This window comes from Chanodichthys erythropterus, chromosome 13, assembly GCF_024489055.1.
Source record: "Chanodichthys erythropterus isolate Z2021 chromosome 13, ASM2448905v1, whole genome shotgun sequence".
Lineage (NCBI taxonomy): Eukaryota > Metazoa > Chordata > Actinopteri > Cypriniformes > Xenocyprididae > Chanodichthys > Chanodichthys erythropterus.
Window position 1 is genome coordinate 51,017,387 of NC_090233.1, and position 144,179 is coordinate 51,161,565.

Genomic DNA, 144,179 nt, shown 5'->3' on the forward strand with positions numbered 1-144,179 from the left:
CAATAGTTGGGTTAAATAAAACTACCAGCAGGTTAGGCAAACATTTAACCCAACTGCTGGGTTTGTCCATTTTTAAAACAACTTGGGTTGTTTTTATCCCAGCATTTTTTAGAGTGTAGGTACTAACCCTGAACCTACCTCTAAACCTAACTTTAATCCATTTACAGTAGTCAACGTTTGAAGTGGATCAAAAAAGTTAATCAAAGTTGTCCTAAGAAGGTTTTAGGACAAATTTGATAAAATTTCTGATCCACAAATTTCTGATCCACTTCAAATGTTGGTTACATCATATTACCCAGTACTTTCTTAGGTAAGAACACTGTAATAAAATAAAGTGCAACCGGATAATAGTTTTGTTGTGCATGATATCCAGTCAAATTAAATAACTGCATCTACACAAGCAGTGTGCATCTTATAGGTTGCATTCAGAGTCTAGATAACTGCCGTTCAATGTAAGTTTGTAAAAGTGGGGATTTAAAACTTACTGGCATGAAGAAGACACAAACTGTTCATAGAGATCGATTTAAGACTCAAACTCTCTTCGATACAGAAACATACTCTGTGTGAGCTCCTGTTTTTAATACGAGCAAGTATGCAATTTTTCCAAACATCCACACGATTGCAAATGTGACATTTTCTACAACCGTTCAACAAATACAAAGGCAATATTAAGAGACGTACATTTTAAACACAGTATTATAAGCTTGTGCTATTTTGCAACAAAATAATAATGTCAATGAAGGCCACTGCAGAACAATTGTGTGTATCCAAGCAAGACAGTGAACGAATCTGAGAGAGTCAATGATTCAATGACCCTGAATAAATGAATGACTCAATGACTTGTCTATTAAGACAGTGACTTTTAGTTTATTATTTAAAAGTATCACTTCATTTTTACCATCATTTCATATTTCTTTTTTGAACTTTTTTTTATTTAAATCTCCAAACATTTTTGCCACTGTAACTGCATTCATGCCTCTTCTGAGCAGCATTAAATACATCATGATGCAGCTGCAGTTCAGAGATGGCTTTTGTTGATACTGAATTCATATTGATTTAGTTTAATTTATTGCTTTATTTATTATAGAATTTTAAGAATTTGGCATAAAACATGACATACATTTAATAGGGTTAGAAAAACTTTGCCTTTATACAGGTAAAAAATGCACCTGAAAATCTGTTTAAGGGGGCAAATATTGTCCCTTATTGCAAAAGATGTGACTACAGTCTATAATGATTTGATTTTAGGCAGGATTACAGAAGTTATGAGTTGAAGTTGAGTATGATTGACTTAAGAATGATCAAAATCTCGACAATGCCATTATATTCATCCTAGTCCATTTGCTTGTCATGAAAAAGAGTCCGTGTCTGTGTTAAATGTCAAACATCTTGTGCTTCGTAGGAATTTTTGGAAACAAACCAAGAGCAGAGAGCTTTCTGATTGGCTGTGAATGTCTTGATTGACAGCATTATTTGACTGACTCAACTGTATTTAGCAAAATCGCAATTGAATCACAATCCAATGCTGATCGTCATAGATCAGAAGTGTTTGGCAGATGGGTTTCTCTTTTGTAAATGATGCGCATGAGATTGAAACAGTCTGTTTGCACCCCCTAGAGGTCACGTGATCTCATTAATATTCATAGGTTTTCATGTTTGGAACTCAAATATCACCATATTGACAGCTTCTGAAATGCAAACACTTTAATACATACATAGAATATATCTTGTTTATGAATTGCATGGATTGCAACAAAGGATTAATACACATTATAGCCTTTAAAGCTTATTAAAAAATATGTTTACATTTAGAAGCTGATATTGTACACTAGCACTGATCATGCTAGAAGATAATCATTCTGCAAGCAAAAAAACATCCTTTTCCATCGATGGTCTTTTATTCATATTAATTGCTAATATTTCATTATATTATATTATCATATAGGTTTCACCATTTCTCTTAAAAATGGGCTCTTAAAAGCATTTTGCATTAAGATTAATTAAATAAAGTGCACACTTTATGTATGAAGGCCGGCAAAAAAGAAGTGAGGTAGTGTGTTACATTTAAATCCAGGTGTCAGGAAGTCGAGTTCTCCCTGCCTCCATTTTCTCAAATCTGTCTCCTCTTGCCATCCTGATTCTCTCATCCGTCATTCCACTGAAGGGCACACACATCCTCAGGGGGCTAGTTAACATACGTGTGTGTGTGTGTTTTCCAGCATATGTCTGTCCTCTAACCGCACACTGGAGTGTGTTTAATACTAAGTGGGAATGTTGACTCTCAGCAGGCTTCTGTCTCTTTTTCTGTCTATTCCTGTCAATTTATTTTTAGAATTTCTCAGCAGCGTTGGCCCGAAAAAACATCATTACAGAGAACGGCAGTAGAATTAGCAGAAATGCATGTAGACCTTTTATAATTTCTGTCTGGTAGAAAGTGAGAAATTCATTCACGGACATAACTCAAAAACGGCTAAACATATAGGTTTGCTTGTGGACATCTTGTTAAAAGGTGATCTCTAATGCCCCTTTCACAAGATGTAATATTATTCTCTGGTGTCTCCAGAATGTGTGTGTGAAGTTTCAGCTCAAAATCCCCCACAGATCATTTATTATAGCTTGTCAAATTTGCCCCTATTTGGGTGTGAGCAAAAACACGCCGTTTTTGTGTGTCCCTTTAAATGCAAATGAGCTGCCGCTTTCCAGAAGAGGGCGGAGCTTTAACAGCTCAACAACAACAAAGCTGGAGAATCTCACGCAGCCAAAATGAGGATTGTCAGTAACGGTGTTCAGCCTTACATTGTTCAAACCGGAGTCGACACTGATGGAGAGACTCAGGAAGAAGTTACAACTTTTAGACGTTTCTGAATGGTTAGTGGATAAATTGATGATGTTGCTGTGGAGTTGATTCAACTCATCCACTAGCATGTGCCGTCATGTTCATCTTTTGTGCAAATCCAGTGTTGAATTGATTTTGAAGCCCAGAAAAGCACCTCCATCCATCATAACAGTAATCCATATGGCTTCAGGGGATAAATAAAGGCCTTCTGAAGCAAAGTGATGCATTTTTGTAAGAAAAATATCCATATTTATAACTTTATAAACTACAATCACTGTCTTTCATATGTGAGTTGATTTCTACTATTCACTCCCATTATAAAGAGCCAGAATATTATTTAATATAACCCTGATTGTGTTTGAATGAGTAAATTATTTTTGCGTGATCTAACCCTTTAACCCTTCTTAAGAGACTTTGTAAACACAACTTATTTCCAGACAGTCTGATTAAAAACCTGAGAATATTTATGCTTTTTAAAATGCACACAAACTACTCAAACGACACACAACTGTCACGATTAAAATTCTGTCTGCTTGAGCACACACACACACACACACACACACGCACACACACACACGTGCACTGCATGCATCACGGTAATAATGTGGTGCTGAGGGGTGAAGGATTTGGATTAGTTGTTTGTCTTTGACCCGCAGCTGTACAGTCTGAAAGCTTACATTGCAGTTGCAAAGTTACTTATTCATGGGTTTCATGTGACGTCACACAGTGGTGCGGTCGCCATTTGTAGGACGCAATTGCAACATGCCGTATATCTGCTGTGCTGTGGTCTGATCACGAAGAAATGGATTAGCATTTTACAATATCCCCACAAACCCTGAGCATCCTCAGTAATTGATTACCACATTGCCACCAGTCCCGTATCAAATCAATGCAGGACGCGATTTGTCCTGTATTTTACGTAGGCGCACACATGAATAAACAAACAAGCATTTTGCAGTGAGGATAATACTAATAGCAATAATACTGAAATAAATTTGACAAGAAGCTCGCAGTTGCACTGGACTGCAATTTAGCATCTTTGTTTCCATAGCAACAGAGTCTCGAGAACATGCACTGTAAATCTGCACGTTTTTTAGGGTTGAATGGGGAAAAAGTTATCACTTGGGTCTTTCAGTAACTTATGATGAACGCAAATGCACCATTAAAGCAGCATGTGGTGTCAGACACAACCATGCTTATAAAATTTGTATAATCAATTAATATTATATTCCATACATTATCCAAACTGGTTAGACAGATAATCATCATATTTTTAGATAGATTAATTACTACTATTGATTTATCAGTCACATTATTCATATACACACATAATAAATAATTCTGTCATATACAATTTACGAAAGTTTTTAAAAGTTCTAAATTATTTACATAAAAATGGGACAGAAAATTACATAATAATGTAGTCCTAACTTAAGTAACTTAATTAAAAATTCATCCCATCCAGGTAACAGCTGCAGAAATGTAAAAAAAGTGATTTCTGGTTCAGAATGACTGCTTAAGATGCCCCAACATACATTGAGGAGTTCTTCGGAAATAAATAAAATAATCAAATGTAAATAATAATATAAAATGCATTCTATTTCAAGTTTTCATGGTTTATTGTTGAGATGTCGATATTGTTGAGAGTCGTGAATGGATGTCCCTTATTTTAGTGTGTGACATCTTTCCGATCACCAAGGAGAAGCAATGTGTAGGTCCTAAAGACTTAAAGATGGTGCTGTAGCAAAAAAGTCACGTGCCTGAAACCCATGGATAGATAAAGTGGACCATCAAAATAAAGTGTAACAAGCCTTAATCTTAGTTAATGCTAATTTCAGCATTTCTTAACCTGTTAGCCGGTGGGCCCACAGCCATTACATATTTAAAACAGTAATATTCTATACTAAACCTAAACTAATCTTGACAAACTATATATCATTTGAAAGCTTAGCATCTCTAGTTTTCATATTTGGTGACTGATTTACAAAATACAGAGGAGCAGTAATTTATCAATTTGCAACAAGCATATTTTCATACTCATAAGGCATGTTCAGACCTTTATTTTGAAACAGCGATGAACATGTAAAATCATTAAAGATTGGTTGAAACATGTTTGTTTTCATGCCAAGAGTTCAAAAGATAACATCCATTCAATTTTTTGAGAAAAAATGGTCTGAAAATGTTTTTAATAGAAAAAAAAAACAACATTTATGATTGTGGAGGCGATCTATAACCCACATACATGTTGTTTTTATGTTTATTAGAGGCTGAATTCATATCAAATTCTGCCAAACTTCCTGTACTACTTCTATATAGGATGTCTACTTCATAAATTGTATGAAAATGATGGAAATCTATGGTTCAGATCACTCAAACCACATATGGAAATGGAGGCGCCCTTATATGGTCAGTAATGGAGCTTGGGTGTCATCTAGTGAAAAAGTGTGGTACTGCGCCCAAACAAAATCTTACTGAAAGCTCATTTTTTGAGATATCAACCTGAAATTTGGAAACTTGTTCAGATTTTTGGCTTTGATTTCCTTGCAGTTTTAGAGTAAAACTTCTTTTGTAAAATATATATTTTATATAAAATATTATATTTTTACATTTTACATTCTCATAAACATAAACTTCTATAACTTTCACTTACATAAGTTATTTCACATCTACAATAATCTGCCAAATTTTCTTTAAAACAAGACCAGCCTTATGTCGATACTCCAAAGTATTCTTGAATTACAACCATTTAAGTTTGGATAATGCATTTTCTTGTCTAAAACAAAAAAGTGGGGGTGAAAGTTAACAGGTTAATACAATATTAAAAAAACAAAAGTTGCATATGTTAATATTATCTAATGGACCTGAGCTGACATGAACAGTTGGATTTTTATTAACTAATGTTAACAAAGACTAATAAATACTATAACAAATATAATGCCTTAACTAACATTAATTAATGGGACCTTATTGTAAAGTGTTACCAAAACTAGATTGACTTAATGTCTCTGATCCGTAGATTTAACCAACTGAATGTTACATGATGCTTATTTCTCAGCGTAAATGCAATCATACGTTGAAGAAAACGAGTGAGTGTGTGTTCAAAGTGTTGAATCTCACAGTGGAGACGTTAATTATGCATTAAATTCACACTGAAGTATAAAAGCTTTTAATATTTGCAGAAGACTCTGAGTTAAAGGAATAGTTCACCCAAAAATGGAATTCAAAATGAAACTCATCAATTACTCTCCCTCATGTGCTTCCAAACCATATGACTTTAGCAGAATTTGTCCTGTTTTTCATAATGGTCGCTTTAAAAAGATTAATAGCATAATGAATGCACCATAAAAGCATCATAAAATTAGCTCATATGACTCATGCATTTTATTCTAAATCTTCTGAAGTCAATGCAATACTTTCATTATTCATTCTAGTCATTATTCACTGAGGTGCTTGATATCGCTGACGTGTATTATAGTGGATGGAGAAGGAAATAATCATTTCAATTTCTCTTATATGACTTCATAAATCTTGGAATATAGTGTATAAATGGAAATGAGCGTTCTTCTCTTGTGCTCCACAGAAGAAATAAAGTCACACGGGTTTGGAAGGACATGAAGGTGAGGAAATGATGACAGATTTTCCTTTAAGCGGGAGTCTGTTCATCTCAGTCGTGCTGTCGGCAGCTCAGAGAATTCTAGGTATTCTCATATCTTCACTCATCTGAGTTCAAAGAACCTATCAGACAGAATGTGCAAAATCCAGTTTAAATCAGAATCTAAATGGAATCATTTGAGGCACATCAAAGACAAAGTTCATTTTTAAAACAGCATCATGTGTTCTGATCTGAGAGCTTTGGGTTTGACATCATGAAATGTTTATTCACTTTCATTTATTTCTTCTGATGTGGAACTCAAAAGAAGACAATTTGAGTGTGTTTTTTCCCCTATTTGGAAGTGAGCAAAAACACTCCATTTGTGTGTGTCCCTTTAAATGCAAATGAGCTGCTGCTCCCTGCCCCCTTTCCAGAAGAGGGCGGAGCTTTAACAGCTCAACAACAACAAAGCTGGAGAATCTCACGCAGACAAAATGAGGATTGTCAGTAACGGTGTTCAGCCTTACATTGTTCAAACCGGAGTCGACACTGATGGAGAGACTCAGGAAGAAGTTACAACTTTTAGACGTTTCTGAATGGTTAGTGGATAAATTGATGTAGTTGCTGTGGAGTTGATCAACTCATCCTCTAGCATGTGCCGTCATGTTCATCTTTTGTGTTGAATTGACCCTCGTTTGTGAAGCAGTCCGGTGTAAAATGACGGCATGACAACAACACTCTACTACAACAACTCTTCCTCTTCTCTAAAGCAGCCCAACATGGCCCCGCCCCCTTTGGTGTGTTTTCTGGTGCGGGGTTTATGTAAATTTTGGGGTTTGTGATGTCACCAACCCGGGAAGAAGCTCGTTGTAGTTCCTATGAGACGTTTGTTGTAGTCCTTAAAAAGTAATTTCTGTCAAAGAAAATATCTCTCATTGCATTGAACTTTGAGCGTCGTAACTTTGCAGATGTTGTTTATGATCAAACAGCAACATTACACACTAACTAAAGTTAAAAAAGTGAAATCATAATCAAGGACCCCTTTAAAGGGGATTTTAATTTCGTTTGACCCTTCTCTGAGCCTTAGTATTAAACAGGCCTTTTCTTGCTACTGTCTGTCAATAACTTCAGGCGATTGATTTGTCGCTGTTAGTCTGTGTTTTCGTTGATTGCTCTGCGTTTCTCAAAAGCGTGGTATTCCTAAGTAGATCATGGATCCATTGCCACCAACAGTTTGTACGATCAGCTTCGCTCACGATGCTTTTGAGAAGCGCAGTCCTGGTCTGTCCTGATGTAGAGAGCAGATGAAAGAGCATTATTGAAGGCATGAGGGAAGATGAAATAAAAAACCCAAGTGAAGATGGAGGCCGTCTGTTTGAAGCTTTGCTGCTCATGCGTTTGTCCACAGAGACAGCAGAGGACGTTTGGAGCACATCTCATCCCAAGTTGGGTTGAAAATGGACAAACCCAGTGATTGGGTTGTTTTAACTCTGCAGTTGGGTTAAATGTTTGACCAACCTGCTGGGTAGTTTTATTAAACTCAACTATTGTTTAAAAATGACTATATGTCTGGCTTAAAATGAACCCAAAATATGCTGGAAATTAAAAATCAGACGCATAATTACTAGAGGCAACAATAATAATCAAAACGTGAACATTTATTAATAAGCAATTTAATAAATGTATAATTTTTAATCATTTATTAAACTTATTACCTATTTTGGGTTAATTTTAAGCGAGCAGAACAGTAATTTTGAGTTTAATAAAACTCACAGCAGGTTGGGTCAGACATTTAACCCAACCGCTGAGTTTGTCCATTTTTAACCCAGTTTTTTTAGAGTGTAGTGGGAAAAGGTTCTTTAGAATGTTCTTCACATTAAGAAAAAAAAAAAGGTTCTTTTTGAGGACCCAAAAATTCTATTGTGAAACCCTCATTTTGGAAGCTTTATTTTAAGAGTAACGGATGTAATGCGGCCTTTATCAAATCTTTCAAATAGTGGCTTTTGATAGCAGACTTTATCTTGGCATATCTGAGCTCAGTGAGATTACTGGCGTCCTTTTGCCAGTAAAATTGCTTTCTATTACTATGTAGGAGAAACAGTTGAGATATTAAAGCGATTGCATTTGTGATTTTTAGATTCTGTGTGTGTGTGCAGAGATCTGTACATCTGCACTCTCTTCCTCTGAATAATAGAGAAGTGTGTCTGTCTCAGGAGACACATGCACATGTGCACACACACACACAAACACACACAGACACAGATCAGGTGGTCTGAAGTGAATCAGGTTTCAAGGTACAATAAGAGCCATCGCACCCCTCAAACATCACACCAGCTAACATGTCTCTGTGTGTCGTCTGCTTTCAATACATGTTAAATTTGTGTTGTACTGTTGATTATCATAATTAATTTGACTTTTCTGGGATACAGTGAGACATTTACAAAATCTTTAAACATTAAAATACTCTGTTTCACAAGTACAGCCACGAGACATAAACAGATATGCCGGTTAACAAGATTTTATGGTGACCAAAAAAAAAAAAAAAATCCCTTTCCAATTCCAATCCAATTTTATAACTTTGTCACCAGGACAACACAAAACCTTAAAATTACTGTAAAAAATCATGATTTAACAAGCTTTACAGCTCAAATAATACACAAGTTTCAAAGCAGAATGTACGGAAAGTGCTTTTATAAAATGATAAGCTTTAACTCCTCAGAAAATTTGAGACACTTTCATTGTCAGTGCCTCACCATAACCTTATTTATTTTATTTTTTTTAAATGAGCAAGTAAAAAAAAAAAAAAAAAAAATTGTGGTAATCCACATTATGCCACCAATAATTGCTGTCAATTGAGAATTTTGACTGACAGCTCAAGCACAGCGTCACTGAACCTTACTCCCTTCTCCCTCTGGAAATATTTCTGCTTTTTTCATAAGACAGACAGACACACACACACACACACACACACAGAATTCAACAGAAACCATCTGCAATGTAACGAGCATCACTGTATACATCTGTCCTGCTTCTAATAAGATGCTCTGATCACATGACCTGCTCATTATCTCTGACTATAAAAGAACGGTGGCATTTATAATTTATTCTGATGCTGAATAGCTATAGAAGACAATAAAATTCACAAACATGCCTTGAGCAGCACAGACAGACAGACAGACAAAGAAATAGAAAGTCATACAGCACTTTCTCCAACACATTTTGTGGCAATATCTGTTTGCATTGAGGTGAAATAGTCAATCTTGTCTGTTTTCAGTAACTCTGCCCACCTGGATTTTTATCTTTGGTACAACTAGCCTCTTATTTCTATTTAAACTTTGCATTAATAGCATCCATCACTTTTTGTGTTTATTGTAAACAAAATGCTATTTGTTGCTATTTATACTCAGCATATACCTTATATCAAACAGTGCGTTACTCCTGCTTGCACTGCATATCTATCACTAATTTCTCGAATTGTAAACAAAATGCTATTTGTTGCTATTTATACTCAGTGCAAGCAGTTTTGGCCTTTTTATAGGGTCTAATTTATAGCATTTACAGCCTCAGTGATACAGCACAGTCCCATCTCACGTGCAGAAACAGGAAATGACATATTTTAAAGGTCATCATGTGTGCGCTGTCAGGCGGCATTACTCACATTCCATGATTGAAGTCAATGACGCCGTTCAGAGAAATCCAAGTGCCCTTCATAGAGTGGATCTTAGAAAAATGTTCGGTGCTCATGAAAGGACAAAAGAACCAGAATCCTGATGTGTAGAGCAAATGACCAACAGAAATGATGCTTTCTGAGTATGACGCGCTGCAGATGAAGGCACTTACTCAAACCCAAACTTTTGATGGAAGATTTCAGGTTAAAGTCTGGCATATATGTCACTGCATGTCATAAACTCCACCTGACAGCATGCAAAGCGCATGCACTGAATTTTTTAATAGCCATCCTAGGGGATTCATGCGATCGCCACCTAATGATGCCAAGATATTGAGGATGCTGCCTTGACTTTTTTCAAGGGTGGCGAGGTAATGAATAAAGGGAAAAAAGCTAATGTGTGTTATAACCTCTGCATACATTGACTGATTTTGATCAGCTGTATTTCTGTTAGAGGAGGCCAATCACAGCAGAAAGTAGGACAGCAGCTGACGGCAGAAAGTATCATTTTCAAAATGCTTTGACATCGCCTTCTTATATTTACCCAAACATCATAGTTTTATCAAATACATTGAGTAATCATTCACAGACCAGGGAGAAAGTAAATAACCCCTTGGATTTAGTAACTTGTACACTACCGAACAAAAGTGTGGAATAATTAAGTTTTTGTTTTTTTACTGTTTAAAAGAAGTCTATTCTGCTCACCAAGGCTGCATTTATTTGAACAAAAATACAGAAAATATATAGTATCAAAGTTTCCACAAAAAATATGAAGCAGAAAAAAACAGAAATGTTTCTTGGTGTTTTCAAAATGCACATAAAAATGTATAACATCACTATTTACCTACAGTACATACACTACCGGTCAGAAATGAGTAGTTTTATTATGCAAAGATGCGTAATATTGCGGAAATTGCAAAAAGATTTATCATGGTTTCCACAAGAACTGTTTTCAACATTGATAATAATCAGAAATGCTTCTGGAGCATCAAATCATCATATTAGAATGATTTCTGAAGGATCATGTGACACTGAAGACTGCTGAAAATACAGCTTTGATCAAAGAAATAAATTAAATTTTAACATATATTAAAATAGAAAACGGTTCTCTTAAATACTAATAATATTTCACATTTTTTCAGTTTTTACTGTATTTTTGATCAAATAAATGCAGCCTTGGAGAGCAGAGAGACTTCTTAAAAAAAACATTTAAACATTATCTTAATTATTCCACAATTTTGAAGCTTCTTTATATGCGAAACTTCCACCAAACACTTTCTTTGGTAGCTTATAAGACTTTTGACCTAGTTTGGACCATCCAAATCTTTCTGTTCATCAAAATTTCTGTTTTGTAATGATACCACAGACCTCTTTGTGTTATACCACAGCATCTCCGTTGGCCAGTAATACATAATTGCATAATTGCTTACTTTTTCCAGCTTTCTTTAGAAACACTTTGAAAAGTACAGCTGTTTATGTGTTAGTTTATAAAGATTAAGTTTGTCTATAATTATAAATCAGACAACATTATTAACATCATGATGGGAGACTATTCACATGAATCCATTTGGACTATAGTGAGTTTATGCAGAGTTTAATTAGCAGAAATGTTTCAAACATGCACAGTCTATGTGAGTGTTTTATCGTTTCGACAGCGTTGAGGGTTGTTTAAAACGGTGAGAATGGAGCTGGATTCAGAGATGTGTTTGTCTAATGTCTCGAGGTGTGTTTAAAGTTGAACTTGGCTGCTTTAAAGTACTTCACATACTATTTGATTTCATTACAGTATCATCATCTTACATCTCCTCTTTCTCAGTTCTTTTATTTCCTGAAAGTGCCGAGAAGAAACGACTCTGAAGGTCAAACGCCGCCGCCGCGGGACTGTAATATCAGGTGTTCTTCTCCCTCCTGTATTGTTGGGCAGAAGCAGCAGGAAGTCGGTGCGGTGTGCGATTGTGTGTAAGGTAGCAGTCATCACTCATATTACTTATATGCTGTTTGCAGACACAGAAGGCCACTTGAGAACAGCCATTATACCACAGCGCTGTTGTTTTCCACCGCTGCTGGAGCGCTGAGTGAGTTTAGGGACCGGCTGAAAGGTTTTCAGTGCACTTTATCTTTACAGATCCTGTGAAATGGCTTAAAATGCACAATTACCTTTGATGTGTTGATGTATTTCCTATTCAAACAGGAAGTTTGAGCATGTCCTTGAAAAAATGATAATCGTTTTTCGTCTAAGACTTATCACCATCAATATTTTTGATCCTTGTAAATATTAAAACTAAGCAGGTATACACTGCTATTCTAAAGTGTGGTATCACGGTTTTTAGTATTTATGAAAGAAGTCTCTTCTGCTGCATTTATTTGATCAAAAATACAGTAAAAATGTGAAATATTATTGCAATTTAAAATAACTCTTTTCTATGTGAATATATGTTAAAATATAATTTATTTCTGTGATCAAAGCTGAATTTTCAGCATAATTACTCCAGTCTTCAGTGTCACATGATCCTTCAGAAACCATTCTAATATGATGATTTGCTGCTCAAGAAACATTTATTATCATCATTAATGTTGAAAACAGTTGTGCCGCTTCATTTTTGTTTTGTGGAAACATGTATACATGTATTTTTTTAAATCCCTTTGATGAATAGAAGTTCAAAAAAAAAAAAAATTTAGTAACATAAGTGTTTTTACTGTCACTTTTATGGAAGAGGATTAGGGCCAAGCAATAATAAAAAAATAAAACCATCTCGAGATTAAAGTTGTTCAATTTCGAGAAAAAAGTTGAAATAAAATGTTGAGAAAAATGTTGTTAAATTTCGAGAAAAAAGTCGAGATAAAATGTTGAGAATAAAGTCATTAAATTATGAGAAAAAAGTTGTTAAATTACGAGAACAAATTCGTTAAATTATGAGAAAAATGTCGTTAAATTTCGAGAAAAAAGTTGAGATAAAATGTTGAGAATAAACTCGTTAAATTTCGAGAAAAAACTCATAAAATTTCAAAAAAAAAGTCCAGATAAAATGTTGAGAATAAACTCATTAAATTTCGAGAAAAAACTCGTTAAATTTCGAGCAAAAAGTTGAGATAAAATGTTGAGAATAAAGTCATTAAATTACGAGAAAAAAGTCGTTAAATTTCGAGAACAAATTTGTTAAATGATGAGAAAAATTTCGTTCAATTTCGAGAAAAAAGTCGAGATAAAATGTTAAGAATAAACTCGTTAAATTACGAGAAAAAACTTGTTAAATTTCGAGAAAAAAGTCGAGATAAAATGTTGAGAATAAACTCATTAAATTATGAGAAAAAAAGTTGTTAAATTATGAGAACAAATTCGTTAAATTACTTTTTTCTCGAGTTTATTCTCAACATTTTATCTCGACTTTTTTTTTTTTTTCTCGAGATGCTTTTATTTTTTTATTATTGCTTGGCCCTAATCCTCTTCCGTACACTTTTGATTATTTTAATGTGTCCTAGCTGAAAAAAAAAATTACAATACAAAAAAAAAAGAATGGCATTGTACACATTTTAGACAATTAATTTGATCAACTTTTAAGAATAAACCGGGATATATCTGTTTCCTCAAAGCTAACAGACATGAATCTACAGTCAAACCAAACTTTATTCAGACATTTTATATATTTTTGATATATTTGTACTAGTGGGTTCAGGACACTATAGTTAATTTATGTAAGTGAGGATAGCAAAATAAAGTAAACTGTGACATATTATACCCAAAAATTCTTCATACAGTGGACTAACAGTAAAATTAATAACTTTGAGGTTCATTTGAAGGAGCCTTCAAATTGGGACAACTTTAGTTTCTCCTCGCTGACGCATCCGGCCTTCGAATGCACCCTTCAAACGCATGCAGCCTCTGAATTGGGACGCAGCTATTGTGTATGTTAAAAGGGTTGCGTGCAGCTTTAAGCTTCTTCCCAATAAATCTTTTGTGTTGTAGAAGGTAGAGGCAGTCAAGCAGGAGATGTGTAGGTAATGATGACATAATTATCCCAGAGGAACCTGCTAGAATACTGACTGTGTGATGATCATCCATCCATGTAGAGAGACAGAAAGAGAGGTCAACAGCTGGCGGAAATGGACGCAGAGAGTGAATTTTGTGTCCATATGCCCGAGGCGGAGAGAAGGGCTGTCTGACCTTTTCCAGCAAATGGAGATGACTTCACGTGAGCTGCAGGCGGTAGAGGAACATGCCCTAGGCTGCTGTATATCATAACCTCGCTCTCTCACAGCCTCTGATATCTGTCATAATCACAGCTGACGCGCAGAACGCACGCATGCCTGATTATTCATACACGCTCCGTCATGTCTAACCACACGTGTGCTGTGGGAGTGTTAAATCAACTGTACATGACAGATGTTGTGTGTGTTGTTGTCTCTTAAAGAACAAACCATCAAACCAGAGAAGCAGGTGATCAGTGTTGAAGATTTCAATACTTTTTCCAGGGTTTGAATGATAATCTTTATTTATTTGTTTGCTGTAAAATACCTGAAATGGTGTTTTCAAAATGCAAGAAGAAAAATATGTATAAAATGTATAACAGCAATATTTACCTACAGTACATTTTTTATAATGTTAGATAAAATTTCTATTTCAAATAAATGCTGTTCATTTGAACTTTCTGTTCATCACAGAATACTAAAAAAAGGGTAACACTTCGCAATAAGGTTCATTAGTTAAACATTAGTTAATGCATTAACTAACATGAACTAACCATGAGTAATACATTTGTTACTGTATTTACTAATCTCTGTTAACGGTAATGAAAATATAGTTCATTCTTTGTTCATGCTACTTCACAGTGCATTAACTAATAATTCACATTTCTGTAGTTTTTTTTTTTTTTATTTTATTACAAGGAGAAAATAACATAATACATAGGCCTATTAAGAATTTTTGTAATGAAATATGGGGTGTAAGAGTAAACACAATATTGGCATTTACTTTTCTTTTTGAATTCGTTCTAAACTGCAAATGCATACATTGACTTTTGATTACTACATTTGGTTATGAGAATGTGATTTTTAAAAATCTTATTGATAGTATTTTTTTTGTAATCTCCACATGGCACAGTTGACTGCTATTTGCCAAAACAAGCTGTGATCGACAACTCCATAACATATGAAAATCTATGGTTATAACAGTCAAAAGCAGTGGAAAAAAAACGAGAAAAAGTCGAAATAAAATGTTGAGAATAAACTTGTTAAATTACAAGAAAAAACTCATTAAATTTCGAGAAAAGGTCGAGATAAAATGTTGAGAATAAACTTGTTAAATTATGAGAAAAAACTTGTTAAATTACGAGAAAAAAGTCGAGATAAAATGTTGAGAATAAACTTGTTAAATTATGAGAAAAAACTTGTTAAATTACGAGAAAAAAGTCGAGATAAAATGTTGAGAATAAACTTTTTAAATTATGAGAAAAAACTTGTTAAATTTCGAGAAAAAAGTCGAGATAAAATGTTGAGAATAAAGTCATTAAATTATGAGAAAAAACTCGTTAAATTTCGAGAAAAAAGTCGAGATAAAATGTTGAGAATAAACTCATTAAATTATGAGAAAAAGTCGTTAAATTTCGAGAAAAGGTCGAGATAAAATGTTGAGAATAAACTCATTAAATTATGAGAAAAAACTCGTTAAATTTCGAGAAAAAAGTCGAGATAAAATGTTGAGAATAAACTCATTAAATTATGAGAAAAAACTCATTACATTTCGAGAAAAGGTCGAGATAAAATGTTGAGAATAAACTCATTAAATTATGAGAAAAAACTCGTTAAATTACGGGAACAAATACTTTAAATTATGAGAAAATAAAATACAAATACTTTAAATTATGAGAAATAAAATGTTGAGAATAAACTCATTAAATTATGACTTTATTCTCAACATTTTATCTCAACTTTTTTCTCATAATTTAACAAATTTATTCTCAACTTTTTCTCATAATTTAACAAATTTATTCTCAACATTTTATCTCGACTTTTTTCTCATAATTTAACAAATTTATTCTCAACATTTTATCTCGACTTTTTTCTCATAATTTAACAAATTTATTCTCAACATTTTATCTCAACTTTTTTCTCATAATTTAACAAATTTATTCTCAACTTTTTCTCATAATTTAACAAATTTATTCTCAACATTTTATCTCGACTTTTCTCAAAATTTAAATTTGTTATTATTGCTTGGCCCTAATCCTCTTCCGTAGGTTTGAATTGGCAAGAAATTTCAGACTTACATAATTAGTCCTTATATGCTTCTGTTCATTAAAAAAAGAAAAAGAAAAGGAGGTCTGGCTATGGCAGTAGATATGGTACTATTTTCAAATATATGTCTTGTGGACTTTATTTATTAATATAGGTGACTCTTGTTGTAGCTACAGTAGCTGCATCACTTATATGGAAATCACAAGCAATTACCTCACAAGCAACTTTCTGCTACAGGTGTCGATAGAAACCCAGAATTCTGTAGTTTAAATGTAAATAATGTACTTTTTTTTTTTTTTTTTTTTTAATCTAGATACTTGGACTTACAGTAATACAACATTGGATTCTGCTGAATTTCATTGTATTGAAAACAAATACTGGGATTTTTTTTTTTTTCTAAATATAATCTTTTGTGTTCCACAAGAAAATCATAAATTTTTCAAATAAAATGAGAATGAGTAAATGATTTTTTGGTGAACTATCCCTTTAATTTTTGACATATGGACATTTAAGGACTGCATTTTGAGTATTATATTTCTGATAAATTGTAATAAAACATAAGCATTTGTATTTCACCGGCAATGAGAAAACAAGCTATTTTAATGCAATATGTGTTTCACAATTATGAACAGGGTTTCATGTTTGACTGGACCTTGTCATTTGAGAGCCTGCATCCCTCATATTTACAGTAGGTTAGATTGCTATCTAATTCAGTAATTACAGTTCTGTTTAATTTATGAGGTGTTGTTTGTGGGATACTAATGCAAATATTATTGACATCAATGATTTTCAAGACAGAATGTGTAGTGGTGTAGAGAAAATATTTTATTAATATAAACCCTAGTACCAGGAATCCATGATACGCCTCATGCTCATGAATCTCATGCCACCCATATTGCTGAAGCTCCTGTACTCTCCAGGCCTGAAGTACCACATCCTGCCTCTGTAGTGGGGCTGCTCATACATGAGCCAGTGGCCGTCCATCACATGACAAGATTGGCAGTGAGACATGCGGTAACGGTCCATGATGTTGTCACAGTCATCCATCATCTCGTACATCTGACCCATGAAGTTATCCCTCTCGTAGATCCTCATTCTGTAGGATCCCCTGTACTGTAGTGGAGGAGGAGTCCATTATTTTCAAGTTTAGCAGGTAGAAAAAAACATCTGATGTAAACAACTAACAAGAACTGTGTAGTTCTGCCTTATAAATCACTATTCTGAAAGGATTGTTTTTTGCTTTGATGGATTTTAGCATCTTCCTCTATGTCCTACAAATTCAGATCAGGTTTCTGCTTTATGATTCTAGATAAATGTAAATTAAATATTTAATTAAGAAATGTTCTAAATGAAAGGATGTGGCTTTGGGTGTATATATTACAAAACAATACATTCATGGAGCTCACCATGGGGATCATACGGCAGGACCTGATGCAGTTGTTCATTCCAAACATAGACATGTAATCTGCGTATTCACCCCTCCTGAAGAAATACCCATTTCCCATGTAGTTGGGATGATCATACATCATCCAGCATCCGCTCTCCACTCTGCAAGAGTGACAGCGGCTCATGTAGGAGGAAAAGTCACCAGAGTCACCCATACACTCATAAGAGCGACCCTGGAAGTTCCTGTCCTCGTAGAAGGTGACCTGAAAATTCAAAAGTTTAAGTTTAACTTTTCCCCCTACTTTAATTTTCAGTTGAATTCAACTTTGAAAATGTTAGCAGGAATGAAGTTTACCTTGCCCATCATGGTTGCGCTGGCTGATCCTCAGTAGTTCAACAAAGGAGAAGCTGAAGCTGATTCTTTTTGTTGACTGACTGCTGTCACCTGTGCTTTTATACAAGACCAAGGCTAAAGACTGCACGGCCTCTATTGTTAGTCAATTCCTGACTGTGCAAGTTGGCATAGAGGCTGCTGTGTAAGCGTAGTATCTATTCTAGATCTTAGTACTTAGTACTTTGTTATGATTTTCTTCTGAAGTTAATATTTGTTCAAATTAAAGACTAGAGGCTCACAATTGTGGATAAATTGAGAATTATTATTTTAATTAATTAATAGAATAGAGATAGTAAAAATAGAGATAGTAACAATTTTTGACATGCCCTGACATTTGTGCTTTTTTCAGTTGTTCATAAAACACATTAATGACAAAAGTGTCATTACACTGTATTCAGCACAAACGAGGCTACAATAATATGTGAGGAACACGTATGTACATGTTTGTGTTTTTGAAAGAATAACATTTATGCGTGGTTATGTAAAAAACAAAAAAATTAAAAGTCGATGAAATAAGTCCAAAAATATATATTAAATCTGTGTTTTTGAGGTTGTAGACTAGAGTTTTTGCTTCAAAATGATGTAAAATTATCCTGCCTACTTGTTCATATAAAACAATAGAGCGATTTACTGTGTTTCTGGGAACAAAACATTTTCTAGGACAATGTCCTAGAAAATGTTTTGTTCCCAGAAACACAGTATGTGTGGAGGCGTGAATCATCATGAATAATCCTGTGATTCACACCTGAAAAGACAAAAGATATGCATAATGACCTCTAATGACTTGCATATTAATGAACTCTTTCAGTCAGGTGGGCTGTGAAAAAACCCCTCTGTGATCATGCTGATAACAGGATTAATGTCCACTCTTGACAAAAAAAAAAACATGATTTTTTGTGATCTCATGCATGCACGTATTATTGCACATCATGTGAAGAAAATGTTGTATAGGCCTATGTTAAATTACAGTACCAGTCAAAAGATTGGACGCATTACAAATGTTTTTGGTAACACTTTATGATAATGTTCAGTTCAGTCACTGATGAACGAATCATTTACAAAACATGATTATATGTTAATAAATGATTAATAAGTGATATGTTAACATTTTATGAATGTTTTATTAATTCAGTTATAGGTGATTTATAAATTATAAGATAATGTTGAACAAATCATTTACAAAACATGAATATACATTCATAAATGATTAATAAGTGATATACTAACATTTTATGAATGTTTTATTAATTCGGTTATAAGTCATTTATAATTTATTAGTTAATGATCAGTGATTAGTAAATTTGTATTTGTAAATAAGTAAATGATCAGTATATGATTTATTGATGAAGTTGTAAGCTGGTCAGCGTTCAAAAACACAAACATGCAGGTATGCTAAAGCACTATTTTTAGGAAGAGTAATTTATTTGTTTTGAAGTGGATAAAGTCTATAAATACAGTCACACACTACAAAGTGTTCAACCCCTGTTACAGATGATGTGTAAACGCATGAATAAATAATTTACAAAGCTTTCTGCATCCCCTATTCTAAAGTGTAAACTATTCATCACTTGTAAATGTGTTTATATATCTTTTGTAGACCTTTCTAACCTGTTACAAATTATTTGTATATGTATGTAAGTCATTTATAACACTTTCTGCATCCCCTATTCTAAAGTGTAAACTATTCATCACTTATAAATGTGTTACATATCATTTGCAGATCTTGATCCTGTTACATGATCCATCTCATTCCATCACTTTACCCAAGCCTAAACTTCACATTATTTAAAAAGAAAAATAAATCAACACTCTGCCACCTTTTAACCAGCACTTAATCATTTAATTTTTATTTAGTTTTTCATGGAACAGCTCCTCACCGTGACATGAAAACGCACCATAAACTCATAATAAACGTAGTCCATTATTTCGTGCATTTTATTTCAAGTGTTCAGAAGTCGTACGATACCACCTTGTGAGGAAAAGATTCTTATAATGTATATTGATTATATTACGTTAATAATCGTACCAATCCGCCGTTTCATAACTTTCAATTTAAAATTGCCGCTTCTAACATTACGACACAGGTTTGCGGCAGTGACGTCAAACCTCGCTCCATATTGGCTGTCACATTTGATTTGCGAGTACCATAGAGTGTTTGAGTTGCTGTGTTAGATTCAGCGCGACGCTTTGGAGGATGGAAATGCAGATCAGGGGAATGTTTGCAGTGATTAAACACTTTAATTTCATTCTGTAACTCACACAAAATTACGTTTTGCTGTCATTTCGCTGGTAATGTGGTAACAGTCGTCATTTTGTCTGTTCTGTATACTGCTTTTTGTAATGTTTTAAATTAATTATTGTGACTAGCGTACATTTATCTGCCTGTTACACTAGGTATATTGTCAAAGTGGTTATGCTTAAGGTTATAGGGTGGAGTAGGGAGCTTAAAATTATTCTTTTTATACAATGGTTTACAAATGATATATAACACATTTAAAAGTGATGAATAGTATACACTTTAGAATAGGGGATGCAGAAAGCTTTGTAAATGATTTGTTCATGCATTTACACATCTATAACAGGCGTTGAACACTTTGTAGTGTGTACTGCAGTGTGAGTGCTGACTGGTGAGGGTATAGACAGCTGTCTTCTCTGACACACATGGAGTATTTAACTCTGTGCACCTGATGTGAGCTTCAGTGGAAGGTAAATCCGGATCAGAGGTTGACTTCTTCACTAGACCCCACACACAGAACACAAGTCTGTGCTGATGTGTGAAAGGATTTACCATAACCCACTGGAATCACCTGACTAAGGCGTTTAGAAATGTTTATCCACTTCAAAAAAATAAATTAATTAATCTTCTTAAAAATAGTGCTTTAGCATACCTGCATGTTTGTGCTTTTGAACACTGACCAGCTTACAACTTCATCAATAAATCATATACTGATCATTTACTAATGGTTTGTTCAACATTTGTTCATGATTAACAATTGTTTACTGAGATAATGATACTAAAACTATTTTGTCATAAATACTTCAATTATTATAAGTGATAAATAATGTATCAACTAATAACTTATAAACCATCTACTAATGATCTGTTTATTTGATTAAGATAACTTATAAATTATAAATAACTTATAAATACTTATAAATAACTTATACATATTTATAAATTGTTAGCATAAAACTTAATAATCATTTATGAACGTATATTGTCATGTTTTGTAAATGATTCCTTCATCATTAACTAATAACGTATAAGTGTCTCATAACTGGATTAAAACATTCATAAAATGTCAACATATCACTTATTAATCATTTATGAACATATAGCCATGCTTTGTAAATGATTTGTTCATAATTAACAAATAATTTATAAATGACTTATAACTGAATTAATAAAACATTCATAAAATATTAGTATATCACTTATCAATCATGTATAAACGTATATTCATGTTTTGTAAATGATTTGTTAATCATTAACTAATAATTCATAAATTACTTATAACTGAACATTATTATAAAGTGTTACCTGTGACACTGAAGACTGGAGTAATGATGCTAAAAAATTCAGCTTTGATCACAGGAATACATTACATTTTACAATATGTTCACATAGAAAACAGCCATTTTAGACACTAATATTTCACATTTTTACTGCAGCCTTGGTGAGCAGAAGAGACTTCTTCCCCCAAACCTTTGAAAGGCAGTGTATATTTTAGCTACACCATTTTAAAATGTCTATCAGGGACTTCCATGAACATTTTAAGTAGTAATTTTTAATATTTTGAGCAATTCTAATGGATTTTTCTGCTGAATGTTAATATAGAGACACTATTTAAAACATTTACGCTCTCATACTCGTGGGTTACAAGAAAAAATGATGTCCCAAAAACCCACATTAAATCATATGTAATATTGCAATATTCTCAGTGTTGCTTAATTGTATAGAAATAGTCCCAGTGCTGTGTATTAAGAGAGTGCATTTGATTATTCAGCTCACAATATAATGTGCAATATAATGTGACAAAAAAGTGATTTAGTGTTTCATAACGCTACGCTGCTACACGGTGGAAAATGAGCTTGTGAAAGAAAAAGACACCTGTCACACTACTGAAAGATGTATTTCAATTAGTAGTGCCACTGCTGTTTGTTAGTTAGTTACTCCCTAGTGTCACGTAGCCAGACGTTCAGACTGACGGCAGAAGGTCTAGACTCTGTTGCAGCTTTCATTGGCCGTCGATGTGTAAAACTCTTGGACAAATTTTAAAGAGTCTATGTCGTGACCTTCACATGAAAATCCAGATTTTAGTTGATCCTGATAAGCGTTTATTGACACAGTTGTCACAAGACAGCTTTCTTGTTCTGTGAGAGGGTTTGGCGTAACGAAGGCTTTGTTTCCAGGCAGACCGTTAAAGAACGTGACACGCATGTCTCTCGGAAGATGGCGACTTCAAAACTCCTGAAGTTTTTCCAATTATGTGTGCCATATGCATCAGGCGTTTAGCCAACGGTCCATCTGAGACTAGTTACTCCCCAACACTGCAGGCGATAAAGCCTTCGCCCATCGTTCATTTGTATTCCACAAGCCTGACATCACCTGCATCAATTAAACGGTGCAAAATGTGTGTGTGTGTGTGTGTGTGTGTGTGTGTGTGTGTGTGTGTGTGTGTGTGTGTGTGTAAGAAAGAACGGCTGAGATCCAGTCGTGGAATATCGAGGGAAATTTCATGCCTGCTGCTCTTTCCGTCAGGGTAAAACCACCGTGTATTGCCGTGTGTTCCTCCCAGAAGACCTTACACAGCCAACCTGGAAACCAGCCTGAAGGAGGAAGACTGAGAATTATGTGAAGAGTGAAAAATACAGGAAACAGATGAAGATGGAGGTGCTTCAGGTGACACAAAATCATTGACAATTATCTAGAATAGAGTAGTCAGTATTTGTACACTGACTGTGGCCAAAAAGTTGCCCCTGTTATGCTTTTTCAGATATTTTCCTTCATGCAGTGTGTAATAAAGCTGTTTGTGAATGAAAAAGGTCTGCAAAGTTTTAAAGATCAAAGTGCAGATAAATAAAGTTAGTGTCTCCTAAAAGAAAGAACCGATTCTGAACTGCCTAAATGAGTTGATAGTAATTCCAGTCTCTCTTCCTGTTACATACTTATGTAACAATGTAATCAATTTACATAATGCCATCCTGTGGTTTTCAATGGCTGCCTGTTAAAAAACTACTACTTTGCCCTGCCCTCAAACACTGTAGTTGGTTTGTGTTGAGTCCTGCGCAAGTCATCCCTGAAGTGGAGGTTCGGGTTGAATAACTAGTTCTTCCCTAGTTTAGTCATCATACACGCTCGAATTGATATGGTAAAATTGACGCCACTGTCTTTATAGTGTGTACAATCACTGAGCTTTAGGAAGCCTCTGGAGCTGAAATTCGGTTATTAGGGGTGTGATGAGATCAAAATGTGACAAGATTTTTCCACTGCCGTTTTGCTTTTTTAATAAATAAAAACCATTTAATTCAGTTGGACAACTTTTGCTTTAATCCTATCCAACACAAGCTGAAGAGTTGTACATAGTGCAGCAGGAATCGTTGCACAACGAAGCCTAAAAGCATCTGACAAATGTCTCACATGATTGCGAAATAGAAAGCGAAAGTAAAACGCGAACGCACATTCAAACGCAATTTCAAAACCCCACATTTTGAAAGCAGCTCCCTAATGCATGCAAATATCTCCTAATATGAAAGCTATCTTAGGCTGGACTGTGTAGTTGTAACCATCTCTCAGCTCTGTATGCTTGAAGAAAAATTGAGTCTCTATTTGTACTTTGAATATTGAGAGAGTACTCTGATTATGATTGCACTTATTGTTTGCACTGAATAAGACTACGAGAAAACTGTTATTTATACCGTTTTTATTTCTATGATCAATTTGTGAAAAGGAGTTCAGTTAGGAGGTCAGAAGTTGTAGAAGCTCATAAATCATGTACAGTTTTCTGAAGAGACTCATATGAAATCATACAGGACAAAAGCCAGTCAGTTGAGTTTGTGGCAAAACCTTTTACAGTGTATTGTTGTCTTTTAATGCATATAATAATTGATACGCAAAGTAGAACTGAAATTACATTCATTACAAGTGCAGCTGCAGACAATTTTTTAGTCATGTATTTCATCATTGAGGATTTCTTAAAAATACTGTGTTAAAATCTCGTTTCGCCTCGTTCTCGTGAGCAAACTATCAGTTATGACATGGACGTTTTGTTTCTGACACGTGCTGTAAGCAGTCAACCAATCACAACAGACTGGGCCATCTGACCAATCAGAGCACAGCAGGCTCACAGAAAGGTGGGGCTTTTAGAAATGAGGTGATGTGCAATGTGTATTATGAGAAAATGAAAGTGTTTTTTGACCTTGGATGCATGTAAACCTGTTGTAGGAGACGTTGATCCTAAATTAGGAACTTCTAAAATTAGCATAATTGGGGCACTTTAAAGGGGTCATGAACTGTGTTGGTTTATTGTTTTATAATGTTTCCTGGGGGGCACTTATAATGTTAGTATGCTTTTTACATCCAAAATTGTCATAATTTATCAATAAAAGACATTTTTCCTACCCTAATTTTAGCCCTCTGATTTGAACGCTCTGTTTTAAGGGGCGTGTCTGCTGTGAGACTTGCTGCTGTGATTGGATAACATATTTCATTTGAAATAGAATTGAAGTATTACTCTCTCTTTTAGCGCATTTTACTATTACAGCTCTCAAGGTTAACTAATCATGAAAAGTGCCGCATTACATTTAGATCTATGTCATTATATTTAGATCGTGGCATGAAAGGTTGCAGTGATGAACATTGTAGCCGATCATGAATGCAGTGATCTCGTCATTGCAACTCAATTTCTGCACACTAACAAATGCTTTCATCTTCACTAACTGTGCAAACGCTATATAATTAAGAGATTTGTTGAATAAAATGTGAGTTTTGCTTGTGTCAGCCACGATTGCTTGATTGCTTTCTTTAAATAATTGAATCACTGTTAAATGACAAGGTGAAGTTGAGCGTTTAGTCACTGGTTTGATTTACTGACACACAGACAAAGATCATCTGACTGTACATGAATCATTAATATCACATCAGGCATTAGAATGAACACAGTTACTGACATGTTGCATTACTGTCGAGTCCAGGCATTGCACAATATTTTGTAATCCTGAACGGCATGTTTATTGCTTGGTAGCTCGATCCAGTTTAGCACCAAGTAGGCCTATAGGCTACTTATTCTATTGCATGTCATGCGCGAATCGGTGGGCGGGGCTAAACAGGCAGTGATGAAGAAGGCGTTGATCTTCTTCTGCGGAGGCGGTGCTTGCTGCCCTTTGACGTCACAAATCCCCACTTTGAAAGGTGTCTGGTGTCAATAAAAGCTTTTATTGAACTAACAAGGAAGTTTTCAGCTCTAAAACTTACAGGATATTCTTATAGTATGATGACCTCTTATATGTCAAAAGCTGAAGGAAAATTTGATTTCTCAGTTCATCACCCCTTTAAACATAAAATTTTGTGAGCAGCACAGACCATTATCAGGAGAATCCATTAGACGCGTGGAGGCATGTGGCTGTTGTTTATTCCGTCAGTTTTGTGGTGCCACCTACAATATGTAGGTCAGGTGGTTATTAATGGAGGAAAGACCTCGCTGGTCCACGGCTCAATTGAAAGGCGAGCAGCTGTGTCCCAGTAGCACAGTTTGAGCGGCTGGCTGGTTGGCTTTCCTTTTCCCTGTGATCCAGATAAGTCGAGTGCAGAATTCTCAAAGGATGCTGGGCAGGAAGTGAGTCTGAAACAGATGGCTCTAAGATCGTCTCCCAAGAAACAAAATTGCGACTCTCAGAGCAATATTTGACTACATACTGTAAACTAAAACTATTAGAAATCATTTTTGCTCGTTTAAATAAAGCTGAAATAAAACTAAATATAAATATTAGATGGAAAACTTAAAACACTTCGGGGCTGGACAATAAGGATTGCCCGATGTCCTGGGGTCAGCTTGAAAGACTCTCCGGCCAGTTGACAGAACTGTCACGGTCAATCAGGCCAGTGCTGCATCATCACAGAATTTGATAATTTGGGCATTTATAAGCTTTGCCAATTTAAATATTCATGTACGCAAAAGTACCCGCGTCTCTTACACCGTGTCCTAACTAGACGCGATGCCGCGACACGCGATAAAAGGTATCTTTTCCATATTAATCTGAGGTTTTGTCCTAACCAGTTGCGAATATTCTATTTTAGAAACGGTTTCTATTTCTCCGCGACGTCCCAGCTGGAACAGCAACACAAAGTATGGCACTGATAATCTCAGGTACTTTTTATGTGCTTTATTTAATGTTAAAAGCGTCTGATGTGAGTTTGAAATTCATTCTGTTTTCCAGCTTTTTAGCTGTAATGAAAACAGCACTGGCTAATTCACCTCAGATCTTGAAAATAAATAAATGGGCACAAGAACATTTAAACTGTTAACTCAATGCAAACAAACAAGTATATTCTATGTCACTCCGTATGTACTTTAATCTTCAAATGGTGTAATATTTATGAATTTTACTATCTACTTACTTCATTGTGTCCGCTGCGCTCTTGCTGAGAGAGCCCGCCCACACTCTCTTCTGATTGGCTGTGGTTTTTGATTACTTCTCATTGTCGCGTCTAGTCAAATTGTTTGCCGCTGGAATCTTATCGCATCGCGTCTGGTTAAGACACAGTGTTAGTTTGGTACTCGCACGTGCCCAGAGCTTGCACAGACATATTCACACAAAATTATGTCAAATTACCTGTATTGTTGAGTATCAGTGTAAACATAGTCTGTTATGTCTGTACTGTATAGATTAAAGATATTCAGTCATGAGCAGTGAGCGATTTTTTTCTGTCTTTTGTTTGATTAACACAATCAGACAGCAGCAGGAATATTAGGCTGCTGTCACTTTAAGAGCTGCACGGATCCAATATACTGTTACACATGCATCTTATCTCACATTTACGTTCACTTAAAACTATGCAGTGATATTTTACATTTGATTACTATTTCTGTACCTGAAAATCTAGTTTAGACCTACATGAAAAACCTGAAAGAACCATTTATATAATTTGTATATATTTGTTCAATTGCATTTATCTGCGCTATTGCTCGTAATTGATTATTTGTGCTTATCACTGACTGTCTGTAAAAATATTTCAAATTTATATAAGTTATATGAGTGATTTTGACCATCGCCTGTTCAGAATCAGTCCTGCTGTGCAAACGTGAACACACACTCCTGATGGTGTCCTATTTCATCTTGATCAATAATTCATAACACTCAAACATCATAGACGTTTTCTGGGCAGTTGCTAATGAGTTATGAAATTGTTATGCTCTTACACAATTGCATCTCAAGTAAACGTATCTTGTTTTAATGAGGATGTTCAGATGTGTTTACTGAAAAACAAGTAAAAAAATACTGATTTAATAATGTTAGTTCTTCTGTGCCCTTCATTGTATTTTCATCAGTTTCTGCAGTGAAATAGATTTGAATGCACAGTTCATCTGTAGCAGCTCTGTGATTGTATTGATTCATCTTCTCTCTGGCTTCGTTGCGTCTCCTCGTATTTTGCCCGTCACCCCTGGAGGTGCTGCGGTTCTGTGGCTTCTCTCATTAGGAAGAGTGGAGGTGTTTCTGGATCAATCTAAAGGTTAGAGATTGCCATCTGTGTTTGTAATACAGTCTGAAATGAGCTCTAGTTATTCATGACATGTGTCAGCGGTTAAAGAGCGTACGATCCTCCAGGGTGAAGAAATGAGTGTACGACTGCCTTTTATACTTCAGCAGCCCAGTAATAACCAGTAAAAAGGCTTTACATAGATTTGACATAGATTTGCTTCTTACACTGGAGATTATTTCTGACATGTCCTCCCAAAGCTTCTTAATCAAGGATCCGACTTCCCTGCCTAAAAGACCAGCTTAGAATTGAATTTCCTTTTTTGTTCAGTCAGGTTTGTGCTGGTTTGGATCAGTGTACCCATTCAAAAAGTGCTGGTGTGTGAAGACTAAGGGACAGTTCTAACAAATTAAACTTCCTTCGTCATTTTTGAACAAAAACAGGTTGAAATAGTCAAACAGCTTTGAAGTGACTTGAGGGTGAGTGAATGAATTTTTGGGTGAACTATCCCTTTAAAAAGTACACGTCTCATCTAAACTGATCCTTGAAATGCAAGATCCTTCTTTATGTGTGGATCCTAATTATATAACATTTGAAGTTTTAATCATGCGAGCACATGTTCATACACACTGCACTGTTTCTTCTGACTCTAATACTATAGTGTACAGATATAATCTCATCAGCATCAAAACATGACAGCGCTGGGATTATGAATCAGAGCCGAGAATCACTCATTCACACGTGGAGATGGGGAAAGGGATATAAAAGAGAGTTTATTTGCTTTCCTCTCTTGGGTTTAAGAAATTAATCCTTTTATCCAGCAAGGATGCATTCAATTAATCATTAAAGGGATTTATAATGGTGCGAAATGCTGTTCTTTTAAACTTCCTACTCATCAAACAATCTTGAAAAATAAGATGTATCACGTTTTTCCTCAAAAAATAAAGCAGCACAACTGTTTTCCAACATTAATGATGATAATAAATGTTTCTTGAGCAGCAGATCATCATATTAGAATGATTTCTGAAGGATCATGTGACACCGAAGACTGGAGTAATGATGCGGAAAATTCAGCTTTGATCACAGAAATAAATTACATTTTACTATATATTCACATAGAAAACCGTTATTTTAAATTGTAATAATATTTCATAATATTACTGTTTTTACTGTATTTTAAATCCTATGCAAATTTTAAGCCTTGGGGAGCAGAAGAGACTTATTTTAAACATTAAAAAAATCTTTCTGTACTTTCCTAAAAACCCATCCTAAACTGTACAGCTGCACGATTATGGATACATTTGAGAACATGATTCTCCCATGATTCTGTATAGACAAATAAAAAAAACAAACAAAAAATAATTAATTAATTTGAATTCTTTACTTTTAATGGATGAATGATTTATATTGAATGAATGATTCAATGACTCACTCATAAAAACTTCACTTGTTTCATTATTGGATGAATCAGTACTTTTGAACAAATCTTGTGAATGAATGATTCAATGCATTTTTTTAAAAGTCACTTGTTGCCACCTACTGGTGTAACAATGTAATTGATACAATCTTTATTTGAAGCGTCAAGTTACTTTCAGAAGTTGATTTTACTCTGTTTTGATCTCTACCATAGACATCAGTGTTTATATCTGAGCTATAAACTTTTATCCCAGTACTTTTGTGACAATATGAATTATTGTAAGACAGAAATAACGATACTGTGTGGTTGAAAAAGTTGCTGTTTTATACCTAAACATGATGACGACTCTCTCTGGCTCAGCGGCAGCACAAAGCAGATCTGATTGTTCACTGTGTTCGTACTTGTCAAATGTTTAATAGACAGATGAATCACTGTCATTTAGGAATAAGATTGCGTAGGTGTTTGAATCGAGATCCAATCTTTTAACGATTAATCCTGCAGCTCTACTAGACTTGTTCAGTGTCCTGTTTTAATCAAAATACACCACACAGAATAGGTTGCAAATGCCATATTTTGGTGCGCTGGAAAAGACCTTCGCCCATCACATTTCTGTTCTCTTTCACTTGTATATTTCTCCTTCTTCAAGGATTACCTCCACTAGGACAGAGAGAGAGATGCTGTATTGTTGTTTTCCGCATCACAGATGCTGAGGGTCAGAGTGGATCGAGCCGGAAATAAGCTGTCAACAGCTTTCACCTGTCCACTGATTGATCTCTCTATCAGTTTCTCTCTCTGCTCATTTCACATTACAATGCTCTCTCGTTCTCCCTTTGGCTCGCCTCCATCTGTCTCTCTTCATCATCTTTTATTATCACCGTCTCTTTTCTCCTCATATGAGAAATGAGAAATACACTTCATGCCTACTAATGTCACGCAGCTGGGATTGAGAAAACAGCAGTAGGAATGGAATATGTGCTTTTATAATATTGGATTATGTCATATAGTATCCAACAATATCTGAATGTACCGAAAACTGAAAATTTCCCTCTAAATCAGCAGTTCCCAAACTGGGGTACGCGTACCCCTGGGGGTACGTGAGGTGACAAAAGGGGGTATGTGAACAAAATGCTGAGTAGTTAATTTAATTCTACCTTAAAATAAAATTAAAATTGAGCATGTATTTCTAACTGCCAAAATGCCGTAATTCCAGTACATTTAATCAAATGACCTCATCTTTTGCAGTCAAAAATGACTCTATCCACACAAGCAGCATGCAAATGATAGATTGCATGCAGAATCTGCTGCCTTAAATCACGCCAAATTACTGTCGTTCTCGACAATGCACATTTGTAAAATTGGGGATTCAGCACTTATTCGCATGAATAACAAATATAGATTTAAGATTTAAGACTCAAACTTTCTCTGATACAAAAACATACCGTTGTGTGAGTTCTTTATGAAAAAAAATAAAACGTACATTTTAAACACAGTACTGTCAGTATTTACTGTATTTTGCAATGAAATAATAGTTCTTATGAAAACCACAGCAGAACTACACCACACGTCTGTGTTTCGCGAACAATTCTGCGGCTTTGAACGAATTGTGAGAGTCAATGATTCAATGATTCATTCGCAGCCATTCGTTACTGAATGAATGACTCGATGATTCACTCATAAAAACATTGACTTGCTGCTACCTAATGGCGGTTTTAGTTTAATATTTAAAAGTTTTACTTAGTTTTACCATCATTGCATATTTCTCTAACATTTTTTTATTTAAAACAGTATTTATTTTATAAAGTTATTCAGAAAGGTAAAAAAATGCACTGGAAAATCAATTTAGGGGGCAAATATTGTTCCTTAATGGTAAAGGTGTGACTGCAGTCGAAGTGAAGGAGAGGGGGTATGCGGAAGGATGGTAATCCCTTCAGGGGGTACTCCAAGCTAAAAAGTTTGGGAACCACTGCTCTAAATGATTTTTCAAAGTTGAAAATAAACTTCAAAACTTCACATTTGATTCAATGTTACTTGCTATTTCTTTGAAAAAATTACTAGGGAAAATTCTGAGTGAAAATCGCTTCTACACCAAATTTAAGTGTAGATAAGAGAAGATCTGTAGCAGAGTGTGTTCTTTTTACACAGTATTTAGGGTTCCTCAGATCCCCACATTGTGTACTTTTATTTATGCATTTTAATGGTACATCTGCTACATCATCCATTGAAGCTCATCTTTGCTTTATTCAGTCCATCACCAGTCCAAATTTCCATTAGGAAAAGGAAGTAACATCTAATGGATAATCCATTCCATCATCACTCTGTCCTGCTAGAATTTAATGCACATATTTAATGTGTCTTTGGATAAGTTCAATAATCCTGTTTGGATTCTTGTGAACTTCTGTTGCATGCATTTTTTTGACCTTCAGAAATTGTACCGTTCAAAAGTTTGGGGTTGGTACAATTTCAGACACATAAAAGATGTATTGCTCAAAATATTTCAAAATTCCCTGATTGGCATTTTATGTGCTTTAAAATGGTTTTGTTAGATTCCATTGAGTTTTTGTTCATACTTCTTGTGTTTCCATTTGAAAAACTTTTGAATGCCTTCCATTCATTTACATGACAACAGGATTTTTGGGGCCTGAAAATGGAAAAATGGATTTCAAAGCGCAAGTTTTTTGATAACGATAACTCGGTTATAAACTACAAAAGTGAATTTGTGAAAACGGTGACATTATGACGTTATGTGAATGGGGATCGTTTTGACAACGTTGTCATTTGTACATGAAAAACACAAAGTAGAAACTTTAGTACATTGTTAAACGTACCTTCAGTTTAGTCTTGTTAATTTCCTTGGTTTCTGATTGATTACATCTGTGTCTCAGTTGCTTCTGTGCATATAAACCCTCAGTTTTGTTCAGTTCTTTGTCGGTCTTTATCTGTATTGGTTGTGTTTGTAGTTCTAGTTGCTGACTAATAGGCCTACATGTTACAGGTTTAACACATACACTATTTAACATTTGAGTGAAGGTTTTTTTAATGTTTTTGAAAGTCTCCTCTGCTCACCAAGATTGCATTTATTTGATTAAAATACAGTAAAAATGTGAAATATTTTTACAATGTAAAATAGCTGTTTTCTATGTGAATATATTGTAAAATGTAATTTATTCCTGTGATCAAAGCTGAATTTTCAGCATCATTACTCCAGTCTTCAGTGTCACATGATCCTTCAGAAATCATTCTAATATGATGATTTGCTGCTCAAGAAACATTTATGATTATTAATAATGTTGAAAACAGTTGTGCAGCTTCATATGTTTGTGGAAAATATGATACATTTTTATTCAAGATTCTTTGATGAACAGAAAGTTCCAAAGAACAGCGTTTATCTGAAATAGATCTATGTCACTTTTGCTCAATTTAATGCATCCTTGCCAATTTAGAGTATTCATTTATTTTATAAAAATAAATTAAAATTCTCACTTACCCCAAACTTTAAAAAAAAAAAAAAAAAAAATTCTCTCTTTTTTTATGGGAAGTTGCATTCAAAATCCATTTGTCTCAATATTCTGAATGTAAAGCATGACCTCAAGCAATGCATTGTTTTTTTGAAAATTAGACTGAGAGCGGGAGAAAGACTAGACAGCTCACAGATTATACAGTCACAACACCATCATCATGTTCGGCTCCTGTCAGATACTCCGGTCGGGTGCTGCGCTGCTGTCCTTGAACTTCCTGTCATACACTCTCTCCGCTCACGCTAAAAAAGAAACCTGCTGTTGCCGTGGATACACAAAGACGGCCGTCTGCACCAGCAGTTCACTACAAGACATCGACACCCTCAATGTAATCCAATCCTGAACTAAAAACACTCGATTGCATATGATTCAACTCATGTCTGTAGACCGCACAGTGATATTTTTCTCTAAAAGGATTTCAGTATGGAGTTGTAGGTCTGTCTTCAAAGGTTTTGCAGCAAATCAATTTTCTTTATAAAGACAAACAATGTGATTTTTACTTTGCTTTCCAAGTTTGTTAAGACCGAACGGGCAGGTGAACTCATGAACCCTACATATGAGCAATAGTAGTGATGGTTGACTTAGCAAACAGCACTAATTATCCTCCCACCTGATGTGTAAGCAGTGTATGAAGTGCTGAGGAAGATAATGACAGGGTTTCTGTTCTAAATCGAGATCTAAACTGTGGCGGGAGCGGAGACTCTACGTATAATCCGACCAATCGCAGCGGAGCGTCATGCATGAGCTCTCCCACTGCCAAACCTGATTACCATGTTCCTTCTCGCTTATTCCAATGATGTGAACATGTGAATTCATGAATGTTTTATTAGAGGAGACTCTAAATGAGCTGCTGTAATGAGCACATTGTTGATGTTCTACTTTGGTCTTCATCATTTTTGTCTTTGTAAAGTCCCAGTGAGTCTGGCTGCTCTTTATTTGTCTCGCCCTTGCCCCGTTTCTGTTGTCCTCGCTCTCGCACGCATGCCGTGGGCTATTTCTGAGATGATGGGCATCAGTTTTATAGTAGTATCATTGACATACTATCAAAGTTTTTGTTAAAGGGGTCATGAACTGCATTTCTTAAGAATTTTTTAATGTTCTTTGAGGTCCACTTATAATTTTACCCAGATTTTTACATCAAAAACTGCCTAATTTAGAATTAAAAGGCTATTTTCTATCCTGTTATTGACCCTCTCTGTAGCCGTGTTTCCACCGCAGGAGCTTTCCAAAGGAACTAGGGACTTTTGGGTGGTACTTGGTGTGTTTTGACCGCAGGAACCATGACCTAAATGAAGTTTCGGACAAAAATTTCCCCCTCAGAAAGTCCCTGCTCACGAGGTAGTTCAGGAACTTTTGGGAGTGGGACTTTGGCGCTGAACATGCTGATTGGTTGAGTTCATGCAGCATTTTATTTCAACCACCATTTTTAAAAGTCTGTTGTGGTGACTGCAGTAAGAGTTGTTTGCTATTTGAATCAACAATGGACTTTAAAAATACAGCCGATGGACCAATGACGAGGTTCAGGCTTTATTAATCATACACTCTAAAAAATGCTGGGTTAAAAACAACCCAAGTTGGGTTGAAAATGGACAAACCCAGCAATTGGGTTGTTTTAACCCAGCGGTTGGGTTAAATGTTTGCCCAACCTGCTGGGTAGTTTTATTTAAACCAACTATTGTTTAAAAATTGCTATATGGCTAGCTTAAAATGAACCCAAAATAGTTGGGAAATTAAAAACCAGATGCAATTAGAGGCAACAATAATAGACAAAAGGTGAATGTTTATTAATAAGCTAATTAATATAAATTTAATAGTTTAATAGTTTATTAATATAAATTTATTAATAAGCAATTTAATAAATGTTTATTGTTTAATAATTATTCATAGAACATTAATAAATGTTCATTTCCAGCATACTTTGGGTTCATGTTAATTTCAGTGGAAATGAGGCATTTAAAACACTCTGTTTTTATAGGCGTGCCGCATCCAAGCCCTCTGCTATGATTGGGTAACAGTTTTGCATATTAAAATAATTTTCAACGTCCCTGCCATTACACTTGTGGAATTGTTTTGCTTTTTTTTTTTTACCAAAAATAAATAGCAAAGCATCCACATTCTATGTGCAATTGATGCGCACAGAGAATGATGGGAAATGTAGTTTTGTGATGCCCAATTTTTAGCATCTCTTTGACTCAATTGAGAATTTAAACATGTAATCTAATAAGGTCTTTTAAAGTCCCCCTGCAGTCAATCATTTTATCCCTTAAAACACATCTTTGTTAATCAAAATGACATATTTAAATGTTTTTTTTTCCTGTGAATATAATTTATTCATGTCTTAAAATAGCTTGACTGTAATTCTACACCCTTGCTTTAATTACAATATGCTGATTCATGAATATGCAAATTAGTCTCCGCCTCCACTCACTCACACCAGCTCGGATTACCTGATCCACACGGTCAACTTTAGTAAACGCTACACAAATGGTAAGTGGAAATATTGCTTTAATTCAGCCATATATGTTTGAAGCAGAAACTGATTCAGGAGAAGAGGAAGAGTGAATTATACAGGATCGTCTACAAGTCCATGTATCAGAATGGTAATGCGTTTTATGTAAACAACATCAGACACTTAATGATAATTGATATGATTAGACTTTGGCTTGACTACGTTATCAAACAGCTAATAATGTGTTGCTAATGTTACACAAACCACGTTCCCGTTCTTCATCTCAGAGTCTTCTTAATCAGCATACTTAGAAACACATTGAACATCATAGAAAGACAGTGGAGAAAAGCCCCGCCCACACGCTTACGGGATTGGTCACATGTTTTCACAGGTGTTTTTGAGACTGTCTTTGATTCATTGCAATTTTAAGGAGAAAAACTCCGCAATGGTGTTGTTGACTGATGCATTTGCACATGCTTTTGTCTTTTAAGCATATTAAATCAGTGTGCTGATTCGCAGCTCATTCTCTCTCACCCACATACTTCGTAAAATAGTTCAATATTCCATTAAAAATACAGAATATACAGCTGTGGGAGTAGAAGCAGAAAAAAACAACTCATTTCCTCTGCCATCTCCTCTATTCTCTTTCAGATTGCTTCTGCTCCTGCCGCCACTGCTTTCTTCTCGCTCATTGATTTCCGCCTTCATCTTCTCTCTCTGTTCAACCCATCTGAGATTTGTGTGTTTAGCTGTTTTGTATCACTTGACTTTACACGTTTGAGTTTTAAGGTTGAAAACGGATACATAAACGCTTGCATTTTATGACCCTGAACATGGAATCAATCAAGCGTAAATTTCAATTATCAGCAGTGACACGACCGCGGGCTCCGTTCCAACGGCGAAGCTGACTATCTAGATGGCATTTTAGGACTTGATATGAAGGCTGTTTCAAACAGTAGATGGCAAATTTATTCAGTCTTTTGAGGTCAAATTCTAATGCAGCACTGCATACTGTCCTCACAGACATGATAATCTTAGCTTGCTCTCTGTCTCCATCAGCGATACGATTTCATACCCAACAAACGCCATGTTCTCACTAGGGTTTGAAATGGAGCTGTGAAGTGTACTCATTTGCAGACACTTCCAATGCAATAGTCTGTTGTGCTTGATTCTGATGTCCCGCTAATGAAGAAGCTTGTCAAAAAAGTCTGGGGGGAATGAAAAGACTGCATTTTGCATCTATTCATCTCTCTGACTCTCTTTCACTCCCTCCTTTCACTGCTCTTGTTTACAAACTTTGTTCTTCAAAGTATGCTAATGGACGATGTGACCCAGATCTGTGTGTGTGTGTGTGTGTGTGTGTGTGTGTGTGTGTGTGTGATCGGAGAGACATCTGGCCTGTGAAGATGAGTGTGTTTGGACTCATTATGTTGAAGTGGAGCCCAAATCCACAACCCTCATATTCCTTAGAAATCAGTCACTGTATGCATTTGCTCTGAGAAATACTCAGTATATGTGTCTCTATAGATCAGTTGTAGTTACAGTATTTGAGTAGCTTAGTCATTTAGACACTTCAGGAAATAATATAATATAATATAATATAATATAATATAACATAACATAACATAACATAACATAACATAACATAACATAACATAACATAACATAACATAACATAACATAACATAACATAACATAACATAACATAACATAACATAACATAACATAACATAACATAACATAACATAACATAACATAACATAACATAACATAATATAATATAATATAATATAATAAATTAATATAATATAATATAATAAATTAATATAATATAATATAATATAATATAATATAATATAATATAATATAATATAATATAATATAGTCACAGTTTACTTTATTTTGCTATCCTCACTTACATAAATGAACTATAGAGTCCTGCACCCATTAGTAAAAATATATCAAAAATAGTGTGCAGCTTTTCATGATAGAGGTGGGTGGAGTTATGAGGTTTGACTGACAGATTGAGGAGCCAATGGAATTATAAGGTTTATTCACAAGCTTTTTTAAATACTTTTCATTGGTTAGATATTTGGAAAACACACAGACGGACATAAAGGGTGACCAATACACACAAATACAAAACAACATGCTAACACACATGCCACTAAAATAATGCAATAAACATTTATTAAACACCATGAAATGTGCATAACTGATGAGAACAAACTAAGACCAAACAATTATTTAAATGAAAAAACATCAAATGTGAAATGTCACAGCGAATTCTTACATTTTTTCCTTGTAAATTATTAAATGATTTGTTTTCATTTAATAATTATATCACTGCTTTTACTGTATTTTTGATCAAATAAATACAGTCTTTGTGTGCAGAAGAGACTTATTTCAAAAACATTAGAAAATCTCACCGACCCCAAACTTAAAATTTTATGCATTTTGGTCATTCATTTACACAACAACGGCATTTTGGGGACCTGAAAATGTGAACTTTTGAAAACGATACCGTTATCATCTCCGTGTAAACTATAAAAACGTGAATTTGTGAAAATGGTGACATTATGCACATGCATATTACATGTTCAGCCTATAGGCACATAGTGTTTCTTTACAAAGTGACATCGCCATCTACTGGCCTGGCAGCAGAATACAGCGTTTTCAGTCGTTTCCGTGTGAACGGGGATCGTTTTGTATGCGGAAAAACTTTCTGTTTTTAGTACATCATTGTTGTGTAAACATACCCTATGTATATGTATGATCACCAAAAAGCACTTCATTACTTTTCTTTTTCCCAAAGTAAATGTGATTTTCTTAGAAAGTGACGGGTATCTCAGGATCTTTACCCTTCTCACACACATTAAGGCAAGTGTTAAAATAACAAGTACACACTTCGCCTCAATCCTACAGAGCTAAATTGAGTTTCTTTAGCACTCTATTTCTTTAACACCGGGGATTTTGTTGGCTCTCTTTACAACAGCAAGGCAGAGTTTTCGTATTGATTATCCTCTTTTATAACCCTGTGAGACTGAAACTAACAGCGATCTAGAAACCCTCATATTACCTTCAGTATCATAGTAAGATTCACAGTGCAATTAAGTCACATTTTAAAGGTCACACGCTTTGCGCAGTGGTGTTATGCTCACATATTGCTGTGTAATGCTAGGAGAGATGCATTCATTACAGTGTGTGTTTGTGGCCATGCATTTATTATAGTCTGTCAGTCATTGTTTTAATTTACTGCCGTGAACACAGTGTTAGTGAGTTTGTTTCTGTCCATTCTTGCATCTAGTCCAGCAGACTCTAAAGAATGTTTTCTACCAAATTCCCCCCTGATATATTCACACATTTTACCCTGGAAAGGTGGAATTGATGTGTTGGGTCACTGTGTTGTGCCGGTGCAGGCGATATGATGGATGTTTGTTTGCAGAGCTCAGACTCTCTGGACCTGAAGCTGAAACAATTACCCTGCTATCTCAGAAAAATACACACAGGGCACATTTACACACTATGAAGTCATATCAGCAGGATGCCCTTTAACTTGCCCTGCCTTCTGAATGTGTGTGACTTTTAGCAGAATAATCTATTTTAGCAGGGACCGTTTGGGCTCAGAGGCGGTATATGATGCTTCCCCGTCCTCTTTTTAGGAAGGACACACACAGCTTGAGCTTGAGAAATTGTGCACATCCAATTCCTTTAACTGTTGGCATGACTGAAGAGACTCATGGGTAAACAGCAGCACAACTTCAGCACAAAATTCATATGTTCATATAGATTTCTGTATTGAAGTGAATTTAAGTTTAACATTTGTAATCAGAAATTTAACTGCATTCATAAATATTAGTATTTTAATTTTACTTTTGTTTTGTGAAATAATAATAATTATTATATATATATATATATATATATATATATATATATATATATATATATATATATATATATATATATATATATATATATAAAAACATGTTTTTATTTGGCAGTACTATTGTATTATTGCAATTATATTATGTCTATTTTTTATTTTTTATATAATTTGAATAATAAAATAACTAATAATAATAATAATTATTATTATTATTATTAATAATATGACAATGCAATAATAATAAGTATTATTATTATTAATTATAATAATACTTATTATTATTGCATTGTCATATTGAATTATTATTATTAAATCCTTTTTTTATTTGACAATAAAATTGTTATTGCAATAGCAATGTGTTTTGTTTGTGTTTAATTTTTTATGATTCAAATAATAAAATAATATTAATAATAATACTATAATATTAATATAATAATATTAATTATAACAATTATTGTAGATTAATTATGTATGAATACATATATAAATATTATTAATAATTATTGTAATAGTAATTAATAATATTATTAATGTTGTTGTTATTACTTCTTTTTTATTATTGTTGTTGTTGTTATTAAATATTGTTTTTTATTTAGCAGCACAATCATATTATTGCAGTAATAATGTCATTATTTGTTATTTTTAATCATTTAAATAATAATATAACAATAATAATAATAATGATGATAATAATAATAATTGTTAATAATAATAATATTGTAGTAATAGTGAATTCTTCTTCTTATTATTATTATTACTTGTTTTCTATTTGACAGTAAAATAGTATTATTGCAATAGTAATGTCATTTGTTTTTATTTTTTATTATTTAAATAATAATAATAATAATAATAATAATAATAATAATAACAATAGTCATATTGAATTTTGTCCTTTGTTGATAATAGTGAAATGCTCTGATTTCATTATGTCTTTTATTCCTCTGGATAAACACTGACCTGATTAAGTTCACTCTGTTCACAAGGTGCGATTTTTTTTTTTTTTTTTTTTTTTTTTTTTTTGACTTCACAGATATAAGATCATCTTTTTGCTTTGCAGTTTTTATAGAAGCACATTTCTTCTGAACTTTATGATTCATTTGCAGTGTTAGACGTACTTTTTGGTCTTTTAAATGCATGAGGCGACGCTGACACCCAATTTTTGTCTCCTCTGAGCCGTAGGAAAAAACAGCCCTGGAGGGAAAAAGAGAACAATTCCTTCCTCCATAACTCCATCAGCTGTGGAGAATGGGATGGGGGATTATTCTGCTTAAAGAACAACTTTCTTCTGTCCTCAAATAATGACGCAGAAGGTTATTTCAGGTTCTGTGAATGAAAAACTTCTAGAACCGGTTTTGTGTCCTTGTTCATTTTGTTTTCATCAAAGCTAAAGAGAGCCCTTAAAAGAAAATGACAAAATGGCGCCCCGTTCACTATGTCGGCTCTCTTTCAGAGAGGCAATAAAGCTTAAATCATTTGAAGGAGGACAGCTGCCCTCTGGGAACCGCGCTCAATCTCTGGGTCTTTTATCCGGTTCATTCTGTCAGATCGACCCGCCTTTAAAGGCCACGGCACTGAAATCAACCCGATTCGGTTTCGCCCGAGTAAACTCTTCACACTCTTCAGAGTAAATGGCAGAAGTCTTGAGTCTGAGATCAAACCATTGACAGTATGATACAGTTTGTAAAGAGAGATGTTGCAGTCAACTGGAAGTATTAAGGCTCTTAGAGACTCCGTTGCATTCAGTAGAACGTCCTGAGGGCCAGAGTATAGATGAGTATAGATATAGAGAGTATACATCAGTATAGATGTTTTGAATGGAGGTTTGATGCTCTCCTGGACATTTTTTATCTTCTTTATTTATTTACAGTATGTTTTCATCAGCCTAAACAATAGCTGTGTTTCAAAACTGCCTACACTCTAAAAAATGCTGGGTTAAAAACAACTCCAGTTGGGTTAAATATGGACAAACCCATTGTTGTTTTAACTCAACGGTTGGGTTAAATGTTTGCCCACTGTGCTGGGCAGTTTTATTTAACTCAACTATTGTTTAAAAATTACTATGTCTGGCTAAAAATGAACCCAAAACACATTGGAAATTAAAAATCAGACACATTTATTAATAGAGGCAACAATAATAATCAAAAGGTAAACATTTATTAGCAATTAGCAATAAGAAGCAATTTAATAAACTTATTAATAAATGTTCATTTATTTAACATATTAATAAATATTGATTTTTATTAATAATATTGTATTGTATTGTTGGAATAGGTTTGAAATTAACATTTATAATTTTGTTCATTTTAAGTAAGTTAAGTTAAACAAAAGTTAAATAAACAATAAATAATAGTTAAATAAAACTACCCATCAGGTTGGGTCGAACATTTAACCCAACTGCTGGGTTTGTCCATTTTTAACCCAACATTTTTTAGAGTATACTTGTTCAGACAGAACACGTTTTTCTATTCCAATGCGCTATTTTCCCATTGTTTTTCTGTGTAAATGCGCTTGACGGACGCACATGACTGTTACGCTCACGTCTTTTGCAGCGCCTCGCACATGAGCGGCCGTGTCAAGTTAAAAGAATTTCAACTTTTACACGCAGCGCCGCTCATCAATGTCAGTTCAAAACAGTGGAGTTATTTTTTTTAAAACCATTCCTGAGTGCTGCGTCTCACATTTTTAGATGGAAAGACGTATTCAATACACCGCATTTTGAAAGTGGCTCCTTGATGCATGCAAATATCTCCCAGTATGAAAGTTATCTTAGGCTGGGCTGTGTAGTTGTGAGCATCTCTCAGCTCTGTATCATGCTTGAGGAAAAATTTGGTCTCTGTTTTTATTTCTATGATCAATTTGTGGTAAGGATTTCTGTTTGGAGGTCAGAAGTTCATAAATCATGTATAGTTCTAAGGTCTGAAGAGACTCATGTGAAATCATACAAGTGAAGCCAGTCAGTTTTTTGCAAAACCTTTTACAGTGCTTGAGTATTGTTGTCTTTTACTGCATATGATATTTCAGACTCAGAAAGTAGAACAGAAATGACATTCATTACCAGATTAGTTAAACATTTCAAATGCAGCTGCAGATTTCTTTTCTAGAATATTGTCATTCATTCAAAAATTTTGACTCGTTCTCATGAACTCAATCTCGTGTCTTGTCTTGTCACACCCTTACTATATTTTGTATATATTAGGGCTGTCAAACAAATACAATTTGTAATCTATTTAATTACACGATGCACCGATTAATTAATATAATTAATCGCAAAGTAATCACACATCAAGTTTGGCTGAGAAATTAACCCCAAAAGAAAATTTAACGTCATTATTGTGTTAAATGAGAAAAGTGTCAAATAGACATTACAAAACATAGCTTTAGAAAACAGAATTTATTACTCACAATCTTTCAGGCAACAATAGCCATGATTTTTATTTCAGAAGCTGCATCTAAATTGGTATTTAAATATATTTATAGACCAAAACAGTTTACCAATATTTTTCAAAAGATTTTCTTTTATGTTCTGCAAAAGAAAGAAAGTCATACAGGTATGAAATGACAAGTAAGATTTTTTAAAGACAGTAATACTTTTATACAGCATGTATTAATGATTACAAAGGACAAAGCTGATTACAAAAATAAATGCTTTAAACTTCATATTCATTAAAGAATCCTGACAAAAATGTATCACAGTTTCCACAAAAATATGAAGCAACACAACTGTTTTCAACATTGACAATAATAATAAAATGTTTCTTGAGCATCAAATCATCATATTAGAATGATTTCTGAAGAATCATGTGACAATGAAGACACAAAGTTCAGCTTTGATCACAGGAATAAATTACATTTTATTCACATACATTGTAATAATATTTCACATTTTTAGATCAAATAAATGCAGCTGTGGTGAGCAGAAAAGACTTCTTTCAAAAACTTAAGGAATACTGACCCTACACTTTTCAATGGTTTTATGTGTAAATATATATGACAGTCAGTCACATGAGGTTTCATTTTAATTAGGATTCTGCTTTAATATGCGGCTGCAGGATATTAGAGCAGAGCTTCTTTTTTTTTCAGTGTGAAATTATGCAATGATGCTTAATGAAATCATCTCTAAAATGGATAGTGCTTGTACCTGTCATTTGCCCGGGGAAAACAGGAGTTAATATCGGATAATTAAAATAATGCCGGAAGAGTGTATGTTTTCTCAGTGAGAGGAAATCCGCTGAACGTAGAGAGAACTAAATGAACAAAGCCTCAGAGAAAAGCAAAGGCGGTTTAAGTTCTCTTGAGGTCCTCAGGGGAAATGGCCTGTCGCGGGTGTTGTTAGCTCTCAGGTCTACAGGTGATCTCTTCTGAGGTGAAACCAGTTAAAGAGCTTGAGGTCTGAGTGTGGGATAACTAATCCCAGCAGCTCACACTGTCAGTTACTGAGAGCTCAGTAGATCCCAACTGTCTGTCTGAAGCAACTAATGCAGCAGAATTGATTGTCTTCTCTGTGCTGCTCCTGCACATCCTTTTAGTCTATTTGTTCTTCCTTTCTCTTATTTGCGTGTGTAATTCAGTGCTCCAGGGCTTCTGTATCCATCATCCACACCCTTTTCTGATGCATTTTCAGCATATTAGTCAGTGGTATTAAGTATAGAAAACTTAAATGGATAGTTCACCCTAAAATTGTATCATTTACTCACCTTCATGCCATTCCAATCCACAAAATCTGATATTTTGAAAAAGATTGAGGTCCAGACAACATTGGACCCCCTATGACTTTCATTATATGGACATAGAACAAAACAAAACAAAACACTGAGATGTTTTACAAAATATCTTCAAAAAAACATATTATTTTTGGATCACATTTAAAGGGGTTCAGATATATATTCAGATATATCTCACAATTCATACTTTTTTCTCAGAATTGTGAGATATAAACACAATTGCCAGTTTCCCATGATATAATCTCACAATTGCATCTTATAAAGTCAAGTTTATATCTCGCAATTCTAACTTTATAACTTGCAATTGTTTATATCTTGCAATTCTGAGTTTTTTTTCTTAGAATTGACCCTTCGCAAAGACCCGTCCCCTTTAGTTACTGTTGCTTTGTCCGACAAGCCGTGGTGCTGTCACGCCACACACAGTGAAAAATGCATCGCAGAGCAAAGAGGATACTGACAACACATCGACAGACAAGAGCAGGTTACTAATGATATTAAATAAAGTGCCAGCTTTCAAGTTGTGTAATTTTTTAAGAAATTCAAACAATAAGAACTGTTTTGTGGCTCTTTAATGTGTCGTGACAGATTGCTGTAGCGCCTCAGCTCAAGCGGCTCGTGAACAGATCATCTCTTCCTACTAGTTCATTTATAGCATCAAATAAACATGAATGAGCATCAGAAGGTATGTTGTTTCAAACGCGTAAAGACATAAATACACACCCTTTTTCAAGTTCAAATCCACCAAGGTTAATCTTCTAACTCCTGACTGCTTTGTCGGACAAAATGGTGGATTCTGCATTATGCTTGGTTAGATCGCCTGTCAATCAAATTCCCGGCGAAGGGTCAATTGTGAGTTTATAACATGCAGTTGCATCTTATAACATCAGAATTGTGAGATATAAACAATTCTGAGAAAAAAAGTCAGAATTGTTTATATCACGCAATTCTGACTTTATAACACTCAATTGGGAGTTTTAAAGTTAGAATTGCGTGATAAAAAGTCAGAATTGTGAGTTATAAAGTCAGAATTGTGTGATATAAAGTCGAGTGCGAGTTTATATCTCACAATTCTGACTTTATATCATGCAATTCTGACTTTATATCTCACAATTCTGACTTTATATCATGCAATTCTGACTTTATAACTCACAATTCTGACTTAATATCATGCAATTCTGACTTTATAACTCACAATTCTGACTTAATATCATGCAATTCTGACTCACAGTTGTTAGATATAAACTCACAATTGCAAGAAAAAAGTCAGAATTGTGAGATAAAAAGTCACAATTACCTTTTTTATTTTTTATTTTATGGCGGAAACAAGCTTCTATACTTTAATGTTGGTTTAAACCTGTATGCTATCATTTTTTATGAGGAACGCAAGGGTTAGTTAGAGGTAAACATCTTTTCAATAGGAGCGACTGTCTGCACAGACGGTGTCTTGAAAAGCATCTGCACACAATACCACCCTTCTATCTCTTCCCTGTTTCTGCATTTTGGTACATTTATTGCAGGCAAGACTAGTCTGACAGACGGTGAGTGCTCTGACGCTCTCTGGAGTAACGCAAACAGCGCTTGAGCTATTCTAACTCGCTCTCATTGGGTTTGCCAAAATAAATGCACCACTTTTAGCCCTTTTATCCACACTGGGCTGGACTGCTTGCACTCATTGTAGCTAGTTAGTATCCTAGCCGTGGGTTGCAAAGGCAGAAGTAGTGCAGTGAGTGAAAAATAGGCTGTTCAGATCGAGGTTACACAGACTTTCAAAAGTGTGTAAGAAGATTGAAGATTGCATTGATGAGAGAGCTATAGCGAGGGATTTCATGCAGGAGAACAGAGAAGCAGATGAATGGAGAATCCAAACCTGGTTGAGTTGTAGAAGATCTATACACTGCAAAAAATACTGTTCTTACTTAGAATTTTTGTCTTGTTTCCAGTCCAAATATCTAAAAATTCTTGCATTTTCTTGACAAGTAAAAATTATTTTCTTGTTTTTAGGAAAAATAAGTCAAAATTAAGTGAGTTTTTCCTTAAAACAAGCAAAATAACCTGCCAATGGGGTAAGCAAAATAATCTTAATCCAAACTGAAAACAACATTATATAGTTTATTTTTGGTTTGATATAAGATTACCCCACTGGCAGATTATTTTGCTTGTTTTAAGGAAAAACTCACTTACTTTTGACTTATTTTTTACTTAAAACAAGAAAATAATTTTTACTTTTCAAGAAAATGCTTCTTGATTTAAGAACTTTAAGATATTTTGACTAAAAACAAGACAAAAACTCTAAGGACAGCATTTTTTGCAGTGTAGAAGATCTTTTGCCTTCAGAACTGCCTTAATTCTTAGTTGCTGCCATGTGATTGGCTGATTAATGAGCAGCTGAACTGGTGCACCTAATAAATTGACCGGTGAGTGTATGTTAAAAGCAATGAATAAATGTAAATGCAAAGCTTTTTTAAAGGAAATTGGGATCAGTTTTACTAATGTAAGTTATATAAAGCAGAGTATTTTTAGATTATCTTGTCATTTAGCCTGGAAACAAACTCTAGGCATAAACAAAACAGAATAATACTGATCATTACAGGTAACTAGCACTCTCCTTGAGTTTATCAACACCCACTTGGTTTCAAAATTGACTTCTGTTGTAGTCTTGACCTTTTTTGACCAGCCACCCACCATCCGATGCATTTTGTACACTAGAGGGACGTTTACACTGACATCGATCCAATCTCTGGAGGTGAAGAACTGGCTGTTAGTAGGCGGTTCAACCGCAGTATCCAATTCATTTATCTGTATTAAAAGTGCATTTTGTCATTTTTGTCATGTTCTAACATGAATAACTTAGTAAGTAATATTTCAGGCATTTCTTCTACTTATATATTATTAATCTACTGTGGTTAGTAATTTAGTTTTGAAAATGCTAGTGCAGAGTGAGTTCATACTCAGCTTATTCTTGACTGACATTCGTCTCTTGTTGGCCAAGCGTTCTCGAACCGTAGAAGGTACAGTAAATTGCGCTGCAATTCTCCAGGTATCACAGGAAAATGCTGATACTTGTAAAGTCGCTTGTGCTTTACTGGCAGTAATTTGACAGTCGCTACATTATGAACTTAATTGCCCATTTTTGACTCAAAAGTAAGCATTATTTTTTTGTTTTGTTGAGCTGAGCAAAAGATGTCAGCACAAATTACAATGAAGTAGAGACTATGGGAGGAAAACAAAACCATATCCAGCAGTTTTTAATTATACACGGGAGAGAGAGTTAGAAGTACAATGCTTATGCAGTAAGACATCTGTGCTACATTTTCCCTTAAAACAATCCTGCAGTGATGCAATGACTTTACCAATCAGTGATTGGCTCTTTTATTTTACCACTTTTTGTTTACCAGTGTGTGGCATCCCCTCTTCTTTTTATAACAGTCTGCAAACGTCTGGGGACTGAGGAGACAATTTGATCAAGTTAGGAATAGAAATTTTGTCCCATTCTTGTCTAATACAGGCTTCTAGTTGCTCAACTGTCTTAGGTCTTATTTGTCGCATCTTCCTCTTTATGATGTGTCAAATGTTTTCTATGGGTGAAAGATCTGGACTGCAGGCTGGCCGTTTCAGTACCCGGATCCTCCTTCTACGCAGCCATGATGTTGTAATTGATGCAGTATGTGGTCTGGCATTGTCATGTTGGAAAATGCAAGGTCTTCCCTGAAAGAGACGACGTCTGGATGGGAGCATATGTTGTTCTAGAACTTGGATATACCTTTCAGCATTGATGGTGCCTTTCCAGATGTGTAAGCTGCCCATGCCACACGCACTCATGCAACCCCATACCATCAGAGATGCAGGCTTTTGAACTGAGCGCTGATAACAACTTGGGTTGTCCTTGTCCTCTTTAGTCCAGATGACATGGCATCCCAGTTTTCCAAAAAGAACTTCAAATTTTGATTCGTCTGACCACAGAACAGTTTTCCACTTTGCCACAGTCCATTTTAAATGAGCCTTGGCCCAGAGAAAACGCCTGCTCTTCTGGATCATGTTTAGATATGGCTTCTTTTTTGACCTATAGAGTTTTAGCCGGCAACGAATAAAATATAATTTTATGAGATTTGTAAATTATTGCATTCCTTTTTTATTCACAATTTGTATAGTGTCCCAACTTTTTTGGAATCGGGTTTGTAGAAGGCAGGGCTTATTCCGCCATATTGAGTGCTTTCTCCCATTCATACACTAAAAAATGCTGGGTTAAAAACAAGTTGTTTTAACCCAGTGGTTGGGTTAAATGTTTGACCAATGTGCTGTGCAGTTTTACTTAACTCAACTATTGTTTAAAAGTTACTGTATGGCTGGCTTAAATGAACCCAAAATAAGTTTTGATTGAATAAAAATCAGACACATAATTACTAGAGGCAACAATAATGATCAAAAGGTGAACATTTATTAATGAGCAATTTAATAAATGTTTATTGTTTAATTATTATTCATTAAACTTATTAATAAATGTTAATTTCCAACATACTTTGGGTTCACTTTAAGCGAGCAATACAGTCATTTTTAAACAATAGTTGAGTTAGACAAAACTACCCAGCAGTTTAGGCAAACATTTAACCCAACCACTGGGTCAAAACAACCCAATTGCTGTGTTTGTACATTTTTAACCAAACTTGGGTTGCTTTTAACCCAGCATTCTTTACATTTGATGAGAAATCTGATTGTGTGAACATTTTATTTGTGGCTATTTCAAAAAAATGACTAATATTAGTGATGCTGAAGTCAAATGTTCAGCTGTCTAGCTGATGTGTAGCATTCCCAATCGACTGTATCTCAATCTATGTAATCACTTTAACAGAAGAGGGCACTTAAATATCATTTTTGAAGAGAGAACTGAATAAATCAAAAGTGTGCTGCTTCATGTAATTGCTTTTATAGCCATCAAAGGTCACATGTCACAAGACACAATGAATATAAAGGGACAAATTGAGAGACCCATGAGGAGGATAAGTATTCAAGTTGCAGATATCTGAGGCAGAGATTTAGCGTGTAATGAATTCAGTGATGATGCCTCCTGCTGTTCCGCCACCTGTTCAGCTCTACGGCGCTTCGTGACTTTACCCACAATCCACGGCATGCTAAACGACATGAAGAACGCCACCCTCCGTCATCAATCCATGCTGGAAACAAGCATCTGTAATCTAAAGCTTTTAGACCCGGACTGTGTGATTAAGGGAAAAACAAGAGGGAAATAATATTTTATTGTATGTCTGTGTAAAAATGATATGATCCATGAGTCATAACAACATTTATGTTAGTTTGACTCATCGAAATAAGTTACGAAATTTTCAATTTTTTTGAGTTATGCAAGATTCAATAATTTTTCAATAAGCCAGTTTAATATGATTATTTAAATATTTTATTAAAAATATATATATATAATTTCAGCTCTAAGAGGCCAAATCTCTCAAAAGTTTGTCCAGGTAATTCACATTTATATTTTACATATTTTTTTGCACATAATTTATAGCATAACCCACAATAATGTATTTATATTTATTAGTATAGCTTTGAATTTGTTCATTTGTTAAATTAAAAAAAAGTTAATTTATCAAAAATAAATGTTTGTCCTCATTTGTTAACATGTTGTTTGCTACATAAAACAAACATCTGTTATATATGACATACATATAAACTGAAAGACCTTTATCGCGATGTGCGCCTGCAGCAAAGAACCCCATGCGGTGAAAATCATGTGAAAGTATGCGGTGACAGTGATGAAGTGAAGTTGTTGAATCGAGTCTCCATTTTGAAATACGAGACCATTAGTCGCTCAGGTTCTGGGATCTCATCCAGACGAGAGGAGACAGCGTTCCTCTCCCTTCCTCATTTTTGTGGTATATTGCCAACAGCCAGTATGATTCAATCAAATCACGTACAATCAGCAAAAGCTACTGTCATTTATTATACCGATTCATTTAGGTGAGAATTCTTTCATTGCGAATAGAAATTACTGTCCGGATGTTCATCTGACAATGGACTATTATTCAATCACTTGAGCAGTTGAAATATGGCGTTCTTTTGTGTGTGTTCAGTCGTGAGTCCATGGCTCCTGCATTTTTCCTGTTTTCTCTTAATTTATGCATGCAGTTGCAGTTGCATAAGAAATGTGTGAAAATGAAAGCTTGCATATCTCTGCTGCCAGATTGATGCTGTGTTGTCATGAACAGTGCAGAAAAACAGTCATGTCCTGTTTGTTTATAGCTTCTGTCATCCTCTCCATGACTGTGAGGTCTGAATGTGGTGCTTGTAATGTTTGTTGACATTTTTCAAGGAAACGTTTGTGACTGAAGTCACGTGATCTTCAGTGCAATCCCTAGTGTGAGCAAATGCTTATGATTAGTAGTATCATTTGTCTTTGATTCACTGGCTCTTTGATTATACACTATTAAATGTTTGGGGTTGGTTAAATTTTGTTTATGTTTTTTGAAAGTCTCTTTTGCTCACCAAAGCTGCATTTATTTAATCAAAAATACAGTAAAAACAGTAATATTGTTAAATATTTTTGCAATTTAAAAGAATCATCGGCATAAAGATGATACTACATAATGTGTCTTTTAAGGATTAGACCTAAGGGCAGCAAAAATAAAGAAAACAAAATAGGTCCCAAAATAGAGCCCTGAGGAACTCCACAGTCAAAATGAACTACAGAGGAAGAGAATCCCCCAATCCTCACTGAAAAGGATCTTTACTTCATGCAATGCGATGAATCCAAGGAAGGATAATTAAAATGAACTGAAATTCAAAACAAATCATAAAACAAAACAAAGTTTGTCAAAAGGCAGTATTTAGTTTACACAACCGTTCAAAAGTTTGGGTTTGTGAGATTTTTTTAATGATTTCGATCCTACAGCTCACCATGGCTACATTTATTTGATCAAAAATACAATAAAAACAGTAATATTGCGAAATATTTTTACAATTTAAAAGAATCATTGGCATAAAGATGATACTGTGTCTTTTAAAGGCAAGATCTAAGGGCAGCAAAAATAAAGAAAACAAAATAGGTCCCAAAATAGAGCCCTGAGGAACTCCACAGTCAATATGAACTACAGAGGAAGAGAATCCCCCAATCCTCACTGAAAAGGATCTTTCCTTCATGCAATGCAAAGAATGCAAGGAAGGATCATTTAACATTTGAAACAAATCTAAAAACAGTCAAAGCAAAGTTTGTCAAAAGGCAGTATTTATTTTACACAACCGTTCAAAAGTTTGGGTTTGTAAGATGTTTTAATGTTTTTGAAAGAACTCTCTTCTGCTCACCAAGATTGCATTTATTTGATCAAAAATACAGTAAAAATGTGAAATATTTTTACGATTTAAAATAACTGTTTTCAATTTGAATATATTTTAAAATATAATTTATTCCTGTGATGGCAAAGCTGAATTTTCAGTATCATTACTCCAGTCTTCAGTGTCACATGATCCTTCAGAAATCATTCTAATATGATGATCTGCTGCTCAATAAACATTTATGATTATTATCCATGTTGAAAACAGTTGAGCTGCTTCATATTATTCTGGAAACCATGGAACATTTTATTTTTCAAGATTCTTTTTTGAATAGAAAGTTCAAAAGAACAGCATTTATTTGAAATATAAATATTTTGTAATATTATAAATGTATTTTTTGATCAATTTAATGCATCCTTGTTGAATAAACGTATTCATTTATTTAAAAAAAAACAAAAAAAACATAAGCTCTCTTTCCAGTGCAGTGTTTACAGTCGTGGAATCTGTGAGAATCATGAGCTCGTGTCTTACTATCGCTGTGTTTGTGTTTCTGTCAGAGTGCCGTGGCCATGTACGATGGGGCGAGGGTTCCCTCCCCTGAGGACGCCACTAACGGGGTCCCGCTCCAGCCTGAGACCCCCGCGGCCACACGTCCCAAAGCGAACGAAGAGCCGGAGGAAGGAGAGGGTGTGCTGCCTGAGCCCGTCCTGGTGAAGAAGGCTCACCGTGAGATTCTGGACCATGAGAGGAAGAGGAGGGTGGAGCTGAAATGCATGGAGCTACAAGAAATGATGGAGGAACAGGGGTGAGTGAAGGGACAGATGCGTGTGTTTATGTCTTTGGTACTTTTAGAATAAGGATTTGAATATTATAAATAATGTTTTGGATAGACATTAGCTCTGTTCCAAACTCTAATAAGCTTTCTTGTTGTCTACTACATACAAGGAAGAATCCTAACTGGAAAGAAACCTCATTAATGACTCACCATGTGTGTTGTTTTTATCTACTAAAACTAAAACTATTAAAGTGCCCCTATTATGCTATTTTACACACTGCATGAAAGTTAATATTGGAAAAAGCGTAAAAGGGGCAACTTTAAAAACTGTTAAATGAAATAAAGCTGAAATAAGTTAAAATATAGATATCAGTTTAAAAAAAAGTTTAATTTGCGAATTACCTAAAACATTCAGTCGCTCTACATTCTAAACATATGCATTTGTATTTATTTAAATATTTGGAAAATTTTGCAATATACTTAAATATTGCAAATATACTAAAATTTTGTGCTTATAATCAACAAAGTTATTTTTTTATATTTTTGATTTGATTTGATTTTTATAGTTTTGATTTGATTACATCATTCACAGTGAATATTTATAATTTATATTTACATAAACTTCATCTTCACTGAGCTTGTGGCAGTGAATGCAAGAAATATTGCTTATGTGAGCAGCTTTCTTTGGAACAGAGCTCATGTTTGCCATTAAAACAGAAACACAGACCCTGAAGTGTCTGATAAAAGCACATCCACTCATTTCAGCTGTTGTCGCTTCAAGTTTCCAAATATGACTACGATATTTGTGCTTTGCCCAGGAAACTTGAGATGTTTTCATGCATGAGACATCACATGAACAACAAAGACATAAAGGAGAATATTGAATCACAGTGCACTGCTGTTTTATTTAGTCTTTGCATTATTTTCATTTATGTTATGTGAATGAGAAATGCAGCACTGTTGTTTCTTTATGCAATGAGGCCTGAAACATCTAAGCAAGTTCAAGAACATAAACATAAACACTTGATTTGATGCATTATTACATTTTAAAATGTACAGTATTGCCAGTCTTTTTCTATGGTCAGTTTTCTGTGATTGTCTTGGCAGGGTGACGGTTCGAAGAGAATCCTGCTGAGTGAGTTAGGTAAAGTCAGTTAGATTGCTGACTTGTTAAACTAGCTTGCTATTAGAATAACAAATGTGCTTTAATGGCACGCTGTTGAGGGAAACTCTGAGAACTGATTCAGGGTTGTGCAAAATTCAGTATTCAGTGTGAATTTGAATTGAATTGGAATTCACTTCTTTTTTTTTATTCAGCAAGGATGCATTAAATTGATCAAAGGTGACAGTTAAGATCATTTATAATGTTACAAAAGATTTCTAATTAGAAAAATATGAAGCAGCTCAACTGTTTTCAACATTGATAATAATCAGAAATGTTTCTTGAGCAGCAAATCATCATATTAGAATGATTTCTGAAGGATCATGTGACACTGAAGACTGGAGTAATGATGCTGAAAATTCAGCTTTGATCACAGAAATAAATTACATTTTACAATATATTCACATAGAAAAGAGCTATTTTACATTGTAATAATATTTCACATTTTTACTATGTTTTTGATCAAATAAATGCAGTCTTGGTGAGCAGAAGAGACTCTTTTCAAAAACATTAAAACATCTCACAAACCCAAACTTTTGAATGGTTGTGTAAACTAAATACTGCCTTTTGACAAACTTTGCTTTGACTGTTTTTAGATTTGTTTCAAATGTTAAATTATCCTTCCTTGCATTCTTTGCATTGCATGAAGGAAAGATCCTTTTCAGTGAGGATTGGGGGATTCTCTTCCTCTGTAGTTCATTTTAACTGTGGAGTTCCTCAGGGCTCTATTTTGGGGCCTATTTTGTTTTCTTTATTTTTGCTGCCCTTAGATCTTGTCTTTAATGTCGCATCATCTTTATGCCGGTGACATTCAGATATACTTGCCTATTAAATCTGGAGGATCATCTTCTCATTCATCTTTGTTATAACGTCTTGAGGAGATGAAGTGCTGGTTAGAGCAAAATCATCTCCTGCTAAATGTGACTAAATCTGAAGTTAATATTTTTGGGTCAAATCAGGTTGACAGTGACATAAAAGTCTACTTTGTGGTGGAAAAGGCTTTATAAATAAACTAGAATTGAGACTTGAGAGAATTGCATTTCTGAATCCTGTTTACTTTTTCACTTCAAATTCAACTCAAATTCAGTATCTGAACTGTAATTTAACAGTCATTCTCAGTTGCAGTTGTGAACGATCCCCAGCCCTGCAGGAAGCAGCAAAGCAAACAGCCTCTAATACTGCTGTATTTGTGATGTGATGGAGGATTTGCGGCATGACTGACATCTGCCCTAATCCGCACGTCCTGCAGACGTTTGCGCTCGGGCTCAGGCTTCACGCGGGGGCTTTTGAAGCAGGTCTGAGTGTCTCTAATTAAACAGCAGCTGTGTGACCTTGAGGCAGAATGAATGATGGTGATAAAGCTTCTGTGAGCGCACAAACACTGCCGCAGGGGAACTGGTTCAGCGCACAAAAGCTGATGAAAGATTTGCTTCAGTTCGGGATTAGAAATCTGCTAACATGCTTAAATGCTTAGTGAATGAGCTGCTGAGTAGGCCTGAATTCGTGCCTCCATTCATCAGAGAAATAGAGGAAAGCGTGTTTGGTATTTCAGCAGTTTCGGTTTGCATTCTGTGTATAAAACGGATAGTTTCATTCCTGTCATCTGATTGTTCAGTCCAGTGTTCTAGTGGTGATCAAGTGTTTATCACAGCACAGAACCCATAGAGACCAACTATTCACCTTGGTTTACATGACACCAGTGGAAGGAAAACACCAATCTGTCAGTCTGATACAGAATTTAAAGTGTGAATTAAAATGTGTTATGTTTTATAGGGATAGTTCATTCTGTCATCATTTTCATCAACATTAAATATTTCAGTGTTTTATTTTCCTATATCTTCTTTTGTGTTCTGCAGAAAAAAAGGAAGAAATGCCAGTTTGGTGTTATTTTAGTATTATTTATATACTATTATAGTACACTCTAAAAAATGCTGGGTTAAAAACAACCCAAGTTGGCTTGAAAATGGACAAACCCAGCGATTGGGTTGTTTTAACCCAGCGGTTGGGTTAAATGTTTGCCCAACCTGCTGGGTAGTTTTATTTAAACCAACTATTGTTTAAAAATTGCTATATGGCTAGCTTAAAATGAACCCAAAATAGTTGGGAAATTAAAAAACCAGATGCAATTAGAGACAACAATAATAGACAAAAGGTGAATGTTTATTAATAAGCTTTAATATTTTATTAATATAAATGTATTAATAAGCAATTTAATAAATGTTTATTGTTTAATAAATATTTATTGAACATTAATAATGTTAATTTCCAACATACTTTGGGTTAATTTTAATTAAGCAATACAGTGATTTTTAAACAATAGTTGAGTTAAATAAAACTACCCAGCAGGTTGGGCAAACATTTAACACTACCGCTGGGTTAAAACAACCCAATTGCTGGGTTTGTCCATTTTCAACCCAACTTGGGTTGTTTTTAACCCAGCATTTAGAGTGTATGTACTAATATGTTGAATTTGCTTTTATTTTTATATTTAATTTATTATTTTAAAATTTTCCTTTTTTGTGATTTTGATTTTTTTTATTATTTTTTAAATATTTCTATTGAGTTTTAAAAAAATTTAACTCAAGTTTAACCTTTTCATAAAATAATTATATTTCATTTTATTTCAGCTTTATTTCTATAAAAATGCAATTTTTAATAGTTTTGGTTGACAATAACAACATTGGATTGACATGAGGGTTAGTAAATGAATAGAATAGAATAGAATAGAATAGAATAGAATAGAATAGAATAGAATAGAATAGAATAGAATAGAATAGAATAGAACCAATAGATGACACATTTCCACCGTTATCAACATTGCAAATCTTGTAAAGTTTTTCATATTTTTATTTTTTAAACATTTTATAAACATTTACAACTCTATATATTGTGTATAGAATTAATGCTGTGTATAAAACAAATGAATGCTGCTGTTGAGAGTGTTTCCAATACAACGGCTGAGGGAGTGATGGCAAATTTTTCAAATCTTTCTCTCTATATTTTTACCCTCTTTTGGAAAGTCGTGGAAACTCAATCACAGATTTTTTTTCTTTTGCTATTGAAACAAAATGTAAATACAAAAATGATATTTTCTGTCGTTTCCTGTTCACCGCTATAGAAGTTTACCCAACTATGACGATTTCTGAGAACCCTGGAAATGTGAAAAGGATCCATTATTATGCAAAACTAAATTACGAACTGTACAATATTGCGTGTAAATTCCACACCACTAGCGCCAACCAGTGGAATTTCAACAATAATTACTGTTTTCAGACAGGTTTCCTCTCACCGTCTGTTCGTATTTGGTTACATGTGTTCTTTGCGTCCTCTTATTAGTGGAAATAGACTTCCTCGTTAAGAGCTTTGAGTAATAGTTACTAGATTGACGATGTTGTGGAACAGGATGTTGGAGATGGAGGAGGGTGGTGGATCAGCCATCTGGCAGCACCTCCACACACACACACACACACACACACACACACACACACACACACACACACACACACACACACACACACACACACACACACACACACACGATGAGTAATTGTGCTCTGCTTTAGGAGATGTTGGCTCTCCATATGTTCCTCCTGGTGTGAGTAGCAGCAGACGGCGTGCAGCTCTGTGAAAGTCAGACGAGATCTGCGTAGCACTTGCTGAAGATCTGGTTTTCTTGTGTTAAACATGCTTCAGCGGGTGTGCGTCCTCTGCTTCTCTGTGTTTGTACAAGAGGCCTACAAATGTCAAACCCAAGGCTTTTTCTAAATGGACAGTTCAGCCAAATATAAACGTTCTGTCATCATTTACTCAGTTTACATTCATGTCATTTAAAGTCCAGAGACTTTCTTCTGTGCAACACAAATTAGATTTTGAAGAATCCTCCAAGCTGCTGTTTTGCATGCAATGACTAAATAAGCATCATAACCATAGATAATATGACCTGTGCACTATATTCCAAGTCTATTGAGAAACATTATTTGCTGAAAAACTTTCTCTTCTTTTCATTTTTATATTAAATCATGACTCATGAAGATGCATCACATCAGGTTTGACTTGATGTGTGTCGTGTGATCAAGTTTAATAATACTGTAAATTTCAGGCATATATAGAAAGAATTTTTTTTCAAATACATTTTAATGTCAGTGTTCCAACAAACTAGACCATAAAATGAGAAACACATTTAGCTTCTACAAAATGAAGAAGAATCTAAACTTCTAGCTCTGCTTTTGTTATATTTAAAAAAGCATCTAACATTTACATCCACAGAAGAAAGAAAGTTATACAGGTTTGGAATGACATGAGGGAGAATAAATTGACAAAATATAAAAATTTTTTAAGTGAACTGTTCCTTTAAGGGCTTGTCTTTATGAATCAGACATCAGGGAGAGATTGTGGAGGATAATTGCAGGGGTTTTTCACAGAGAGCGGCAGGGGAATTAAACTGGGCGGCTGCAGTTATAATGGCGACTAGAGGCTTTTCTCTGATGCTGTGGATATAAACCAATGCGACACTCCCCTGTAAAGTCTTTAACCCCATAACCTCTCCTATACAGCCTCCCCCAACACACACACACACACACACACACACACACACACACACACACACACACACACACACACACACACACACACACACACACACACACACACACACACACACACACACACACACACACACACACACACACACACACACACACTGTCTTAAAGGGATAGTTCACCCTAAAATGAAAATTTAGTCATAATTTACTCATCTTGGTATTGTTCTAATGCCGTATGCCCTTCTTTCTTTTATGGACCACAAAAGGAGAAAAAGTATCAGAATGATCCACTGTGACACGTGTTCTTAGGGGTTACAATATGGTTTTTGCATTAATTAATACATTAAACCGAACTGCTTCTTGTTGAACAGAGATGTGTGCTGTTACTATTCTAAGCAACTGGACGTGCAATTTTTGCACCTGTCGGATGATAAAACATCCTGCAGTAGTCGGTCGTGTGGCATTTTCACCCCAGCAGGAACCAATTAGTGGTGTGTTACTGTCGGAGCGGCTCGCTGGTTAATCGCTCTACCGCCACTGGCTACGCCCGGCGACTCCATCTGCCCCCACCTCCAGGATCAGACGATCCCTGTCCAGAGAGACGGGGACGGACAGATGGAGACGAGGATGAGGCTTCATGTATAATTCACATGTTCCCCAGAGACTCAGGTCAATGGATGGACGGATACATGGATCGACTCCAGTAAGGAAAGATGCAGTTCATTGTGTAACTGGATTCCCAAACTAGTCTGAGCCTCATAAATATGCATGAGATCTCCACATGGACATGTTCATTGGATCTTGGCACTTCACCTTATTGTAAACCACCAGCCAATCAGATCAACCCATGTCAAGTCCATCATTTGCTTTTTCAGAAGCATTTTTAGAAAGCTACATAAAAAATGCTGGGTTAAAAACAACCCAAGTTGGGTTGAAAATGGACAAACCCAGCATTTGGGTTGTTTTAACCCAGCGATTGGGTTAAATGTTTGCACAACCTGCTGGGTGGTTTTATTTGACTCACATATTGTTTAAAAATTACTGTATTGCTTAAAATGAACCTTTAATTACTCGAGGCAACAGTAATAATCAAAAGGTGAACATTTATTAATAAGCAATTTAATAAATGTTTATTGTTTAATTATTATTCATTAAACATATTAATAAATGGTCATTTATTAAACATATCAATAATTGTTAATTTATAACATACTTTGTGTTCATCTTAAGCAATACAGTCATTTTAAACACCAGTTGACAAGTAGTGACAACCCATTCGCTGGGTTAAAACAACCCATTTGCTGGGTCAAAACAACCCAATCGCTAGCTGGATTAAAACAACCCAATCGCTGGGTTGAAACAACCCATTCACTGGGTTAAAAAACCCAATCACTAGCTGGGTTAAAACAACCCAATCGCTGGGTTAAAACAACCCAATTGCTGGGTCAAAACAACCCAATCACTAGCTGGGTCAAAACAACCCAATCGCTGGGTCAAAACAACCCATTCGCTGGGTTAAAACAACCCATTTGCTGGGTCAAAACAACCCATTCGCTGGGTCAAAACAACCCATTCGCTGGGTCAAAACAACCCAATATCTGGGTCAAAACAACCCAATCGCTAGCTGAGTTAAAACAACCCAATAGCTGGGTCAAAACAACCCAATCTCTAGCTGGGTTAAAAACAACCCAATAGCTGGGTCAAAACAACCCATTCGCTGGGTTAAAACAACCTAATAGCTGAGTTAAAACAACCCAATAGCTGGGTCAAAACAACCCAATCGCCAGCTGGGTTAAAACAACCTAATAGCTGGGTTAAAAACAAGCAATCGCTGGGTTAAAACAACCCAATCGCTGGGTCAAAACAACCCAATTTCTGGATTAAAACAACCCAATTGCTGGGTCAAAACAACCCAATTTCTGGGTTAAAAACAACCCAATTGCTGGGTCAAAACAACCCAATAGCTGGGTCAAAACAACCCAATAGCTGGGTCAAAACAACCCAAATGCTGGGTCAAAACAACCCAATTTCTAGGTTAAAACAACCCAATTGCTGGGTCAAAACAACCCAATAGCTGGGTCAAAACAACAACCCAATCGCTAGCGGGATCAAACCAACCCAATAGCTGGGTCAAACCAACCCAATAGCTGGATCAAAACAACCCAATCGCTAGGTTAAAAAAAAACAATCGCTAGGTTAAAATAACCTATTCACTGGGTTTGTCTATTTTCAACCCAACTTGGGTTGTTTTAACCCAGCCTTTTCAAAGTGTAGAACGTTGTTTCAGAGGTGGAGCATGTTATTTTGATGGTCTTTAGGTAGAGGAATGAATCATGAATTAAATGATTCATGAAACGTTCATTTTCTTCACTGCATTCCAAAGCATAATATCTGACTTTTACATGCTTTTCCTCTTTATTTTAAAGTAAAGAAATCTTCTCTGAGACCAGATAGCGATGCCTGATTCGTGAACAAGTCTTTGAGCCAACTCTTTGCATTGAACTGGTTTACAAATCACAACTGATGATTCATTTGAGATCTGATTCAGCAGATAAAACTTGCAGCAGTGATTCAGGACGGTGAGTCAAGTTAACAATAAACACCTCAATCGTTCTTGTTCACAATCAAATTTTGCACAATAAAACCAGTTTCTTCTCTTGCATGAATCGACATTTTGTCTGTCAAATTAACATGACAATAGTAAAGATCAATAAGGTGCATCTCTGTTTTGGTTTCTTTTCCGAATCGAGCCGTCTCAGATCTATCCGTCTCTGTGTGCTCAGCTGGCTTCATTAGGTTCATGGGGGAGTGTGTGCTATTAAACGAGGTTAATCAGTGCTATCGATTCACTGTTAAACAAAACAGACAGAAGGTGCATTAATGTCCCAAGAGTCTTTTGCTAACGATGGCGACTTTGCTCTTGTCATTATTACCTAATTGGCTTAATAAGGCCTTATCCATTGTGGCCATATCCATTGTGATGTAGGAGTGTATGTATGTGTGTGTGTGTGTGTGTGTGTGTGTTGCAGTTGCTCTCTCCAAACATGGCTAGAGCCCCCTGCAGGTCATGTGTGGCATATGTCTATCAGGTGTGTATTGCATACTGCACAGTATCTAGTATAGTATGCAGTGTGCAAAAATAATCATTTCAGTATTCTCAACAGTTGTGTTACATGTTTTATGTTTAATTCAGCGGGTGGCATCCAGCTGTCATCTCAAATATACACTACGGTTTTGGGTCAGTAAGATTTTTTTAAAGCTTTTATTCATCAAGGACGCATTAAAGTGTCTGTAAATACATTTATAATGTTAAAAAAGATTTCTGTTTCAAATAAATGCTGTTCTTTTGAACTTTCTATTCAACAAAGAAGGCTGAAAAAAGTCGTTCCACAAAAATATGAACTGCTTTCAACATTGATAATAATAAAAAAATGTTTCTTGAGGAGCAAATCATCATATTAGAATGATTTCTGAAGGATCATGTGACACTGAAGACTGGAGTAATGATGCTGAAAATTCAGCTTTGATCACAGGATATAAATTATATTTTAATATATATTCACATAGAAAACAGCTGTTTTACTTTGTAATAATATTTCACATTTTTTTCTGTATTTTTCATCATATAAATGCAGCCTTAGTGAGCAGAAGAGACTTCTTTTAAAACAATAAAAAAATTGAATGATTCAAACTTTTGACCGGTAGTGACTAATTGTCTCCAAAAGGTCAGTGAAACTGTTAGTATTGGTGGATTTGTGAATCTCATGAGCTCAGTATAAAAACAACAGAAGTCAAAGGAAGGTCTCCACAATGACAGGAAAACAAATGTGAGCATGTCTGTGTTCTTCCATATTCCACCACCAAAAAAGCATAGACATTCATTTTTATTGTGTGTGTGTGTGTGTGTGTGTGTGTGTGTGTGTGTGTGTGTGTGTGTGCTTTTGTTTATATTACATTGTGGGGACCAAATGTCCCCATGATGTAATATAAACCTGAGTTCACCTACATCGTGGGGACCAGCCAGCGGTCCCCACAATGTAAATGGGTTTATAAATCATATAGAATGAGTTTTTGTGAAAAAGTAAAAGTTTGCACAGTTTCCTGTGAGGGTTAGGTTTAGGGGTAGGGGCAGGGTAGGGGGATAGAATGTATAGTTTGTTCAGTGTAAAATGCATTGAAGTCTATGGAAAGTCCCCACAATTCACAAAAACAAACATGTGTGTGTGTGTGTGTGTGTGTGTGTGTGTGTGTGTGTGCATATGTCGGAATGGATTTGATAAAGCAGCATTATCTCCAGCCCCTCCAGCACAAGCTTTTATAGCATGAAAGTTTGGCTTCTTCACAAACACACACATCCTCTTCCTCGTCCACTGCTGTGTTCAGCTGCTCTGGGCAGAAGCTGATAAAACCTGCTATTGTGATGCCATACATTACCAGCTGAACTAGATGCACAATGGTTGCCCCTGGTTACACCAGTCTGCTTTAACCCGACAGCAGGTGCAGGTTTCATGTGTTAAGACCCAATCACATGACACACCTCAACACAAGCGTCATGTGCAACTGTAACCTCTATGTGAAAAGCTGCTGTGTCCCAAAATCTAGTGAGCTGCCTAGTGTTCATGCTGCCTGAACATCACTGTGAAATACACAAGAACTGCAAATGATTTTTTGTTATTTAAAAGTATATTTAGGTGTGTTAAGAACCATAGTCATGAAAGTGAGTCTCTTTAAGCAGGTCAATGACGTGATGGGTCGTTTTTTTGTCCAAAGGCCTTAATAATAATAATAAAACACCAAGATATGACATCCAAAGTATGTAAGGTTGTACAACTCGATCTCTTTTATTGGATCCAAAAAGTTTTAATTATATGTGTTGCTACACATAACGGTATTCTAAAGATTTTGAAGTGAAAGAAGTGAACACATAGGTACTAGGCAGCTCCATAGATTTCAATTTTTTAGCACAGCAAGTGTTCAAATATTATCAAGCGTACACTGTCATTTTTAGCGTGCTGACTGTCAGGTCACCTTTGACACCCACAGATTTCTGCATCGTGACATTGAGTGAATATAAAGAGAGTTTCTCCGGTCCTTCAGGAAACTGTGTGCCGTTTGTTTCACTATAGACGTAAGGACATTGCATAGACTTCCATTGATTTTATATCGGGTTAATGATATTTTCTGTGGCCTAAACCATCCTTTACCCCTAAACCTACCCACACACACACAAACACACTCATGCACACGCATGCACACACTACGTAATCTTGTTTCCTGATGCATTCACTCTGGAGAAAATGAGAACGGCCCGTTTAATATCCAAACGGTTGGCTGAATGTTTCCATGCTGCATTTATTTACACATTTCCAGCACATCTCTGACAGAGACGAGATTAAAACTAGACTTTAGATCTGAGTGGGGACCCATGCAAAAGTTTTCCTGGGTGGATACTGTTGTATATATATAATACAGTACAGTCCAAAAGTTTGGAACCACTAAGATTTTTAATGTTTTTAAAAGAAGTTTCGTCTGCTCACCAAGGCTACATTTATTTAATTAAAAATACAGTAAAAAACTGTAATATTGTGAAATATTATTACAATTTAAAATAACTGTGTACTATTTAAATATATTTGACAAAGTAATTTATTCCTGTGATCAAAGCTGAATTTTCAGCATCATTACTCCAGTCTTCAGTGTCACATGATCCTTCAGAAATCATTCTAATATGATGATCTGCTGCTCAAGAAACATTTATGATTATTTTCAATGTTGAAAACAGTTGTGTACTTTTTTTTTCAGGATTCCTTGATGAATAGAAAGTTCAAAAGAACAGCATTTATCTGAAATACAAAGCTTCTGTAGCATTATACACTACCGTTCAAAAGTTTGGGGTCAGTAAGAATTTTTATTTTTATTTTTTTGAAAAGAAATTAAAGAAATGAATACTTTTATTCAGCAAGGATGCATTAAATCAATCAAAAGTGGCAGTAAAGACATTTATAATGTTACAAAAGATTAGATTTCAGATAAACACTGTTCTTTTGAACTTTCTATTCATCAAATAATCCTGAAAAAAATATTGTACACATTAAATGTTTCTTGAGCAGCAAATCATCATATTAGAATGATTTCTGAAGGATCATGTGACACTGAAGACTGGAGTAATGATGCTGAAAATTCAGCTTTGATCACAGGAATAAATTACATTTTACAATATATTCACATAGAAAACAGCTATTTTACATTGTAAAAATATTTCACATTTTTACTGTATTTTAATCAAATAAATGCAATCTTGGTGAGCAGACGAAACTTCTTTTAAAAACATTAAAAATCTTAGTGCTTCCAAATTTTTGGATTGTACTGTATATATATATATATATATATACTGTATATACGTGTATGTATATGTATATATATATATATATATATATATATATATATATATATATATATATATATATATATATATACGCTTCAGTGCGTGCCTGTGATATTTTTCACCTGTTTTATTGTCCATCAGGTAAAAGTCACTCCAGATATGAATGATTTCTCAAATCATGTGTTTTATTGAGGAAATTGTTGCATTTGAACTGACCGTCCTCATCTTCATCTGTAGATATTCCGAAGAAGAAATCCGGCAGAAGGTTGAAACGTTTCGGCAGATGCTGATGGAGAAAGAGGGTGTGATAACTCGAGAAGGCTTGCACCCGCGTCCACCGTGAGTCAATCACACACACGCTGATATTTGTCAGTAAATGAGCAAACGATTGATCCGCTCTGATCTTATTTTCCAGATGTAATTGAATCAAGCGTGTTTCCTGTAGAGACAGTATCGTATAACGTTTCTGTGTGACACTGTATTACTGTGATTAATGATAATACAGACCAGCACTGATAGGAACCATCCATAACAGTGAACGGATATTGCATGCTTAATATAAAAATGTGCATTAAATGCAATTACTAAAACTGGAAGCACCCTAATTTATATAACCATTTAGCTAAATATTTCAATAGAATAAGTAAAAAGCTCATCATCCATTCTTTCTGATTCATTTGCACTGCATGAACTGTCTGAACGAACTGATTCACCTGAGTGAGGTCAGTTTGTGCATGCATTCAATCTCTGGGAAGTTCCTACTAGTTTAGAAGTCAAAATAACAATATGATCAAGTGTTCAAGTGATAAAGTACGTTTGGACGGAATAAAATGAATGCATACAGAAATTTCATATTTCTTTCACTGAATACTGAAAGCATTTTTAGCTCTGGTGAATCAAAATGTTGCACATTAGATGCATATTTTATAATCTTATGCTGCCATAGAGAATAAACTAACATAATAACAAGTATTTTCAGGCATAACCTTGGCTTACATGTGAAGTCATATAATTTATGTTTAAAAATAAAACATGCTGCATGCGTGTTTGTTTCATAAACATAGCCAGCCGTACACATATAAATTTCTCAGCTTGTGGGTGCAGATCCTTTATCAGGTGCAGGAGAGGATCATGATTTAACACTCTCTACAGATCACAGATGACCCTGTGTTAATGCCTTAGCACGGCCTAGAGGAAGCCTCTGTGACCGTACATCACCTCCTTCACCCAGAGACTCCAATCTAATAAAAATGCCTTTTCATCCTCCTGCTCTTGCTGTTCCACAAGAACTCAGAGCCTGAGCCATTATAGATCCATCAACAGAACATTTCCGCCCTTTCGTAGAAACCTTCTGTTCCATCATAGGACCCTTATATTGTCATTTAACCATTCAGTTCCATTATAGGACTCCTATGGTGTCATTTAACCCTTCCGTTTCATCACAGAACCCTTACGTTGACATTTAAAGGAAATGAAAATTCTGTCATTAATTACTCACCCTCATGATGTTCCACACCCGTAAGACCTTCATTCATCTTCAGAACACAAATTAAGATATTTTTGATAAACTACAGTGGTTCAACCTTAATGTTATGAAGCGACGAGAATACTTTTTGCACCAAATAATGACTTTTTTCAGCATTATCTAGTGATGGGCGATTTCAAAACACTGCTTCATGAAGCTTTGAAGCTTTATGAATCTTTTGTTTCGAATCAGTGGTTCAGAGTGCATATCAAACTGCTTAAATCACGTGAACCATTGAAATTTCAAAATGATTTTGTTATGATGTAACAAAGCCTCGTTTACTGAAATCACGTGACTTTGGCAGTTTGATACTCGCTCCGAACCACTGATTCGAAACAAAAGATTTGTAAAGCTTCGAAGCTTCATGAAGCAGTGTTTTGAAATCGTCCATCACTAGATATTGTTGAGTCGTTATTATCATTTTTTTTTGGCACACAAAAAGTATTCTCGTCGCTTCATAACATTAACTTTGAACCACTGTAGTCACATAAACATAACATTTCTGGGCATTGAAAGTGTTAATTATTTTGCTGTCAATGCAGGCCTCACTGAGGGTGCGTTCACAATTGTCATGTTTGGTTCGATTAAAACGAACCCTGGTGCGGTTGCTCGGTTAGTGCGGTTCATTTGAACATATGTGAACGCTGCCATCCGAACCCTGGTGCGCACCAAACAAGCGGACCGAGACCGCTGAAAAGATGGGTGTTCGGTCCGCTTCCAAACGAACTCTGGTGCGGTTCGAATGATATATGAACGCAACACGGACCAAAGAACCAAAAACAGGAAGACAAGACCCTAAAATGGAAAGAATCCTCACGCATGTTGGTTTTTCTTGTCATAGACGCGAGTTTGCCCATGACAGGCATCAGACGCGCGTCTCCACGCAGCAGATCATTTGTGTGTGTGACGGATGGATTCCCACCACTGTTTTGACTACTTTGCACATTTTATAAGCTCTTCACAAGTTTCCAGCTGGCCAAAATAACATCACATGCAGGCTACGCACCGCTACACACACACAACGAGCGCATTTACCTCAGTTCACAGCATTGTTTTGGATGTTCGGTAAGTTCCGTCTCAAAATAGGCGATACGTCATAAAATCCGACCAATCACATTGTGAATGTATCCCTGTGCCTTACGGTTCGGTATCTTTTGGTTCGGTGATAAAATTGCCAATCTGAATGCTAATCGGACCAGGACTAAATGTTTTTTTTTCTTCTTTGGGCCAGACCAAATTAACCAAACGAACCGAACTACAAGTGTGAACGCACCCTGAGATATTCCGATTTTATCAAAAATATCTTAATTTGTGTTCTGAAGATGAATGAAGGTCTTACGGGTGTGGAACGACATGAGGGTGAGCAATTAATGACAGAATTTTCATTTTGGGTGAACTAACCCTTTGACCCTTCTGTTCTGTCATAGGACCCTTACAGTATGTGGTCATTTAACCCATCTGTTCCATCATAGCCTACTATTTTGACATTTAACCCTTCCCTTATATTCTGTAATAAAATCTTCTTTTCTCATAAAGTTCAGTTCTGAAAGAGTTCTCAAAGTGGATGTGCGACATTCTTTCATGTTCAGTATAATGTGCACTAATGGGATTAGAGTGGTCATTTATTTATCATTATTCACTGTATTGATGATGTTCTTGTATTTAGATGTGTGACAGATAAAGTAATGTCTCTGAAGAAAGCTATGATCATATGTTCACACAAAGTCAAGAAAATTCATTTAAATATGCACTGAATTATTAGAGACTTACAGAGGTAACATTACAGCATAGTATCTCTGTGGACATATCACACACACACACACACACACACACACACGCTATTCTGTCTGTTTACACTTTTACAGAAGCAGGATGGTGACATTTACCACTGATCATTACAGCTTTAGATCAGATCACTTTTAGGAGAAATGCTAATTCACACATGTCTTACGAAGGATAATGAGGATGGGTAAAGACTTTATAAGGAAGGAAAGAGAATATAAAAAGTCAGTGTGACAGAAAAAAAAGTTCTCCGTTACTATTTTGCCAGGAATTTTGACACACTCATTATCACATTGTACTATCACCTTTATTCTGGCTCTGCGAAATAATCGTTTTATATTTGTTTTGAAACTATTGGTAGGGGTAAATAAATAGATGTTAATGTCATCCAGAGGAAAAGTCATGCTCAGAGGTTGCTCTGTCATTGCTTAACTCTGTCTCAGATGTTTAGTAAATCTTTTTAAGAGTTGAAGTGCATTAGAGTGTAGAGTTATAAATTTAATGCTTTCAAATCTGAGCACAGTTTGAGACTCGGTTTGAGACTACAGGAGACAAATGAGATCATGGAGTATTTGCACAGGAGAAACATCTGAGAAACATGCAGGAGACAGCAAGAATGGTCCAGAATAGCTTATTTCTGCATTTTTGACCAATGCAGGTCATGACCTTTGAACTTTATGCATGCACAGGGTCAGGCTGCTTCCTCACGAGGATGAAGATCATGTGGAAAACGCTCCGTACATTGACGGCTATGAGGAACACTACAACTGGGATGGAGAATATTACGAGCAAGAGACAACTGCCTACGATGACTCCAGGTAAAAAGCAGAGAGAGAATCACATACGCACACACACAGAAATTCTTGTGGAGGTTATTATTGTATTAAGCATTATTGATCCTTTACTAAACTCATCTCTTCTTGGTTACAGTTGCTAGCTTTTTACAGAACAACTCTTAGATGCATGTGAACATGTTCATATTTAGTACAAGATGCTCCTAAAGTGAAACTGATGGATTAAATATGATTATTACTATTAAAAATATGAACAAATAATAATAAAAAAATCCTTAATTTTCCTCAATAAAAACCTTTATGCACTATAATGCAAAATAACTAGATTACAGATAGACTAGATGTACAGTGCCCATAGAAGATTTCACTGTTAATAGTGCATGGTACTGCAAATAATTCACCATGATTGGGAAAGTGCTCTCAAAAGGCCTCTGGGATAAAGATTTAGAAAGGCAGTGAGGAGAAGGCCACAAAAACATTTCAAAGGCTTTAGTCCCTCTGAGTACTGTCCAGAGCATCATTAAGAAGTGGAAAGCGTATCACACCACAAACACATTAACTAGATCAGGTCATCTGTCAAAACTGGATGACCGAGCCAGGAGGACATCAGAGAAACTACCAAGAGGCCAAAGGCAACTTTGAAGGACTTAGAAGGCTTTATGGCTGTGACTGGTCAGTCTGTACATGTGACAACTATCTCACAAGCTTTACACAAAGCTGGCCTGTATGGCAGGGTAGCAAGAAAGAAGCATTTCCTGAAGAAGTGCCACACTCAGTCTTGTTTGCGCTATGCAAAGACACTCCTGGAAGACTCTGATGACATCTGGCAAAAGTTGCTACGGTCTGATGAGACCAAAATTGACCTTTTTGGGCTGAACTCCAAGCACTATGTTTGGTGAAAAGAAAACACAGCGCACCCCTTAAAACACACCAATACTTCCTCATGGTGGTGGCAGCATTATGTTGTGGCGATGTTTCTCTTCAGTGATTGGTCAGGATTGAAGGGAAAAGGGATGCTGCCATGTACATCCAAATTCTTGAGGGAAACCTGCGTCTCTCTGCTAGACAGCTGAAGATGGGCAGGTCATTCATTTTCCAACACAACAATGATCCTATACATACCTCCAAAAGAACAATGCAATGGCTTAAGGATAGGAATGTGAATGTCCTTGAGTGGCCAAGTCTGACTTAAATTCCATAGAAAATCTGTGGATGGACTTGACAAATATTCCCCAATCTAGGTGTGCAAAGCTAGTACAGACACATCCAAAGAGATTATTGCCTGTAATTGAAGCAAAAGGCGGCTCTATGAACTGTTAAATCAGGGGACTGATGACTTTTCCAACCCTGTTATTTTCGTTTTTCAGTTTTTGAAAACTGTTGCCTTTTTCTTTTCTTTTTTGTTGTAAGGCAAAATTTGTAAATAAAGCTGGAAAAGTTTTTTTTTAATCAAATAGGTTTTGATTTCAAGCTGTATGACAAATAAAGTAACCATTTTAAAAGGGGTATGGTGATTTTCTATAGGCACTGTACCTACTTTTCCAAAAAGATGTAAAAATGTAACAGAATTAATTACTTATATAAAGAGTAACCTAATGGAAAACATTAATCACATTTCCCAGCACTGTATAGCCTGCACTGCATTTCCCCCCCTCTACTCCATTTCTTGTCTTCAAGATCCAAAAGGAAATCCAGTAGTTCGCCTTCCCCTCGGCCAAAGAAGAGGAAAAAGAAGAAGGCAAGAAGACACAGTCGGTCAGTTTGCTTTCTGTGGCTTACTGAAATATTGTACAGCAAAGTCAGTTCACCTGGCAGCCAATATACTGTGCATATGTAACGGAGCTCAGCTAGTAAGATCTGTGCGAGTAAATACTGCGCAAATGTTCTGTATGCATATGTAACCTCTACTTTCCCCGCTCTGTGCGGGACTCGAACCCGGGTCCACCGGCATGGGAGTCAGGCGCTCTAACAAGGAGGCTAAAGACAGTCTCTTGCGCACCCCTTGAGATCAGGGGAGTGAGGTTTACACGCACAGCTCATACCAGCCTATGTCCGTTACACTCACTCCCATCCGGGTCATGGCACCAATATAACTCTTTCTGTTCAAACCACCCGCTCTAAGCAGGACTCGAACCCGGGAATACTGTACCTAACGATGCAACTTTAAAATCAGCTTCTACTGTGATCTGTTACATGACGCATTTTGAGCTAAAAGTTGCAATGTAATACTTGGGAGTTAAGCCGCGTTTCCACCGAAATGACCTTTTCCACCCCCAGACCTGTTGCTGTCTGCGCTTCCATCACAGTCTAAAGTACCATGAAGATTAGGCAAATTAGTCCAGTGACGTAGGACTGTGTGTGACTTTCCAGTTCCCGCTGGATTTCGTCCTCCACATATTTGATTAATAAAGCCTGAACCCCGTCGTCAGCCCATCGGCTGTATTTTCTGCAACTCTTACTGCAGTCACCACAACAGACTTTTAAAAATGGTGGTTGAAATAAAATTCTGCGTGGAGTCAACCAATCAAAATGCTGTGTGAACTCAACCAATCAGCATGTTCAGCGCCCAAGTCCCACCCCCGAAAGTTCCTGAACTTTGAAAAAGTACTACCTCGTGAACAGGGACTTTCTGAGGTGGAATTTTTTTGCCCGAAACTTCATTTAGACCCTGGTCCCTGCAGTCGAAACACACCGAGTACCACCCCAAAGTCCCTAGTTCCTGGGGAAAGTTCCTGAAGTGAAAATGAGGCTTTAGTGATTTGAATAAACCTTTAACTCTAAGCAGTAGTTCTGATAGTGCTTGACGTACTGTAGCAAGAAACGCTAAAATGCAAGAGTAAAAAGGGTCAAGAAGATATAAAATAAATGTAATTATTTTTTGCGAATGAGCCATTTTCTATTTTATTTCTATTCATTTCTATTCTAAAATGGAAGAACATGATGGTATGTGGTTGAGTGATATTTCATTCATCAGTATTCTTGTTGTCTTTGTGTCACCCACAGAGCTGACAGTCCTTCTCCCACCCGCAGAGACAAGAGGAAGAAAAGCGGAAAGAAACACAAAAGAGACAGGTGTGTGTGTGCGTGTGTGTGTGTGTGTGTGCGCGTGTGTTGATTATTCATTCACACCATTCACACCATCAGGTGTACATCATTCAACGATCAATTAACACTGATCTTCCTGCCAATATTCTGAGTCATTGCCTTTAGGGAACGTTCAGAATAGCACACTCCTACAAGAAATGTAGTATGTATACTATGTGCAGTATGCAAATTTTCCATATTCATACCATACAAATACCAATACTACATTAGGCAAAATATTTGTTTATACAGTATATACAGTACTGTGTACTTTATATGGTACTTTTATTATATTCAGAACACAGCCTCAAGTTTTTTTTTTTTTTGACAAAATAAAAAGGCTCTTTGAAGAGCATCTTGGGCAGACTTAAACTGTTCTTGTTAATATTTTATTATCAGCATTTGTATTTTGACCAGAAACATCAAGGACTAGAGAAACTAAACTCAAACTCCAAAAATAGGCACGTACAATAAAAGCGTGCTTTACACAAATACCTTTCCACATTCATAAAATGTTCATGATATTATCTCAGAAACATCTATAGTATTTTGTGCCTTTGAAGCCTTAAAATGTCCTAATTATTATTATTTTTTAATTAAATATGTCAGCATTTTAGATGCTCTGGTTTCTGTCTATCTTTTTATTATTATGCTTCGTCCCTGATTTCACCTGCACAGCATCTCGAGGAAAACAGAAATCATTTCCCAAAATGATTCCCTTGTGCTTCCTGTCTGTCCGTCTGTATCTGTGTATCACTATGCAGGTTTCTTCTGAGTTTCCTTTTGTCATGACCTCTACACTATTAAAATTCATAAGGTGGATTTTCACATAGCAGTTTATTTTGATCATGCTATATGATTCTCTGTGTAGTGGTCTTGAGAGAGAGATCCTGTAGCTTGACTGGTAGAGCACAGCAACAGCAATGCCAAGGTCATGTGTTCAATTCCCAGGGAGCACACTGATAAAATGTAAAGCTGCTATGTCATGTCAGTCACTGTGGATAAAAGTATCTGGTGAATGAATAATTTATATTCTGAATTTCCGGTCAACAATTTTTGTTGGATTGTGGATCATGCCTGTAAATATAAACAACAAATATAAAAAACAACAAAATTATATATATATATATGTATGTATGTATGTATGTATACACACAACAATCAGGCATAATATTAAGAGCACTGACAGGCGAAGTGAATAACACTGGTCATCTCTTCGTCACGGCACCAGTTAGTGGGTGGATATATTAGGCAGCAAGTGAACATTTTGTCCTCAAAGTTGATGTGTTAAAAGCAGGAAAAATGGGCAAGCGTAAGGATTTGAGCGAGTTTGACAAGGGCCAAATTGTGATGGCTAGACGACTGGATCAGAGCATTTCCAAAACTGCAGCTCTTGTGGGGTGTTCCCGGTCTGCAGTGGTCAGTATCTATCAAAAATGGTCCAAGAAAGGAACAGTAGTGAACCGGCGACAGGGTCATGGGCGGCTGAGGCTCATTGATGCACGTGGTGAGCGGAGGATGGTCCTTGTGGTCCGATCCAACAGACGCGCTACTGTAGCTCAAACTGCTCAAGAAGTTAATGCTGGTTCTGATAGAAAGGTGTCAGAATACACAGTGCATCAATTTGTTGCGTATGGAGCTGGTAGCTGCAGACCAGTCAGGGTGCCCATGCTGACCCCTGTCCACTGCCGAAAGAGTCAACACTGGACAGGAGAGCATCAGAATTGGACCACGGAGCAATGGAAGAAGGTGGCCTGGTCTAATGAATCATGTGGATGACCATACTTACTATGGGAAGAAGGCAAGCCGGCGGAGGCAGTGTGATGCTTTGGGCAATGTTCTGCTGGGGAACCTTGGGTACTGCCATCCATGTGGATGTTACTTTGACATGTACCACCTACCTCATGTAAATGGTATTCCCTGATGGTTGTGGCCTCTTTCAGCAGGATAATGCACCCTGCCACAAAGCAAAAATGATTCTGGAATGGTTTGAGGAGCACAACAACGAGTTTGAGGTGTTGACTTGGCCTTCTGCAGGGGTCTAGTGGAGTCCATGCCTCGAAGGGTCAGGGCTGTTTAGGCAGCAAAAGGGGACTAACACAATATTAGGAAGGTGGTCATAATGTTATGCCTGATTGGTGTGTGTATATTTATAGTTCCACAGCTGTTCTAAACTAACTATTATTTTTTTTCCTGTAATGGTTAATCCACCAGTATGTGTGTAAGCTCTTTAGTCACAGTAGTGTTTCAAATTATTGTTGGGATTTAATGGCTTCAAATATGGGATTGTTGGGATATTGTTGGGATTTAATGAGGAACAACTAGAAACTATTTGGAAGTCAATAACAACAGAGACTGTGGAAAAGTACAAATAAACAATGCCAGCAAGATAATCCAGAAAATCAACAGAGTCAAAAACACAGGCAAACAGGCAGAAGTTCAAAACCATGAAACCAAAAACCAGAAGAGCGCTCAGAATTGCTACAGCAACACATACAAGACTTCGCAGAGAATGACAGATAACCAGGCTTGCTAAACAGGCTAATGAGACACAGCTGTCGACAATCATGGATGATTAGACCAGGCAGAGAGTTATGTGTAATGAAGTCCTTAATAGAGTGGTAATAGTCTGGAGTGCCCTCTGGTGGCAATCAAGGGCACTCCAACTGGAGATCGTAACAGTTATTTGCCTAATAAATGACAATAAATTTTTTTGTTTTAAAGGTGCCCTATAATTTAAAATTTAATTTATCTCGGCATACTTAAATAATTAGAGTTCCGTTCATGGAAATGACATACAGTGAGTCTCAAACACCATTGTTTCCTCCTTCTTATGTAAATTTGATTTGTGCAAAAGACCTCTGAAGAACAGGCGAATCTCAACATAACACCGACTGTTACATAACAGTCGGGATCATTAATATGTACGCCCCCAATATTTGCATATGCCAGCCCATGTTCAAGGCATTAGACAAGGGCAGCCAGTGTTAACGGCTGGATCTGTGCACAGCTGAATCATCAGACTAGGTAAGCAAGCAAGAACAATAGCGAAAAATGGCAGATGGTGCGATAATAACTGACATGATCCATGATATCATGATATTTTTAGTGATATTTGTAAACTGTCTTTCTAAATGTTTCGTTAGCATGTTGCTAATGTACTGTTAAATGTGGTTAAAGTTACCATTGTTTATTATGTATATATACTTATTATGTATATATATAATATAATCTATACTGTGTTCACAGAGACAAGAGCCTTCGCTATTTTCATTTTTAAACACTTGCAGTCTGTATAATTCATAAACACAACTTCATTCTTTATAAATCTCTCCAACAGTGTGTAATTTTATCTTTAGCCACGGAGCATAGCCTCAAACTCATTCAGAATCAAATGTAAACATCAAAATAAATACTATACTCACATGATCTGATATGCTGCATGACGAACACTTTGTAAAGGTCCATTTTAAGGGTTATATTAGCTGTGTGAACTTTGTTTATGCAATGTATTATAGAGTCTGGGGCTTGGGGGTGGGGAGCACGAGCATTTAAAGGGGAAGCGCATATTTAATTATGCCCCAAAATAGGCAGTTAAAAAACTGAATAAAAAAAAAATCTATGGGGTTGTGGTAAAGTTCGTAGTTGTGGGAGGAAAGAGGACAGGGATCGGCTTTTAGCTGCTGACAGTCGCTTTATTCTTTCTCAAAGAGAAAATGTCACACAAAGAACACAACAAAACAAAAGCTCGGTGCAACGCACACTTCAATTCTCCACATCCGAAGACGGGCTTCACTCCAATGGACCGGACGGCACACACGACTGTCAGCAGGCTCTCTCTCTCCTCCACTCCTGCTTCTCCTGGCGTTTTATCCTGTCTCCACGCCAATTACTGGAACGAGAAACAGGTGTCCGTAATTTGCATCTAACCCGTTCAATCACCGCGCCTCCCCTGACGCTCCCTCCTGTTGCAGAACCCGCTAAACCGCCCCCCCTCGCCACATACCCCCACCGCCCGACTCAGGCCGGGGAGCCGTCCGGCCTGTAGCCCCCCCCATTTCTGGAGAGGAAGTCGGCCACAGCCATCTGAACACCCGGCCTGTGGATCACTTTGAATTTAAAGGGCTGTAAAGCAAGATACCAACGAGTGATCCGCGCGTTGGTGTCCTTCATGCGGTGGAGCCACTGCAGAGGGGCATGGTCCGAACAGAGGGTGAACCCCCCCCCCTGGAGATAATCGCGGAGTGTTTGGACGGCCCACCTGATGGCTAAACAATCTTTCTCCACGGTGCTTTACTTAGCCTCTCTGTTGGAGAGCTTGCGGATATTGTACAGCACCGGCCGCTCCTCACCCTCTATCTCCTGGGACAGGACTGCACCCAGCCCCTGTCCGACGCATCGGTCTGCAACAAAAAAGGGAGAGAGAAATTAGGGGAATGAAGTAACGGCCCGCCACATAAAGCAGCCTTCACCTGGGTAAAGGCCTGCTGGCACAGCTCCGTCCACTGGACCGTATCTGGTGCATCCTTTTTAGTCAGATCAGTCAACGGGCTGGTGAGGTCCGAATAATTAGGAACAAACCTTCTGTAATATCCCGCCAGCCCGAGGAACTGTCTTACCTCCTTTTTGGTCTTGGGACGCGGACAGGTTGCAACCGCTGCTGTCTTATCAATTTGGGGACGCACCTGTCCATATCCCAAGTGGAAGCCCAGATACCTTACTTCCACGCGCCCAATTGCACACTTCTTCGGGTTGGCCGTGAGCCCAGCTCCTCTCAGCGATCTCAGTACAGCCCTCAAATGCTGCATATGCCGCTGCCAATCATTACTAAAAATAATAATGTCATCCAGATAGGCAGCCGCATACGCAGCATGGGGCCGTAACACTTTATCCATGAGTCGCTGAAAGGTAGCCGGTGCCCCGAACAGCCCGAACGGAAGGGTCACGAATTGGTGTAAACCAAACGGCGTCGTGAAAGCGGTCTTTTCTTTGGATAACGGAGACAAGGGGATCTGCCAATACCCTTTAGTTAAGTCCAGTGTCGAATAAAAGCGAGCTGTACCAAGCCGGTCAAGCAATTCGTCCACACGCGGCATTGGATACGCGTCGAACTTCGACACTGCATTCACCTTGCGATAATCCACGCAGAACCGCACTGAGCCGTCCGTTTTGGGAACCAAGACTATCGGGCTCGCCCAATTACTGCTGGATTCCTCTATTACCCCCATGTCAAGCATTGCCTCTAATTCTGCCTGAACCACTTTTTTCTTGTGTTCAGGTAACCTATACGGCCGGCTGCGAATCACCACGCCCGGCTCGGTCTCGATGTGGTGCTGAATGAGGTCCGTACGGCCCGGTACGGGAGAGAACACGTCGGCAAACTCAGCCTGTAATTTAGAAACATCAGTGAGCTGTGAGGGCGAAAGGTGATCTCCCCCTGGGGCCAGAGCGAGGGATTGTTTTTTTACATTCGCCTCTGGCCCAAGATCATCCTCTCCGCTAATCACCGTCGCCAGCATCACTGATTCCGCCTCACTCCACTTTTTCAGGAGGTTGAGGTGATAAATCTGACGTGCCCCTCTCCTATCGGACCGTATTACCTCATAATCGAGATCCCCAATTCGTCGTGTGACCTCAAATGGTCCTTGCCACTTCGCCAGTAATTTTGAGCTTGACGTTGGAAGTAATACAAGCACTTTCTCTCCCGGTGCAAATTTACGTAGATTCGTTCCCCTGTCATACAACCGGCACTGTCTGTCCTGGGCTTGTAACAAATTCTCCATAGATAGCCGCCCCAAAGTGTGGAGTTTTGTTCTCAAGTCCAGCACATACTGAATTTCATTTTTTGATTGAGACGGTCCGTCCTCCCAAGATTCTCTTAGGACATCCAGGACCCCGCGGGGGTGGCGCCCAAAGAGAAGCTCAAGGGGAAAACCCCGTGGAGGCTTGCGGGACCTCTCGCACAGCGAACAACAGGGGTTCCAACCATTTATCCCAATTTTTGGCGTCTTCTTGCACGAACTTACGAATCATGGATTTAAGCGTGCGATTAAAACGTTCGACCAACCCGTCCGTTTGTGGGTGAAAGACGCTGGTTCGAATCGATTTAATGCCCAACAATTCGTACAGTTCGCGTAACGTACGTGACATAAACGCCGTGCCTTGGTCAGTGAGGATTTCTTTCGGAATCCCCACCCGGGAGATTAAACTGAAGAGGGCGTCCGCAACACTCTTAGCAGAAATGTTGCGGAGAGCCACTGCTTCTGGATATCGGGTTGCATAGTCCACAATGACTAGAGCAAACCGATGTCCTCTCGCTGATCGCTCTAATGGCCCGATGAGGTCCATACCAATTCGTTCGAAGGGGACCTGCATTAATGGAAGGGGCGCAAAGGCGCTTTTGGGGTGGCCGGCGGATTTACCAGCTGACATTCACGACAAGACGCACACCACCTGCGCACGTTCTCGTGAATGCCCGGCCAAAAGAATCGGGTCATGAGGCGATTTAGTGTCGCTGTTTGTCCTAAGTGTCCAGCCATTGGGTTAGAGTGAGCCGCATGGAAAAGCATTTCCCTGCGGCTCTTTGGTACTAACAACTGGGTTGTATCTTGTTTTGATTGAGCGTCTTGGGTCACTCGATACAACCTATCTTTAATAATCGCAAAATAGGGGTAAGTCAGTGGTCGTCCAGGCTGGAGAGACTGACCGTCGATCATGCTGACCCTCTCAAACGCATTTTTCAGCGTCTCATCGTGAGACTGCTCCAGGGGAAAATCATCACGGTCCGAGAGAATCAGTCTCCCGATTCCGCTCGGTTCCCCTGAAGCAGACACCACTGGTCCCTGATCAGTCTCCCCCGCCTGCACTCGCACTTCCTTCCCCCGCGAACATCTCTTCCAAGAGGCACCCGAACATAAATGTCCCAATAATTTATTAAACGCGGGCCAATTTGTCCCCAAAATTATCGGGTGCCGGAGGTGGGGATTAACTGCCACCTCTACACTATGCTTTTGACCCCTAAATAGAATCCTGACCGACACCAACGGATAACTCGCGATATCCCCGTGCACACACCGTACCCTAACCATGCGGCCTGTATCCAATGCCCCGGATGAAATCAGGCTTTGATGCACCGAGGTTTGGTTACAACCCGAGTCCACCAAAGCCTGATATGTACCCCCCTTGATACTCACTGGTATCTGGTACTGACCAGCTTGACCGGGGGCAACCTGCAGGTCGTCCGGGACCCGGATCAATGTCCCCACCTCCATCATTGGACACCGGTCTAAAAAGTGATCCGGGTCCCCGCAACGCCAGCAGGCCGGCCCAGACCTGCCCGCCGCTCCAGTGGCGGAGAACGAGCCGGATGATTGGCGTGGAGAGAGGGAGAAGCAGGCGCGGGGTCCGGTCCGGCGGTGGCCAGACCCGCCCCCCTGGGCGGGGCTCTCGGAGCCACGAACGGCCGGAAATCCGTTCCACCCCGCCCCCGGGGTGGAACACGGGCGAGCCGGGCGGACGGGACCTAGGAACAGGGACAGGTCGAGAGAGAGAGAGAGAAGGGGGAGAGGGGGAGAGAGAGACAGATGGTAGGGGCTCGCCGACCCCTGGGCACGCCACCAAGTGGTCCTCCGCCAGTTGGATGGCCGAATCCAGCGACGTGGGCCGGTGGCACTGGACCCACTCGGCGGTCTTCCTCGGGAGCCGAGTGGTGAACTGCTCCAGCACCACACGATCGATGATCTGCTCCACGCCACCTCCGTCGGCCATCAGCCATTTGCGGCACGAGTCCCGGAGCTGTTGGGCCAACACGAAGGGCCGGCCCGCTTCCCCCAGCTCCAAAGACCGAAATCGCTGACGATGCTGTTCGGGGGAGCGGCCGACCCGCTGCAGGATGGCCCTCTTCAGGTCGTCGAAGACCAGGAGGTTCTGGATGGGCAGCTGCTGGGCTGCCACCTGCGACTCGCCCGACAGCAGGGGACGAGCCGCATGGGCCACTGGTCCCGGGGCCAACCGGACACTTCAGCGGACTTCTCAAACAAGTCGAGGAAGGCCTCCGGGTCATCGTGCGGGCCCATCTTCTGGAGTGGCAGCTGGAAGGAGGCAGCAGCTGCCTCGGTGGTTCCCACAGGAACCTCCCGGTCTATCCAGCTCCGGAACCTCTCGCGGTCCTCCTGCTGGCCCTGGATGATGGCCTCGAAGCGGCGCTCCTGGTCGTTGCGAAGATCCACCAGGGCCCGATGTTGTTCTTGGTGAAGGACCGCGAGGGATGCGATGATGTCCGCAAACGGCTTTCCAGCGGCGGGGGCTGCCTGCATGGCGGCGGCTTCCGTCTTTTCCTCCCGGGTTTCGGCACCAGTGTGGTAAAGTTCGTAGTTGTGGGAGGAAAGAGGACAGGGATCGGCTTTTAGCTGCTGACAGTCGCTTTATTCTTTCTCAAAGAGAAAATGTCACACAAAGAACACAACAAAACAAAAGCTCGGTGCAACGCACACTTCAATTCTCCACATCCGAAGACGGGCTTCACTCCAATGGACCGGACGGCACACACGACTGTCAGCAGGCTCTCTCTCTCCTCCACTCCTGCTTCTCCTGGCGTTTTATCCTGTCTCCACGCCAATTACTGGAACGAGAAACAGGTGTCCGTAATTTGCATCTAACCCGTTCAATCACCGCGCCTCCCCTGACGCTCCCTCCTGTTGCAGAACCCGCTAAACCACGCCCCCCTCGCCACAGGGGTATTTTAAGCTGAAACTTCACAGACACATTCAGGGGACACCTTAGACTTATATTACATCTTTTGAAAAAGCATTCTAGGGCACCTTTAAACAAGTTTTTGACAGATTCCTATATATATAATTAGATCATGTGATCATACAGTGATCACACACTTTATGTATCTACTGACATGCTGCATATTCCGCAAGTCCATGTAAACTTTTGTAAAGGACAGATCATTTGTATTTATCTCCTGTTACCCTGACGGCTTTACTGACCTTCTGCGCTTTTCCCATATCAGAAGAGCATGACAGGACTGACAGATGCTTGTCAGTTCTGTCAGATTTATATAATAGTATCCACACTAGGAAAACATGGTGCTTCTTGTGTAGATGTCTTATCACAGCAGCTTCAGTACTGTCAGACTGCGTACAAGGGCAAAGGTGTGAGAGAGAGTTAGAAATTGAGCATAGAAATAAAATCAAGTCTTTCTCCTTTCAGTATGAATTGAGCAAAATCATTTAAAGGTGAAACCGTGGTTTATATGGTGTGTTAAATCACCCAAATGAACCCTAAATCTTGCAAATATAAGGCATAAGTTGTTAAAACAGATGCACTACAAAATCCACTGATGTAAACGGCTGGTGATCACAATCTGATATCTAATCCCTCTGTCTCAGGTCCACATCTGGCTCAAGGAGGAAGAGGAGACACAGGTAAACACCGAGCTATTATGAGATGCTTTAGAATAGATATTATGATTTGAAAACTGTTTTGGAGTCTTATTAGTCTTCCAGAGCCGACATCCACTTAGAGCCATCTATTGACATGTGAAATAACCAGCCACAGTTCATTTGGCTTATATGTGCTGTTTGAATCAATGATACAATTGGTAGACTGGCCTAAAAAACACTCATTCAATACGATATTAGTCTGTCAGTCTCTGAAAAGATGTTCAGACAGCACTGAGGAAAATAGCAGAAATGTAATAAGTATTGATCATTTCACCGACATAACTCTCATGGACATCTAGTTTACTCTCTACTACTATAAGTGTCTCTCAAACAACATATTCAGTACCAATAACCTGGTAAACATTGTGTCATCCAATGATTATTTCTTTCAAGTGCTCACTGGTGCAGCTGGTAATGTGTAAACAAGAACTATAGTCTGTTTTCTTGCATCAGACTGATATAAACCCTTCGATCACACTTGAATTTAAGGCTTTTATACTCCTCTCCTGTATTCAGTTCATGTTTGTTTTCTCCTTTCAGATCTGGTAGCCCCAAAATGAAACACAAAGACAAGAACAAACAGAAGAAGAGGTGAGTGATGTTTGTTCTGCTGTTTACTTTTCTAAAAAGATCAAATGTTTTTATTTCATTAAGTATTACGATGCCTCAATCTGACCATGAAAATCCAATGCACTGATTAGAGTTTTATCAATTAATTGTATTACTTTTTCTAATCAATCAGAGTTGTAATTTTTGAATTGGGATAGTAAGCAGGCACCTTGCAACCATCTAGAATACTTTAGCAGCTGCCTAGCACTGACAACCACTCTAAACATTTTAGCAACTGCATAGCAACACCCTGGCAACCAGCCACAAGACCCTAGTAACCATGTAGAACACCCATAGGAACCACTTAGCAATGCACTGACACTCAGTTGAAATGTTTTAGCAAATGCATAGCAACACCCTGGCAACCATCCATCACATCCTGGTAACTATCTAGACCATCCTAGCAACCAACTAGCAATGCCCTGATAACCACTCAGAACATTTTAGCTACTCTATAGCAACATCCTGGCAACCACCTACAACACCCTATAAACCACCTAAAACAATGTAGGAACCACTTAGCAATGCACTGACAACCAGTTAAAATATATTTCAACAAATCCATAGCAACACCCAGTCAAAACATTTTAGCAAATGCATAGCAACACCCTGGCAACCACCCACAACACCCTAGTAACCATCTAGATAGAACAGCCTAGCAACCACCTTGCAATGCTCTGAAAACAAGTCAAAACATTTTTGCAACTGCATAGCAACACCCTGACAACTACCCACAACACCCTAGTAATCATCTAGAACACCCTAGCAACCATCTAACAATGCACTGACAATCAGTCAAAGCATTTTAGCAGCTACATAGTAACACCCTGGCAACCACCAGTAACATCTAGAACACCCAAACAACCACCTAACAATGCACTGAAAACTAGTCGAAACATTTTAGCAACTGCATAGCAGTACCTTAGCGACCACCCACAACACCCTAGTAACCATCTAGATAGAACACCCTGGCAACCACCTAGCAAAGCTCTGACAACAAGTCAAAACTTTTTAGTAACTGCATAGAAACACCCTGACAACCACCCACAACACCCTAGTAACCATCTAGAACACCCTAGCAACCAAGTAGCATTGCACTGACAACCAGTCGAAACATTTTAGCAACTGTATAGCAACACCCTGGCAACCACCCATAACGCTCAACACGCACTTGCAATTTCATGTAAGCCATATGCATTGACTGTTTATGAAAGCATTACTGTGAGAGTGTATGAAGCACTGTGGCTGGAGTGTGTGAGTGTGTGATGTGTGTTTGTGTGTTTCCCGCAGGTGTTCAGTCGAATCTCCCAGCAGGAGTTCTCAGCACAGAGGCAGCTGCTGTAGTTCCCGCAGTGGCTCCGTCTCCTCCACCGCCAGCCTCTCCAAATCACCCAGCAGGTGCCTCTTATCTCCATTTCACAGCCCCTCCAACACATCTCCCCTAACAAACATTTACCAGGGTGAACATAGTTTCTGCCAAAATACCATAGTTACTACAATAAGACTGTGGTAATGTGGTATATTAGTCAGCTCTTTCATCACAGAAAGAGAATGAATCCAAATGACAGAAAAGCTGCTTATAATGTTGGAGGTGCTCTCTTCCAGCCCTAAACTCAATCTGTCTTCACTCTGACCTCTCAGATCAAATGCAAAGTGCAAGAACGACAGGCACAAACAGGAAGGAAGTCACACCGCCCACAGCCCACCGCTGTCCCCCAGCACTGACCAGCCAATCACGTGGCAGAACGGGAACCACAGCGTCCGTGTCCGCAACGGCAAAGACTGTGGAGCCAATCACACGGAGGCGAATAAAGCGAACGATGTATGTAGTCTTCTCTACTTTACCTCCATCTGTTTTCGGCCGTTAGACAAATAATCCCACACACACACACACACAAACACACACCTCGTCCACCTGATTCAGTCATATCTGTGTGAGCTGACTCTATATATCTCTTTTCCCTCTTTGGCTCCATTTTGTAAGTTTTTCTGTTCTCAAGCCATTTCTGTGTTTGTTGGGAAGGGTTTTTGTTTTGTCGAGGCAGATGTCCATCACTGTAATGATGTCATGCTTTATTTCACGTACGAGCCATGTTGACTTTTTCTTTTCTAGAAAGAGAATGAATGGAAATGTTGAGGGTCGACAGGATCTTTTTGAAAACTAGACACTGTGCAACATGTGGGTTTTCATGGACGCACCAGCTCCATCCGCCACCCCAAGACACAAATTAACAGTTGGGGCATCTTTCGACATGCTATTGATTTACATAAAGCATCTATCGCCAATTACTCAATGGCTGGTGTTGGATGACATCCCATGAGAAAGACATTTATGAAAGCACGTTGATCAGATATTTTGGTGACACTTTACATTAAGGTTTCATTTGTCAACATTAGGGGCTTTCACATCAGAGGAAACTTTTCATAGTTCCTACAACTAATAACTAAAGTACTCGCTTTTTGGCATGTTCACCCCACAGGAACAGGGAACAATTTTAGTTAGGAATGCCATCTGGGGAACTAAATTAGCTCCTACTTCAGAGTAGGGTCCCATGCAACAGTCCCATTCTGGAAGTATTTTTTCTATTCAATTACTCCACAGGGAAATTGGGTTAAAAACAGCCCAAGTTGGGTTGAAATTGGACAAACCCAGCGGTTGGGTTAAATGTTTGACCAAACTTGCTGGGCAGTTTTATTTAACTCAACCATTGTTTAAAAATGACTGTATTGCCTGCTTAAAATTAACCCAAAGTATGATGGAAATTAACATTTATTAATATGTTTAATGACATTTCTTAAATTGCTTATTAATAAATGTTCACCTTTTGATTATTATTGTTTCCTCTAGTAATTATGTGTCTGATTTTTAATTTCCAACCTATTTTGGGATCATTTTAAACCAGACATATAGTAATTTTTAAATGATAGTTGAGTTAAATAAAACTGACCAGCACAGTTGTCCATTTTCAACCCAACTTGGGTTGTTTTTAACCCAGCATTTTAGAGTGAAGGTTGTTAATCAATGCTATTTGCTTCAACCTGCATTATTTCTAACCCATTTTTAAAATAATCGTGTTTAACAGTGCAATGTGTGGTGAAAAACTACATTACCCATGATGCTGTGAGAAAACTCAGAGCAAAACGTGCCAAAAGGGCTCTTTAGCTCCGCCCACTCCATTCTCACTACACTCTAAATACTTAAATATTTGTGTATGCATGCATATTTTTCAGTGAATTTAAAATAAGTTGTTAATCAACATTTGTTAATGAATAGTTTTACATTTCTCAGTTGTTTTTAATTCAATTATGCAATGCTTTATAGGATTGTAGTTCTTTCCCTCACTAAAGCCGTTAAGTTCACAGTCTTGTAGCTTTATCTTTTTGTCAGCTCGTAAGGTAATGAAGATGGAGAATGTGAGTGGCTAAGCCGTTCTCAGCGGCGTCAAAATAAAAGTCCTGCAAAACAACCAGAGCAGCAGGACGTAAGTGATGGCTGTGCAACCAAGAAGACTACCTGCTGCGAAAGCCCCTGTTAGTTAACTAAATTAGTAAAATCAACAATAAACAATACTTCCACATTTATTGAATTCACAGTAGTTCATGCTAATTTCAACATTTACTAATTCATTCTTAAAATCAATTTTTGAAGCATTAGTTAATGCACTGCAGTGTAAAAAAAAAAAAAAAAAAATTTGGAGTTGTAAATAAAACCAAGATTATTGGAATAAATGTTACAAGTTTAAGTCTACTATTTCTACTTGAAACTTTCACATTTCTTTGTAATTGTGGGTGAAATTTACTAGCATTTCTGAGTGAAAACAGTTCCTACACCCATTTTTGTTCAGTGTGTGTACTGAACTAACATGAACAAACAATAAATATAACATCAACAAAGATGATTTAAAATATAATATTGTTCATTTTTAGTTCAGGTTAACTAATGCATAACTAAACACATTTGATCTTATTGTAAAGTGTTACCGATATTTTTAAAATTAAAACTGAGCTACAGGTATAAAACACATATTTGTTTGTAGGTTTTTCTTATCTTGTAGTTTTTATTGTATCCCACAAAATTTCAAAGCAATATATTCAAGGACATCGAGGGGGGAATTCACTAAGATAAGATCTTTTATATAGTAATTGCACCAGATTAATTGCATTTGTGCTGAAAAAAATGACAACAACTTCATTTAATTATGCATGACATATTTTGTATCAATATCAAATCCGGCCACAAGGCATTATTTATTTAGCTAAACTTTGACCCGTGTTTGAGGAATTGCTGCGGTCACACTTATCTGGGACGGTTTGCATGCAGTTTTTCAGAAGTTCTCATGCTCTTTTTCTCTTTCATTTGCTCAATTCATCCCTCTGTTTTGTTGATTTCTTGTCCTCTGTGAATTCACATGATCTCTTCCCACGAATAAATGCCCAAACTTTTCTGTCTTGTTTGTGTAAAAAGCACTCATATGATTTGGAACTGGACCGAGTAGATTAAATGGGTATGTCTTTTCTTGTCAATACAGTTGAAACTCTCATTTTCTGCTCAGTTTTACCGTAGCCACCCTTTTCCAGATGTGTATCAGGTGTTCAAAGAGCCGATGATCTGTGACCCTGCAATAAGATTGTCCCTGTAATTATCATATTCTATAATGTAAGGTGAAGAATTATCAATCATAAACTGATGGTTTTCATTGACCAATCCCTCAGACGCTTTTAGCCAATCAGCTGTCATTCCTGGTTCTGCTGAGAGGATGAATGAGTCTGAATGGTACAATCACAGATAAGAAATCTGTGGATGCTGCGTTTGGCTGATCCGGATACAGCATCAGCACCACCATCTTGGAAAGGTCAATGGATTATAGGAACATTGAGACTGTCCTCCTCCAAAAGCACCTTTTCAAGCACCTTATTAGGACCTATATTTACGTTTTAACGCCATGCGCCCTCTAGCTGGTGTAAAAATAATGTTGTTGTTACATCTGTCATCATGAAATGACGTATGACCGTCCTTACAATTCAAAATGCGTGTTCATTTAAATGCAATGTGTGGACTTTTTACACTGCCCCTTACCTACCATTTGTCCTTTTCCATTTAGCAAAACTCATTTTTTATTAACGACTATACCTATCCCAACTCTAAACCTACCCTTAGTGATTTATAGTGCATATACACTGTATGAGCACATCGCATGATCACATATTGTTGTATATTGCAATACTCTACCAATTGAGCTACACAAAACCCGATATATGACGCAGATAAAAGGGTCCAATGCATTAAAATGGGTTGTTGTTCCTATGGGTTGTATTTCAGGGAAGTGACAAACGACCTATATGGGCGTATTGGTTGGAGGACATGTTGGGAACATTATAGGCCATATTTCATTTTATTTAACTATGTTCTGTTATCTATTGAAACGTGTTTCCGCCACTGAATATAAAATAAAAAAGGTAATTGCGACTTTTTATCTCACAATTCTGAGTATAAACAAAATATAAACTCGCAATTGCAAGTTAGTTATAAAGTGAGTTATAAAGTCAGGCAATTCTGAGAAAAAAAGTCAGTCTTTTTTCAGTCTCAGAATTTATAACTTATAATTGCGAGCGTATTCTGAGGAAATAAGTCAGAATTGCAAGATAAAAAAATTGCAATTGTGAGAAAAAATCTGAATTGTGAGAAAAAGTCGCAATTCCGAGAACAAAAAGTCAGAATTGTGAGGAAAAAGTCACAATTGTAAGAAAAAAGTAAGAATTGTGAGGAAAAAAAGTCATAGTTGCAAATAAAAAGTCAGTATTGCAAGAAAAAATCGCAATTGTGAGAAAAAAATCTGAATTGTGAGATAAAAAGTCGCAATTGCGAGAAAAAGTCAGAATTGTGAGAAAAAAGTCAGTATTGTGAAAAAAGTTGCAATTGTGAGAAAAAAAGTCAGAATTTTGAGAAAAAAAGTCAGTATTGTGAGAAAAGTCGCAATTGCGAAAAAAAGAATTGTGAGGAAAAAAAATCTAAATTGTGAGATTAAAAATTTAGAATTTTGAGGAAAAAAAAGTCATAGTTGCGAGAAAAAAGTCGCTATTACCTTTTTTATGTGGCAGAAACAAGCTTCTTGTTATTATCATATTAGTGATTTACAGTTTTTATTTATTGTACAAAAGTTGTTTTATGTGCAGTATCTAAAAAATATATAATATATTTGTTCATTGTATTTATTTATGACGTTAAAGCTTTAATTTGAAGCAGTCAGAGCTCTATGATGATGATTATTACACCATATACAGGTGTTTTACCAATACTTTTTTTGTTTCATTTTCAGTTTTATATTATCTGCAATATGCATATTTGTATGGCATTTTAAGACAAAGCAAATTTTGTGAAAATAAATTTTGTTGATTCATATCAAAGACTTTAGATATACAAAGACGGTGCACTCATATTACTTATGAATGGAATGAAATAAGCCCCGCCTTCTAAATAAAACAGCCAATTGCTGATTGGTGAAGTCATTGCATCACTGCAGCTGCTGACAGAAGCTCCGTTTGAAGTTATGACTGCTTATGTGTATTTCCTGGAAAAAAAGAAACACTACTTGAGCGTAAGAAACAACATTTACAGGACACTTCATGTCAGATTTTGTTGCTGATGTGAAATATGTCATTTAAATGTGAGTTCTACAAGCAGTTTTTGAGATTTCAGAATTGCCCCATTTAAACATGGCCGCCGAGTGAACAGACTTCCCTTGATAGGGACTTTTTGTTCACATTGACCTTTCCAAAATGGTGTAGATGCTGATGCACTGTGGTAATTAGACCAGATGCTAATTTGATTATGCTTTCAGAAAGTGTAATTCTGCAACAATCCTAAAAATCCAAACCAGTGTGCAGTTTGCAGCATCTAGTTATTGGTTCACATCTGTGGTCAAACAAGCTACAGATTCATGAATTCTCTCCTTTGGCTGACAAATCTCTCTACTGACACAAGAGCCGGTTCAGTGCCATTGGTGATTTCAGACGGTTTTCATTGACATGGTTTCTAATGCTCACTTGTATATTTCAGTAGCACTTGATATATTTATAGTGTATCTAGCTGTTTGTTTCCTTCCTGTCAACATTTGAGTGGTGTAATGTTTGTCTAGATGTTTGACAGGGACAAACGGACGCTCAGTAAACATTAGCCAACAGCAAACTACTGTAAATAGGCCGATTAAAAAAGTCATTTAGTAAAGTTGTTGCACTAAAAGGGACCCAAGCCATTTGGATTCACGAGTCTCTGAACTCTTCCTAACCCAATGTGGCATCTTTGCTGAAAGACTCTTGACAATTGCTGAGAGCAAATATACTAAATTCTTATTGCGCAGACCAATGACGAACGTGACTGGGGTCCCTTTGAGATGTTAGTTCTCCATCCTAGAAGTGACCACCCTCCACCCAACACCCCTCTCCCTTCACCCGTCCATCTGTGCTGTCCGTTGTCCCGACATGCTTTCTCTTTCCCCATGAAACCACATTCCGCATGCATGGCCATCAATATTTACGTTCCTTCTAGCAAATTCGATTTGTTGAGATCTTGTCATACGATAGAATGTGGCTGCACATGTGTCCAAGCGAAAAAGACAGATTGCTTTGGGAGTTTCTTATTTCTGATTGATTTCTCAGTTTGTTTGGTTTCGGGTTTTTGTCTCAAATTCGTTTTTTTTTTTTTTTTTTGTATGTCCACTCTTTTTTTTTTTGTTTGCCTTGGTTTTGTTGGAATTGTCTCCTTAGTCTGTGGATCAATTATCTTAGCCTGGATACTAAAAGAATTCATTGTCTTTTTCCCATTTCGCTGCGGAGAATTTTCCTTTCTCCTTTTTGTTTTTCCTTTTTCTTCCTTTGTTTTGTTGATATTGCATACGTGTCACTGATTGAAGCGGAAGGTAGGTAACGCTCTGCCTACGCACGTGGAGAATGTGACAAGCACCCTAGCTTGACATCAGTGTCTCTCTCTCTTTTTCTATTTGTTTATCTGAGGAAAACCAAAGGTTGGCGGGTTTCATTGTTTTCCTTTTAGAACTGTTTGCTCTCCTTTCATTCTCTATTTCGCCCTTTCTTTCTTTTTTTTCTATCTGATATCTACCTTTGCTTTCATGCTTCAGTCTTCAGTACACTGTCCTCCCCACAGGTCCATCTCTTGTCTGCGTTTTGTTTTTTATAATTATTATTATTATTATTATTCGGTAGAATGCATTTCCTGTCTGTGTCGCATTCCTTTTGTCTTTGGTGAAATGGTACGTGTCATATGATTTGGTCACTTTCCCTCTTTTATTTTACTTTCTTTTTTTTTTTTGTTACATAAGGGCTGCTTCTGAAGTATTTGAGGTTTATGCTCAGCTGTGTTATTTTTTTTTTTTTCATCCGATATATATACATATATATATATATATGGTATTATAAGGATTTGTTTGGTTAAGTTAGTGTCTGAGGTCAGAAATCCACTTCCTTTTGATGCTAATAATTATCATTATAATGTTCCTGTTTTAATCTACAGCATTGTGATTAAAGAAACAGATGGATGAGTAGTTTAACACAGAGACATTGTTTTGCTCATGTATAATATTTTAGCCCAATTTCAATCTTGGGGTGCTGTGAAGTCTTTTTTAAAAACCCCATGAAATCCAAATCAAAGTTTTGTAGCTTTTATTTAACATGTGAGTTTATCCATATGCTAGTGTGCTACTACAATTTCTGCCCCTCCATTGACAGCCACACAACTACCACTCTGACACTTTAAAAGTTCATAATGAGATCGTAAAACTAATCCAAAGGAATTGAGCAGATCAGTCCACTTTATATGATGAACAGATTGAATTTAGTCTCTTATTCACAATAAACATTGTTCAGCAAAAACAGAAGCTCATCTGAGAACAAATCTGTGCGAGAACAAACTAAATTGGTTCTTGCTGAAGCTCAAATGTGCTGCGTAACACCAGAATGAATCTCATTGGTTCTCGATCGAGTCTCTTCAGTAAATTTGGAGTAAACTGCTCATTTCATATGGATTAGTTTTACGATCTCTTTATGGACTTTTTGAAGCATCAAAGTGGTAGTTGTGTTGCTGTCAATGAAGCTCTCAGATTTTATTAAACATATCTTAATTTGTGTTCTGAAGATGAACAAAAGTCTTACAGGTTTAAATTGACATGAGGGTGAGTAAATGATGACAGAATTTTCATTTTTTTGTGAACTATCCCTTTAACCACAAATCGTACAATAATAAATATTATGTATGCATGATGTACAATACATTTCAATTTAAATAATATGTATTTTTTGCACCTTAAAAATGTTAATCACAGTAATCAGAAATAACAGCTCATCGAGCCATTTCATGGGGTCTTTAATTGAACTTGATGGATAACCCGTAAAGCACATTCAGTCAAAGGTTTTTTTTACTGAGAAACTGGTGAAGGCAGAGCATTCATTCATTACACAATACAGTCACTCTTGAAGTTTTAAAATCGCAGCGATAAAATGCACTCAAAGTGTTCGTCTCCCAGCCCACACACTGTGAAATCGTTTGAATTTGATTTCTTTTGTGTGTGTTTTTCTCTCTTTGGTTTGATTTTCATGCATTGTTTCATACTCACTATCCAGGGAAGGGTGTTGTGTCTTTTTCTCTTGCATTTTGTGAATCTAATGATGCACTTATGTTGCCCCACTTTTCCCTTCTCTTCATACCTTACCTACTAAAGGAGGGAATACCACTTTATTGGTAAGTGGATGTTAACCAAAAGGGAGTTGAAAAACAGAATAACCATTTAAAAAAAGCTATTAAAACAGGAAATGGGTCGCTGTTCACATCTCAGCAATTGTCTGCAGGACAAAACAAATCCACAAGCAAGTTCTATTGAGTAGAAGACCAATTGTTTTCTAATTCGATTGAATCTATTCTTGTGACTCTTTATTTCGTTCCTTCCATTTCTGTGATGTTCCGTCAAGTTGTCTATTTTAATTTTCTAGTTTTATTTTTCACCTTTTTGTTTGTAGCTCTTTCTGAAATTGAAAAAGTCCTCTTTCTCTTCTACTGTATATATTCCAGTCTCTGTCGCTCTTTATATTCTCTCTGAACTTATTTTCTTTCACAGTTTCGCATATATTTTTTTCCCTCTCTCTCCCTTCTTTGTTTCGATTTTCTTTTTCGGGACTATTCTTTTCAAATCATTATGGTTTTGCATGCCGAGTATTGCATGCGCTGCACAATAGAGGACTGTCTATAAGCCAGAGAACAATCCTAGCACTTTCTTTTAGATATTTTTTTGGCAAGTACACGATAACGCTCTTTCACCCAGGAGGAAAAAGAGTCTAATTTCACTGTTCTCTTTCTGTTTGTTTGTTTGTTTGTTTTTTTTCACATTTATTTCTTTTCCCCCTTTGGTTTGTTGGTTATAATTCATCTACAGAAGCTTCGATCTCTGGCTCCGTCTCCCTCGAGCGCTCAGACGCACGCGTCGCCTCATCTGAGAGGCGCTAAACATCACTCCGGCCTTCCCAAGAGCCCCGCGGGACCCGCGGCCCAGACGGGAGAGGACGGCTGCGGAGACGACAGGCCGGCGACGGGCAAACCGCTCTCAGAGTCATCAGGGAGACGCAGCGGGAGGCCGAGGGTTCGAGAGAAGACGTCTCGCTCGCCGGCGCACAGCAGCGACTCCCAGCATGAGCCGCACGCTAAAGCCAAGAATCAGAAGAAGTACGATTTATTTGATTGTATGAACTTTCTGTCTTAAATCTCTGCATTTAAATACTTAAATCTGCTTCATCTGAGCTGCTATCCACATGCTCTGTACTGTGTCAATTTTGCTAAGTTTAGGAGTAACATCTACAGTAGAACCAAAACTGAGAAATCCCTTGAGCTATGAAAAAGCAATGTAGTATATCAAGCTCCATTTCTCCCGTCTATTCCTGTATCCTCACACAGAACGAAAGGATCTCATTCGTCTAAGCGGCACCATCGCGGACGCGCTCAAAACCGCCACCGGAGTTCCTCTGTGTCGCCGGGCCGGCACAAACACGCGTCCAAGAAGAAGAAGAGCAAAAGTCACGGGACGGCCCGGCAGCGGAGCAGCTCCTGGAGCAGCGGGAGGTCGTCGTCACGAGCTCATTCTAGAGAATGCGGATCCAACAAGAACAAATCCCCACACGCCCGCCAGAACAACTCAAGGTACACACTAACACATGTTCATAACTCATTAATATTCATGAGATAAGTGTGACGTTGCAACCAGCATGACAACTCCCTCCAGGGCTCATGACATGATCAGAATTGTCTTGATCTTTTGATCATTAGATCATCCTGCAAGTTGCAGAGCTTCAAACGTCGTCCTCATTCTAAACAAAGCATTTACTTAATCAAGCTCCAAAAATGGCATGTTTTGATATCACAAGGGCAAATTCATTTGCATATGCCCGCCTTATAAGCCAATCAAAACAGAGGGCGTTTACTGACAACCCTTAAAGGAGCCATGCCTTAAAAAAGGGTAGTTTCAGACGGAAGGTCGAAAATAATCGTTTTTCCACATAAATTTGTTTTTGTGTAACTTTATTAACATTATAAGTGAACCTCAAGGAACATATTAAAGTAATGAAAAAATCCATGTCATGACCCCTTTAAAACAAAGTGTCTTCCATAAACCACAGTACATTTTTGAGTCATGCTTAAAATAAGACCGGACTGATCCCTAAAATATTAAGGATTTAAAAAGAAATTTTCCTTCAGAAATCATTCTAATATGCTGATTTGCTGTTCAAGAAATATTTCTTATTATTATTATCAATGTTGAAAACAGTTGTGCTGCTTCATATTTTTGTAGAAATTATGATATGCTACCATTCAAACGTTTGGGGTAAGCAAGATTCAGAAAGAAATGAATACTTTTTACTGTATTTTAGATCGAATAAATGCAGCCTTGGTGAGCAGAATAGTCTTTTTTTGAAAACACTTAATTATTCCGGAAGTATTTATTACACAAATATATATTTAAAATAAAAGTCAGAGCCGTTTCCAAATCAAGCGATCTTCCTGTAGCTTGTGTCCAAATGCAGAGAATCAAATAAATCCAGTCATCTGAAGGACGCAGACACACACATGCTCTGATAAACAGACTGTCTTCACGCTGTCAAGGCCAAATCCTCTCAATCCCAGCATGCACACCCACACAGATCTCTCGTTTCTGTCTGTCTGCAGGGAGAGAGACAGCCCTCATCACTCGGATGCGGAAAGAGCTCGCCGCCGCTCACGCAGTTATTCTCCCATCCGGAAGAGACGGAGAGACTCGCCCAGCTTTATGGAAGCTCGCAGGATCACCAGGTAAACACATTTCAGATCCATTTATATTTCGAACGTAAAGCCCAGTAACTGTTTGATATGGCAAGGTGAAGTCATTTCTTCATTTACAGTCTCCAGGGCTGCGTTTAACTCCACTTTTATACATACAAGGGCATAAAGAAGTGCATAAAAGGGCATAAAAAACGTGGACTTAAACGCAGTCTACTTTTTAGGTCTGACTCCTGGTTGCCCCTGCTGGTAGATGTCTATAACTACACTATCTAGGGAAATAAAGCATGTATTGTGATAACATTTGTTTTTATAAAGTATGTTTCGAGTGAATATTTCATTATATTACAGTAGATGTAATTTTTTTGAAAGCCTCAAAAGTTTCAAGCATGAAATGGATGTATGTTGGCGAGGCGTGATTTTCCTGTAGTCACATGACATGTACAGCTTTGGTGATTGGCTCCAAAAAGTGTCCATAAATATGAATAGATCTCTTTAATCAGAACCACCTGAAAGGGGAATAAGAAATATGCTCATTTTCTCTTTAGTATGTGGAATACAAAGCAAATAAATGCACAGACTAGAGTTGTTTTAGTATTATTTATATACCATTTTAGTATTTATTAATATTTTTAATTTATTTTTATAAATTTTTTTCATTTTCATTTCAATTTTAAGTTTATGTTTTAGTTGTTTTGTTATGTGCTATTGTGATTTTATTCATTTTCTATATTTTTATTTTTTTATTTTTAGTAATTTTAGCCATTTTAGTAATTTTAGCCACTCAATTTTAAAATTTTTGTTTACGTTTTTTAAGTTTTAATGTATTTCAGATTTGTTTCAGTTTAACAAAAATGATTTTAAAAAGTTTCAGTTCACAATAACAACACCGGCACAGGGCAAGACAAATTAAAGAAACACTGACACCTGCAGGCCAGTCTGTGCATTTCTGTACAGCTCATTTTACCTCTACTAAAAAAAAAAAAATACAACTGACTTTGACCTACAATGAGGTACAACATACTGAAGTCTTAATAAAAAACTTTTTCATTAGAAATTAAATTATCAGCATAATAATTTGAGTTGGACTTCAATATGTGGCTTGTCCTCATTTTACATTAATCACAATTTTCTGCTTTTCAGTATGGACATTTTGAGCCCAGTGCGTACTTGAGTGAATGATCTCACATGTTTTCTGCATTAATGGGAAAGAAATCCTATTCTTCATCTGAGCTCTGATCTGTCAGGTGGGCTCACTCTCTCCTGTATGAAGGTTTTCCATGGCGACATCACACCGGAATGATGCTGATCTGCAGGCATGGTTACCGTGGTAACCGTTGCCATGCATCAGGACCCCCGGTTTGCTCCTGAAGCAGTTTGCAGCATCACAAGAGTACAACTGCCCCTCCTCACTATATCTGTCTCTCTTTACCTTCTGTCTCACTCACTCACTCGATCTCTGCGAGTTCTTTCAGGCCTTTTCACAGACTAACACTAACAGTCCTACACAGGGCACTGACTCAGAGACCAGAATGCACTGCGATGAGCTCAGTGAAACCAACCATCCAGATACATGTTGACTAAAAAATACTTAAGTACATACTGAAAAACATCGACAAACAGCGCTGTTCACTGTTCACAACTGACTTCAATAGATTTTGATGTTAAGCTGACAAAGTGAGTATGAAATACATTGTTGTATTGAGATATTTTATCAGTGTTTACTTCTAAAAATAATTATAATCAACATTTTGGATACAGTAGATTTCATTCCCTGTTGCTTGTAGCAATGCATTCTGGCCACTGTAGTACACTACTTTTAAAAAGAGTACTTATTACAGAAATAATATACTTTTAATGAATAAATGTGACGTTTTCAGTTAATTGAAATTAAATGAAAATATATTATAGTTTAAATTCATATTAAATGCAGTTAGTTTAAATTAAGAGTGCTTTTTTGACACTTAAGTACATCTTTATATGTAATTTCATAATTCTTTTGTTTTTGAAATATGGTACTACAAGCATTTATGGTAAACTAAAATATACTTTAATGTCATTTCTATTGAAACTTGCATGACATGTTTTAAACATATTTGTAATTTCACATTTGTAACCATGAAGATTTAGTACATTTAAAATATAGTGCTGTCAAAATGATTAATCACGATTTTGTCATATTGTTAGTCTTTTTTTTTTTATCTGACAGTATTACAAAGTGACTCTCTTTAAGTACACTTAAGTGGCATTTATTTAATTATTATTATATTGTCTGCAAGTAGTTACTTTTTAAATATACTTTTTTTAAAAGATTTGATGTTCACTACAAGTGCACATTCAACACAATTGACCCTTCACAGGGAGTTTGATTGACAGGTGATCTAACCAATCATAATGCCGAATCCGTCATTTTGTCCGACAGAGCAGTCAGGGGAGTTAGTAGATTAACGTTGGTGGATTTGAACTTGAAAAAGGGTGTGTACTGACGTCTTTCCGCGGTTGAAACAACATTCCTTCTGATGTTCATTCATGTTTATTTGATGATATAAATGAACTAGTAGGAAGAGATGATCTGTTCACGAGCCACTTGAACTGAGGCGCTACAGCGATCTGTCACGACACATTAAAGAGCCACAAAATGGTATTTATGGTTTAAATATCTTTAAAAATCACAAAATTTGACATTTGAGACTTTGTTTCATATCAAAAGTAACCTACTCTGTCTTATCTGGCGACGCGTTTCAGTGTCCTCTTTGCTCTGCGATGTTATTCTTTACTCTGTGAAAAATGATGTGTGGCGTGAGAGAGTGGCATGGCTTGTCGGACGTAGCAACAGTAACTAAAGGGGGCGGGAGCTTCTAAGGCAGCTGTAGTGATGACAACTTAACCAATTGCAGATTGGCTCTTTTACTTAGAAGGCGGGGCTTATTCTGCCATATTGCGCGTTGCACTTTCTCCCATTCACAGTAATACGAGTGTTCCGTCTTTGGTATAACTTCACGGACTGGCTTTGTAATACAGTGGACAGCTTACGTATAGCGGCCGCTAATGAGGCATCTATGTATATATACTATGCTTTTGTCTCATTCACTGAAGTTGCAGTAACTGCAAAATTAGGTGTCGTAGAACAGCCTTAAAATACTATATGTAGGCAGCACACTAGGTTCAGAGTCTCTTGGTACGGTCCAAGTCAAATATCTCTTTTTCGCTTTAGTCTCCTCGGCTAACCTCACAGGAATACAGTTCTAGCTTACAGCTGCTTACTGCAGATGCTTAATGCTACTGGAGCGTGAATGTGTGTCTAACATGCTATAAAAACTAATGTTTCTCTTTGAAGACGGAGCCCATGGTGTGCATTTCCATTTACAGTCTGAATACATGATGCTCCCGCAGAATTAGCGTGTGGTTAACAATCACTAACCAAAGCTGAACATCCTCTTTCAGACATTTTCTCTTACAGAAACTAATCATCGCTACAGCACGCCGACACTTACAACGCTTTGACCACTACATGATTATATGTTTATTAAAGTTCAGACTGAGATTACAATGTTAAGTGATGACCTTGCTGGAATATACTAAAGCTGAAACCTGCTATTGATGGTTCTGCATGGTTTTTAGCTGGTCCACTGTGGTCATTTATGGTCTTAAGTTAATCAAAGCTGGTCTAAATAAGTGTAAAACATGTACAAACAAACAAACAAATAAATAAAAATGAATTAATTAAAAAAAACATAAGAAGTCAAACAGCAGGAAAAATAGGAACAAAAATACACTTCAAAATAAGAGTCCTTAAACACAAGACAGGGGAAACGAGACAGGAATTGGAACCGTATTGTATTGTAAGTAAATATTTTCCAAATAAGATTTTAAACATATTTATAATATTAATTTTTCACAGTATAAATTGGGTTTTTATATAAGGAAGTACACTAAAAAAGGGGTCACCTAAAAATTATAATTTACTGAATGAAAATTAAATTAACTGGTTTTATTCAAGTGAAAAATATTATTTAATACTGCAGAATGAACCAAAATACATTACTTTATACCAACAAAATTAATTTTTGTGGGTTAAATCAGGTAAAAAAAAACCAAAAAAAAAAACAGATAACAGATAACAGTTGAATTTTAAAGGTGCCCTAGAATAACAGGCGAATCTCAACATAACACAGACTGTGACGCAACAGTCGGGATCATTAATATGTACACCCCCAATATTTGCATATGCCAGCCCATGTTCAAGGCATTAGACAAGGGCAGCCAGTATTAACATCTGGATCTGTGCACAGCTGAATCATCAGACTAGGTAAGCAAGCAAGAACAATAGCGAGAAATGGCAGATGGAGCAATAATAACTGACATGATCCATGATAACATGATATTTTTAGTGATATTTGTAAATTGTTTTTCTAAATGTTTCGTTAGCATGTTGCTAATGTACTGTTAAATGTGGTTAAAGTTACCATCGTTTCTTACTGTATTCACGGAGACAAGACTGTCGTTATTTTCATTTTTAAACACTTGCAGTCTGTATAATTCATAAACACAACTTCATTCTTTATAAATCTCTCCAACAGTATAGCATTAGCCGTTAGCCACGGAGCATAGCCTCAAATTCATTCAGAATCAAATGTAAACATCCAAATAAATACTATACTCACATAATCCGACGCATGCATGCAGTATGCATGACAAACACTTTGTAAAGATCCATTTGAGGGTTATATTAGCTGTATGAACTTTGTAAATGCGCTGTATTATAGTCGAGAGCTCCGTGGGCGGGGGAGCGCGAGATTTAAAGGGGCCGCAGACTGAATCAGTGCATAGTTGATGATGCCCCAAAATAGGAAGTTACAAAAATTAATTTAAAAAAAATCTATGGGGTATTTTGAGCTGAAACATTCAGGGGACACCTTAGACTTATATTACATCTTTTAAAAACTGGTTCTAGGGCACCTTTAAATTTTAGGATGCAGATCTCTTGCTCAAGATTTCTAAAATATTGAAAACCCATATGTTTTTGATTGATTTGCTGGTGAGAGTGAGATTAACCTGATAAACCATCTTGGTTAAGATAGTTAGAGTTGGTAGATCACCTTGGACCAGCAAGAAACTAGCTACCATTTAATACAATATAAGTAATAACTGATATTACTTTACAAACTAGATTGCAAAGTGATGGCACAGCACATATTTGATGTTATTGAGTGGTCAAAGTGGTGTTCAAGTGCTTATGTTTTTTTAATGTTTATGTTATCATGTGCCTGTATTATATGATCTCTCTGTTCCGTCTTTTCTGCAGCGCACGAAAGCGGCCCATCCCGTACTATCGGCCGAGCCCGTCCTCTTCCAGCTCCGCGAGCAGCTACAGCAGTTCTAGTCGCAGTCGCAGCCGCAGCTACAGCAGTTACAGCAGCCGCAGTCGCAGCCGCAGCAGGAGCCGCTCCAGGAGCCCGAGCCCCGCGCACAGTTACTACAGCCAAAGCAGCTACGAGAGCCCCGGATTCTGAGAGCAACTGAAGGTACGGAGGGGGAAAGTCAAAGACCAGGAGACTAAGACATCTCAACTGTGCAGGACACCTTTCTACGGCAGGAGCTGTGCTGAAGAAAATCACTATATGATGTGCGGAAAAAATGCAGCGGGTATCAGGGTTTCCGGCTGACAGGACGGTCCATAAAATGTTGAGGTGGAGTAACACTGAAAAGATTTAAAACTGAACAAAAATTATACGTTAAAGGTGAAGAGGGTATCTTTTTTTTTTTTTTTTTTTTTTAGCATTTCTGTCTTGTTATCCAGTACAAAAACATTCTTAAATACATTTACTTGAGATGGTCAAATGAAATAAATACGAAATGTTTCCTGAAAAAAGTCTCAAAATGAACGGCTGGTAGGGACTACGACGAGCTTCTTCCCGGGATGGTGACATCACTAACCCTAAAATTTACATAAACTCCGCCCCCGAGAACACACAACAAAGGGGGCGGAGCCATGTTGGTCTGCTTTAGAGAAGAGGAAGAGTTGTTGTAGTCGAGTGTTGTTGTCATGCCGTCATTTTACGCCGGACTGCTTCACAAACGAGGATCAATTCAACACAAAAGATGAACATGACGACACATGCTAGTGGATGAGTTGAATCAACTCCACAGCAACTACATCAATTTATCCACTAACCATTCAGAAACGTCTAAAAGTTGTAACTTCTTCCTGAGTCTCTCCATCAGTGTCGACTCCGGTTTGAACAATGTAAGGCTGAACACCGTTACTGACAATCCTCATTTTGGCTGTGTGAGATTCTCCAGCTTTGTTGTTGTTGAGCTGTTAAAGCTCCGCCCTCTTCTGGAAAGCGGCAGCTCATTTGCATTTAAAGGGACGCAAACAAAAACGGCGTGTTTTTGCTCACACCCAAATAGGGGCAAATTTGACAAGCTATAATAAATGATCTGTGGAGGATTTTGAGCTGAAACTTCACACACACATTCTGGAGACACCAGAGAATAATATTACATCTTGTAAAAGTGGCATTATAGGTCACCTTTAAAACAAGAAAAAATATCTGCCAATGCGATAAGACAAATAAACTTAGTTAAAAGGGAAATCAAGATTATTTTTTCAACCCCCCCCCCCCTTTTTTTTTTTACTTTTTTTTTTGGTTTAAGCAAAAACTTGTGATCAATTGATAAAAAATACTGTATTTATAATGTAAAATATAGAGTAAAACTGGAGAAAAAAAAAGAATTAAAAATAAGTGTATTTCTTTTTTTGGTGTATCTGACACAAATACACTCAATTCATTTCTTGTAGTTTTGAACAGCAAGAAAATACATAAAATCAGGTTTTTCCATTCTTTATTTCCACAATGACATTTTTCTGACCCCATTTACAGTTTTTTTCACCCTTTTTTGAACATAAATGTGTTTTAAGTCATTTTGCTTCTCAAGTAAATGTATCTTGATTTCAGAATGTTTAGATATTTGTACTGGAAAACAAGACAATATATATATATATATATTTTTTTTTTTTCAGTGTTAAAATACTTTCTTGTGTCCCAGTTTAATACAGAGAGTCTCTGTCACAACATAGATCTGTTCATATATGGATCCTGACAAGTTCAACCAATGGTAGGACCTTCTGTTTGTTTGGGAAACCTTCTGGTCATTACTGGTGCTCTTTGAAGCAAAGCATCACTGTTATTATCTCGCTTGTTATTTTTACAGTTATGTTTAGTGGTGCAGAAATTACACACTTCACCCTTAACATATGCTTTGTTCATAAAGCGAAAATCCTTTTGTGTGTGTGTGTGTGTGAATCCGATTCAAATCCACTCAATCATTTTTTGAAGAAAGTGCATCAAATCTGATTTTTCCGTCCTTTCTTTCCACAATGACTCATAATTATACTAATAATAATGTTATCACTATAAAAATTATGTAGATACACTATTAAATACACTGTCTGAACAAACACATCTGATCTCTAACAAAGGTATCTGAGGTGACATTATAAAATACAGCCGGTCTGTACAGATTAAAACCAGCCGACTACACGTCAAACCCTGCGAGATGCTGACACACACTTATGATGCACAGAGATACTGATGTTGTCAGCATTTTTGTATTTAACATATTCAATGTTACAAATAGATCCAGTGTCTCTATTTAAAGACTAAAAGGCCTGAAGAACAAAGATAAGATGAGCACTTTTTTTCCCCTGAAATTCTTCCACGCTGCAAAAATAACCAAAAAACTGGGTTTGGGTTGGTGACTATATTCCTACACTGAAGATGAACGAAAGCAAGAACAAACTATTCGACTTTACAGGAGCTTATGATTTGGGTGAATCTCATAAAGAAATGTCCAGCTCATATAGAAACAAGAAATTAAATGTTGTACAAAGTAATTAAGCACCATAAAGATTTTGTGAATTTTGACTTTTTCATAACCACATTTTTTATAACCATTTTTTATTTAGGATATTGACAATTGGGTGATTTAAATGTGTATATTTGGTCTTGGAGATCATAATTATCCCTCTGGTGCTCTTCGGTTGTTTTTGACCAAAAAATTGTACTTTTTATTTCGATTTTTGTTTTTACTTTGGGATGGTACAAAACTTTTTAAAGGTTTTGGCACTTGAGATGTGAACACACACACAGAAAAGGATAAACTGTCCTAAAAAAATTAGCACACTTGTGCTCCTTGCCATCAAAAATGGCCACTTTGGAAGTGAAAGGGAAATGAATTTCATCTAGTGGAAGCGTTTGGTACTGCGCCCAAACAAAATCTTAATGAAAGCTCATTTTTTGAGATATCAACCTCAAATTTGGAACACAACATGATTAGTTGTTTGGCTCTGATTTTGTTAGTATTTTAAGTATTATTAAATTTTTTTGTGCAGTTTTTATAACAATAAACAAACTTCTATAACTTTTTTGTTTACTTTTTTCACTTCAAGTGTCTTCTTTAAAAAACAAACTGAAGTCTGTGCTCAAAAAATGAATAAATGGATTATAACTACTGCATAAATATAATTTAGTACTACAAATCTCCTCAAAAATACAAGATATTAAATGAAAAACATTATCAAATTAAAATATAGTACATTCATTTAATTGAAATAAAAAAAGGATAAATTCTGTCATTTTTTTGTGTGCCACACGATGAGCACCAGAGGGGTTAGACATACTTCATTTTCTTTGTTATGCAAATATAATTGTTTGTTTATTTATTTATTTATTTTTTACTTTGGGTTGACAGGTTTGTTATTTTGTTTTTAAAAAATATTTGTGTGTTTTTGAGATTCACCCATTAATTATTTAAAAAACGCATCTTTTTTAGTTGAAGTTGTATTATAAGGACTGTATGTCAGGATGTTTTCGTTTGAATATTTCCGCTGCAAGTTTTGGCTGTAAACTATGCACTGTATATTCCAAGTTATATACCGGATTATATAAAGGCTTCGTACGTGGAAAAGCTTGGCATGATGCAGAGGAGAGGCTGCGTGTCTGGGTGTAAGTCTCTCTCCTGCCCTCCTTTACTCTCGGATCTCTTTGGAAAATCCATATCTGATGCACCTATAAAGCGAGTCCATTTTGGAGATGTGATATTTCTTATTATATACAGTATTCCACTTCTATTTTGGCTGTGTTTAGTGCATATAAATACGGTTAGAGCTTTGTGTTGTACAGTTATTATCTGAACTCTCTGTTGTTTTTAACCCCCGTCTCTAGTGTAGGTGCACTTACCTGAAACCAGGCTGCAAAAATATACACGCACACGTCTTTTTGAGCATATTTATTCATGTTATTCTATTTATTCGGTGATGCTATTTATTTAATATTCGTTGCATATTTATTTTGTTATTTATTACTTTTTGGCTCTGTTTTTATAAGGAGTTGCACCATTTTCTGTGCGTATTGCACATTTGCAAAGTTTCGATTGTTTTCAATGAATCCTTCTGCATCCTTTAAAGTCAACATGAAGTCTGATTAACTTTCCTGTTCTGATTTTCAATGATTTGTTGATGCATGTTAGTCCGAATCATTTTTCATCAAAACTTTCTCCACCTCTGAAACAACTTTTCTTTTCTGCTGGCATCACAAATCCTTTTTAACTTTTGACACACATCATCAGCATCATCGTCCAATCAATTCCTGGTGGACAAAATACCTCCTTTTTCTTGAATTTTTCTTTAATATACTGTTGCACTCTGAAATACGTCACATTTTTGGAAGTGAAAGGGGTTTCATGTTGACCTTAGATGCAGAACTACAATGAATTGTTATGAAATGATTATTTTTAAAGCAGAAGACTGGTTGTTGTTTTACGAGTTTGCATTTTCCAAATATTTATTATAATTTATTGTACTTTTATTTGTTGTCTCTCATTCCCTCCTTCAAATGGAGACTGAGCTGGCCTTTTATCAGTTATTTCTTTGTCTTTCTTCCTTGGAAAGAGCGAATAAAGGAGGCGGATTACAGGCCCAGCGTCGGCTCATGTGAACTTTAACCTTATGATGCAGGAAATGGCCTCAGTCTTCCTTTTTATGTGTCTCGTCGCCAGTGTTATATGATTTTACACACCTGTTGATTTAATAATGTGAGCTGATACAGCTCTAACTTCCCAACTGTATAAAGTCTGTAGATTTAGTGACCAGTCATAAATAAACACATAATAAAAGTATCTGCAAATGAATCATCTTCATGTCCTGTTCTTGCTTTTGAGTTTTGGCTTGTTTCAAAATGTAATATCTTGTCTTCAGATGTAATACTCCTTGTGGAAAAAGAAGCATATTTCAGCATACTTTTAAAAAGAGTACTTTTCATGTAAATGATATACTTAAATATATACAGTTGAAAAAAAAGTATGTGAACCACTTGCAGAATCTGTGAAAATGTGAATAATTTTAACAAAATAAGAGAGATCATATAAAATGCATGTTATATTTTTATTTATTACTGTCCTGAGTAATATATTTTACATAAAAGATGTTTACATGTAATCCACAAGACAAAAAAAAAAGCTAAATTTATCAAAACGACCCCGTTCAAAAGTATGTGCACCCTTGATTCTCAATACTGTGTGTGGTCACCTGATGATAAACTAAAATACTTTAATGCTAATGTTGAAGTTGCAATTTAGTACATTTAAAATATATTAGTAGCCTATGCTATGTAGGCTAATTTTTTTGTTAGCGGAGACGGCGCAGAGATGATGGCGTTCTTATTACTCAACAGGTGAGTAAGTTATTTTATTTAACAGATGAAATATCATATGTTGCTCTCTAACAGAGTTCATTGTAGGCCTAAATTATTATTATTATGAAGGGCCATATTCATATGCGCAGTTACATGTAAGTGCATTCAACGGGAAATTAATGATTGTCAAGTTATTGGTATTCCATGAAATTAGCATGGTGTTTTAGTGCCCCCTAATGGTTTTTAGAGTATTGCAGACGTTCTTTATTTTGATCCTTCCGGCCAGCCTGAGGATTTTGTGTCTCCAGTGTAATCATCCGAGGCCAGTTTCAGAAAGGGGGTTTAGTATGTTAACCCTGAAATGAGCGAAACTCCAGGTTTACCTTTTCTCATGCAAGAGACAAAATGGTGTTCGTTGAGCCTGTAGCCAACGTTTTGCTTTTCTTTATGTTTTAAATGTTATCGTCATTGTTTCTTTCTTTTGTTTTCTAAGTTGTTGTTTTTTTTTTTTTCTCATTATATGTTGGATTTCAATGGCCCCTGTTTTACCTTTTTTGGGGGGCATGCCTTATTAGAAATGAAAGCCAATTCAAGAGACTTCAGAGTTTTTGCTTTTCTTGCTGCCTGCCTAGCCAGTCCAGACCTCCTTACAACACTATGTTTATACATACTATATATACACTGCAGTAATAGTAATATGGCAGTATGCTATTCTGATCATATCTTTGGAAGTGTCTGGTACTCTCTGTCAACACTAGATGTTGCTGTAGACGCTCATGTGATTTGTGTCTGGAAGGTTCTTGCTCTTTCACAAACTCCAGCCGTTCACTGTGGAAATGAAACAGTTGTATTTATAGTCCAGCAGCTCAAAACTTCACATGCTTAACATTTCTGTTCATTTCTATAATGTCCTTCAAGCTTCTTCCAGACTTTTGAGTTGCTGAACATTCCAAAAAAGAAGCTAAAATCGCTTGTAAGTTTGGATAAAAGTTTGTGAATTAATTCATTTTAATGAGATTTGTATTCTTTTTTTATCCTAATACGATTTAACTTTATTAAAGCAATAAGTCGTCTACAGATGTAAGTCAGTTTATTATATTCAGATGATTTATTGCTAAAATATACACATTTCCATTATCAGTAGGTGTTGTCTTGCTATTGTGACTTTTAAGCTAGTGAATGCTATAATGGTATATGAAATCTTTCAGTATCATGGTGTATATCAAAGCACTACGGTATTACAATCTGAAACATCTCAGTACTTACATTTCTGCATTTTCTGTCAGATGCATTTATCAAAAGCGCCTTACATTGCATTGAAGCTATACATTTAATCATTCCCTGGGAATTGATCCCGTGACCTTGGAATGAAAACACTGATGTGTTCACGCAGCGCAGAGATTTACAGTTTGTGTTTAAATGTGCCGCAGGGCTGAAATGAAACACTATCAAAGGGTTTACTTGAATATTTGAGCACTGTTGATACACTGATACACATTCACCATTATTTTTAATTCAGTGCAATATGAGATATTGTTCATGAAGATATTGTCAATGAGAAGTGACAAATCATCCTCCTTTTTAAGTGTTATTTTGTTATACTAGTCTATTATAGTTTTTGTTAAAAAGTGACCCACTTTCACAAGATGTAATATCAGTCTCTGGTGTCTCCAGAATGTGTGTGTGAAGTTTCAGCTCAAAATCCCACACAGATCATTTATTATAGCTTGTCAAATTTGCCCCTAGTTTGGTGTGAGCAAAAACACACTGTTTTTGTGTGTGTCCCTTTAAATGCTAATGAGCTCCGCTTTCCAGAAGAGGGCGGAGCTTTAACAGCTCAACAACAACAAAGCTGGAGAATCTCACGCAGACAAAATGAGGATTGTCAGTAACGGTGTTCAGCCTTACAAGTGGATGATTCAACTCATCGACTAGCATGTGCCGTCATGTTAATCTTTTGAGCAAATCCAGCGTTGAATCGACTCTCGTTTGTGAAGCAGTCCGGCATAAAATGACAGCATGACAACAACACAGAGAAATGCAGAGAAAGGCTTACCAAAACAAAGTTACTGGGTTTTTCATGTTTTCTGGGTTGGTAGATGCACCGGAGACACAATTATAGAACTTAAACATGGAAAAACGTCAGATTTTCATAATATGCCTCCTTTAATATTTTGCATTAGATTTTATTTTTATATTTTTTTAAAGTGTTTTTTTTTTTTTTTTTTTTTTTTTTTATCTGTATAGTTTTTTTTTTAAATTCATTTTATTTATTAGTTTTGGTTTATTTAGTTTTTGAGTTTTAGTACTTAACCCCCGGTTTCACAGATGAGGACTAAACTAGTCCTAGACTAAAATGCATGTTTGAGCTGTTTGAACTGAAAGCAACTCGAACTGACATACATTAAAATCAATCAGTGCCACTGTTTTGTCTCAAGATGCACACCAGTGGTGTTTTTTTCTGGTGTACGTTTATAAAAGCTACTTAAATATCCTAATTGAACTAAGGTTTAATCCTGACTTAGGCTAAGCCCTGTCTGTGAAACCGGGCCCAAGTGTTTATTTATTTATTATGGTTTTAGTTTTAGTTAATGATTATAAAAGTTTTTTTTTATTTTTTCTAGCCTGTCTACATTTGTTTGTTTTCTAACAGCCTGTGTGCGTCTTCTTGTCTACAGTGGTATTTTAGTATCATTGATATACTGTTATATTTATCAATATAATATTGCATTTGTTTTGTTGATTTTGTTGTGTTATTGTGTTATTTCAGTTTTAGTTATTTTAGTATTTCAAGTTAAATGAATGAGAAATGTTGAAATAAATACATTTAAGTTTTTATACATTTTATATGATTTTAGCAAACATTTATTTTTATTGCACGTAACGAAAAAGTCGTTTTTAGGTTTAGTTAATAAGTATCACACTGTTTGTCTGTAGGTTAATTCATCTGTCTGGTTTGTGTTCTCAGTGTTTGGAGATTCAGTCCAGTGAATTCCTGCAGTAAATCATCTATTAGCACATGTGCGATTGGTCACCTGTTATGTCTTTGTGTCGGTTTCTGCTGACTCGGTCTGTGTGCTTTACAACAATCCTCAGATTCATGACAAGAATGTGTTTGTGAGAGCCAGGAAAGGGGACGGAGTCGGCTTTGGGCCTTGGATTCCATTCTCATGCGAGGCCGTCCGTGAATAGACATTCTAGTCACTTCTATAAATATCCGGATGGGAGGGGGTGCATGAGTGTGGAAGGGGGTGTGTCGGCCAAGAAGCTTCTTATAAATCTCAGCCCTCCCAAACAGGACACAGCACACGCCTGAAAACTTTCAGAGCAAGAGCGAACTTCAGCCATGGCCGAGAGACGCATTCCCTTCAGCTTCATGCACGGCTCACCCTGGGACCCTTTCCGCGACTGGTACCAGGGCAGCCGGCTCTTCGATCAAACCTTCGGGATGCCACCCTTCTCCGAGGAGATGCCCACTTTCCCGAGCACGCACTGGCCCGGATACATTCGGCCCTTTGGACATCCCGACATGCCCTCCTTAATGCAGAGCCCAGCGATGGCTCAGATGCCCATGTCGCCCCCCGCGGTGATGGTGCCTCCAAACTACGGACGGGCCCTTTCCCGACAGCTCAGCACGGGAATGTCTGAGATAAAACAGACGCAGGACGCATGGAAGATCAGCCTGGACGTCAATCACTTCGCCCCAGAGGAGCTGTCGGTGAAGACCAAAGATGGGGTGGTGGAGATCACCGGTGAGCACTTTCATGTCATGATTTAGCCCAAGAAGAGCAGCTCAGTTTGTTCTCAAGCCATAGATGAAGTGTTGATGAAGACTGTCAGTGTTGTGTTTATCTGTGAACTGACTTCATCATAGATCCACTAAAACATCAGCTGATTCAAACACACTGACACTTTAAACATGAAGCAGAAAAGTGAACTTCAGATGTTTTGTGTGCACAGATATGCAAGTTCATATTTTGCTTTGAGGAAGGAAATCACACCTGATTTGCATAGTTGTTTTGAAAGAGAAAAGTCCAGGAATTATCATGCTTTGAAAAAAAAAAAAAAGCAAAATCATGCTTTGGTGAATCATATTTATGAATCTTTGACTTAATTATGACTTTGTCATAATTTCAACGTTTTATCTCATAATTATGACATTTTATGTTATAATTAAGTGTTAATAATAGATTTTTATGATATACTTATCTCATAATTTCACATCACATTTATGACTTTTATGCCAATTGACTTATCTCAATGATGACATTGTATCTCATAATTGACTTATTGTCATAATTATGACATTTTATCTCATAATTATGACTTAGTATCTTAATTTTGACTTACTGTCTCATAATTGTGGCTTTTTATCTCAAAATTATGACTTAGTATCTGATCAATTCAACTTATTGTGTTGCAATTGTGGCTTTTTATGTCATTATGACTTAGTATCTCATATTTTTGACTTTTTATGTCATAATTATGCATATTTATTCATATTCTCATAATTATATCTCATAATTTCAACTTTTTGTCACAATTATGACTGACATAATTGACTTAGTACTTCATAATTTCAATTTATTGTGTCATTAATCATGGCTCTAATCTCAAAATTATGACTTTGTATGTCATAATTTCAACTTTTTATCACAATAATGACTTTTTATGTCAGTTGACTTCTTATAATTGTGACTTGGTATCTCATAATTCTGACTTATTGTGTCATAATTATGGCTTTTTTATCCCAAAATTCATATTTCATATATTATCTCAAAAGTCATATTTCAACTTTTTATCTCATAGTTGTGACTTTTTATGTCATAATTATGCATTTTATCCATACTTTAATTTCGTAATTATGGCTTAATATATCCTAATTTCAACTTTTTGTCACAATTATGACTTTTTATGTCATAATTGATTTAGTACTAATATCTCATAATTCTGACTTATGGTCATAATTATGATATTTTATTTCATAATTATAACTTAAGATCTCATAATTTCTACTTTTCTTTCTCAAAATTATGACTTTTTGTCATAACTGACTTTTGTATCTCATAATTTTGATTTATTGTGTCCTAATTATGGCTTTTAACCTCAAAATTATCTTAATATCTCATAACTTCAACTTATTGTGTCATAATTATGACTTTTAAATCTTATAATTAAGACTTTTTCTCTCGTAACTATGATTTACCAAAGCATGATTTTTTTTTTTAATGGGCTTAACATGGGCTTCCACGTTTAATGGAGCTGGTAGAGTGTGAAGTAAAGGAAAGCTGCTGAACAACAGATGTTGCTGATCTTCTGCAGGGTGGGAGCTGATAAAAACAGCCTGCAAAATTCCTGAGAAATGACACAGCCAGAGCTCAGAGCGGTTTAAACGGCATCTGCAGGATATTTTCACCTCAACAGTACTGATGTCTTGTGGTCTAAAGGCCAGCGTTTGAAGATAGAGCCGTATAGAGACGTGTGTGTGTGCATCATTGCTCTTTCATAGCTCATGAGAATTACATTCTCAGCTGTGTATCATTTACTTTTTTTTGTTTCATATGGAAATGCATCAGATTTCAGAAGCAAAATGGCTGGTAAAATAGGGAGCATGTCATGTTGATCTTGTGAAGTAATACACACTGGACTCAATCTTTTAATGACTCCTATCACATCCATCACTGTGGTCGCCTATCAGATCACGAGGGTCTTGTGAGGTTTCAGACATGTTGTCTATAAACAAACAGAGCTGGTGCTGGGTTACCCGGGTGGGTGTCAGCCAGAGTTTAACTCTGAGGACAGTGAGGTCAAATGCACCATGTTGAGTTACACTTTCAGGAAGTGGTTTAGAGAAGGAGCAGATACTGGTCACCGAAGCCTGAGGCGAAGCTCAGTCAATGTGCGATTAAACGCTTCCAAAGAAGTGTGACATGAATGTGAATGGGGATTGATCAATCAAAACAATCCTAAGGTGTCATCCTTTTAATGCAGAATCTGAGAGAAATGAAAGAGATCTCATTTGTGTTTCTTCTTTTCTAACTGTCCGCTCACGTCTGATCTTCACACAGGCAAACACGAGGAGAGGAAGGATGAACACGGCTTCGTGTCCAGATGTTTCACCAGGAAATACACGTAAGTACTGAGATCCTGATGAAGCACACTTGATAGGGAGGATGAATAATGAGAGGGTGGAGATAATGCTTCACATTGCATAATATTTCACATCATAACACTGTTTTTGAAACGTAAATGTAGTGACACGAGTCTGTTGTGTTGCAGTCTGCCCTCTGGTGTCGACTCTGAGAAGATCACCTCCTGTCTGTCTCCTGAGGGCGTCCTGACCATTGAAGCTCCTCTGCCCAAACCTGCAATCCAGGGCTCTGAAATCAACATCCCTGTTAACACAGGCAGCAGCACAGCGGCCGTCAGCGCCACGAAGAAACCCTGAGCACTACAACACACACACACACACACACACACAGATAACAATTTTTTCAGCATGAAAGTCTTGCTACTTCTGGTCTGTAAACTGCAGGTAGGAGAGGATGGATTGCCGCACTGCATTCCCATCTCATTTCTTTACATCTTTCTTTTTCATCTTTGTCACTCTTTCTTCTCCTCCTCTCTTCTACTTGTAGTAAATCAACAACAGTCTCTCGAAAACATGCTCATATTTCACCCCCAAATCCAAGTAAAAATTAAAAAAACAATATTTTTGATTAAGAATATTAAGCCTGTTTTATGACCAATAATATATTTTCATGACAATTAACCATTTTACCCCAAATACTAATTATAATGGGAAAATATTATTTATTTATATTTTAAATAGAGTATTGATATTTAACTATATGCTTTTAATTGTCTAGAGAAACCCATTTTTATCATTACAATAATGAGATTTTTTTGCACTACAGTAATGTGAGAATCAAAAATAATGTCACAATTTAAATGCTCCTGAAATATGATTGGCCTTTATGCTAGATAGATTTTTTTCTCTTGTGATTTTGAGATTATGAGCAAGTCATTTCTTCACATAACTACGGTTTTACTATATATGCTGGTTTTGCTTCAGTTTTAACACCTTTTTTGAACCACTAGCAAACATACGCAGTCAGGCACAATAAAAAAAAAAAAAGTTTGTTTATCATTATGTTTTATGTCACCTGGTCCATGTTAGTTAATGTTAACCAGTAGTCAAATACTGTAGCGAATACTTGCAACCTTTTTGAAACCAATCTGACTCTCATTTACAAATGAGGAAAAAAAATTCACTTTGACTTTATCATACTGCTGGGAGAGTAACAACATGGTTTCAGTCTTCAGATTGGTCTCTTTGGGTTTCTGAGGCATTACATAATGTTCTATATTACTGTAATAGACTTTCCCATCATGAGCTATCCTAATGGTAGAAACGGGAATAAACATCTTCAAGGCAAGGCAAATGATTTTATGGCATTTATTTGTTTTGTCATTATGGTCAAAACCACACCCATTCATTTATTATATATTTTGCAATAACAGACTGTCTATTTTCATTAAGTGCAAATAGCGTCCCTTGTTGGCAAATTCTATTAGCTCCGCCCACCAATGTCTGATTGGGCCACTCTATTTTAAAAAAAGGTGCTCAGAATCCAACATCTTGAGTGGTGCAGCAGTAGCGAGTAGTAGCACCGATCGACACAGTTCGAATCCGCCTTTTGCCGAGTTCACTCTTTTCCATTTTCCCATCACATATCACACCAGAAAGGCATGTATTTTGAATAAAAAATTAAACAATGCTCTAAAAGTGCAAATAAACTGCCTAATGAGTGTTTAATTCAAGTATTTATTGGGTACGGTTAAGGGAAGATTTTATTCTCCCAATAAGGCAGCATCCATTTAATACTTTTAATAAATATAATCATTTACACTCTATGATATTATTGTATCCTGTTAATGTACAAAAAATACTGAGGTGCAAATAGTATCTGCCAATATAAAGATAGCATATAATTACTATTTACTCTAATTGCAAAGAACTGTTACTTTTACACAATCTATCACTATTTTCATTTGGTGTAAATAGCCGCTGACGTTGAATAATTTGACAATCCTCCCAACTGAAAATCAGATAAATGTTTGCAGATTCCATCTGGACTTGCTTATGAAAAGAGTGAGTGATGCTTGTTCTTGATCGTCATCTCTCTCTCACACAACAGGAAACAATTTTGTCGAAACTTTCATGAATCTAAACATAAGATCAATACGGTTATTGACTGTAACTGTAAGAGGTGCCTTGAAATAGCAGAGATGAGATAGAAACCACTTTAATAAGTAATAGAAGTTGTTTGAACTGTTTTATGCATAATGTATCTCAGAGTGTAGTCATGCATGTGAGCTTCATCTACTGAAATAGCATCTGTATGCATGTTTCATGATCACTGCACACAGTTTACATCAGTGTTATCTTTCAAAAATTATCATTTTAATATTACCCATGCAGTTCTGCAGCATTTTTTTAAAACCATGTACAGTGATTTGATAGATGGCCATGTAGTATGATTAGAAAAGATGACTGTACTGATTCTGACGGCCCTGAAAAAGGGATTTCCTTATAGTGAACTGAATCTTATCTGGCCTGTTGAGGAGGTACAGTACAAATAAGTGTGCATAATGTTTGCATATCTATATGAATTTTAGGCTCTATTCTAGATTAATTCAAGTTCATGTTAAAATACACATATTCATGCTTAATAAGCAGATACAACTATAAACTATTGGTGATCTCACTGTGGTGATGTAAATGTATTCCTGTTTAAGTAGCCTCAGATTGCAATATTGGCTCAACCAGTGGCATGCGATTGAGACGGGTGAAGTGTTTAAGAAACCAGTTTGAAAACAGTCATTATTATTGCAATTCCAGTTGGTGTAATGGCAATAAATTATACCATTAAAAGATTTACATGGTGAAAAAATTGGTGCCAGATCAGTGAAAATCAGTCAATATTGTCACTGTTCTTTTTAAAAGCTTGAATAAATGATTTTATCTCTTTCCCCATGGCCTCTTTCGTCTTTGTATCCATCCATTCCTTATTTTGCCAGCTGTCTAACTCTGAGAACAGTCCAGTCTTCACTATGTGTAGTGATATATGAGCCGAGGGTTTGATTGGAGGAAACACAGATGCGTGCACATGCACACTGTCAGCTGGTAAGCAGAAGTAGGCCAGCTCTCCTAAGACTCCATCTCACTAACTCTCTCATTTCAATAACATTGATACCACTGCCAAAATGTTATAAAAGCAATATGGGGTGCAATTTATCTATTATACTGAATACAGAGAGAGAGAGAGAGGGCGCTGTGAATTTGCCAAAGAACAACGTGAAAAGAAAATTAAAAAGAACTGAGTGAAAGAACTGAACTCTAACTCTTATGGATTAATAACTGGCAATATTTCAGCATGTGCACATTTGAAGGATGCTTTATTGAAAATGAGCACTGAGGAACCTACAGTAGAACATTTACGAAAATTAACCATGGTTTTATTATAGTAACATTTTTAGTAAATATGGTTTTGGTGGATTGATTACCATTTACCACAGTTTTACAACAAATACCATGGTTAACCTATTTATTTTGTGGCCACCATGGTTTAACTAGCCTATAATAATCATGTTTTGGGGGGGTTTTATTTGTAGTAAAACCCTGGTTAATTTTCGAAAGGGTAGAAACAATATTTCATCATGGTAGGCTACATTAATAAGGCCATGCAAAGACTTTAAGCTTGCTTCAGAGTTTGTCTGATGTTCAGCTATTTATCTAATTACATGAAAAAACAGAAACATAAGAATGAGCTGGAACTTTCAGTTGCATTTTGGGAATTCTACAGCAAAAGGTTTGAGATTTTATTTGTTTTTAAACAATGGTTAAAATAGGAACCTAACATAACGCCTTCACACATTAGTTATGCAAATTTATATGAACACAGAACCCTAACTATCCTTTATTTCACCTACAACAAACCATACATCTGTAACGTATATGTTACAGTACAGAAGGGACAGAGACCGACTTTCACAGGTAAAGGAGTTTTATTGAGAACCAGTACGAGCAATAGCTGAAGTGCAGGTGAGTGAAAGGTGAAGTAGAGCAGGTACTTGAGGTGTAGAGTGATGACAGAGTTCTTTTGTGATTTCAGATGCTGATGACCTTGGAACTGGAGACGATGGAGACGCTGGAGATACTGGAGATAAGGAGCACTCACACAGAGAGGAGAGAACACACAAGGAGATTTCTGGAGACAGGTAAGTAGATCACAGGGAGTCCTTAAGGTAAGCATACAGGTAAGTTAATGCAAACGAGACCGGACATCGAGTGGTGTGTGTGAGTGCTCTTTATGCTGGAGGTGATGAGGTGCATTGATGAGGTGCAGGTGCCGGTGATCAGTATTCTGGTGATTGGGTGCGCTGTGATTGGTGAGCGGTGGAGCCTGACGTGTCTGTGACCGTACCCCCCCCTCCACGGCCCGCTCCTGAGGGCCGAGGACCCCGTTGTCAAGGTGGCTGTCCTCTTGCACGTGGGGCAGGTCTGTCAGGGTGATTGCCGTGGAAGGTAAGTAGCAGATTGGGATAGAGGATGTCGTTCCTGGGGATCCAAGAGTGCTCTTCAGGGCCTTATCCCAGTCCACCAGGTATTCCAACTGGCCACCACGGCGCCGGGAGTCCAAGATGTCCCGTACCTCGTAGGGTTTCACTGACCCCCGGGTGGCCAGTGCCAAGCGACGAGTGGGCTGTGTGAATTAGTGGAGTGCGTCATGCTCGAGTTATGTATAGCAAGCCAGGTGGACAACCCGGCGGAGGGTTAGTGGAGGCATTGGAGGAGGGGATGGTCTCTTCCGACCAGGAGATGGGACTCACGATGATGGAGCTTGGAAGGATGGAATCAGGTTCAATGGTGGTTTCTTCAGGAGAATGAAGTAGAGAGAGTGCATATGCTTTGACATTCTTTGATCCAGGACGATAGGAGATGGTAAAGTCAAATCGGGAGAAGAATAAGGCCCAGCGTGCTTGTCTAGGGTTTAATCTCTTGGCGGCTCGTAAATATTCCAGGTTCTTATGGTCTGTTAGCACAAGGAACTGATGTTTAGCTCCCTCCAGCCAATGCCTCCACTATTCTAGAGCCAACTTCACGGCTAGGAGTTCTCTGTTTCCTATGTCGTAGTTGACCTCCGCCGGGTTTAGCTTGCAGGAGAAGAAGGCGCATGGATGGAGTCTACTTGGTGTCCCCTGCTGCTGAGACAAGACGGCTCCCACTCCTGTGGGATTTCGGAGCAGGCTGGTGAGTGGATGGGTAAAGGAACTGTAATTCTTGATAAATCGTCGATATAAATTGGCAAAACCTAGGAAACGTTGGAGTTCATTAATGGATGTTGGAACTGGCCAGGTCTTGATGGCGTCCACCTTCCCCTCGTCCATCCGGATGCCACTGTGATCAATGATGTATCCGAGGAAATGAATTGAAGACTGGTGGAATGAGCACTTTTCTGCCTTGAGAAAGAGATGGAACTGGTGAAGTCGTTGGAGGACCTCCGCAACGTGGTGGCAATGTTCGGCCAGGCTCAGAGTATATTAAGATGTCATCAATGTATACCAGCACGAACTTGTGGAGGAACTCCCGGAGCACCTCATGTATGAAATCCTGGAATACAGAGGGGGCGTTGACCAGGCCATACGGCATAACAAGGTATTCATAGTGGCCGGTGGGCGTGATGAAGGCGGTCTTCCACTCGTCCCCCTCGCGTATCCGGATGAGGTTTGTACGCGCTGCGGAGGTCCAACTTCGAGAACACAGTGGCACCACGGAGATGTTCCAGGGCCGCTGGGACGAGAGGAAGGGGATAACGGAACTTGACAGTAATTTTGTTCAGGGAGCGGTAGTCTATGCAGGGCCTCAAGCCTCCGTCCTTTTTTGCCACAAAGAAGAAGCTCGAAGCAGCAGGGGAAGTAGACGGGCGGATGTATCCTTGAGCAAAGGCCTTTTTGATGTATTCCTCCATGGCCTTCTCCTCCGGGATGGAAAGGGGATAGATTTTACCCCTTGGCACTGGCTCACCCGGAAGCAGATCGATGGCACAGTCCCATGGCCGGTGTGGAGGCAGCTTGGAGGCTCTTTACGGGCAGAAGACGTCACTGAAGGGGGCGTAACATTCAGGAATCTCGGTAGAACGTTTCTCAACTGGACTCTCTATGGAGGTGGCACAGATGGATAGATCATGAGAGGATGGTACCCGAGGAACTGGAAGGGCAGAGAAACAGTTAGAGAAACAGGTTTTGCCCCACTTCAGTATCTCGTCGGTTTTCCAAGAGATGGTAAGGTTGTGCTGCTCCAACCATGGGCGCCCTAGAACTACGTCAGAGGTGGATTCCTCCAGAACCAGCAGATGGATGTCTTTGAGATGAAGTATACCGACACGTAACTGGATGGGACCCACACATCGGCGCACACATCTTTGGCTCTTCCCGTGATTGAGTGGATCTGATAGACAGACGGAGAGGGTGTAGTCTTGAGTTTGAGCTGCCGGCAGAGGGCGCCGGAGATGAAGTTGCCGGCTGACCCTGAATCGAGGAGCGCCACCACTGGAAGGGAAACACCAGCAGCAGTAAGGTTGACAACAGTGGTGAGTGGTTTCATTTTATTGAGTGAAGGGATAATGGCACTCACCATAGGTTGTGGTGGACGAGTTGGGCACGCAGAGATGATGTGCCCAGGTAAACCACAATATAGGCAGAGATTCAGGGTCAGCTGTCTTTGGCGCTCGGAAGGAGTGAGGCGAGAATTTTCTATATTCATGGGTTTGTGGGCTGGTTCTGGAGTGCTGACAGTTTCAGGTCGGTGGAGAAGGTGGTGAAAGAGTGACTGGTCCTGGTGTTCTTCTAAACACGACTGCATACGGGAGGCGAAGTGGATGGACAGCTGGATGAAGCACTCGAGGCCGATGGAATCCTCGTATGCAGCGAGATGCAACCGCACCCGAGGATCCAACCCTTGTCGGTAGGTAGTTATGAGGGCTTGTTCATGGCATCCACTTGAAGGTGCTAGCGTTCTGAATTGCAAAGCATAATCGTTAATAGTCATGGAACCTTGTTTGAGATTACAAAATTTCTCACCAATAGAGGAGTCGAAGAAGGGTTTACTAAACACCTCCCGGAAGTGGGACACTGTAACGCTTTGCCTTGCAACTGGGAAATGATGAACGCTAGTTTGGATGTGTTGCTGGGGTAGAGGTGCGGTTGCATCTCCAGGACCAGTGCACACTGCAGGAGGAAGCCGCTGCAGTCCTCCGCTGATCCTGAGTAGGGCGCTGGTCTGGCCATGGGACTGGCGTGCACTGGCGGAGAGGGAGAGGTGACGCTGTTTGCGGAAGTGATGACGGGTGATGGTGGAGGTGCGCTGGCGGTGAGGGTTCCTCGGAGAACATCCACGAGTTCTTGAAAGGGAAATGGGGTGCTCATACTGGCCTCGCACTGTTACAGTCCGGTCTTCTGTTACAGTACAGAAGGGACAGAGACCGACTTTCACAGGTAAAGGAGTTTTATTGAGAACCAGTACGAGCAATAGCTGAAGTGCAGGTGAGTGAACGGTGAAGTAGTGCAGGTACTTGAGGTGTAGAGTGATGACAGAGTTCTTTTGTGGTTTCAGATGCAGATGACCTTGGAACTGGAGAAGATGGAGACGCTGGAGATACTGGAGATAAGGAGCACTCACACAGAGAGGAGAGAACACACGAGGAGATTCCTGGAGACAGGTAAGTAGATCACGGGGAGTCCTTAAGGTAAGCATACAGGTAAGTTAATACAAACGAGACCAGACATTGAATGGTGTGTGTGAGTGCTCTTTATGCTGGAGGTGATGAGGTGCTTCAATTTGTGCCTCGGAATGAAAACGTAAGAGCAGTAAGTACGAAGATTTCTCAGAAATATTAAATTCCATATTCAGAACTTTGCATTAGTATTTCGTTCCCTGTTCATGAGCTTTACTCTGAAGCGATGGTAAGTTATAAATGACATCAGAGTTCATCAGGTGGGATTCATTGGCGTTTAATTAGCCTTTCCCGAAAGCCTTTGTGGCGAAACTTTTAATGCAACTGGATATGGTAAGAGTCTTTTTCCTGACAGTTTAAGCTTACAACCAGGGTTAGGTGCTTCTACACCATTCTTATTCACCTGTCTTTTACCTCTGATTTTAGGGATAACTTATGGGTATATGGTTAGGTGTAGGGATGGGGATATGGACTAGGACTAGCCTGTTTTCAGTGTAAACTGGCATTGCATGAGTTACGCTTTTTCCGTAAGTTGAATAGGGAAGGTGTGCAAGCTTTCTGAACTACGAGAGTTTTACACTTTCTTCGTAAGTTGAATATGGAAAGCTTTTTGGTGGAATCTAGGTATTTTAATTCATAACTTATTAAATAGGGATATTTTACCCCCCAGAGCCATGTGGATTACACGTTTATGATGGATGGATGTAGATGGAAGCACTTTCTTCAGCTCATATTCGTTGGTATTGCTCACTGCCATTATAAATCTTGAATGCATCAGGATATTTATTAATATTTCTCAGATTGTGTTCATCAGAAAGATGAAAGTCATATACACCTAGGATGGCTTAAGGGTGAGTAAAGCTTGGGGTAATTTTCATTGTAAAGTGAACTAATCCTTTAAGCAGGGACAGTAGCAGTTGATCATTAGTAAGTGGTGAAAAGCTGCTGCTAATTATTTTATTCATCACTACTTCTCTTCAATAAACCATGCATTTGCAGTGCAGTGTCTATCCAAAAAGTGAATGATTGTTTTTCCAGATTGTATTACAGTTAGTAACGGGGTTTTGAAGAAAGTGCTCAGACATCCTCATGCTACTGGTAAGGTTTGTCAGACTCGCTGTCCTTGCATCTTTTATTTGTAATCATTGATTTCCCATTCTCTGTCTGACTGATGGTATAATGTTCACACAAGCTCATCTCCCCCAACCAAATCAATATTTGCTTGTGCTGTAGGATTCAGCTCAACGTGCTTACGTCTGCCCTACTGACTCCATTCTGCTCAGGCAGATTGCCTGTTTGACTTTGGACTGGAGTTGGCGGCGTATGCTTGATGTACACAAACGTGCCATATCACTCCCTGCATAAGCATTTAAGTCTAATCTAAGCTTTTTTCGCTAAAAAGTTCCCATTAAATAAAAATGGACGTTTTTTGGATTTTAGTATGAATATGTTAGTCTTAAGGTTATAGTGTGCTCCAAAACAATGAAAAAATTTAGAAGATATAAGCATTCAAAACTTACAGTCTCTCACTTCCGCCAACCTGGATGAATGATTTTGATGCCATCACGCTGCACTTCAGCTTCTCATCAGATTTTCTGTCCAATCAAATGCTCTGTAGAATCTGAAGCGTCCCGCCCCCTACACTATAAATAGACACCGAATCTGCAGCTGAAATGAGTCACTTGTTTACACATTTAGTATTTTCTAATGAATGGCACATAGTGCACTATATAGGGGATAGGGAATATTTCGACAGTATAAATATGCTTTCCATTTGGGCCAATGTAAAAAATGCAATAATATAGTATTTCAATGCGTTTGCTTTCTCTCGCGAATATTTAGTGCTCCCCAAGAAATTTTCTCTCTCTCACAAAGAACGCAAAACTTTTGCAAGAGTTTCTTGATGAAATGCAAATCTTTTGTGAGCGTATGCAAATTTCTTGGGGGAATGCAAAACTTTTTGAAGTGAACACAAAGTTTTTTAGGGGAATGCAAATATACAAAGACATAGACCTGAGGGCTACATCTGACAACTGAAATGAAAGCGGCACAAATTAGCGTTACTCATTTGAGCTGCGCAGCTCGGACTGTTTATCTGCTCGGACCAATAATAGAGCGACAGGAGCTCAGAGCAGCGGGCCGATCTCCATCACGTGACACTGTGCTGGGAGATCCAGTGAAATCTTGTGAGAAGCAGGCACGTGCACACATAGACAAAAAAGGGGCTTGAGCACCTGCCCTTTTTCTTCTTCAAGAGAAAGTGCCCTTTTTTCTGGGGTGTTTTTTTTTTTTTTTTTTTAATAAATGAATATATATTCCTGTTTGCGCACAGCTTCCCTGTCAAACAAATATATTTACTGTATAAAAAATAATAATAATAAAAACAAAATACTACATCAGGTCGGCTTTGTCGAGTTCAGATGCCCTCACTCCGCGACACGCCATTCATGCCCGCACGCGCGCTACGCTCCACCTCACCTCGAGTTAGCTGCTGGCTGACAACTATTCCCGCGAAAATGCAACTGCTGTCTGGCGATGAGAAGCGAAAAAGAAAAAAGGCCCTATGGATGCATACCGTGCATTTCTTTCAGGTAGGCTAGCCTATGTTCACAAACCTGAAAGTTTTGTCTATTTAAGGGTTATTTATACATTTAACGCTGCATTAATAGTTTGACCACAATCAACACATCTGCCTGATTTGATACTAATGAAATATATGTCATATTATAATTTAAATTATTGTATTGTGCTATGCATTGCGTTTTGAACCATGGTAAACACTTGACCGATAGGTTGGGCTGTCAATACCAGAAGAGGAGCACTCCATGGACGCACATCCATGAACTGCATTATTAGACAGTTTTCTAAGGATGCATGGTTTATTAAAACTATTTAAAAATCATAATACAGCATCAGCTACATAATGCTATTCTTAAATCTACGCTTACACAGGATAATACATCAATAAAAGTTTAAACCCTCTCTCTGTCTTTGCATGTTTGATGTCCACATATTCTTGTTGAAGAAATTACAGTGGCTGTAGCATTTCTATCACAAAGTGGCTGAATATTATTATTTAACTAATAATATATAATTTTTTAATCATGGTTGGCTTTGATCGTAGATTTGATCGTGCTGTGCTGTCTAACAACAAAAATCAGTAGGCTTTTGTCGCCCTCTGCAGGCATTTGTTATAATATATAATGTATTTCCAGTTCAGGGAAAAAAAATTCTTGATGTGTTTAAATATGCAGATTAGCTTATTTTGGTTAATTTAGAAGAAATCTACAGATGCAAACAGACGGAGGGTAGTAGGCTTAAAACAAACTCCATCTAAATGTGTAGGGTTAGGGTTAAGTTTTCTTTCCATTAGAGTAAAAGACATGGCAGCAAAAATGGACCTTAAAATGGTAAAATCTTAAAATTGTCCACTTCATGAAAGAAGTATTCCAATAACACCAACAAATTAAAACGATTTATTGATTTGTGCAAAATAAACAAATTATTAGTGAAACTATGTCCCTCTCCTTGGTGCAGTGATTTATTCTAAATATATATAGCTACTTGAAAATAGTTGGTGTTGACTTCTCTTGTGATAAACCTAGTGAATACTAAAGAAGACCATGGTCTCTGTGTGAACTGATTATTTTGTAGAAATCTGTGGAGTATAAAACAATTGCGTGAGTGTAAGTGAAGTCAAAGTTGTCTTAATATATTTAAGGGTTCATTATTTTTTAAATAAATAATTATGAGAAGTGCCCTTTTTTCCACTTGAGCCCCTGCCCCCCAGAATGTCTGTGCACGTCCCTGGTGAGAAGCATTAAAATTTGGCACATAATTCTCTGTTAAACCACAGATATCAGATCAAGGAATGGCGACATGGAAGCCATGACAAAAAAAAGTGCCATGAACACAAATCACCCAGTTCAAATCACCAACATTCACCATATGTAGTAACATTAACAGAAATAACTTGCGGCAGAAATGGTCTAATGTTTTCAAGTGCATCACACAACTTTTCCCAGCTCTCAACCCAATTTGAATGTTATTTTTAATGTGATGACCAAAATATTATCTGTTCATCCTTCATAGGTTGTCACCATTAATAAAACTAAACATTTCACAATAAGCAAACACTTATTTAAAAATAAAAATAAATAAATTACCAGTGTAGTAGATGGCTGCAGAGGAGCGCTTATTAGCGAATTAGCCATTTCCACTCCCTAATATATATTTTGGTAAGACTTTCTATGAAGACCATGCTTATAATGATAATAATAACTCCATTTATACATATTTATAAGCAAATAAATATATATATAAAATATATTTATAAAGACTTATTAAGGCCTATACCACATTATAAGAACACTTATATTATTTATATACTTAATTATAAGTCATGCATTTGTTTTTTCAATGCTTATGCTCATAATCGAATAATACACTGAATTATAAGTATTAATTAGTCAGTCGTATGGTTCCATGAATGTATTTATAAAGATGCAGCCTGCATTGCTATAATGTTATTATATTATAGTTACAATGACTTTTTAGTAATTCAGATTTATTTCTGTCATATCAATACTTATTTTGAGTAATAATAGAGTTATTACTCTCTATAAATGCATCATGGCTTTAAGTAAAGTGAAAACACAGGATGCAATTTTCCTAAAGAAAATGTAACTAATGAACAATAATTCCTGTAATAATAATAATAAAAACAGAAATCATTAATACAAACAGTTGGAAAAAAATGTATCTTTTTTAATGTTACATACTTGCAAAACACTGCAACAATATTTGTAAAGTATAATTCCAAACTGTTATTAACAATACCATGCATATGGCTGATAAAATTCAGGACCTCTAATGCAAACATTTGCTGTTAAAGACATAATTAATAACTAATTGGTACAGCAAACAAGAGTCCATATGGAACTATTTTATATTTGATCATTTATAAATCAGTGTATAATGGATTATGAGCATGCACATTGAAAAAGCAAATGCATGGCTTATAAGTAATTATAAAAATAATAATATAAATGTATCCAACTGTTCTTATAATGCAGTATAATGAGTCTTTATAAATATATTCATAGAATAGTAATACTTACTTTTAAATGGGCCTATAAATCATTATAAGCATAGTCATGTTACCTTTATTTTTAATATTCATTCATTTATATTTAGACATTATGAATAAAAATAATAGATAATTTTATCTGCATCTCAATTCAAGCTGTCAGATTTTTCTTACAAAAACGCATCGCTTCACTTCAGAAGGCCTTTATTAACCCTCTGGAGTCTTATGGATTACTTTTATGATGGACGGAGGTGCTTTTTTGGGCTTCAAAATCTCGGTTATGATTCACTCCTGTTATAAAGCTTGGAAGAGCAAGAATATTTTTTAATATAACTCTGATTGTGTCTGTCTGAAAGAAGAAAGTCATATATTCCTGGATGGCTTGAGGGTAAGTAAATTATGGGATAATTACACTTTAACACTGTAATGGCACCGGTGCTCCTGCCCTCAAATGTTAGTCTGGAGCCCTGCAATGGTTCTCGAGAGATGTTAGAAGAATTTTGTCTGTGGTATATTTTCACTGCAAAACAACAAGAAATGCTGCAAATATTGCAGCAGATTTTGAGAAAACACGCTAATTCAGTCAATTTAGGCTGCCAGAATCACACAAAAAAAAATCCTATAGTTTTCATTTGCATGCTTAATATATACCATTACACATTACAAAGTGACTATATCACTTTCTCTTTACTCTTTGTAGAAGATGAGCATGATGAAAACCAGCTTCAGCCGAATGAACTTTAAACTAAAGCAGAAGTGTTGGCACTAACTGTGTGGCAGATGCTAGCATTAAGCAAAGCATTATCAGAGACGGCCTTCAGCCATCTAGGAGATGGCACGGGATGGCACAGAACGGGAGGGGAAACAGGAGCTCAAACAGTGTTGTTCACTATCATCTGACTACTAGACTAACCACTGTGCCATTTACACTTGCTATTATTATTATTAATAATAGCTCAACATCATGTTTCTTCTGATGATGTGAACAGAAAATGACTCGCATACAACAACAGCACTGAAATGGTGGCTAGAAGAGCACAGTCATGTTTTTATTATTTTTTTTAATTATCATTATTATTATCATTATGTTTCTTTTGTGCAACCGCTACATGACTCACATTTAAGATACCAGTAGACGAGGAAATAGAAAGAAAACAGAAATCAAATAAGAATAGGTAATGTTCCATGAGTGAATCCCTTACAGAAACAGATTCTGAAGAGGGAAAAAACAAAACAAACACTGATATTACAGCAAATCTTAAATATCGCACAGCAGAAAGCACAGAAAGGAAAAGTCATTTTAAGAACAACATTAATCGTTTCACAATGTAATCATAATTTACTCGTGACAAAATGCCAGATATGGTGTTTATTCTTTTTTTTTTTTTTTGTCTTTTTGCGTCCTTTTTTGTTCCTTTATTAAAAACCAAATACAAGAATTGCATGTCACTATAGCAACATCCATAACAGATTCATTTATAGTAAACACGCACTGTTTTAGCGTACTTCAGCGAGGAAAAGATATATAAGAAATAAATCATAACAGATTGAAACAATCCAATATAAAGTAATAAATAGAAAATAATCAGATTAAATTCTTGTCATTTCTTGTTCATATGAATACATAACATCTACAGTTTTTAAAGTTAATAAAGTCGAGCTATGGTATATAAATACATCACCAGCATGCACAATATTGTATTATTGGAGCTGTAATCATCCTACACTGAGAAACAGTATAATAGGCAAGTGCATTTCATGAGAATTAAAACACCAACAAAAACTCTTTAGCCAAAATAAATTAACTGAATAACAAAAAACAGTCTATGGTACCAGTGATATAAACCAAGAGATTAGGCATTGCTTTCGAGTGGTCGTTTTTCTGCAAAGCATTGGGATTTCTTTCTTTCTGGAAATGTTATTTTTCATTTGATTATTTTAATTGATAATACTATTCTTCAGTGCATTCGAAGGAAATTTCATTATTCTCAACCGGCGCCTGGCAATTTTTGATATCCATTAAATAATAATGATAATAATAACGATTGCAGTCATGGTTATTTTGTCGAGACGAAAGAAACCGGGTTTAGCTTTGGATTGAGAAGGCGATACATGAGGAAATCACTGTAATAAAGTAGTTGTGTGTAGTTCAGATGTGAGATGCATACTAACGATGTGTATCATAAATGGCACAGATAACCAGTTCAACGTAAACGACGTTCAAACATTAGTGGGTGCAATTCAGAATCCCAATAAACGTATATCAGAGACAAAAACACGACCGTTGCGTTCACGCCCAGTGCAGCCTGTTTGCAAATTCCTACTTTTGCGAGGCGATAACATTCAAGTTTTTCACTTTTTTCTTTTTTCTTAAGCCCACCCTTGCTTTGAAGTACTTCTTACTCACAATGTAAATTAATATAAGCAGCTCCACTTCGTATTTCACCACAAGAACAGCCAGAGTTTGGGTTCATCGAAACCCTTCGGCCATTTAGAATAGACTGACGTACCAACAAGCAAGTGTTGTTCAGGTAAACGTCACATAAGGAAAGGGTTTAATTTTTTTCCTTTTAAGCTGCTACTTCTTTTTTGTTTTGTTTTTTTGTTTGTTTTTTTGAGGCATACCATTCTTTTTGTCTAGCATATTTCTCTAAATCGTAATTTAGTGGGAAATAAAGAAAACCGCGCTGCTTTGCTATTGGCAAACGTGGCTGGCACAGTTCCATCATGCCCCCTTTTGTGAATTTTTCATGTACTACTTTTTTTGTTTTTCGTTTGTTGTGTGAGCACGCGTGTTTTATGTTACGGCTGAGAGGAAAAGGGTCTCAAAAGATCTTCTCTTTTCTTCGATGCTTAATTGTTGCCTTCGCCCGCCTCGTCATCTTGTTGATCGCTCGTCCAGAGCGTCAGGTTGTCTCGCAGGAGCTGCATGATGAGGGTCGAGTCTTTGTAGGAGTCCTCGTTCAGGGTGTCCAATTCGGCGATGGCGTCGTCGAAAGCCGTCTTGGCCAGATGGCAGGCCTGCTCGGGTGCGTTCTGGATCTCGTAGTAGAAGACCGAGTAATTGAGCGCCAGACCCAAGCGGATGGGGTGCGTGGGCTGCATGTGCTCTTTGCTGATCTCATGGGCCTCGCTGTAGGACTTCTCAGAAGACTCCACCACCGTGGCTCTCTTCTCACCTGTGGCCACCTCCGCCAGGTAACGGTAGTAGTCGCCCTTCATCTTCAGGTAGAAGACTTTGCTCTCGTGCTGGGCGTCGCCGCAGTTCTTGATCAGGAAGTTGTCGAGGAGGTTGAGCACATCTTGGCACACGGCCTCCAGCTCCTTCTCGATCTTCTCGCGGTAAGCGCGAACCATCTCGATCTTTTTCTCGTTGCCATCCGCAGAGGTCTTCTGCTCGATGCTGGAGATGACGCGCCAGGACGAGCGCCGTGCGCCCACTACGTTCTTGTAGGCCACCGAGAGCAGGTTCCTCTCCTCGTTGGAAAGGGCCTCGTTCAGCTCTGTTACCTGTGAGGAGGTGGAGAGGTTACTTGAGCATTCTTTAAAACTTTTCACCGGTTTCATAGTGACCAACAGACCCAATGATGCGTGTTGTTTATGACTAAAATAATTCATAAATCTTTGCATTTACACTAATGCAGTGAAAACACAACAGCAATATTGTGAAATATTATTACAATTTAAAATAACTGAATTTTCAGCATCATTACTCCAGTCTTCAGTGTCACATGATCCTTCAGAAATCATTCTGATATGATGATTTGCTGCTCAAGAAACATTTCTGATTATTATCAATGTTGAAAACAGCTGTGCTGCTTAATAGGCATATTAAGCAGAGGTAAGGGGTAATAGAGGTAATTCAAATGAAAGGTTTGGGGTACAAATTAAAGGCACAATATGTACATTTTTGCAGCTATAGGTCACTTATTCAAAACAAAGACGCAGCTTGATTTCGTGGAATCATAGGAGGTGTTGTCTTCATGTCTACAGCCGGTGGAAAAGAATCGGGATAGGACTCGGGCAGAAATCATGTTCATGGATGAGATTATTAACATTACTGTAGTATGAAACAGAGCATGACCGAGTGTTGTGGAGCTGAACGGGGCCGCTGGAGCGATTGCTAATGAGAGACAAGTAAGATACATCGATATTAGTCATGGAAACGTGATAAAAAACGAGATTTAAACAATAAGACTTACTGTGTTGAGCTATATAACGATTCGTTTTCTGTCTATAAATGTATCCAAACAGTTGCGTCTAATAAAACACAATATATTAAAGCGTCTTTGGTGTTTCCAAGGTTTCTACAAAATCGGAGACTGTCCTCCATTTTTCAAGCACCTTAATACGACCTATATTTACGTTTTGAAGTCATGCGCCCTCTAGCAAGGTGTAAAAAATAACGACTGTGTCGTGTTACATCTGTCGTCATGAAATTAAATCATTAACAATCAAAATGCGTGTTCATTTAAATGCAATGTGTGGACTTTTTACACCATTTCTCCTATTTCCATTTAGCAAAACAATTTTTTTTTATTAACGACTACACCCACCCCACCCCTAAACCTAACCTTAGTGATTTATAGTGCATTTACACTTTATGAGCACATGTGTTCCCTGGGATCGATCCCACGATCGCATGATTGCATATTGTTATTGCAATGCTCTGCCAACTGAGCTACACGAAACCCGATATATGACGCAGATAAAAGGGAAAAATGCATTAAAATGAAAGTGTCCTGTTGTCGATAGGGGGCATCACTTTAGTAAACGCTCCTATGGGTCATATTTCAGGGAAGTGACAAATGACCTATATGGTTGTATTGGTTGGAGAACATGCAGGTATGATGTCTCGATAGGCAATGCACGGACATGGTCCGGGTCCTGGTTTAATTGCTTATTTCTCTGGATTTACATATTCTTGGAAACATTTAGGATAATGTAAGTACACAAGTCAACAAAATATATAACATTGTTCTAGTGGTTTTTGGATATTTTAATATTTGACATATTTTGCCTTTAATACTTTCATTCAGCAAAGATGCATTCAATTGAACAAAAGTGACAGATTCTATTTCAGATTAATGCTTTGAAAATCCTGAAATAAATGTATCCACAAAAATATATATTTTTTTAACATTGATGACAATAATAAGAACCATTATTAATTTTTGAGCACCAATAATAATTGATAACACCAAATCAGCATATCAAAATGATTTCTGAAGGATCATATGACACTGAAGACTGGAGTAATGATGCTGAAAATTCAGCTTTGATCACAGGAATAAATGACATTTTAACATATATTCAGTTATTTTAACTTCTTTCAAAAACATTAAAAAACCTTAATTAGTGAACACGTATGCATTTCACAGAGCCTTTTATCCAAAGCGACTTGCATTGCATCCATTGTACGTTTTATCAGTTCATGCATTCCCTGGGAATCGAAACCCACTTTAGAATTATTTCTGCTATTCTAAATATCAATTGCATTTACCATTCTCGGATACCATCCGGTTCAAACTGACGGCGTTAAATTGGGGTGCAAAGTGTAGTCCTATTTTATAGAATAAACTCATTTTCTTTATCTTGTACTCCTGGAAAAAGAAGGAAGGAAAACCTGCGGTACTGCAGTATGCAATTTGATGAAGCCTGCTTAAAGCATTGCTGGCAAAACTAAAAGCACACTAACCAAACCTTCACGGCTTCAACCTCATTTATTGACAGAGCTGTTTATGCAGCACTAGGGCATTAGGGTCACTCATAATCCTCCTTCATTTGCATGGGTCACTAATGAAAACCGAAAGGGGGACGATTGTCTTTATATACTAACCTGTGTCAAGTTCAGCCATGTCCGTTCAGTTAAGGAAATGTCATGTAAGTACAGAATTATGGCAGCGAGGGTTGTGTTGTAAATGGTAGTTCACAATGTTCTTTTGTGAGTCATGCTGCCATTTGAGTGAACAGTTCAAGTAAGCTTCAATGTGGTGATTTGCCAGATGTCTATTTATGGACATGGGATCTTCATTGTTCATTTTAACCATGTGTAGGCTAGAAGAAGTGTAGTAAATCTATTCATAGAAGACTGGCAGTGTTTCAAATGAACGGCATGCCACTTGCTTTTGTATAAAAACACATTGCAGCCTGAATTACAGTTGTTTACAGAGCAACATAGTATAAAGTGAACCTACACATGCTTTGCAAAAAAAATTGGCCGAATGAAAGCATTGCAGGGATGCTTTGATTTAACAGCCTGACAGTGGGCGGATGAGCTGGTGACTAAAGATCTCTCTCGCTCGCTTCTCTTCTACTACCTTTCGGATGCAATTTCCTGCGTCCTTTGGAGAGGCTCAATGATTTACTGCATTTTTGCTGTATCATTCGTGCTCTGCATCATCATCATCATCATCATCATCCAAAAGCGCATGCTATGCGCCCTTCTCAAGTTTAAGAAAGTGGCTGCTGATAACCTGAGTGTTCGGAAACAAAGCCAGTTTCATATTGCTGTAGGGTTGAGAATGCTTTTAATCGAAAAAAACAAACAAATTATTTTAATGACATGCAGTTCTGTTAGAACAGGGATTCTGATAAATTATTTTTTGTCAGCTGAACCCATTTGAGCTATAATATTTACTTAAAGGGCACCTATTATGTCCCTTTTCACAAGATGATGTCCCCAGAATCTGTCTGTGAAGTTTCAGCTCAAAATCCCCACAGATCATTTATTATAGCTTGTCAAATTTGCTCCTATTTGGGTGTGAGCAAAAACACACCATTTGTGTGTGTCCCTTTAAATGCTAATGAGCTGCTGCTCCCCGCCCCCTTTCCAGCTCAACAACAACAAAGCTGGAGAATCTCACGCAGCCAAAATGAGGATTGTCAGTAACGGTGTTGGACACTAACCGGAGTCGACACTGATGGAGAGACTCAGGAAGAAGTTACAACTTTTAGACGTTTCTGAATGGTTAGTGGATAAATTGATGTAGTTGCTGTGGAGTTGATTCAACTCATCCACTAGCATGTGCCGTCATGTTCATCTTTTGTGTTGAATTGACCCTCGTTTGTGAAGCAGTCCGGCGTAAAATGACGACATGACAACAACACTCTACTACAACAACTCTTCCTCTTCTTTAAAGCAGCCCAACATTGCTCCGCCCCCTTTGTTGCATGTTCATGGGGGCGGGGTTTATGTAAATGTTGGGGTTTGTGATGTCACTAACCCAGGAAGAAGCTCATTGTAGTCCCTACCAGTCATTTGTTGTAGTCCTTAAAAGCGATTTCTGTAAAAGAAAATATCTCCCTTTGCATTAAACTTTGACCGTCGTAACTTTGCAGATGTTGTTTATGATCAAACAGCAACATTACACACTAACTAAAGTTAAAAAAGTGAAATCATAGTCAAGCACCCCTTTAAATTTTCTGATTCACTGAAAAATATAATTTTTCCAAGTTTCTAAAACTAAAACAAACATTGCAATAGATTTAAATTATTTAAATTTTTACCTTATTATAATTTAATTAATTATTAGCTTTTCTTCAACTCACAAACCCCGGGTTAATGTGGACAACACTCCATTTTAAAATGGACATCTTTCTAAAAAGAGACATGTTTGAAAATTGCTTTATTTAAATTAACAATTGGGGAGATTTGGAATTTGAACCAAAATCATTAAATTCTTTATGATTCCTGACTGTAGACAAAGATTTTTTGAAGTTGAAACTAAAACAAACATTATTGGAGTTTTTTAAGAAATTACAAATTTTTCTACCTCAAAATTCCAAATTTAATTCAATGTGTTAATTGCCACTTCTTTGTAATTATTTGTGAAATGTACTAGCAATTACTGAGTAAAAAACACACAGCAATTTTTTTGGGGGCAGCTGCACATATCAAATGTTAAATATATGCACTTGCTCATAAACAGAAAAACACTCAATTCGTTTCCTGCATCAGACTTGGAACAGTATTACTGATCAATTAGACCACAACTTCCTTCTTTAATTTCCAGCACAACAGCCATTAAACAACCTGAGATTGAAAGAGACAGTTGCTGAATCATTGTGCAACACGTAAACTGGTCTTGCATAGTAAATGGTGTTGTGTACAATACCATTTACAAACTGCCTTTAACTTCTTCCTCACATAACATCCTATCCCAGACAGCAGGGGGTAAGTAAAGAGCCGTCTCCATAGAAACAGGGTAATCGTCTTTGTTTGGACGCAATCGACTATCTCTGCTGCTGCCGTGGCAACGGCAATGATGTCCACGCTTCTTGCGTGTGTGTATGTGCGAGATTGCATGTGTTTGCGTGTGTATGTGATGGAGTGCACGTGCGAGCGTGTGGGTGGATGCGACATGCTGTTGTACGTGTGCCAGGTTATCACACATGGACACATACTCATAACCTGTCAGGAAAACCTGCAGATGTGTGTTAATCAAGCAGTGTGTTTGTAGAGTATACCTTTACAAAATCACACCGGGACATTGAAATCTGCACCGCCGCTGATCCAGAGAGAGCCGTTATCATATATAGATACAGTATTGGGGTGTAACAGTACATGTATTCATCCCAAACTGTACGGTACAAATGTCACGGTTCGGACCATGCAGTTTTAGACGATGAATACAGTCAGTCACGTGGTGATCCACACTTCAGTCCAGAAGGGGGCTCGCGGTAATGCAACACTGTACGCTAAACGCAACAACAGGAAAAAAGGAGCAGAACAGCGCATTCGCGAATGATTTGAGCGCTTGAAAACAAAGTCCACTAGATGGTGTGCATGTGTATGTAGTTTGAGAGAGTGACAATAGTCTAGGGTTGCTCTCAAAGGACTCCAGCTGATGATCGTGACAGATATATTGTGCTTATAACTCTTTTTAACATCAGGCACATCCTGCTCTTTATATTCTTATTCATGCATTTCATCACTCCGAAGTGTCAAAAGTGCTTTATATTTACATACATTTACAGCGATACATTTCATACCGTGGTAACGATATCGTCGTAACGTCCATCCTTATTTTTGGTCGTTCATTTAAATGACAGTGGCGTTTTTGGGGACTTTTGAAAACGGGATTCAAAGCGCAAGTTTTTGAAAACAATACTCCGGGTAAACTGCAAAAACGTGAATTTGTGAAAACGGTGGCGTCATGCGCATGAGTATTTATGCATGTAGTGTTTCTTTGCAGAGTGACATCGCCATCTACTGGCCTGGCAGCAGAATTCAGCGATTTTAGTCGTTTTCATGGATCTGTGTGAATGGGAATCGTTGTTCTCTGTACGAGAAAAACTCAAAGGAAAAACTTTTAGTACATCATTGTCGTGTAAACGTACCCTAAGCTTCAAGCTTAAGTAGATATGAAATTATGGAAACAAAATAGGTTGTGAGTGTTACATGTTGACCTTAAAAGGTTAAAAGTAAAAAAAAAAAAAAAAAAGATTGTCATGATCTACTCGCCTTTATGATTTCCATATGATGTTATCAGTCAATTATGTCCATGTCAAATCTGGCACCTTCACCTTCAAGAATGTTTTTGTTTGCCTACAGCTGGAAAACGTGGAACTTTAATGTCCTTTTTGAAGATGGACAATCCCAAGCAATTTGGACATTGTGCTACATTACACTTTTTTGTGTTCTGCTGAAAAACAAAACAAAACAAAACAAAAAAAATCATACAGGTTTCAAACATGAGTCATGTATCTTAGGGGACAAAAAGACAAAACACAATGCAGTATGATTCATGACGGGTGAAATGGTTTTCAATAGAAGGCAAACATCAAACTTCTTTATTGCAATGCCTTGTTTTACTTCAGTGGAATGAGGTCTATAGAAATCATACACAATCTAGTGCAAGCTCTTGATTATTTGGCCTAATTAGATACAGATGCATTGAGCAGTGTTGCACAACAGTGCAGTGATACAGTTCTCATAGTGTGCTAATTCCGTCTGTGAGCCCTTTGTAGTCACTGTAATCTCAGGGCACTTGCAGTTTGGGTTGCATCATAAGACTCCAATGAAGCCGCCAGCTATTGCAGCAGCAAATGTTCAGTGACTTTTAACCCCAGTTGTAGATTATGATAAACAGAAAGTGTGAAGAAAGAGAGAAGAACTTGAGATGGCAAGAAGAATGACAGGTTTCCATACTAACTGCTACACCTTTAAAAAAAAAGGGGATTTTCGCAGTGTTTGGTTCCCCAATGAACCTTTCAGTGAACAAAAAAAAAAAAAATTCTTAGTGTGAAGAGCATTCTAAAAACCCAAATATCCTTTTTTTTCCACTAGAAAGAAACTTTTACAGAATGAAAAAGGTTCTATTGATGTTAAAGATGTCAATGTCAATAAATAATCTTTATTTTTATGATTGCACTAAGGAGTTTATGACAATCAAAATCTAGTTGATGTGACTTCAGCACTGTTGTTCTAACATTCTCTTCCACTCCATTGCTTAATAACAGAGAAAGCTCCTTTAATGACCCGCAGTTACTGAGCCATGCAGCCTCACTAATTTATTATCATCGAAACTATGGATGATATTGTGGACATGACAGAGAGGACCAGTGCCATTTCCTGACATTCAGGCCCCGTTTACACCTGGTACTATGCTGCATTCTCGCCGCCGCGTAATTACCGTAATCTTGAGAAGACAACATGTGACGTTATATTTGGAGCTGTTCACGTCCTCCGACTGGGAATTATGCATTTCTACGGCACCACTATCAATGCCTAAACGAATCTACAGTGGTCAGGTGGTACACGCTTTAAGAAAACTCCCAGCTTACAAACTGTAATTACAAGATCTAGGAGGACGTGACCGTTCGTAGTTACAGTAATTACGACATGGCGTGAACGCACCTTCAAGATACGTTTTCGCCGATCAAATCACAAGTGGACGATGCTAAATACAGGTGTACACGGGGTCTAAAATGTTTTGATCTTGTCCACTTTCAGCCACTTCTAGAGGTAGTCGAAAACACATTCGACTGGATTGCTTTCATAGTGTAGATGTTCATGTGGTCGAATGTGTTCAAACAGCCACAAAAGACCACCCACTCTCCAACTACTGACCTAATGCGTGAACATTATGAGAAGCGCGATAAGCAGACATCATTATGTCATCGTAAGTTACATCACTGCACGAGTAGGTGGCGACAGGCGACCGTCTTTATGAGTGAGTTGATGATTAATTCATTCAACTGATTTGTTTCAGGAGGAACGAATCAAGTGACGTCTTTATGAGTAAGTCGTTGAATCATTCACACAACCGTTTCATTCAAAACACTGATGCTGCTTTGAAATCGCATACTCTCGAGTAGGTACTTATTTTGAATAAATAATTATTTTGCAAATTCTAAAAAGTATGTTTTATATAGTGTAGTATGAATGTGATTTGGACATACTACATTCGGCATGCTGTCATTATCATGTGACCTACCAGCACCAGTTGTGTCACTTCACTGCCAGTCACAAATCCTCTCCCGTGGCCTCATGGGATAGTAAAGTGTCCATTGTATGCACAATTCAGAATCTCGCCGGGTACTTTTTTCATACTCTTTTTTAATGAGTACTGCGAATACGGACATGCTTCTTTTGTCACATACTGATTTTCATCTACTGTATAGTAGATAATTATCCGATTTCAGATGCAGCCTGATTCATTCAGGAAGTGATTCATTTTATGAGTGGATCATTGAATCATTAATTCAACTGATTCATTCAGAAGCATTGACTCATTTAGTAACTCCACTGGTGTGTTTGCTTAGAGATGGCAAATGTTAATAATATTAATACTCCTAACAATGAAATAAGGTCTTGGTCATACCGCCCATCCCTATTTTCATTGTATTTAGCACAAGGAGAAAGGTGATTCATAATTTGAATAATAATCCTAATAAATGAAGAATCATGTGGCGTTTTAGACAGATTTGACTGACAAGGCACTATTGTAATTCTGATTAGTGCTATAGTGTTATCGTGAACACAAAGAGGCTCTTTATTCTCTTCTACAACCTGACAGTCTTTTAAAGCAGCTCATAATGAATCTACACATTTTAAACTTCGCATTAACATTTAATAGATTTATGTCCTGATCATCAGGTTAGCTACTGTGACAACTGGTGTGAACTGGTCAATTGATTTTAGCATTACTCTTAAAAAATTTTAATAAATTATAATAATAATTCTGAGGTAGTAAGTTGTTTAAGTTAGTTTTAAGATAAGCTAGAAAGGCTAACACATCTCAAATCAGTTCGGCAGACAGACAAATCAGCAGTGAGTAGAAACAACTTTGATTTTGAGTTTGTTTTATTGTTAAATTATGAATTGCAATGAAGACTGTGTTGAAGTAATAATCATTATTCATTCAAATAGGTAAGCTGAACTGCCCAGTCGACCCTTCAGGTAAGTCAGTTTATGTGCTATTTGCTATTTTCCATGTAGATAACCAGTATACAGGTAAGTTGTGTCAAAGGTGTGTGTCAACAGTATGTTTCAATAACATATTTCATGTCTGCAAATAAATATGAGAGCATAAAAGCACAGTGCACTGCAATACTATAGTTAAATCAGTGAATTTAAATCAAATTATGGCTATTGCTTTAAATCAATATAGTAGCTGTAAAAATGCACAGAAATGAAATATATAGGCCAAAGTATTTCTATGGTGAAAACTAGGGATGCACCGATGTATCAGCCAGTAATCAGTATCGGCAGATAAAAGAAACTATTTTCACTATCGACCGATTGTTTAAAAACAGCTGATGATCTGGGAGGATTATATCCTGTCAATCAAAAGGGGGCGGAAAATGTGTCATACTGCGTGTAGAAAATGTAGTGTTGAATTTAGGGCTGGCGAGTTTAACGCAAAAATAACACATTAACAGTTAAAAGAATAGCAATGTTAAAGCAGTGCACCTCCCATCCAATAATAGCAAAGAGCTTTGTGCTTTGTCACTTCTGATAAGAAACAAAGTCTCAGCTTTCAAATTCTGTCCATTTTATCACAAAATTCAATAAATGGCATTTTGACACTCAATTTAAGCGGAAGCTTGGAGCGCAAGTCTTTTCTTCCACTTTATAGCTTATAGTTATTGCACAAAATATGCATGAACATCAAAAGGTTTGTTGAAAGATACAGAACAACTTACTGAAATGTATCATGTCTTGTTTAATCACTCAATCAGTGTTTCAACCACGGAAAGATATCAATAAAACAGCTTGTGAACAATGTCATGTAACATTGCATTTAGCTCAGGAAAGATAGCTATAAAAACACTAGGGAGGAGCTTATTTATTGTTAATTGTGTATGTTTGAATAAAATTGTCATGAAGATAAGTGTTTATGAAAACTACCTTATGTGCAACTGAGTTGTATACAAACATTTCAGTTTTTACTTCAGTGAAATTTTTATTTCTGAAAATAAATAGCAGTTGAATGTAATAGTTTGTTTTGGCTCTGTTGTTAATTTTAAAGGTGCCCTAGATGTAAAAATTGAATTTATCTTGGCATAGTTGAATAACAAGACTTCAGTACATTGAAATGACATACAGTGAGTTTCAAACTCCATTGTTTCCTCCTTCTTATATAAATCTCATTTGTTTGAAAGACCTCAGATGAACAGGCGAATCTCAACATAACACCGACTGTTACTTAACAGTTGGGATCATTAATATGTACGCCCCCAATATTTGCATATGCCAGCCCATGTTCAAGGCATTAGACAAGGGCAGCCAGTATTAACGTCTGGATCTGTGCACAGCTGAATCATCAGACTAGGTAAGCAAGCAAGAACAATAGCGAGAAATGGCAGATGGAGCAATAATAACTGACATGATCCATGATATCATGATATTTTTAGTGATATTTGTAAATTGTCTTTCTAAATGTTTCGTTAGCATGTTGCTAATGTACTGTTAAATGTGGTTAAAGTATTCACGGAGACAAGACTGTCGTTATTTTCATTATTAAACACTTGCAGTCTGTATAATTCATAAACACAACTTCATTCTTTATAAATCTCTCCAACAGTGTGTAATGTTAGCTTTAGCCACTGAGCGCTATCAAACTCATTCAGAATCAAATGTAAACATACAAATAAATACCATACTTACGCGATTAGACATGCTGCATGACGAACACTTTGTAAAGAACAATTTTATATTAGCTGTGTGAACTTTTGTTTATGCTGTTAAAGGCAAGCGCGAGCTCCGTGGGCAGGGAGGGTGAGCATTTAAAGGGGCCGCAGCCTAAATCGGCTCATATTTAATGATGCCCCAAAATAGCCAGTTAAAAAAATGAATAAAAAAAAATGTATGGGGTATTTTGAGCTGAAACTTCAAAGACACAATCAGGGGACACCTTAGACTTATATTACATCTTTTAAAAAGACGTTCTATGGCACCTTTAAAATCTAATATTATAGTAATGTACCAAATGAGAGGGTTTTTCTGTATAGTTTGCAGCATTAGTTGGAGAGAGATTTTTTTTTCCTTAAAGAAATCAAACTATCGGTATCGGCAGATATCATTCTGAATAATCGGCTATCGAAATTTAGCATCGGTGCATCTCTACTGAAAGCGGAGCAGTAAACAAAAGAAGAACGCATGGATGCTGGAAGGATTGGAGGATGGGATGATGCGGATGTTGTAAGGGCGGAAGAGGGGGATTCTTGCTTAAAGTAGCTCGTTGTTATATAACCATAGAGTGAATGCAGATGTTTTTTTTTTAAATGTTTTTGCAGCTGCAGCAGGCTTCTAAAAATAAGCCGCATAAAAGCTTTATGACCATACTGTTATGAAAAAAACATGAGTTACAGTCTTCAAGCCACATCTATGGTAATGGCCGATGAAAGACAGCGGATGGAGGTGGATGTGGGTAGATATATGCACATGCATGACAGATAATTCAGAGCATAAGCACACAGAACTTTCACAATCTTTTAAAAAAGGCTCCGCCTCTCAAATTATGTTCCTTTTAGCAAATCCCTCATTTTCAACCTCCATTCTGGTATGCAAGGGCAGACACTGTATAACAGAAATGGTCCATCGTAAATATTTAAAAGGGAGAAACTGGAACCCTCAATATGGTGATTGTAGTTCTCCTAAGGCCGCGTTCAGACTACACAATATTTTTGTCAATTGCGATAGTCACTGTGTCAGATTACGCTATTTTGACTCCAAAATTCTTGTTGTGACGTGGACAAGAAACATGTCAGACTACACCTTCCTGACAAATCATCACTTGCCATCTTTAATAATGTGTGTGATGTCATCAAGAAGGTGGAACTAGCAACAGACTTCCAGAAACAAGCTAGTCCAGGGGTTTTCAAAGTCAAAGACAGTTGGCTTTCCTTTTGACACAGCGTACGCAATGGTGCCTCCCCACCCCTCAATTTTTACTAATTTTCAATAGCGATCAGTGCGCAAACTCTCGTCTCGTGTGCCTAATGTACGACTCCTGTATGTCTTTCCCTTGATTACAATTTGTCATCCATCAAAACTTTACTAGCGCGACACTGGTTTGCTTTATCCAACTGAGAGATGTAGTTTGGGTATCATATGTATCATATGCATATCATTCTGTATTTCACAGCACAATGCTAGTCTTTTTGATGGCATGTCATGTAGCCTTGTAGATGTGTTGCCGTTGTGGTGAGAAATTCAGTCCCCCCAGGAATCGGGTCTCCTTTAAGACTCCTTTAAGAGTGATCCCATTGGTTCAAAAGACTTTTAATGGATAGTATTTTTAGTGCCTGATTACAATTCCTGCAAAATGAGCTAAAATGTGTTATAATGCTTGTGTTTCCAGTTTGTTTTGTTATGCAATACATACATTATTATGCATGTTGCTTGTGGACTCAATGTAATAAACATCATTCAATAGTTAAATATGATATAATTTGTCAAGACATTGTGATAACAGCTTTAATAATCATGATATCATGCTAAATCAGGCTGATATTGTGTAGTCTGATTACAGTTACAAGAGCCAATCGTATTTTCATGGTGGCATCGCAACATTTGCAGGAATGAAAGTCCCGCTTACAGTTAAAAATTGCAGCTAAAATATTAAAAATACATTGTAAAAGAATGCAAGCTGAATCTGCTTATTGGAAATTTTTATATATCAATTTTGATTGTGGTTTAAAATCACTTTTTTTCCCCCCACTTTCTCTAATTCTATGATTTATGAAAGCAGAAAGCTGTTTGTTTCCGCTGAATAAATGTAATTGGTCTAAGCTATGGTTAATCCAAGGGTTCAAAGCTGTAACTGACAGATTGTGCATAATATGTCGGAACAAATCTACTATAACAACTGAGTGTATAACAGCAACACGAACAAAATGCTCAAGCATGCATAGAAGCCTAAATTAAAACACACCTGATGTGTAGCTAAATATTCCTCATAATGCTGTTAAAAATTGCAAGTAATAAAGGCAGAATACTACAATAGCAGTCTGGGAGCTGTGGTAAAAGTTAGCACTATGCGGTGGGTGTTGTAGTCATCAGCACTGAAACAAATCATTGTATATTTTGCATTAAATTATTAATGGCACTACATCTCAGGCTCATCATCAGAAAGGTATCTGATTTTTCTATTCAAATTTCTTAGGTCCTTATGGGCGTAGGCTGCCAAAACTGCAGTAATAAGGGTTTCCTCCCATAGTGAGAAGAAGACATGGATAAACACACACCCCTGAGCTGCACAGGGACCAGAGCTTTCCGGTCAGCTGACGAGTAAATCAATACATGGACATATCAATCCATCCTCCAGTGTGTCTCAAAAAGAGACGATGCAGAGAAAGTTGCACACTAGATGACACAAAATAAGTATGAAGCTTATAAATATTTAAGATTTAGATTTGGGAGACTCTTGAGAGACCACATGGATCCAGACGGCGATGGGTACATGCCATTAATGGCCGGACGGAATTATTTATTAGTTTAGACCACATAAAAGCAAACAGTTTTGAAGGATGTTGGGGAAACTAATCATTGTACAATATTTGAAATTCACAGGAGTGGAACAATTTGTCAAGCTCATTGTCTCCGAATGAAAATTGTTTAGTAGAAGCATTACGTAAGCTGCACTAATGGCAGACCGGTGTATCAGAAGCCCTGTACAATATACCTTATCATTTCCCCTCAGAAACTACTCATGTACCCAAAGCGGATGTCAAAGAGATGTGCAATTAGACTATGATGAGGCATTTTTCAATAATGGACAGCATCCAGTCTTGGTGAATAGCTAAATGGAACGATGCACTTTCCTTTTCATTAAATGGTTGCAAGTTCATCAGCTTGAACCAAAACTTGACATGCATTGATTTACACATCAATCACTGCAAAAACTGCTTTTTTTGCTTAGTATTTTTGTCTTGTTTCCAGTCCAAATATCTAAAAATTCTTAAATCCAGATATTTTTTCTTGTTTTCTAGGGGAAAAAAAAAATCAAAATTTGCTTTTACAAACAAGCAAAATTATCTGCCAATGGGGTAAGAAAAATATTCTTGTTTCTGTTTGGGACAGATTTCACACAAGATTTCAAACAGAAACTAGATTATTTTTCTTACCCCATTTGCAGATAATTTTTCTTGTTTTAAGCAAAAACTCATTCGTTTTGATTTCTTTTTCCAGAAAACAAGAAGAAATATCTTATGTCATTCTACTTAACTAGTAAAAGCATCTGGATTTAAGAATTTTTAGACATTTAGACTGGAAACAAGACAAAAATCTTTTTTTTTTTTTTTTTTTTTTTTTTGCAGTGATAACCCTATATATTTTTAAATTGTTGTAGGCACCCTACACATAAATGTTATGGCAATGTTATTACTTTTTAGATGTTATAAAAATGGCATATACCGGTATGTGACCGTGGACCACAAAACCATAACCAGTCATATTTGTAGCAATAGCCAACAATACATTGTATGGGTCAAAATTATTGATTTTTCTTTTATGCCAAAAATCATTAGTATATTAAGTAAAGATCATGTTCCATGAAGTTATATTGTAAATTTCCTACTGTAAATACATCAAAAATTAATTTTAGTGAGTCGATATGCATTGCTAAGAACTTTAAAGTCGATTTTCTCTGTAGTTGTATAGTTGTATCTCACCCAAATATTGTCCTATCCTAACAAATCAAACCATACATCAATGGAAAGCTTATTTATTCAGCTTTCAGATGATGTATAAATCTCAATTGAAAAAAAAAATTGACCCTTATTACTGGTTTTGTGGTCCAGGGTTACATATGGAGGACTAGGAGTGACACACACAAAAAAAACTCCTAATCCTCCATATAGACATTTTAGGTAGCCTAAACTTAAAGAATACCTACTAGGTGTTTTCACAACATTTCCGAAACATTTTATTTGATTACAGTATTATTTTTAATGTAGGTGTGGAGTTATGAGACTGTCACACATGAAATAGGTGTGACCTCCAAAACTTCCATGACAGGAGTCAGGAGACAACACTGAGGTTGTGATTTTTGAGTTTTTCAAACCACAGTCTCAGGGTTATCTAGTGCTTAATTGCCATATGGCGCTATCAACTTTCAATGCAAACCTACGCCCTTGATGGAGAGATAGAGGTTGGTGATCACTGTACCCTATTGGATGGAGGCTGATGGATCGGATGAAATGGTGCATTACGGGCACTGCACCTTGGCACACGTTGCGACACGCCTAGTGGGAGCGAAGCTGCAAAGCCGGAGAATGCGCGAAAACCACATTGCTTTTGACGACATCTTCAAATGCGAATCGATGGAGACGACTGTAACGCGTTCTGAGACAAAGAGAACAGCGTTGGATCGTTTGCATCCTAGACTAGCATACTATAATAATGCATATGAATCACAATCCGCTTTAATATGACACGATTTCAGCTTTTTGCAATGGAGAAATTCGGCATTGACTAGACGCGTAACGTTAGGCTGTATCGGTCATGTCAGTGGATTTTTACGCAAACCTCTGTTAGAATTACGGCCATGTGCAATAATGAAGTGTCTATCTGTGTGGTCATGTTGTCCAGTCCGTTCGGATCTTTGAAAGGCACCGCCCAAAGATCCAGCACGAGAAATCTGGATTCACACTCGGCGCTGCATTATCCTCTGGTTTAATGAATGACGGGCAGTGACACACAATATTCCCAAATCAGCTTCGTCATCATTTCAGCAGGACTGTGACCTGTCGGTCGGTCCGGATCAACTTATATGGGCCTTTAGACTAAAGAACGTTTGTTCATTCGAATCGATTCTGTCATCAATATCAGATCTGATCGATGGAAAGATTCGAACGCGAAAATGGAATTTCCAGTGGCAATGCGACAGGGCGAATGCATTATGTAGATCCGCGCGTTATTGTGAGACAGTTCACTTCGCGTGATTAGAACTATATCTGAAAAGCCAAATTATAAATGAATCATACATGTAGAGAATAATGCAAAAGTTGCACTTACCGATTTCATGGCAGCAGCCATATCGTCATATCTCTCAGCCTGCTCGGCCAGTCTGGCTTTCTGAACCAGCTGCTCGCGGTCGACCATGTTTAAATTGCGGTTAATTCAGGTGCTTTTGTATGTAGGCTATGGGAGATATATTTTGTGAATATGCTGTGGGACGCGCGCACGAGCTCCTCTTGCCGCTGCAGCTGCTCTCTGCTGTCTGCTGCCTGCGCGTGCCGATGCAAGACGCCCCTCCCCCTCCTGTGCACTTTCACTGGATTGCGTCATCAGTTGTGAGGGGGTGCACTGGTGTCAGGATGGGGGTCTTGCGCGACACTGACTTTGCGAAAATAACTACTTAGAAAATGTAAGTGATAATGTTTGCACTGTTCAACTTGTTTTTTAAGAGAGCAATAAAAAAATTGTCAAATCATAGTCAGTATTATGGAGACCCTAAAGGGATCTTTGCAAAAATGAAAAATATACAGACTTTCCCGTGTGCACGAGAACATATTTTAATATTTTTTTGTTTGTTTTGTTTTTGCGTTTATGTTTTCTTCATAAAATAGCAGACACACACAAAGGAAATATGTTATAGACACTATATATGTAAACTGAAAATTGTAACGCGTGAGGACGCAAAAAACATATAGCTGCGAGCAGCAATTATCGGGGTTCAAGCGCTTTAAGGCCTTTGAGCACATGCATAAAAAATAATGTTTTAATTAGCAAGCCTGTAACCATCTCGATCAATGGAAAAGACCAATTACAGCTAATGCAGGCAATTTACCATAAAAAATGTATGGTTTATAAAGCTTTTTAACAGTTATTGAGGTTGAGTTAAAACGTACTAGTTCGCCAAAGTTGGTTTTTGAAATAATCTCCAACATTTAACGAATGATTCGATGGACAGAGGCGGTCCTAGAGGCAAAGTTGCTCAGAAAGAGGAGTTCTACCATGTGGAAAGTAATGCCGTGGCGTGTTCGAAAAATGTTGTGATATACGATAATTTACGCACGTGAAAAATGCGAAGGCGCCTCCCGTTGGCCGATTTCTTTCAAATTTCTCACAGGCTTCTAGGGCATTGAGTCGAACAGGCCCAGTGTTAACCTTGTCTGATAGCTGCTCAAAATTCACTGACCGATGGCAGCCATGTTTTTTGAGATGCGTCAGTGTTCTCATAGACAATCACAGCGCCTTGGACAAAGACACCGCATGCAAATTTTCAAGTCGATCGGACTAACCGTGAAGTAGTTATAGCCATTTTCATGTTTTTTTCCCCTGTTATAGCACCACCAAGTGGCCAGACGCAGATGACCACAGAATGAGCTTTTACATGTGTGCCGAGTTTGGTAAAAATAACTTATTCTGTTCATGAGTTATAACCATTTTAGTAAAAGTGGCTCCGCCCACTTCGAATGTTTTGGAGGCCCTTAGAGACCGTGAATCGACATTTCAAAAATAATTATTGACAGACTTCAGAGAATCTTGCTTGGTTTTTCAAAAAAATACCTGAAAATTTTGCAAATCCGTTGCATGCATTTTGTCTGTCCTGAGTCAAGGATTCCAGCGATATAAGACACTTGAGCCTACGCCTCATACTTTTGACCATTGTAGCGCCCCCCTCAGGCCGATCGGTGTGAGCTTTGGCGA

General features: G+C 37.2%; 4 protein-coding genes across 4 annotated transcripts; 2 read left to right on the plus strand and 2 right to left on the minus strand.

Annotated features, from left to right (window-relative positions):
• Window positions 1-17,166: 17,166 nt before the first annotated feature.
• On the minus strand, window positions 17,167-18,079 carry LOC137033638 (gamma-crystallin M2-like). The gene is made up of 3 exons (XM_067405757.1): window positions 18,068-18,079; window positions 17,733-17,975; window positions 17,167-17,439 (listed from the first exon to the last, which is right to left on the minus strand). Exons 1-3 carry the CDS (start codon window positions 18,077-18,079, stop codon window positions 17,167-17,169), a joined length of 528 nt encoding a protein of 175 aa, XP_067261858.1.
• A 33,562-nt stretch (window positions 18,080-51,641) lies between these two features.
• srrm3 (serine/arginine repetitive matrix 3) lies at window positions 51,642-99,001 on the plus strand. The gene is made up of 13 exons (XM_067408411.1): window positions 51,642-51,877; window positions 64,173-64,274; window positions 67,932-68,060; window positions 69,714-69,791; window positions 71,040-71,108; window positions 80,516-80,551; window positions 81,110-81,160; window positions 82,469-82,576; window positions 82,820-83,000; window positions 91,618-91,904; window positions 92,133-92,375; window positions 93,399-93,521; window positions 98,794-99,001. Exons 1-13 carry the CDS (start codon window positions 51,642-51,644, stop codon window positions 98,999-99,001), a joined length of 1,851 nt encoding a protein of 616 aa, XP_067264512.1.
• Window positions 99,002-107,478: 8,477 nt separating this feature from the next.
• Window positions 107,479-113,186, plus strand: hspb1 (heat shock protein, alpha-crystallin-related, 1). The gene is made up of 3 exons (XM_067407796.1): window positions 107,479-107,937; window positions 110,254-110,317; window positions 110,465-113,186. Exons 1-3 carry the CDS (start codon window positions 107,532-107,534, stop codon window positions 110,631-110,633), a joined length of 639 nt encoding a protein of 212 aa, XP_067263897.1. The 5' UTR covers window positions 107,479-107,531; the 3' UTR covers window positions 110,634-113,186.
• A 10,928-nt stretch (window positions 113,187-124,114) lies between these two features.
• Window positions 124,115-142,724, minus strand: ywhag1 (3-monooxygenase/tryptophan 5-monooxygenase activation protein, gamma polypeptide 1). The gene is made up of 2 exons (XM_067405978.1): window positions 142,542-142,724; window positions 124,115-126,583 (listed from the first exon to the last, which is right to left on the minus strand). The coding sequence occupies exons 1-2, from the start codon at window positions 142,626-142,628 to the stop codon at window positions 125,927-125,929; spliced, it is 744 nt and encodes a 247-aa protein (XP_067262079.1). The 5' UTR covers window positions 142,629-142,724; the 3' UTR covers window positions 124,115-125,926.
• Between the last annotated feature and the right edge of the window lie 1,455 nt (window positions 142,725-144,179).

Bases quoted from the DNA above. Each gene is read 5' to 3' on its own strand.
- LOC137033638 (XM_067405757.1), bottom strand. The intron at 17,440-17,732 runs GTGAGCTCCATG...CCTCCACTACAG, and splicing joins CCTGCCGTATGATCCCCATG to TACAGGGGATCCTACAGAAT.
- srrm3 (XM_067408411.1), top strand. From the start codon at position 51,642: ATGTACGATGGGGCGAGGGTTCCCTCCCCTGAGGACGCCACTAACGGG. The intron at 64,275-67,931 runs GTGAGTCAATCA...ATGCATGCACAG, and splicing joins GGCTTGCACCCGCGTCCACC to GGTCAGGCTGCTTCCTCACG. The intron at 69,792-71,039 runs GTCAGTTTGCTT...TGTCACCCACAG, and splicing joins AAGGCAAGAAGACACAGTCG to AGCTGACAGTCCTTCTCCCA.
- hspb1 (XM_067407796.1), top strand. From the start codon at position 107,532: ATGGCCGAGAGACGCATTCCCTTCAGCTTCATGCACGGCTCACCCTGG. The intron at 107,938-110,253 runs GTGAGCACTTTC...ATCTTCACACAG, and splicing joins TGGGGTGGTGGAGATCACCG to GCAAACACGAGGAGAGGAAG. The intron at 110,318-110,464 runs GTAAGTACTGAG...GTTGTGTTGCAG, and splicing joins TGTTTCACCAGGAAATACAC to TCTGCCCTCTGGTGTCGACT.
- ywhag1 (XM_067405978.1), bottom strand. From the start codon at position 142,628: ATGGTCGACCGCGAGCAGCTGGTTCAGAAAGCCAGACTGGCCGAGCAG. The intron at 126,584-142,541 runs GTAAGTGCAACT...ACCTCCTCACAG, and splicing joins TGGCTGCTGCCATGAAATCG to GTAACAGAGCTGAACGAGGC.